The 136497-nt window shown below is 41.8% G+C and overlaps 4 protein-coding genes across 19 annotated transcripts; 2 read left to right on the top strand and 2 right to left on the bottom strand.

Annotated features, from left to right (window-relative positions):
- Positions 1-55512: 55512 nt before the first annotated feature.
- On the bottom strand, positions 55513-56657 carry ccl20a.3 (chemokine (C-C motif) ligand 20a, duplicate 3). Its single transcript, XM_021588639.2, has 4 exons — positions 56485-56657; positions 56237-56351; positions 55986-56063; positions 55513-55885 (listed from the first exon to the last, which is right to left on the bottom strand). The coding sequence occupies exons 1-4, from the start codon at positions 56570-56572 to the stop codon at positions 55849-55851; spliced, it is 318 nt and encodes a 105-aa protein (XP_021444314.1). The 5' UTR covers positions 56573-56657; the 3' UTR covers positions 55513-55848.
- Positions 56658-69044: 12387 nt separating this feature from the next.
- capn10 (calpain 10) lies at positions 69045-91545 on the top strand. 10 transcript variants are annotated; one of them, XM_021588823.2, is made up of 16 exons: positions 69162-69183; positions 69544-69648; positions 70655-70745; positions 73719-73853; positions 78644-78762; positions 80454-80585; positions 84131-84327; positions 84526-84758; positions 85022-85163; positions 85593-85801; positions 85971-86233; positions 86384-86586; positions 86807-87062; positions 87367-87566; positions 89305-89350; positions 90415-91545. In XM_021588823.2, the coding sequence occupies exons 4-16, from the start codon at positions 73835-73837 to the stop codon at positions 90442-90444; spliced, it is 2049 nt and encodes a 682-aa protein (XP_021444498.2). In that variant the 5' UTR covers positions 69162-69183; positions 69544-69648; positions 70655-70745; positions 73719-73834; the 3' UTR covers positions 90445-91545. The 10 variants fall into 10 exon arrangements, with proteins under 10 accessions (XP_021444495.2, XP_036823026.1, XP_021444499.2 ...); XM_036967128.1 differs by having other exon boundaries at positions 70655-70748; XM_021588821.2 differs by lacking the exon at positions 69544-69648 and having other exon boundaries at positions 69051-69183.
- Positions 91546-91718: 173 nt separating this feature from the next.
- eif4e2 (eukaryotic translation initiation factor 4E family member 2) lies at positions 91719-119407 on the top strand. Of its 6 annotated transcripts, none has more exons than XM_021588817.2 (8): positions 91719-91852; positions 108214-108328; positions 116514-116648; positions 116768-116872; positions 117305-117457; positions 117570-117642; positions 117813-117889; positions 118113-119407. In XM_021588817.2, exons 1-7 carry the CDS (start codon positions 91833-91835, stop codon positions 117839-117841), a joined length of 630 nt encoding a protein of 209 aa, XP_021444492.1. In that variant the 5' UTR covers positions 91719-91832; the 3' UTR covers positions 117842-117889; positions 118113-119407. The 6 variants fall into 6 exon arrangements, with proteins under 6 accessions (XP_021444492.1, XP_021444489.1, XP_021444491.1 ...); XM_021588814.2 differs by having other exon boundaries at positions 117570-117706; XM_021588816.2 differs by having other exon boundaries at positions 108214-108358; positions 117813-117872.
- Positions 119408-119543: 136 nt separating this feature from the next.
- On the bottom strand, positions 119544-124254 carry LOC110508355 (phospholipid scramblase family member 5). Of its 2 annotated transcripts, XM_021588811.2 has the most exons (8): positions 124111-124254; positions 122611-122968; positions 122402-122479; positions 122025-122217; positions 120491-120602; positions 120203-120302; positions 120004-120062; positions 119544-119856 (listed from the first exon to the last, which is right to left on the bottom strand). In XM_021588811.2, exons 2-8 carry the CDS (start codon positions 122963-122965, stop codon positions 119830-119832), a joined length of 924 nt encoding a protein of 307 aa, XP_021444486.2. In that variant the 5' UTR covers positions 122966-122968; positions 124111-124254; the 3' UTR covers positions 119544-119829. The 2 variants fall into 2 exon arrangements, 1 of the variants encoding a protein (XP_021444486.2); XR_005040297.1 differs by lacking the exon at positions 119544-119856 and having other exon boundaries at positions 120475-120602.
- Between the last annotated feature and the right edge of the window lie 12243 nt (positions 124255-136497).

Below are 136497 nucleotides of genomic sequence, written 5' to 3'. Positions count from 1 at the left end.
GAGAGCCAAAGATGAATAATTGAATGAAGGAGAAGATAGCTAGTGACTACGGCATGCTAAAATGACCTGTTGATTGTTACTGAGATACAAAACAAATGCTATTGTGGACGACTTCTAAGCTTGCATTCTATCTAGCACATAGCTTATAACATAGCTTTCTCAACAGAACACCACAGTGCCATTACCATTTCGGCTTATTGCTACCCGTGTCTGCTTCTGACGTTACTGCATCCATGTAGCACTGTACTGTACCACAGGAGAGTAGAAACGCACACGCTTGGTAGGTGGCAAAGCCTGTATGTTTGGCCCATATTTTTCCAACGAATGAGAAATCTTCATGTGTAACACCTGCATTCATGTTCCAACTGTAGACAGGAAACCATACACCTCGTGTTATCTGCATACATAATAGACACTGATCGCCTCAAATTACACCACAAAGTAAAAAACGGAATAGTTGTCCATTTTTACTTGTAGCCTACATTAATAAGCACATAATTGGTGTGTTACTATCCGTGTTATGTAACCAGTCATCAACCACTGGGGATGGAGGAATGTGTGATAATAATTAAATAAATTAGGATATGGAGCTTACCATCATGTATTGTAAGTAGGGTAAATAATGCGCTGAAATGTAATTAATAGCATTTGTTTATGTGTGTTTATAAAAACGAACATTAAATCAGACACAAATGAAGCAGGCCCGGGGACGCGATAGAGAAATGGAATGGGAAGACGTGCGTTCTGTACCACACTACTCTATGCTTGGATGAGCATGTAGGCCATGCCAACAACAATGCATAATATACCCTCTGGTGATAGGGCATGTACACACAAATGCACAAACTTGTGCGCGCGCGCACACACACACACACACGGATGCACGTAGCACACACACACATGCTTGGTGATAGGGCATGTACACACATGTGCTTGCGCGCGCACACACACACACACACACGGATACACGTAGCACACACACACATGCTTGGTGATAGGGCATGGAACTGTTTCTGCTCATATCTAGAGATAATGTTACAACAGTGTGACAGAAAGGACTTCAGCCCCAGAGGAATCAGCAGCCAGCTCTCGTCTGTGGTAAATTCATAATGAATCAAATGGTGTACATCCTCAACAGTCATTGTTTATTTCAGTATTTTGGTAGGTTATTCTGTATTTCGAGAAGAGAAAAAAAACTAACTGTTCCTTTTAACACTATTCGTTATTGACGTCTTTTTAGGGGGACATGGCAAACAAAGAACATTCTTGCTTGATCCAAAAAGCTTTGAATTTGCAAAGGCGATTTACATGGTACAGCTCCATCTACAACCATACCACTTTTATAGAGTGCAATTATTTAGTAATGTACTAAATCACAATCTTCAATGTACACAACAGGTATTTGAATCAGGCATGCTAACGATGCGCTAAAATGATAGCCTGCACTTTACGTCTCTCCAGGACCGGAGTTAGTCACTGCCATTCACGACACACATTTAAGAGCTTATTCCCAATCCCCATCCATCACTCTAGTCCCTCTCCAAGCAACTGGTTGTACAGCAGATGCACATAACCAAAGGATGTCAAGGATTGAACGATCTGAAAGCGAGAGGGAAGTCATTACATATTCCTATTTCCTACCACCCTCAGTTCGACATAATCACCACAATTAAAAGACATCTGCAGTGAATCCAGATCTGTAGTACGTGTGTGCGTGTGCGTGTGCGTGTGAGGGTTGTGTGTGTATGATGGAGGCAATCAGGCGGTATTACTAGCAGCATTAACCAGGTCCCCCTCTGCGTTGGGCCTCCTCCTGAAGGAAGGCATTCCATTAGAATATCTCTGATTAATTGAGATGGAGGATTTGCACGTTGCTTCGCAGTAGAATGTTAACCAACCAGAAATGTACTTCTTGGTCGGGATCCGAGATGTTCTGTGATCTCAGTACACCTAAATGGGATGGTGTAGAGAAATGCATTATCACAGGGCTTCCTCAGTCAGCTTTTCTGCCCGGTGACCCATCTTAAGCCTTTAATAATGTCTTCTGACCCATCAGATAAATCAGCTCATGTCTCTAACCACATTCCAGGGTTTAGCCACAGAATTAGAATATCTCTACCGTCCCTCCTGACCCATCATTTGGTTAACACTGCATCAACACTAGCTGGGTATTAAATTGAACATATGTACAGTGTATTTCTTAGATTGGATTCCACTTCGCTCTCTGCTGGCTCAAGTCCATCAGACTTGGTCGCCATTCTGATCTTCATCATCACAATCATCAAGTATTTGACTTCTAAAAATGACAGCTGACATACAGGTTGGCACTAACAGCTGAAACTGAGCGGAGCCTACATCAACTTGGCCTCATCCTGATGAGGGGGTAGAGTACATTTCATCAACAAAGCAGTGGGAGACATCATTCTTACTTAGTGCTGGTATGGCACTGATATGGTTAAATCCCTGGGTTAAATACGTTGCCATGGAAATGTACGTTGCACATCAGTCAGACACGCTCCCCGCGGTGCGTACGATCAGTGTCAAAGGAAGCTGTGAGAAACAGTTCATATGTTTCTTAATGGCAGCAATTAACTAAATTGATTGAAGGCACATCAATTTATTCTCTACTGTCAGTACAAACACACACACATATGCAATGCAAAGAGGCATGAACATGCACATGCACACGCACACACACACACACACACACACACACACACACACACACACACACACACACACACACACTGCTATTTCCATGAGAATAAAGTCTGAAGCTATGAAAGTGAAAGGAAAGAGATCAGAGGCTTAGAGAAAAGATAACTAAGGCTGTTTCCCTCATTTGAATACTTAACCTTGATCTAAAATTAGACAGTCCCAGTCTAGGTTTTACCTCTGAGAGCATCTTCCTTTACATGAATTATGCATGTTCCCCTACACATTTACACGAGAGATAATGATTGGAAGAGGGAGACGTACTATAGGGCTTATGCCTTCCTCAGATGACTCCATCACTTTGCATGGTGTTTCATCATTTTCCTAACAGAATTCTGATCTAACAGATTAAACATCAGCTAACAGTGTAATCAAAATATTGTGGTATTAAATCAAATGCAAATAAAACCTATAGCATCAAGTAATAGGGCAGGGACCTAATACAAGCTGGGTGCAATACAGACAGACTGCTGTTGCAGAGTTTGGAGAAATGTGTTGGAATGTGTTGGATCACCATGGATACCAGTGAAAGTTTTAACTACAGAGATCCCATGAGGTTTTTAATATTATCCCTGTCTGTTATAGCTGTCCCCCCACCAATAATTCACTAAGGAGGCTATACCACACCATAGGTTGTGTGTGTGTGTGTGTGTGTGTGTGTGTGCGTGTGTGTGTGTGTGTGTGTGTGTGTGTGTGTGTGTGTGTGTGTGTGTGTGTGTGTGTGTGTGTGTGTGTGTGTGTGTGTGTGCGTGTGTGCGTGTGTGCGTGTGTGTGTGTGAGAGAGAGAGAGAGAGAGAGAGAGAGAGAGAGAAAGAGTGAGAGAGAGAGAGAGAGAGAGAGAGGGGAGAGAGAAAGTGTGTGTGAGAGAGAGAGAGAGAGAGAGAGAGAGAGAGAGAGAGAGAGAGAGAGAGAGAGGGCAAATGAGGGCAAACCTTGAGAATTAGAAAAGCAGTTTTGCATCCACCCTCACCTCACCAATAACATACAAAAGAAGAAAATCCTGCATGTGACACTCATTCACAGCTCCTTCACCCTTGACCCTGTCAAAGTAACATATCGTAAGAGTGCTGAGAGGTAACATGAGAAAGCTTTGAGGAATATCAATTCGGCTGAGCACTAAGAGCCCCGGAGGATCTGAAGTCACAATTATCCATGCACCATTTCCCACCACTCTGCCATACACACATTATCTTTGCACCCTTATACACTCAACCACTGACACAGACATACTCTCCTTCCCTTGACAGCACATCATACTGACTTTCTTTTCTGTATTATTTGGTTTTCTGGCCTATGAATATATCGATTCTAGAAGGCTCCTGATTGTGGCATACTCAAAATATACTAGGCTCATCTTTCAATTTCTTCATAGAAATGTTGCAATTCTCCACACAGCCTTTTTTCTGCAACCTAAATCACATGAATTATACCCACAGGGATTACATCCAATGGACTTTTAAAGATGTGTTTATATTAAGAGATGGAATTATGAAAACGAATGGATTAAAGAACATCTTGCAGAATCTCATGAGTCATACCAACATTAATATATTCTCCGTTCTATGTTTCTATTAATATATTCACTTCACCCCACCCGATTTCTCTCCGCGAATTCTTTACGCACGAAGTTCTCCCCACTCCCCCTCGCCTTCCCCCTTACTGTCCAATGAGAAACAGATAATTTATTAAACTACCGTGTCTCGTCCAATCATGACAGTCCTGTTGAGCCATGTGACCTGAAGTCCTCCTGTCTCAACACAGGCCGGGTGGACTTCGATTCAGACGTGGGCAGCACAGCGATACTACGGGATGGGATGCGGTGAGAATGCCACTGTGGCAGACTTCAAGGAATCCGTCTACAGTTGAGAATTGATGCTCAATATCAAATAACATATATTTTTTAAAGGAGCTTTCATCCAGCTGCTTTTCAGGAATTGAAATGATTCGTAAGTATTGCAATTATTTATCTTGTGACTACATTTTCAGTGTTTTTTGTTTCTTTTCAAGGACATATATTCGCATGTTTCGAATAAAAAAATATATAAAAACAAATTCCAAATCATGTAGAATATTGTTTATATCCAGAAATCAGGAAAATAACATATTGTAGGCTATTGTTTATAACGGATGCAGAATAGTTACGGTTTCCATGCGTTTAACGCACACCGCCTTCTCGGAAGCTACGTTGTCGTTGAGAGAAAATGAGTAAGCTATATCAATGCAATGAAACTATCTGCTGATATGATTTAACCGTTAACCATGGAGACTGTTCGGTTTAGCACTTCCTTTAATAAATAAATAAGTGCGCTTAAACTCGGTGACCTCTAGGAGGGTGCTTATCCGCCCGCCAGTCTGGGATCGGCACGCTCGAGCTCCCGTTATTGGCGGCTATAAAGAACCGGGACAACTCGTGAGCACGTCTCGAAATGACATCAGCGCCTATGCTTCCTATAGCTTATTATGCATGTCCGAATAATTGCTCACTATCTATTTTATAAGGATTCTGGCACATCTGCGCACATCGACCAATGCAACTTTGCCTATTATGCCTTTGTCCATATGTCGAAAGCTTTTCTCTGTTTGTTTGCGTTTAATCTAATCCCATACATCAACATTAATTTCAATTTAAACCATTGTTTGAATAAATTGGCTATATTTTTCTCCTCTCAAAGTGTGGGTTGCAATTGATATTGAGAAACCTCAGCATTTTAATCAGGGTGTGAACTCTGGAAGCTATCAGTTGGCAGAATACAGATGTGCAGTACAGGAGTTACATTAAACCCGTCTGGCACAATGAGCATTGGATTTTATGGAAGCTCATTCCCGCCACAATTGTTTTTTTAATGTCTGTACTATCTCAACATTTCGAGATATGTAAATCAGAGTTTTGAGATAGTATCTCACGTTTTTGGGGATAGTATCTCAAAATGTGGAGATACTATCTGAAGATGTTGAGATACTAAGTCGAAATGTCGAGATACCTACTGCAAATCAAAATGTGGGATACTAGAACATACATATAGTATTTGTGTCTTCATTTGGAGCGTTATTTCCATCTATCCACGTTGCAGACATCGGCACAGCAGGGTCGCTGGAAAATGTATGGTGAGCTGGCATTTGCCCCAACTCTTAACCTGTGCTTCAGTCTGATCAACTGTAGCCTACTGACAACAACCACAGCTGCAGGTAGCCTAGAGAAGCATATTAACTGATTCGAACAAATCTGGTCCCATCATAGCCCATATAAAACCGTTTTACAGCTGATTTATTACTGTCATACCCTACAACTAAGGTCCGGAGTTTTACCTAGTTAGGTTAGCCTACCAGTTCACAGAAAACTCTGGGCCCCAGGAAAACACTCCTGTGATGACACCTCTGAAATGACCACACAATGTTACAAATGAAGAAATGTGTCCTATAAGTTTGAGAAAGTATATTGCATTTTTTACTTAGGCATCTTGAAATTTTGACTTGGTATCTCGCAATTTTGAACTAGTATCTGGAAATGTTGAAATTATGAGGTAGTATCTAGAAATCTTGAGATAGTATTGATTAAATTTTTTAAATGGGGCCAGAATGGGCTTCTAAAGGATTTAAATGAACCATCCCATCCATAACAAGAGTTTATCAGGGCCATAATAAAGTCAAACCTATAGAGAGCCTCGTGGCCTGGACACACCAGCTTTGTCTACAGTATATATCATACACATCCCCCGACCAACCGCAGCCCAGCCAAGCAGACGAGAGACACCTGAAGTCCAGACGAATGATCAACAGTCTCCCTCCCTCCGTCTGTCAGTGACCACCCCCTCCCTCCCTCTCTCCGGTTACCGCACAGTCACAGGTCAGTGCACAATGTTCTCTAGTTGGTGCACCGCATTGGGCGCAGAGTGGTGGCGCGGTGGGCACACCTACGCAGACGCAGTAAGGTCCTCGTAAAAATAATTTGTTAGAGTTAGGCTAGATAAAATCAAAGAAGAGCCTTAGGGTACAATACTTTCATGAATTAATGAGTGTAGTTGACAAAATGCCCACGTACAAGGAGGAAGGCTTCTTGCGCACTGCGTGTCCCACAAAGTTTTTGAGATTGGAGGCAAAATAGGACCCATGTTGTGCTCTAATTGCAGGATTTTAATTGATATGCTAGGGGTTATTAGGCTACTGTTTTGTTACCATCTGTCTGCCTGTAGCCTACTCACTTCAAAATGTATAAAGAAACGCAGAAATGCACATTTGTGGTTTTATGAATTCTTGCCAATCCATTCATGTCTCTGAAAGTTGAATCGGTTAGCTATTAGTCTAGACTAAAATGGCTAATGTGGATGCATTTCTATCAGCAACCCTATTGCTTTATACCCAGACTACAATGCCTGCAATGCTTTGATGCTTTTTGAAATCTAATACAAACAGCCGGAGTTCCTCTCTTTGTGCCTGTATGCAGGTTAATTAATGAGGCAATCTGCATAAATTCTTCTGCCGTCTGGGTAGAGATGCTTCGTGGCAGCGGATGTTTAATGTGTGGAGTGTTTCCATATAAACGTTGGTGAACAAATGTGGTAATGTGGTAATGACTATTCTATTGTTGACAGTGCATTATCCTCCACGTAATGAAAAGGACTCTGTATTTGTAGCAGCAGGTAACGTAGTACAGAATAGTACACCAATGAGGTCGATTACTACTTACAGTGCTGGTGGTGGATGAACCATGGTTATTTGGAACAGGTAACGTAGTACAGAATAGTACACCAATGAGGTCGATTACTACTTACAGTGCTGGTGGTGGATGAACCATGGTTATTTGGAACTGGGCAGAGCAGGCCAGAGTGACTGAACAATATTGATTGGCGCAGAGAGGATGGTCTGAGATACTGTATCCTTACTTCCTCTATCCTCTCTGGGCTAAGTTACAAGTAATTTATTTTAGCCTCGTCTGTTGTCTGCACAGGAACGACAGAGTAGGACAAGATGTAGAGGATCAGTGGATCAGCATTCCAATTCATCCCGATGGGGTTGAGGTCAGGGCTCTGTGCAGGCCAGTCAAGTTCTTCCACATCGATCTCAAAACTGTTCGTATGTCCCTCATTTTGTGCACGGGGCCATTGTCATGCTGAAACAGGAAAGGTCCTTCCCTGAACTGTTGCCACAAATGTGGAAGCACAGAATCATCTAAAATGTCATTGTATGCTGTAGCGTTAAGATTTCCCTTCACTGGAACTAAGGGGCCCGAACCATGAAAAACAGCCCCAGACTATTATTCCTCCTCCACCAAACTTTACAGTTGGCACTATGTATTGGGGCAATTAGCGTTTTCCTTGCATTCGCCAAACCCAGATTTGTCCGACGAATTGCCAGATGGTGAAGCGTGATTCATCACTCCAGAGAACGCATTTCCACTGCTCCACTGCTCGGCCATGGAAACCCATTTCATGAAGCTCCCGAAGAACAGTTCTTGTGCTGATGTTGCTTCCAGAGGCAGATTGGACCTTGGTGTTGCAACCGCAGACAGACGATTTTTACGCGCAACGTGTTTCAGCGCTCGGCTGTCCCGTTCTGTGAGCTTGCGTGACCTACCAATTAGCGACTCCTAGACGTTTCCACTTCACAATAACAGCACTTACAATTGACAGGGGCAGCTCTAGCAGGGCAGACATTTGACGAATTGACTTGTTGGAAAAGTGGCATCCTACTGTATGACGGTGTCACGTTGAAAGTCACTGAGCTCTTCAGTAAGGCCATTCTACTGCCAATGTTTCTCTATGGAGATTGCATGGCTGTGTGCTTGATTTTATACACCTGTCAGCATCCACTAATTTGATGGGGTGTCCACATACTTTTGTATAGAAAGGTTAATCGTAATTGCATTTTGGTACACCAGAAGTACATTCATTTCCAATGGAACACTGTTTGCATGCGTAGACGGCTTGACAGAAACGGTTGCAGAAGGTGAATGTTGAACTTTGGTTGCGCACATATCCAGTTTATGCTGCGTACCACTTTGCGCAAAGACACTCTAGGTGTGATCGAGGCGTGAAGAGTAGTGATGGAGAACAAAGCTACCTGAAGCATTGAGCATTAACAGAAAAGAGGTTCATTACTTGAGGCTTTGATCAACACAGAGTACACTAGAACATTATAGATGACGTCAGACAAGCCGTAGCACATGCTCAGCCTTTTTGTCTTCTACCGACACCAATCAGTTGGTTGTTCGACAAAACAAACCTTCGGACGTCGTTGATCACATGCTTCGGATAAAGTGATAAGTAAACTGCTTTGTGATTTCGACGCATGCCTCGCAGCTCCTGTATCAAACGTAGCATAACTACTAGAGACCCTGGAAAGGTTTCTGTTGATGAGATGGTCACCATTTGGTTACGATATTGTAACCAGTTAACGTGAAAGTCTAATGAAAAGAAAGTGTTTGAGGTCATTATTTCATGTTATGGAACCAACTTCATATCTCGATTAACAGGAAATTGAGTTTGTATTTACAGTGCCTTCAGAAATTATTCATAGCCCCTTGACTTATTTCACATTTAGTTTTGTTACAGCCTGAATTCAAAATGTATTAAATCTTTTTTGAAATCTCACCCATCTACACACAATACCCCATAATGGCAAAGTGAAAACATGTTTTTAGAAATTGTTGCAAATGTATTGAAAATTAAATACAGAAATATCTAATGTACCTAAGTATTCAAACCCCTGAGTTAATAGATGTTAGAATCACTTTTGGCAGTGATTACAGCTGTGAGTCTTTCTGGGTAGGTCTCTAAGAGCTGTGAGTCTTTCTGGGTAAGTATCTAAGAGCTGTGAGTCTTTCTGGGTAAGTGTCTAAGAGCTGTGAGTCTTTCTGGGTAAGTCTCTAAGAGCTGTGAGTCTTTCTGGGTAAGTATCTAAGAGCTGTGAGTCTTTATGGGTAAGTGTCTAAGAGCTGTGAGTCTTTATGGGTAAGTTTCTAAGAGCTGTGAGTCTTTCTGGGTAAGTCTCTAAGAGCTGTGAGTCGTTCTGGGTAAGTGTCTAAGAGCTGTGAGTCTTACTGGGTAAGTGTCTAAGAGCTGTGAGTCTTTCTGGGTAAGTCTCTAAGAGCTGTGAGTCTTTCTGGGTAAGTGTCTAAGAGCTGTGAGTCTTTCTGGGTAAGTGTCTAAGAGCTGTGAGTCTTTCTGGGTAAGTGTCTAAGAGCTGTGAGTCTTTCTGGGTAAGTCTCTAAGAGCTGTGAGTCTTTCTGGGTAAGTCTCTAAGAGCTGTGAGTCTTTCTGGGTAAGTGTCTAAGAGCTTTGCACACCTGGAATGTACAATATTTGCACAATGTTATTTTTTAAATTCTTCAAGCACTGTCAAAGGTTTGCAACAAAGGGCATCTATTGGTTGGAGGGAAAATAATGTTTTAAAAAAGCAGACATTGAATATCCCTTTGAGCACGGTGAAGTTATTAATTACACTTTGGATGGTGTATCAATACACCCAGTCACTACAAAGATACAGGTATCCTTTTTAACTCAGTTTCTGGAGAGGAAGGAAACCGCTCAGGGATTTCACCATGAGGCCAATGGTGACTTTAGAACAATTACAGAGTTTAATGGCTGTGATAGGAGAAAACTGAGGACAATGTAGTTACTCCACAACATTATAGTTACTCCACAATACTAACCTAATTGACAGAATGAAAAGAAGGAAACCTATCCAGAATACAAATATTACAAAACATGAATCTTGTTTGCAATAAGGCACTAAAGTAAAACTGCTAAACATGTGGCAAAGACATTAACTTTATGCCCTGAATACAAACCATTATATTTGGGGCAAATCCAACACAACATATCACTGAGTACCACTCTTCATATTTTCAAGCAAGAGGCCAATGGTAACTTTAAAACAGTCACAGAGTTTAATGGCTGCGAAAAGAGAAAACTGAGGATGGATTCACAACATATTTTCAATCATAGTGGTGGCTGCATCATGTTATGGGTATAGTTGTCATCGGCATGGACTAGGGAGTTTTTTTTAGGATAAAAAGAAACAAAATAGAGCTAAGCAACAGCAAAATCCTAGAGGAAAACCTGGTTCAGTCTGCTTACCAACAGACGCTGGGAGCCAAATTCACCTTTCAGCAGGACAATAACCTCAAACACAAGGCCAAATATACACTGGAGTTGATTACCAAGATGACATTGAATGTTCCTGAGTGACCTAGTTACAGTTTTGACTTAAATCGCATTGAATGACTATAACAATACTTCAAAATGGCTGTCAAGCAATGATCAACAACAACTTGACAGTGAAAACCTCCCTGGTCTTTGTGGTTGAATCTGTATTTGGAATTCAATGTTCGACTGAGGGACTTTTACAGATAATTGTATGAACATTTCTAAAAACATAATTCAATTTTGACATTATGGGTTGCTGTGTGAAGCCCAGTGACACAGAACCTCAATTGAATCAATTTTAAAGTCAAGGGGAGTTAATACTTCCTGAAGGCACTGTATGTTATTTATTAGGTTTAATCAAAGGGGAGTTAATACTTCCTGTATGGTATTTATTAGGTTTAATCAAAGGGGAGTTAATACTTCCTGTATGTTATTTATTAGGTTTAATCAAAGGGAAGTTAATACTTCCTGTATGTTATTTATTAGGTTTAATCAAAGGGAAGTTAATACTTCCTGTATGTTATTTATTAGGTTTAATCAAAGGGGAGTTAATACTTCCTGTATGTTATTTATTAGGTTTAATCAAAGGGAAGTTAATACTTCCTGAAGGCACTGTATGGTATTTATTAGTTTTAATCAAAGGGGGGTTAATACTTCCTGAAGGCACTGTATGTTATTTATTAGGGTTAATCAAAGGGGAGTTAATACTTCCTGTATGCTATTTATTAGGTTTAATCAAAGGGGAGTTAATACTTCCTGAAGGCACTGCATGTTATTTATTAGGTTTAATCAAAGGGGAGTTAATACTTCCTGAAGGCACTGTATGTTATTTATTAGGTTTAATCAAAGGGGAGCTAATACTTCCTGTATGTTATTTATTAGGTTTAATCAAAGGGGAGTTAATACTTCCTGAAGGCACTGTATGTTATTTGTTAGGTTTAATCAAAGGGGAGTTAATACTTCCTGTATGTTATTTATTAGGTTTAATCAAAGGGGAGTTAATACTTTCTGTATGGTATTTATTAGGTTTAATCAAAGGGGAGTTAATACTTCCTGTATGTTATTTATTAGTTTTAATCAAAGGGGAGTTAATAGTTCCTGTATGTTATTTATTAGGTTTAATCAAAGGGATGTTAATACTTCCTGAAGGCACTGTATGTTATTTATTAGGTTTAATCAAAGGGGAGTTAATACTTCCTGTATGCTATTTATTAGGTTTAATCAAAGGGGAGTTAATACTTCCTGAAGGCACTGTATGTTATTTATTAGGGTTAATCAAAGGGGAGTTAATACTTCCTGTATGCTATTTATTAGGTTTAATCAAAGGGGAGTTAATACTTCCTGAAGGCACTGTATGTTATTTATTAGGGTTAATCAAAGGGGAGTTAATACTTCCTGTATGCTATTTATTAGGTTTAATCAAAGGGGAGTTAATACTTCCTGAAGGCACTGTATGTTATTTATTAGGTTTAATCAAAGGGGAGTTAATACTTCCTGTATGGTATTTATTAGGTTTAATCAAAGGGGAGTTAATACTTCCTGTATGTTATTTATTAGGTTTAATCAAAGGTGAGTTAATACTTCCTGTATGTTATTTATTTGGTTTAATCAAAGGGGAGTTAATACTTCCTGTATGTTATTTATTAGGTTTAATCAAAGGTGAGTTAATACTTCCTGTATGTTATTTATTAGGTTTAATCAAAGTGGAGTTAATACTTCCTGTATGTTATTTATTAGGTTTAATCATAGAGGAGTTAATATTTCCTGTATGTTATTTATTAGGTTTAATCAACGGGGAGTTAATACTTCCTGTATGTTATTTATTAGGTTTAATCAAAGGGAAGTTAATACTTCCTGTATGTTATTTATTAGGTTTAATCAAAGGGAAGTTAATACTTCCTGTATGTTATTTATTAGGTTTAATCAAAGGGGAGTTAATACTTCCTGAAGGCACTGTATGGTATGTATTATGTTTAATCAAAGGGGAGTTAATACTTCCTGTATGGTATTTATTAGGTTTAATCAAACGGGAGTTAATACTTTCTGTATGTTATTTATTAGGTTTAATCAAAGGGGAGTTAATACTTCCTGAAGGCACTGTATGGTATTTATTAGTTTTAATCAAAGGGGGGTTAATACTTCCTGAAGGCACTGTATGTTATTTATTAGGGTTAATCAAAGGGGAGTTAATACTTCCTGTATGCTATTTATTAGGTTTAATCAAAGGGGAGTTAATACTTCCTGAAGGCACTGTATGTTATTTATTAGGTTTAATCAAAGGGGAGTTAATACTTCCTGAAGGCACTGTATGTTATTTATTAGGTTTAATCAAAGGGGAGCTAATACTTCCTGTATGTTATTTATTAGGTTTAATCAAAGGGGAGTTAATACTTCCTGAAGGCACTGTATGTTATTTGTTAGGTTTAATCAAAGGGGAGTTAATACTTCCTGTATGTTATTTATTAGATTTAATCAAAGGGGAGTTAATACTTCCTGTATGTTATTTATTAGTTTTAATCAAAGGGGAGTTAATAGTTCCTGTATGTTATTTATTAGGTTTAATCAAAGGGATGTTAATACTTCCTGAAGGCACTGTATGTTATTTATTAGGTTTAATCAAAGGGGAGTTAATACTTCCTGAAGGCACTGTATGTTATTTATTAGATTTAATCAAAGGGGAGTTAATGCTTCCTGAAGGCACTGTATGGTATTTATTAGTTTTAATCAAAGGGGGGTTAATACTTCCTGAAGGCACTGTTTGTTATTTATTAGGGTTAATCAAAGTTGAGTTAATACTTCCTGTATGCTATTTATTAGGTTTAATCAAAGGGGAGTTAATACTTCCTGAAGGCACTGTATGTTATTTATTAGGTTTAATCAAAGGGGAGTTAATACTTCCTGAAGGCACTGTATGTTATTTATTAGGTTTAATCAAAGGGGAGTTAATACTTCCTGAAGGCACTGTATGTTATTTATTAGGTTTAATCAAAGGGGAGCTAATACTTCCTGTATGTTATTTATTAGGTTTAATCAAAGGGGAGTTAATACTTCCTGAAGGCACTGTATGTTATTTATTAGGTTTAATCAAAGGGGAGTTAATACTTCCTGAAGGCACTGTATGTTATTTATTAGGTTTAATCAAAGGGGAGCTAATACTTCCTGTATGTTATTTATTAGGTTTAATCAAAGGGGAGTTAATACTTCCTGAAGGCACTGTATGTTATTTATTAGGTTTAATGAAAGGGGAGTTAATACTTGCTGTATGTTATTTATTAGGTTTAATCAAAGGGGAGTTAATACTTTCTGTATGGTATTTATTAGGTTTAATCAAAGGGGAGTTAATACTTCCTGTATGTTATTTATTAGTTTTAATCAAAGGGGAGTTAATACTTCCTGTATGTTATTTATTAGGTTTAATCAAAGGGATGTTAATACTTCCTGAAGGCACTGTATGTTATTTATTAGGTTTAATCAAAGGGGAGTTAATACTTCCTGAAGGCACTGTATGTTATTTATTAGATTTAATCAAAGGGGAGTTAATACTTCCTGAAGGCACTGTATGTTATTTATTAGATTTAATCAAAGGGGAGCTAATACTTCCTGTATGTTATTTATTAGATCTAATCAAAGGGGAGTTAATACTTCCTGAAGGCACTGTATGTTATTTATTACGTTTAATCAAAGGGGAGTTAATACTTCCTTTATGTTATTTATTAGGTTTAATCAAAGGGGAGTTAATACTTCCTGTATGTTATTTATTAGTTTTAATCAAAGGGGAGTTAATAGTTCCTGTATGTTATTTATTAGGTTTAATCAAAGGGATGTTAATACTTCCTGAAGGCACTGTATGTTATTTATTAGGTTTAATCAAAGGGGAGTTAATACTTCCTGAAGGCACTGTATGGTATTTATTAGTTTTAATCAAAGGGGGGTTAATACTTCCTGAAGGCACTGTATGTTATTTATTAGGTTTAATCAAAGGGGAGTTAATACTTCCTGAAGGCACTGTATGGTATTTATTAGTTTTAATCAAAGGGGGGTTAATACTTCCTGAAGGCACTGTATGTTATTTATTAGATTTAATCAAAGGGGAGTTAATACTTCCTGAAGGCACTGTATGTTATTTATTAGATTTAATCAAAGGGGAGTTAATACTTCCTGAAGGCACTGTATGGTATTTATTAGTTTTAATCAAAGGGGGGTTAATACTTCCTGAAGGCACTGTATGTTATTTATTAGGTTTAATCAAAGGGGAGCTAATACTTCCTGTATGTTATTTATTAGGTTTAATCAAAGGGGAGTTAATACTTCCTGAAGGCACTGTATGTTATTTATTAGGTTTAATCAAAGGGGAGTTAATACTTCCTGTATGTTATTTATTAGGTTTAATCAAAGGGGAGTTAATACTTTCTGTATGGTATTTATTAGGTTTAATCAAAGGGGAGTTAATACTTCCTGTATGTTATTTATTAGTTTTAATCAAAGGGGAGTTAATACTTCCTGTATGTTATTTATTAGGTTTAATCAAAGGGATGTTAATACTTCCTGAAGGCACTGTATGTTATTTATTAGGTTTAATCAAAGGGGAGTTAATACTTCCTGAAGGCACTGTATGTTATTTATTAGATTTAATCAAAGGGGAGTTAATACTTCCTGAAGGCACTGTATGTTATTTATTAGATTTAATCAAAGGGGAGCTAATACTTCCTGTATGTTATTTATTAGATCTAATCAAAGGGGAGTTAATACTTCCTGAAGGCACTGTATGTTATTTATTACGTTTAATCAAAGGGGAGTTAATACTTCCTGTATGGTATTTATTAGGTTTAATCAAAGGGGAGTTAATACTTTCTGTATGTTATTTATTAGGTTTAATCAAAGGGGAGTTAATACTTCCTGTATGTTATTTATTAGGTTTAATCAAAGGGGAGTTAATACTTCCTGAAGGCACTGTATGGTATTTATTAGTTTTAATCAAAGGTGAGTTAATACTTCCTGAAGGCACTGTATGTTATTTATTAGGGTTAATCAAAGGGGAGTTAATACTTCCTGTATGCTATTTATTAGGTTTAATCAAAGGGGAGTTAATACTTCCTGAAGGCACTGTATGTTATTTATTATGTTTAATCAAAGGGGAGTTAATACTTCCTGTATGGTATTTATTAGGTTTAATCAAAGGGGAGTTAATACTTTCTGTATGTTATTTATTAGGTTTAATCAAAGGGGAGTTAATACTTCCTGTATGTTATTTATTAGGTTTAATCAAAGGGGAGTTAATACTTCCTGAAGGCACTGTATGGTATTTATTAGTTTTAATCAAAGGTGAGTTAATACTTCCTGAAGGCACTGTATGTTATTTATTAGGGTTAATCAAAGGGGAGTTAATACTTCCTGTATGCTATTTATTAGGTTTAATCAAAGGTGACTTAATACTTCCTGAAGGCACTGTATGTTATGTATTAGGTTTAATCAAAGGGGAGTTAATACTTCCTGAAGCCACTGTATGTTATTTATTAGGTTTAATCAAAGGGGAGTTAATACTTCCTGTATGTTATTTATTAGGTTTAATCAAAGGGGAGTTAATACTTCCTGAAGGCACTGTATGTTATTTATTAGGTTTAATCAAAGGGGAGTTAATACTTCCTGTATGTTATTTATTAGGTTTAATCAAAGGTGAGTTAATACTTCCTGTATGTTATTTATTACGTTTAATCAAAGGGGAGTTAATACTTCCTGAAGGCACTGTATGTTATTTATTAGGTTTAATCAAAGGGGAGCTAATACTTCCTGTATGTTATTTATTAGGTTTAATCAAAGGTGAGTTAATACTTCCTGTATATTATTTATTACGTTTAATCAAAGGGGAGTTAATACTTCCTGAAGGCACTGTATGTTATTTATTAGGTTTAATCAAAGGGGAGTTAATACTTCCTGAAGGCACTGTATGTTATTTATTAGGTTTAATCAAAGGGGAGTTAATACTTCCTGTATGTTATTTATTAGGTTTAATCAAAGGGGAGTTAATACTTCCTGAAGGCACTGTATGTTATTTATTAGGTTTAATTAAAGGGGAGTTAATACTTCCTGAAGGCACTGTATGTTATTTATTAGGTTTAATCAAAGGGGAAAAGTAAGGTGAGTGTCGAAAGAAATACAGTTCATTTCAATATGAAATCTAAGTTAGTTAATAATCAAATATAACAGTTGGCATTGAATCGTATATTTTGTTTAGACAAATTTGGTTTTTTTCAAGTGACAAAACCTAAGTTATTTACTTGTAACCAGTTGACACCATTTTTTTCAGTTCACCCAAAGAGTCTTAATTATTTTATTTTTTTTACAGTGTGTGTGCATATGCCTTCATGTGGCGGGTGTAATTTTGCTTTGAGGGGAAATGGTTTTAAACGGACAGGATATTTTCTATTAAAGGGTTCCATTTGATATTTGGGTAACCCCATCCTGTCTTCCTCCTGGAGAGGAGAAAGAAGCAGACAGGTGGGTTCTGTCCTATCTCCTTTCCCCCTGTGGCGAACGATGGATCAGTCAGTGTCTGTCGCCCTGGAGGTACAGTCCATCTAATATGTGTGCTGAGTTTCAAAGTGCATTCTCTAATCACTACAGGGAGAGGAGAGAACTGAGTTTGACAGAGGAATGCACGTAAACCCTATATTTGTAGGTAAATGATGTCCTTATCTGGATCTATGTCATGAATTACATTTTGGATAGAATCACAAGAATTACATTTTGGATGGAATCACAATAATTACATGTTGGATAGAATCACAAGAATTACTGAATTACTGTAGATGAATTGTAAAAATATATATATACAAAAAATCTTCCCATAAAGACTATTCTGTCATTTTAGTGCCGTTTTTATTTGCTGCTTAACCATTACATGATCACATGATTAAAGATACCCCTCCTAAACCCACATGCCCCTGTGTGTGTCCACAGTTCATAGGAAGGATATGAAACACACACATCCTCCTCGTTGGGCTTTCTACCCCAAATCATTTAAACATATGAAAGAGAATGAAGCGCCATCACCTAGAAGAGATAGAAAAACAACAGGAAACTCCTTGGAGAAAACTGTACTGTACTCTACATCCAGTATTGAAGCAGTCAGAGGCAATGAGCTGACCTGACAGTTTTTTCCTTTGTATATTCACACCATCCCTCTGGAGTGAAACAGAGCTTCACATTACATTTAAACAATTGTGAAGAAAGATGTACTATTTCCGGTATCCAGGGATGCTGTAACCATAGTATAACAATTAATCATGGAATTAATCCATTAGTTGTTTTTTAATTCACAACCCTCTCTATCTGAGGCCTAACATGGCTTTAAGTAGTTGCTATTTTTAGAGGGGGTTAAGGGTCGAGGTACATTAATGAGTTAAGGAAATGGGATGAACCTCTGCACTGCGCCTGGGGCTTCAGCCTCTATGTCAGTATAGATGACTGTGTCACCTCTGATCTCTTGTGTACCCAATGGGCTGAGGTAACTCTCAGGTGTACCCCTACAGCTAGCCAGGTGTCGCTCCTGTGTCATCGCTCCGGTTCCCAGGAGCTGGTTGGTCACATCGGTGGCATTTCACCTTTGACCTTTGGTCCCTCTGACCCTTTATTGTAAAGCTGTCAGGGTCAGTATGCAAATGGTATATCTCAGATAACTGAACAATTGTGTGTGTGCTCGCCCATGCGTGTGTGTGAGAGCCTCCTAAATTGAGTTCACAAATGACCTGTATAACAGGTAAGACCTGGCTATTCCCCAGGGCCAAGTGACCCATGATCAGGTGGTTAGAGGTACCCCCCCAACCCAATTACACCCCATTCATCTCTCAATTCATCGACTCCTCACCCCTCTCACCTGGCAGATCCCGAGCGGCTTAGCTGTGTCTGAAAACACCTGCTCTCTAAAACGGACTCTAAAACTGTTGCGGTGTGTGAGCGTCGCCTTTCATTCCCCTTGACACCTTACGGTATCACACTGAATGAACTGAGAAACACCACAGAAGTCTGCGTAGCATCAAAACAGATAGCAGAGATACAGTAAAGGCAAAATGGTGGAGCAATGGAGAGATATTCTTACAACAACCTGGAGCCACCAATGTTCAGCATTTAAAATAAATGGACAAAGAGCTGCTAGTCAGTTAGGTCATGAAGACTCAAGGCAAGCCTCATTTCCATTATCATCCCTGCAGGATACTCATTCTGTAAGACTACCATTTATTGAGATACTCTCCTCATGCTGCCTTGAAAGTTATCAGACAATAGGCTAATAGGCTAAATATAGGCCCTGTTAGTCAGTACCTACTATCAGAGTCTAGTACTGGAATCAGAGTCTATGTAATACTGTCACCATTGGAGAAAATTCCATTTGGAAAGTTTTGAATCTCTTCCATTGTTCCAAAAAGAAACAGGGGGTTTCGCATGGAAGCAGGAATGCCAGGAAATGACAGGCATTCTTTGTGGATGATTCAAAACTAAACTTGGGTTGGAGTAAAGGGGGGAACCAGAAGACACAATCAGTTCTGTCTCTGCTGTGAGATGAAGTCAAGAACCCTTTTAGTGACGTTTTAGTTTTAGGTCACTTGCCCTAATTCCATACTCAATGCTTTCCCTGCACACTTATACCAAGTATACAAATGGGCATCTTGAATAGTCATTCTGGTGCAGATAGAAAGCCTCTGCCTGTAAATTAAGTGACGCTGCAGGTATGTTGCTCAGGGTCCTGTGTGGCTCAGTTGGTAGAGCATGGTGCTTGCAATGCCAGGGTTGTGGGTTTGATTCCCATGGGGGACCAGTATGAACATGTACTGTATGCACTCACTGCTGTATGTTGCTTTGGACAAGAGCATCTGCTAAATTGCACCTTTTTTTAAAGTAAAAATGTTTACAGATGTTGACATTTTAATAGTAGGCCTTCTATGTTTCTGTTAAGCAGCGAGGTTTAGTATCAATATAGTTTCTATTTGTTTAATTCCCGTGGTAGAACAACCTTGTAGGCCCCCATTTGTCCTTGTTTGCCTCTCATTTCCCTTGCCTTACTGCATAGCTCTCTGTATGTTACTTAATGAGGTGTTACAGTACAGTATCGTAGCCAAGACAGAGCTGGCTGTAACTTATACACTGTAAAGCTTTACATTCAGTCAACCATTCAGTTGGTGGTTGAGGGAGGAGTTTCAACCCGCCTAGTTTCACAAACCCCTTTGCTATTGCTGAGGTGGCAGGAAAGTGCAGAAACGAAAGAAGAAAAATAACGTTTGACTCCCCTCTTTCACCCTCAATGTCCTCAGTGACACTCATAACTAGAGAGAGAGTATGTGTGTGTGGGTGTGTCTGAGCGAAAAGAGAGATTACTTGGGCAAGAGCGGTGCATTTTCACTGTAAGAAAAGGTACATTTGGCCATTCATAAGTGACACAAAATGCATTTATTTACACGAAGAAAGGTCCTTCAAAATACGCCAGGCCATAGTCTTAAATCTGGACCTCCTCTATCATTCGTCTTCATTCTATCCAGACTACCTGGTCCCATGGTCTACATGTAGTAGTGCTTCTCTCACCCAGCCCCCCCCCCCCCCCCCCACCCTTCCTCATCTTCTTCCTCCTACCCTTTTGAATTTAATAACAGCTTTTATTTCACAACCTCTTCCCTCTCCAGCTGTTCTCGGTTCCTACACACACGCACACACAAAGACACACACCCGTCCCTCGTTCCCGTTCCTCTACTCCTCCTCCTCTTGTTATTTAGTCCCACTGTGCAGGTAGTGGTAGTAGTTCCCGGTTCTTTGACCAGCGTAACGCGGCGGCACACAGTTCCGTCCATCTCCCGCCAGACAAAGGGGGGGGGGGGCCTTGAGGAGGGGGATGAAAGGAAACAGGGACCGTGTGTGTGTGTGTGTGTGTGTGTGTGTGTGTGTGTGTGTGTGTGTGTGTGTGTGTGTGTGTGTGTGTGAGAGAGAGAGAGAGAGAGAGAGAGAGAGAGGTGTACGTAGCATTTAACTAGCACTTAAGATTCTTCCCAAAGAGCATTTGTTTTTGTTATCTTGTGGTTGCAACTGTAAGGAGTGAGTCCAAAATGAAGAGGGTTTTATCACCTGTTTTCTTGGATGGGAAAATAACAACATGTAAGCAATGTTTGGTTGCACATTACGAAACAACAAATGGTCAGTGGTGTAAAGTACTGAAGTAAAAATACTTAAAAGCACAACTTTGGGGGTCATCTGTACTTTACTTTACTTGTTGACAACTTTTACTTTTAGTTCACTGCATTCCTAATGAAAATAATGTCATTTTTACTCCATATATTTTCCCTGACACCCAAAAGTACTCGTTACATTTTGAATGCTTAGCAGGACAGGAAAAGTGTCCAATTCACACACTTCTCAAGAGAACATCCCTGGTCATCCCTACTACATCTGATCTGGAGGACTCACTATGCTTCATTTGGAGTGTGCCCCTGGCTATCTGTAAATACATTTTAAAAAACGTACCATCTTGTTTGCTTAATACAAGCAATTTTAAATTATTTATACTTCTACTTTAAAAAAAAAAATACATTTACAAAATAATTGAAGCCTACATCTCTATTTACATGTAACACAGACACGTAGTCAGCAAAAAAGTCAGACCCAATGTCTTTGTTAGTTTTGGAGCCATATACAGTACAGTATCGGATGTAACACAAAAAAACATGTTGTCCCAGTCTTACCAGCCAGACATAGACTTTACTATAATTGTTCCTGCACAGTAGCAGCAGCACACAGTGCAGTGGCAGTTTCTGTAGCCTGGGGGAGGTAAAACCACAGGAGTATTTTATGGTCATAGACAACCTACAGTCCTGAGACAACCGGTTCCTTGAGACCTCTCTTCTGGCCCTCTTTTATGGCATCATAAACCCTTCCATTTCCTCTGGCCAGCCCTAGGTGGATATAACCGACATACCTGCACAGTAATTGTCTGTCTGGGTCTCTTCTCTGTCTGTCTCACCACCCCCGGATTGTTTGTTGCCCCCCTCTGGAGCCAGACACTACAGATGTCTGAACCTACTAACTTAGAGATCTTTCAGATCTGGGTTTTACAGTGCTACAGTGATGCAAATCTGAATTGACACTCTATTCCCTGTATTATGTACTACTTTTAACCTGAGCCAAGAGACTGATACCTAGGCTAGTGGTTTGGGTGTAGAAAGGAACGAGGCAGGCTGCCTATAATATACAGTTGAAGTCGGAAGTTTACAAGTTCACATCAGTTTTTCACAATTCCTGACGTGTAATAAAAATGTCCTGTCTTAGGTAAGTTAGGATCATCACTTTATTTTAAGAATGTGAAATGTCAGAATAATAGTAGAGAGAATGACTTATTTCAGCTTTTATTTCTTTCATCACATTCCCAGTGGGTCAGAAGTTTACATACACTCAATTAGTATTTGGTAGCATTACCTTTAAATTGTTTAACTTGGGTCAAATGTTTCAGGTAGCCTTCCACAAGCTTCCCACAATAAGTTGGGTGGATTTTGGCCCATTCCTCCTGACAGAGCTGGTGTAGCTGAGTCAGGTTTGTAGTCCTCCTTGCTCACACGCGCTTTTTTCAGTTCTGTCCACAAATTCTCTATAGGATTGAGGTCAGGGCTTTGTGATGGCCACTCCAATACCTTGACTTTGTTGTCCTTAAGCCATTTTGCCACAACTTTGGAAGCATGCTTCGGGTCATTGTCCATTTGGAAGACCCATTTGCGACCAAGCTTTAACTTCCTGACTGATGACTTGAGATGATGCTTCAATATATCCACATAATTTTCCTCCCTCAAGTGCACCAGTCCCTCCTGCAGCAAAGCACCCCCACAACATGATGCTGCCACCCCGTGCTTCACGGTTGGGATGGTGTTCTTTGGCTTGCAAGCCTCCACCTTTTTCCCTCCAAACATAACGATGGTCATTATGGCCAAACAGTTCTATTTTTGTTCCATCAGACCAGAGGACATTTCTTCAAAAAGTATGATCTTTTTCCCCATGTGCAGTTGCAAACCGTGGTCTGGCTTTTTTTCTTCCTTGCTTAGTGACTTTTTAGGTTATGTCGATATAAGACTCGTTTTACTGTGGATATAGATGCTTTTGTGCCTGTTTCCTCCAGCATCTTCACAAGGTCCTTTGCTGTTGTTCTGGGATTGACTTACACTTTTCGCACCAAAGTTCGTTCATCTCAAGTAGAGAGGTATGACGGCTGCGTGGTCCCATGGTCTTTATACTTGTGTACTATTGTTTGTACAGATGAATGTAGTACCTTCAGGCATTTGGAAATTGCTCCCAAGAATGAACCAGACTTGTGGAGGTCTACATTTTTTTTTGGAGGTCTTGGCTGATTTCTTTTGATTTTCGCATGATGTCAAGCAAAGAGGCATTGAGGTTGAAGGTAGGCCTTGAAATACATCCACAGGTACACCTCCAATTGACTCAAATGATGTCAATTACCCTATCAGAAGCTTCTAAAGCCATGACATCATTTTCTGGAATTTTCCAAACTGTTTAAAGGCACAGTCAACTTAGTATATGTAAACTTCTGCCCCACTGGAATTGTGATACAGTGAATTGTTAGAGAAATAATCTGTTTGTAAACAATTGTTGGAAAATCCATTGTGTCATGCACAAAGTAGATGTCCTAACTGACTTGCCAAAACTATAGTTTGTTAACAAGAAAGTTGTGGAGTGGTTGAAAAACAAGTGTATGCAAACATCCGACATCAACTGTATATACAGTACCAGTCAAAAGTTTGGACAGACCTACTCATTCAATGCTTTAAAAAAATAAAAATCAAACTATTTTCTACATTGTATCATAATAGTGAAGACATCAAAACTGTGAAATAACACATATAGAATCATGTAGTAACCAAAAAACAGTTAAACAAATCAAAATATTTTAGATTTGAGATTCTTCAAATAGCCACCCTTTGCCTTGATGACAGCTTTGCACACTCTTGGCATTCTCTCAACTAGCTTTATGAGGTAGTCACCTGGAATGCATTTCAATTAACAGGTGTGCCTTGTTAAAAGTAAATTTGTGGAATTTCTTTCCTTCTTAACGCGTTTGAGCCAATCAGTTGTGTTGTGACAAGGTAGGGGTGGTATACAGAAGATAGCCCTATTTGGTAAGTCCAAGACCAAGAACAGCTCAAATACAGTGCCTTGCGAAAGTGTTCGGCCCCCTTGAACTTTGCGACCTTTTGCCACATTTCAGGCTTCAAACATAAAGATATAAAACTATATATTTTTGTGAAGAATCAACAACAAGTGGGACACAATCATGAAGTGGAACGACATTTATTGGATATTTCAAACTTTTTTAACAAATCAAAAACTGAAAAATTGGGCGTGCAAAATTATTCAGCCCCTTTACTTTCAGTGCAGCAAACTCTCTCCAGAAGTTCAGTGAGGATCTCTGAATGATCCAATGTTGACCTAAATGACTAATGATGATAAATACAATCCACCTGTGTGTAATCAAGTCTCCGTATAAATGCACCTGCCCTGTGATAGTCTCAGAGGTCCGTTAAAAGCGCAGAGAGCATCATGAAGAACAAGGAACACACCAGGCAGGTCCGAGATACTGTTGTGAAGTTTAAAGCCGGATTTGGATACAAAAAGATTTCCCAAGCTTTAAACATCCCAAGGAGCACTGTGCAAGCGATAATATTGAAATGGAAGGAGTATCAGACCACTGCAAATCTACCAAGACCTGGCCGTCCCTCTAAACTTTCAGCTCATACAAGGAGAAGACTGATCAGAGATGCAGCCAAGAGGCCCATGATCACTCTGGATGAACTGCAGAGATCTACAGCTGAGGTGGGAGACTCTGTCCATAGGACAACAATCAGTCGTATATTGCACAAATCTGGCCTTTATGGAAGAGTGGCAAGAAGAAAGCCATTTCTTAAAGATATCCATAAAAAGTGTTGTTTAAAGTTTGCCACAAGCCACCTGGGAGACACACCAAACATGTGGAAGAAGGTGCTCTGGTCAGATGAAACCAAAATTGAACTTTTTGGCAACAATGCAAAACGTTATGTTTGGCGTAAAAGCAACACAGCTGAACACACCATCCCCACTGTCAAACATGGTGGTGGCAGCATCATGGTTTGGGCCTGCTTTTCTTCAGCTGGGACAGGGAAGATGGTTAAAATTGATGGGAAGATGGATGGAGCCAAATACAGGACCATTCTGGAAGAAAACCTGATGGAGTCTGCAAAAGACCTGAGACTGGGACAGAGATTTGTCTTCCAACAAGACAATGATCCAAAACATAAAGCAAAATCTACAATGTAATGGTTCAAAAATAAACATATCCAGGTGTTAGAATGGCCAAGTCAAAGTCCAGACAAGAATCCAATCGAGAATCTGTGGAAAGAACTGAAAACTGCTGTTCACAAATGCTCTCCATCCAACTTCACTGAGCTCGAGCTGTTTTGCAAGGAGGAATGTGAAAAAATGTCAGTCTCTCGATGTGCAAAACTGATAGAGACATACCCCAAGCGACTTACAGCTGTAATCGCAGCAAAAGGTGGCGCTACAAAGTATTAACTTAAGGGGGCTGAATAATTTTGCACGCCCAATTTTTCAGTTTTTGATTTGTTAAAAATGTTTGAAATATCCAATAAATGTCATTCCACTTCATGATTGTGTCCCACTTGTTGTTGATTCTTCACAAAAAAATACAGTTTTATATCTTTATGTTTGAAGCCTGAAATGTGGCAAAAGGTCGCAAAGTTCAAGGGGGCCGAATACTTTCGCAAGGCACTGTAAGCAAAGAGAAACGACAGTCCATCATTACTTTAAGACATGAAGGTCAGTTAAGCCGGAAAATTTCAAGAACTTTGAACATTTCTTCAAGTGCAATCACAAAAACCATCAAGCGCTATGATGAAACTGGTCTCATGTGGACCACCACAGGAAAGGAAGACCCTTTGCTGTAGAGGATAAGTTCATTAGAGTTACCGGCCTCAGAAATTGCAGCCCAAATAAATGCTTCACAGAGTTCAAGTAACAGACACATCTCAACATCAGCTGTTCAGATTAGACTGTGTGAATCAGGCCTTCATGTTCGATTTGCTGCAAAGAAACCACTACTAAAGGACACCAATAATAAGAAGAGACTTGCTTGGGCCAAGAAACACGAGCTATGGACATTAGACCAGTGGAAAATCTGTCCAAAGTCCAAATTTGAGATTTTTGGTTCCATTCCCCCGTGTCTTTGTGAGACGCAGAGTAGGTGATCCGATGATCTCCGCATGTGTGGTTCCCACTGTGAAGGATGGAGGAGGAGCTGTGGTGGTGTGGGGGTGCTTTGCTGGTGAGACTGTCTGTGATTTATTTAGAATTCAAGGCACACTTAACCAGCATGACAACCACAGCATTCAGCAACAATACGCCATCCCATCTAGTTTGTACTTTTTGGGACTTTCATTTGTTTTTCAACAGGACAATGACCCAAAACACACCACCAGGCTGTGTAAGGGCTATTTGACCAAGAAGGAGAGTGATCGAGTGCTGAATCAGATGACCTGGCCTCCACAATCACCCGACCTCACAATTGAGATGGTTTGGGATGAGTTGGACCGAAGAGTGAAGGAAAAGCAGCCAAGTGCCCAGCATATGTGAGTACTCCTTCAAGACTGTTGGAAAAGCATTCCAGGTGAAGCTGGTTGAGAGAATGCCAAGAGTGTGCCAAGCTGTCATCAAGGCAAAGGGTGGCTACTTTGAAAAATATTAAATAGATTTTGATTTGTTTAACACTTTTTTGGTTATTACATGATTCCATATGTGTTATTTCATAGTTTTGATGTCTTCACTATTATTCTACAATATAGAAAATAGTCAAAATAAAGATAAACCCTTGAATGAGTGTACACACTTTTGACTGGTACTGTATATATAGAGCCTGGGTCCCAAATCCCAAATTTCTCTGGCTTACACACAGTCAATGGAAGAAGAAACATGTTTAGTAACTGCTTACTGCTTAAGACTGAACTGACCACGTTGTGAGAGTTGCTGATGTCTTTTGTTTGACAAAGCCTATGGCTGCTGAGGACAATAAGGAGGATTTACAGAGAGAGGCCTCAGGAGAGAGGACGTTGACACAGATGGTGCTTTGGGGCTCTTCAAAGAGGGACTACGAACCAAGTAACTTGACTAGATAGGATACTTTGTGGTTGTCTGACACTACTAACCCATTGTTCTCTGATATAACAGGCAGACACATGGACTAGTTCTCATTTTCTGTTCCTTTTGATATATGCCAGCCATTGCGGCTCAAGCATTAAGTTTTACAAATTTTACTACTTGGATGAGACGAATGAGCAAATCTGTTTTTCACGGCTTTGATTTGACGAATGGAGCCTGAAATATCTTTCTCACCTCATGGTGATAGTGAGATGTGATTGCATATTCAAACAGGAGTTAGGATAAATCTGTCTTCAGGTAGTTTAATCCTGCTGGGCTCAGAGAGAGAGAAAGGATAAAGGAGAGAGAGAAAGAGAATGATGTGATCCTACTCAGCAGATGCAGCAACACCAGGAAATAGCAGTATCAGTAACAAGTAGTAACAACATTACCCTCAAAAGGATTGTTTTTGTCAGATGTTTAAAGTAGTTGTAGTGAAGTGGAAACAGTAGCTATACTATAGGGCCAGTGGTTTTTCCTGTGGCAAGAATAACTGCCACTTGTCATTCTGTATGATAAAAACTCCCTGACAGAGGTAGCAAATGAGGATTGAACTGAAACAGGGACCTGGTCTTGTGTGTTGTATGCCACAGGCAATAACTTTACCACATGTTTACAAAGGCCAGACCCTCTTTAGGTAGTTAACCATCACAATGAACCATTCTCTCCAACCCCATCTGATTATGGCCCTTTACTGTAATGACTGCAGTACATGTAGTCACTCTGAGTAGGCCTAGAAGTGGATAAGAAAGCATTAGGAAGGCTACTGTTCAGTATATAATGTTCACTGTTTAAGGGGCTGTAACAAGGTACTCCACAGCAGCAAAGCAGTTTTCTGACTCGTGTGAGGGTACTAAAAGGGGAGCCAATGCAGTGTATTTCTTTTTTTAATCTATTTCAGGGGACAAATATAGTTTTGGTTAATGGGACATATTTTGGAGGCCATCACTACAGAAGTCTTGTTTTAATCTATTTTCGGGGACAAATATAGTTCTGGGTAATGGGACATATTTTAGAGGCCATCACTACAGAAGTCTTGTTTTAATCTATTTTAGGGGACAAATATAGTTCTGGGTAATGGGACATATTTTAGAGGCCGTTACTACAGAAGTCTTTTTTTAAAGACCACATCCAAAACGCAGCAAATGTTTCTGTAATTCTTTTTAGGTTGGGATGTGTGGTTGTGTGTACTATGTATATGTCAGAAGTCTGTTCTGTGTGAGGCCCTTCCAGGCAAACTGTAGGTCGGTGAGTCTGTAAGTCATTATGAATAGATGCATACAGTGTATGGGACATACTGTAGCTAGCTACATTAAAGCTTCGCCCATGGCAGACCACCCTAGAGACAGACCAGTGGCACTTCCTGTTATGTTTTCATTGGCTGGCCCTCAGGGAAATGTTTTTATGACTTCCTGCTTGAATATACTGTGACATTGTTGGAGAAGATGTTCATCGCTTAAATATAAAACAACGGGGTGATTTGATCCCATTTCATCAGAAATATATGAATTCATATCTTACTGTGTTTCACATTAGGTTTCTACAAGAATCAGCCATCTGAGAATCCATGAACATTTAAACTCAGGTAATTCTTCCCAGGATAGACACACATGGCTGATTTCCTGGATACAGATGAAGCATAGTCTTGGAATATAAAGCACTTTGGATGGAAATTCTACATTTATTCTGTTTTTTAGTCCAGGACTTAATCTGTGTCTGTGAAACAGCTTCATAAAGTATAACTGCAGATACCCATTGGACATGCAGATACCCATTGGACATGCAGATACCCATTGGACATGCAGATACCCATTCTCACATTAATTGGCTTGTAGAGCATATAGATAGTGTAATGGCTAAACCAGTGGATCTATGTGAGTGTTATGCAAACAAAAACACATCTCGAAAAATCAAGAACCAAAGGCATGTGTCACAGTGTGTCTTGTTACTATTGAATAATGACTGGACACATGCCTTTGGTTCTTGATTTTTCGAGATGTGTTTTTGTTTGCATAACACTCACATAGATCCACTGGTTTAGCCATTACACTATCATTATGCGTTGAGTTAATTAAGCCAATTTTTATCATGTCCATAGAAGTACAGTAAAAATAAATAGTTCCCTTCCTGCCCGAAATGTAATGAAAGCCAATCTGGTGGCAGCTGTGGAGTTTTTCCAAGATGGCCAGCGTTTATTGTGCATTACAAATAGAGCCTTTTTATTTAGTCTATCATCTGAAGCCTCTCTCCACCCTCCCCTCTCTAAAGCTCTTTTGTCTGAGAGGGAAAGTGTCCTGTATAGACAGGCAAAGAGAGACACACTATCATATTCATAAGTGAATAAGCAGAAACCAGGGGTTGGACTGTAAATGCACTCCACAAAGGAAAGCCCTGCTGTTTGCCATATGGTGTAATTGTGAAGTTATTTCTGAAGTTTATCTCTGGGGGGGAGTCCCTCTCATCGGTGCCTCCTGTGTAATGTCCAGGTCCAGACTCTTCAGCCTGCAGCTTGGCCCCTCATTCAGCAGTGGTTAGCTATGATCTCCCCTCGACACACACACACACACACACACACACACACAATGGCAACATTCAGCTGTAGAATAAGGGTCCTCCCCTCTGCCCCCCACCCAACTCTGAGGGCACGACAATGAACGGGGGGATTAAGAAATGCCTGGCCGACACTGAGGTTGCCATGGAGAAACCGTTTTTCTCCCCTCCCTCCACCCTGCGACTGATTCTCATTTCAGGTCTCATTGGGGGACAAAGGGAATGTGTCTTTGTGTGTTGTTTTGTGTGTCTGTTTGTGTTTCTGTGTGTAATATAGATTATCATGTCTAATTATAAGGCCTTGATCCTGGCCTCTTATCAAGGATGGTGAATGAATGGGGTTATTTATCTCAGAGAGAACCCTTTACCTGTTGGTGTCTATAAGAAAAAATGAAAAAACCCACACTCCCTGTTGTAATGTCTTTTAAGCAGCAGAGGTCTTAGCAAACAACCAAGAAGCCTTCTATAGTATAAAGAGACTATGGGTATTTGTCATAGTCAGAGAGGGAGAACGATGACCATATTAGGATTATTATCCCATTGACAGTGATTACCTCAATCCATAAAGCATTGTTAGAGTGGTAGCGTGCAAGCATGACATATACTCCAGTTCGTGAAGTGTGGTAACAATACTGCTAGCATATTAGCATAGTCCTTCATTCATCCATTGTGGTAAAGCTACTAGCATGCTAGCATGACGTTAGTTTCCCAGTCAATGAGTTTCCCAGAGCCGTGGGCACGCTAGGCTAGCATCACTAACTCTAAGTCTATGAAAGAGATTGATGAATGAGCGCATTAACATGTAGCATCATGACCTCAGCCTCGGCCCATCTTGCTGTCTTGCTGGCCAGGAGGCTGGCAGGGGTCGTTTGTCCACCAAGCAATGACCTGCCAATGACAATTGGAGTATTCATTCGTGAGGGGATTGGGAGATATACACACACACACACACACACACACACACACACACACACACACACACACACACACACAGGCACACACACACGCACGAACGCACACACACACACACACACACACAGTCTTGTTTTACTAACCTTGTGGGGACACACAATTGATTCCCATTCAAAATCCTATTTTCCCTAACCCCTAACCCTTTACCCTACCACTAACCCTAACCCTAAACCTAACCTTAAATCTAATTCCTAACCTTAAACCTTTAACCCCTAACCCTAATTCTAACCCTAACACTCATTCTAACCCTAACCCCCGTAGAAAATGTTCCAGTGTCTGGTAGATCTTTTGTTCATTTACGATTCTTGTGGGGAATTCTGGTCTTCACAAGTATGGTTAAACATGTCCACACACACACACACACACACACACACACACACACACACACACACACACACACACACACACACATACACACATACACACACACACACACACACACACACACACACACACACACACACACACACACACACACACACACACACACACACACACACACACACACACAGGCTAGCTCAGTCTCACTGCTGGGACAGCACAGTGTGAGTCTGTTGTATTGTTCCCCGTGCAGCAAATCTATTAAAACTGTGACTGCTGGGGAAATGGTTCAACAATATCATTCTCCAACAATATCATTCTAACTCCGGGATTCAATTTACACGGGGTGTCCATTGGTGCTAGCAGAATAATTAAATAGTCCAACAATAGAATATCTTTGTCCATTCGTGGAGAAGGGAAATTAGTCATTTTGCATCTTTCAAATCAAATCAAATTGTATTGGTCACATACACACGGGTTAGCAGATGTTATTGCGAGTGTAGCAAAATGCTTGTGCTTCTAGTTCTGACATTGCAGCAACAGCTAACATGTAATCTAACAATTCCCCAACAACTACCTAATACACACACATCTAAGTCAAGGAATTGAAAAAGAATATATACATGTAAATATCCAACCCCCTGAGACAACATATACCAGTAGACACGTCCCCCATTGTGTTGCTATTCATGTCAGCAAACTCTGTCTATACAGTATCTGTAATGCTTTTTCATACTGCATTTCTTCACACGGATTCAGCCATACTAGTGGAATGCTCTCCTTCTGTCTCTATTTCAGGTGCTTCTATGGATGCTTCGGACAGTGTGGCCCGTCGGTCAATGAACAGAAGCCATGGATCCGGCCTTTCTTGTTGTGTCACAGCTTTTTCATTGGTTATAATGTTGTGGGAATATCTAAATACAAACAACTTTTCAATGTATGTAATAGAGCACTGTGGCTGTATATTTATGTGTAATGTGCATCCAACCCTGTAGACACTGCACTAATTCTGTCATTCTATCATTCTATGTACCTGTGCATCCCTCCTGTCTCCTGCTGTCTCCCTCCTGTCCTGTTCCCTCCCCTCGGCCCTTAGTAAGCACATCTGTCAGCTCTGCTCACTCTCACGCACTCACTGCGGTCCTGCTCACCTCGGTGAACATTCAACGCTGTCGGTGAGTTTGGTATGGATCACATAAAAACCATCGACCGTTGACTGTGCCCCGCGGCCTGCCCTGACCACTTGAAGAATTGGTGCGGTTATGATGGACGAAAACCTGGAGGGAGGGGAATGTGTACAAACACACACATGCCACAGGCTGCCTTTCTTTCTTTGACTACAAGCATGCACACACACTCACACACACAGTCTTTTTTTCTCCCCATCTCGTCCCCCAGTCCAGCCCCTCCAAAGGCCTCTCAACTCCAAAGGTCACAATCAACATTCATTGCTGTCGCTGGGTTAGACTGTGAAAAAGCTCACTGAACAATGAGTGCAACTGTGGCCCAGTTTTTCCCTGACTAACATCGGATGGAATATCTCTGCCAGATCCTCCTGGATGTACCACGTTCTGATTTCTTCATTTATTTGATCTCTTCGTTTCCCTTTTCTCTCTCTTTCCATCTCTTCTCTCTCACCCTGGCTCTGGATGTCTTCAGGGGGGAGAGAAAGAGACGTAAATAGAGTCTTTGTCTGGGACTGCACCCTCATCCTCATCTTCCTCTCCTCTAATTGGTGGTTGTGTGTGCAATGAGGGGGAAGGAAGCCGAGTGAATGTGTAATCATCTGGAGTATCTTCTCCTTTAGCTGTTTCATCCTCTCTTTTTGTGTGTGTAATTATACAGTGGGCTGTGATAGCTCGGTGTGTGTGTGTGTGTGTGTGTGTGTGTGTGTGTGTGTGTGTGTGTGTGTGTGTGTGTGTGTGTGTGTGTGTGTGTGTGTGTGTAATTATACAGTTGGTTGTGTTAGCGCTTACTGAAATGGCCCTCAATAAAGCTGCTGTCTGATGCATCCTCAGCTGGAGTTCTGTTCTGCTCCGTTCCTGTGTGTGTGTATGTGTAGCATGTGTGTGTAGTGTATGTAGCAAGTGTGTTGTTGTATCTGTGTGTGTGTATGTGTGAGTTGTGTATGTGTGAGTGTTTGTCTGTGTGTGGAGCACGTGTGTAGCACAAATGTGTTGACGTATTTATGTGTGTGCATGTGTTTGTGTATGTGTGCGATAGATGAAGGGGTGTGTGAAAAAATATTCTGTTATAATGAATTCAGCTCACACACAACCCAAGACTGAGTTTTTCAGCAAGTTCCAAATGCAGAAATATGATCATTGCAATCTCTGTGACTTTGAATATGCTTTCTCATTCCCTGCCTCATTATCTGTGTTTGGGCAGCGGTAGAGAGGGAGTGTGAGTGAGTGAGTGAGTGTGTGTGAGTGAGTGTGTGTGAGTGAGTGAGTGAGTGAGTGAGTGAGTGAGTGAGTGAGTGAGTGAGTGAGTGTGTGTGTGTGTGTGTGTGTGTGTGTGTGTGTGTGTGTGTGTGTGTGTGTGTGTGTGTGTGTGTGTGTGTGTGTGTGTGTGTGTGTGTGTGTGTGTGTGTGTGTGTGTGTGTGTGTGTGTGTGTGTGTGTGTGTGTGTGTGTGTGAGAGAGAGAGAGACACGATCTTGCTGTCTGCGGGAGGTTAGCGCGTTAGGCCTATAACTGAAAAGTCGCTGCTTCGAATACCCGAGCCAACAAGTTGAAAATCTGTCAATGTGCCCTTCAGCAAGGCACTTAACCCTAATTTGCTCCAGGGATGCCGTACTACTATGACAACACATTTCACTGCATCTATCCAGTGTATGTGACAACAAAACATCTTATATTTGCATTTAGTTTTACACCCATATCGACTCACCACACACACACGCACCCTCACGCACCTAAACACACAAATACAGTGAAGGCTCATAACATGGGGGTCTAAGAGCCAAACGTATGATGACCACACTTTGGAATAATTACATTTGACATTTGACGTTTGGTTGGATTTGTATTTAGTATTTTATAATAACTGCTTAATAAAATGTTGAGATCCAAACATCTGTGCCTCATTCTCATTCCTTTATTCCAGCACATGTAGTGTTTCCTAGAAGGACGAATAGATGCGTACTTGACATGAGTAAGACATCCACCCAATACCTCTATACACTACCACATCCATCCAGTACCTCTATAAACTTCCACATCCATCCAAAACCTCTATAAACTTTCACATCCATCCAATACCTCTATAAACTTCCACATCCATCCAATACCTCTATAAACTTCCACATCCATCCAATACCTCTATAAACTTCCACATCCATCCAGTACCTCTATAAACTTCCACATCCATCCAATACCTCTATAAACTTCCACATCCATCCAATACCTCTATAAACTTCCACATCCATCCAGTACCTCTATAAACTTCCACATCTATCCATTACCTCTATAAACTTCCACATCCATCCAATACCTCTATAAACTGCCACATCCATCCAGTACCTTTATAAACTTCCACGTCCATCCAATACCTCTATAAACTTCCACATCCATCCAATACCTCTATAAACTTCCACATCCATCCAGTACCTCTATATACTTCCACATCCATCCAATACCTCTATTCACTTCCACATCCATCCAATACCTCTATAAACTTCCACATCCATCCAATACCTCTATAAACTTCCACATCCATCAATACCTCTATAAACTTCCACATCCATCCAGTACCTCTATAAACTTCCGAATCCATCCAATACCTCTATAAACTTCCACATCCATCCAGTACCTCTGTAAACATCCACATCCATCCAGTACCTCTATAAACTTCCACATCCATTCAAAACCTCTATAAACTTCCGAATCCATCCATTACCTCTATAAACTTCCACATCCATCCAATACCTCTATAAACATCCACATCCATCCAATACCTCTATAAACTTCCACATCCATCCAGTACCTCTATAAACTTCCACATCCATCCAATACCTCTATAAACTTCCACATCCATCCAATACCTCTATAAACTTCCACATCCATCCAATACCTCTATACACTTCCACATCCATCCAATACCTCTATAAACTTCCACATCCATCCAGTACCTCTATAAACTTCCACATCCATCCAGTACCTCTATAAACTTCCACATCCATCCAGTACCTCTATAAACTTACGAATCCATCCAATACCTCTATTCACTTCCACATCCATCCAGTACCTCTATAAACTTCCACATCCATCCAATACCTCTATAAAGTTCCACATCCATCCAGTACCTCTATAAACTTCCACATCCATCCAATACCTCTATAAACTTCCACATCCATTCAAAACCTCTATAAACTTCCACATCCATCCAGTACCTCTATAAACATCCGAATCTATCCAAAACCTCTATAAACTTCCACATCCATCCAATACCTCTATAAACTTCCACATCCATCCAATACCTCTATAAACTTGCACATCCATCCAATACCTCTATAAACTTCCACATCCATCCAATACCTCTATAAACTTGCACATCCATCCAATACCGCTATAAACTTCCTCATCCATCCAATACCTGTATAAACTTCCACATCCATCAATACCTCTATAAACTTCCACATCCATCCAGTACCTCTATAAACTTCCACATCCATCCAATACCTCTATAAACTTCCACATCCATCCAATACCTCTATAAACTTGCACATCCATCCAATACCTCTATAAACTTCCTCATCCATCCAATACCTGTATAAACTTCCACATCCATCAATACCTCTATAAACTTCCACATCCATCCAGTACCTCTATAAACTTCCACATCCATCCAATACCTCTATAAACTTCCACATCCATCCAATACCTCTACAAACTTCCACATCCATCCAATACCTCTATAAAGTTCAAATCCATCCAATATCTCTATAAACTTGCTTTATAAACTAAACTAAACTGTTTAACTAAACAAGAAGACTATGTACACTACTGTTCAAAGGTTGTTTTTTTTTTAAGAAAAGCACATTTTTTGTCCATTAAAATAACATAAAATTGATCAGAAATACAGTGTAGACATTGTTAATTTTGTAAATGCTGGAAACAGCAGATTTTTAATGGACTATCTACATTGGCGTACAGAGGCCCATTATCAGCAACCATCACTCCTGTGTTCTAATGGCACGTTGTGTTAGCTAATCCAAATGTATTATTTTAAAAGGCTAGTTGATCATTAGAAAACCCTTTTGCACTTATGTTAGCACAGCTGAAAACTGTTCTGATTAAAGAAGCAATACAACTGGCCTTTTCCTGACTAGTTGAGTATCTGGAGCATCAGCATTTGTGGGTTCGATTACAGGCTCAAAATGGCCAGAACTACACTTTTAATTCTATTTAACTCAGCAAGTCAGTTAACAACTTCTTATTTTCAATGACAGCCTAGGGTTAACTGCCTTGGTCAGGGTCAGAATGACAGATTTTTACCTTGTCAGCTTGGAAGTTTGATCTTGCAACCTTTCAGTTACCAGTCCCACACTCTAACCACTAGGCTACCTGCCACCCCGGAAGCAGTTTATTCTGAAACTTGTCAGTCTATTCTTGTTCTGAGAAATTAAGGCTATTCCATGTGAGAAATTGCTGTATGTATGTACTTGTTCTCTTGCTCAGTTGTGCACTGGGGCCTCCCACTCCTCTTTATTCTGGTTAGAGCCAGTTTGCGCTGTTCTGTGAAGTGAGTAGTTCACATCTTTGTACGAGATCTTCAGTTTCTTGGCAATTTCTCACATGGAGTAGCCTTCATTTCTCAGAACAAGAATAGACTGATGAGTTTCAGAAGAAAGACCTTTGTTTCTAGCCATTTTGAGCCTGTAATCAAACCCACAAGTGCTGATGCTCCAGATACTAGTCTGAAGAAGGCCAGTTTCATTGCATTCTTAATCAGAATAGTTTTCAGCTGTGTTAACATAATTGCAAAAGGGTCTTCTAATGATAAATTAGCCTTTTAAAATGATAAACTTGGATTAGCTAACACAACGTGCCATTGGAACACAGGAGTGATGGTTGCTGATAATGGGCCTCTGTACGCCTATGTAGATATTCCATTAATAATCAGCTGTTTCCAGCTACAATAGTCATTGCAATATTGGGGCGGAAGGGTAGCCTAGTTGATAGAGCATTGGACTAGTAACCAGAAGGTTGCAAGTTCAAACCCCTGAGCTGACAAGGTACAAATCTTTCGTTCTGCCCTTGAACAGGCAGTTAACCCACAGTTCCTAGGCTGTCATTGAAAATAATAATTTGTTCTTAACTGACTTGCCTGGTTAAATAAAGGTTAAACATTTTTTTGAGATTTTCTGATTTTTTAATGTTATTTTAATGGACAGAAAATGTGCTTTTCCTTCAAAAACGAGGACATTTCTAAGTGACCCCAAACTTTTGAATGGTAGTGTACTTCAGCCAGAGAGCGATGACAGCATGATGGGTTACTGATGGAATGTGTGTCCTTTGTCCCTGCAGGGAATCTCTCTTTTTCTCTCTTTCTCTCTTCTTTCTATCTTTCCCTCGCTCTCTCGCTTTTTCTCTCTCTCTGCTCTAGCTCTTTCTCTCTATCTGTCTCTTTATTTCTCTCTCTTTTTTGCTCTCTCAGCTCTCACTCTCTCTGTGTCTTTCTCTCTCTTGGCCCCTTCTCATCCCTGTCCCCAGTCCCCTGTATTATTCATGGAGAAGCACTCTGCTAAGTCGTGCAGAAATGGTGATCATGATGATGTAATAATGGCTGTGTGTGGGTGAAGAGCATCAGTTGGGAAGGCTTCACATGATTGGAGGAACGTGGCCACTGTAGAGATGGTCCGTCTCTTACAATGATGGGGGCTAGTGTAGTTAGGCCCCTCTCCAATTATTCACTGACATTTACAGCCGAATACTAAAGTATCTAGTTTGAGAAGGTCGAAAACTTGTCCAAACTACTTGGCAGTCACCAAATTATTCACCAGCCAGGCATCAACATGTGTCCAAAGATGAAGATGGAAGTGATTTGGAGCTCCTGATTGGCGCAGCAGTCTAAGGCACTGCATCTCAGAGCCAGAGGCGTCACTGCAGACCGTTGTTCAATTATGGGCTGTATCACAACCGGCTGTGATTGGGAGTCCAATAGGGCGGCACACAATTGGCCCAGCGTCGTTAGGGTTTGGCAGAGGTAGGCTGTCATTGTAAATAATAATTTATTCTTAACGGACTTGCCTGGTTAAATAAATACATTTAAAAAAAATTGTTGAGCAGCTCCCTATTCATCAGACTGATCCTTTATCCACAATCATTCACATATTATTTTCTAACATTGGGGACTGCTAGAAGGAAACCAGGGCATGAATAGAATACAGTCCATTTTGTGAAGTTGGTACTTGATACAAAAAATGACTGAGGGTTAGTACTGAATCCAACATGGCCAACCTATCAGGCCTAATGCAATGGTACTATACTCCCATCTAGTGTTGGTGGCCTGTACTACAGCTATTCCCTGCACAGTCCTACAGTAGTCTGGTTAAATTACAATAATGAAACGTGGTGATAAATCAATATGGCAGAGTCATTTATATCCACTTGAAAAATCTTAGCAGTCAGTAAAGAAGGCGAGATAATAATAATTTATACTGTCTCTTTAAGGTGTCCACCTTCACCTCCCTTAATTCTCTTGGCGTCTATTATTTTAGTAAAACCTTCAAATAAACTTTGCACCTCTTGGGCATGACAACAACAAAAAATATCTTTAGTGAGGGAATTCCATGGTCCTGCATGAACTGAAATTTTACAGCTTCGATAATAGAAATAATAGTTGGTGTTGTGACAGTTGGAAATATGGGAATTAACCAGTGATTGACATCTCAGTAGAGCTCTGCTATCCAAGACATTGTACATCGGGTTAGGGCCGGGTTGGGCCTGTTCTTCATCAATAATTGGGGTACACGCAGCGCTCAGAGATCACTAAATTTGAACCTGAGCCATTTACGTGTGCTCTGCTGTGCAGTACAGTCATAGCTGACTAAGTGTCACACCCTGATCTGTTTCACCTGTCCTTGTGATTGTCTCCACCCCCTACAGATGTCGCCCATCTTCCCCATTATCCCTTGTGTATTTATACCTGTGTTCTCTGTTTGTTCATTGCCAGCTCTTCTAGTTTGAAAAGTCAAACAGTGTTTTTGTTCTCAGCTCCTTCTTTTCCCAGTCTCTCTTTTTCTTGCACTCCTGGTTTTGACCCTTGCCTGTCCTGACTCTGACCCCGCCTGCCTGACCACTCTGCCTAACCTGACCCTGAGCCTGCCTGCCATCCAGTACCATTGCCCAACCTCTGGTTTACTGACCCCTGCCTGCCTTGACCTGTCTATAGCCTGCCCCTGCTGGAATATTAAACCATTGTCAATTCGACGTGTCTGGGTCTTACCTTGATTCCTGATGCTAAGATCATAACATGGTGTCAGAAGTGCTTCAACCTCGTCAAAAATAAGACAGGAGGAATGATTTCACCGAAAATAATATGGTTCCTTGAGTTTTGTCTGACTTTAGAGTGACGAAATGTAGCTAGCTGTTTACTGTTGTCCCATGTCTTTTAATTGAGCAGCCTAAGTGCAGCTGTTGCTATGGATACTTATATACTCAGAGCTGACAAGAGCAGAGCACATGCAGAACGAGCTGAGTCAGGGAGCAAGTGACAGATATAGAGGAGCAGTTAATAGATTTACTAACTTTTTGATTTTGGGCTTCAGGTCGGGCCTCAAATTTGTCAGAAGCATTCGTGGCTGGGTAGGGTAGGGCTTGGGGTGTCAGGGGCATTAAAATTTGTGCTCGCGCAGGGCCCTATATCTCAGTGCTGTTGTCATTTGCTGCTCTTCATTTTGCAATCTTTAGATAGCTATTGTAAATGACAATATACTGTATCTAAATGTTTCCATTTCAAATGCATCTATAACAACATGCTTATAAGCAACTCTGGCCCAAACACCCAAAGCAGCAAGCAAAGAAGACTTCAAGGAAAAACTCCTCAAAAAGGAAGATTTTGAGGGGTCCCATCCTTCTCTAGTTGGCCAGGTATAAGTAATATATAACCATCAAGACCAGATCAATGTAGATTTCAATGTACATAAAAAAATGTAGGATTTGTATGTATATTGACTGATATAAACTGAATATAATGTATGCCACACTGTTAGAATGAATTGCTTTGTAACACTAAAACGTAACGTTATGACTATAATTACTTTACCCTGAAAGACAGAAACAACATATGTAGTGTTGCTTGAAGGATCAACTATCACACCTGACAAGGCCAATGAAATCCGTGCCTCGCTGGAAGCCCTGCCTTCCACAGGTGATAAGCCCTGCTTCCACAGGTGATAAGCGTGAGGCTCCAATTCATTCCTTCAATTTATTACCGCTCTTCACCAAGCACAGGAATGGGTGGTGCGGGGCCAAACAACCCCACGTCCAAGCAGACCAGATATTTGCTCCGACCACCCAATCCATCTCCGCTTCCCGTGCCTCGATCCCAGCCGTGGTACCGGCATCTGGTGAAAGTGGCCATTGGTAATTACAAGCTTCCTCAAGAATGCTACACGTCTTTCCAGGGAGTTTGCATGTAGTGCGTGGCAATGGGCACATGGACTGGTGCACAGGACTGGTTCGAGCGAGGACCACCTGAGCGTGATCCAAGCCAAGACAAACTGCTCATAGATTGGGAGTATCTTTCAGAGAAATGCTATTACCACATGACTGGGGGCATGTGCTTAACCCCAAACCCGTCTTAGGCAACACCGTCTCGAGTGTTTTCTTAGCCATCTTACTCATTGCACCAGCAAATTGAATAATAACTAATTGTTTGTTTTAGTAGTGTGAATCGTTCCTGTTTGCACCGAGGTGAAGAGTAGAATAATTGAAGGAATGAATCTGAGCCTCATGCTTATCACCTGCGTGATTGTAGATCTTTCAACTGAAGTCGCAAGAGTGCGACTACCCATATAGTATGTTGTAATGAAGTTGACAGACTGAAATGGAACTAGTGGCAACTGAGCTGCCACCAATGTTTAGGATCGACTGCCCCTATAAATCAATTAATTATTTTGAAACAGCCTTGTGGCATCGATATGAGTCAGAAACATTGATTCACGAGTTAAAATTTACTACAAAGTTTAAATAGGATAATTATAGTCATAAAGTCAGTATTGTCTAAAATGGAGTTTAGAACCTAAGTGTGTCACAACAAGTACATTAAGGTTGGGTTTGGATTACAGTTGTGTCAACAAATCATGCTCCTTTTTGCCAAGCTCCAAGTGCAAATTGCCCCTCTGCCCACTTCGCTTCCCTTCATTGAATGGGGATTCTTTCTTTCATCTCCCCCTTCCAACGCGTTCAAAGGATCACGGACATTTGAGACTAGCTAGCTGGCTAACATTAGCCTGCCTCAATATGACTTAGATTTGGCTTGGAAACATGATAACATTGCACAAGAAGGAAAATAATTAGTAGGAAACCCTTTTCTTATGATTTCTTATGATTGTGATGATTGTCGCCAAATTAACTTTAGATGCAGTATAACTTAAGCCAGCTAATTAAGATTGTGGGGACTTGTAGAGCCGGCTGAGGCGAGGGAACCTGTAGACCCGGCTGAGGCGAGGGAACCTGTAGAGCCGGCTGAGGCGAGGGAACCTGTAGACCCGTCTGAGGCGCGGGAACCTGTAGAGCCGGCTGAGGCGAGGGAACCTGAAGACCCGGCTGAGGCGCGGGAACCTGTAGAGCCGGCTGAGGCGCGGGAACCTGTAGACCCGGCTGAGGCGAGGGAGCCTGACGAGCCAACCGAGGCTTGTGAACCAATCGAGCCAGCTGAGGCATCCCCGTTTGCTTCGGCAGCCGCCCTTGGACCCGATGTCACCAGTAAAAAAATAAAACAATTCTGTTCCTTCCCATTGGGGAGCCGTTATTCTGTAGCGTGTACGCTAATAATCGGGAAGCATGTACAGGGAGCGAATTTTATAAATAAACTAACATGGAACAAAACAAGAAACACGAGTAGCGTACAGACATGAAACAGAAACAATAACGCCTCAGGACAGAACCAAGGGGAGTGTCATATATAGGGGAGGTAATCAGGATGGTGATGGAGTCCAGGTGAGTCTCATAAGGCGCAGGTGTACATAAAGATGTTGGCTGGTATGCGTAATAATGTGACTTCCGACGCCGACAGAGATGGCCGCCACGCTTCGCGTTCATAGGAAACTATGCAGTATTTTGTTATTTTACGTGTTATTACTTACATTGGTACCCCAGGTAATCTTAGGTTTCATTACATACAGTCAGGAGGAACTACTGAATATAAGAGCAACGTCAACTCACCATCATTACGACCAGGAATATGACTCTCCCGAAGTGGATCCTGTGTTTTGCCTTCCACCCAGGACAATGGATCGGATCCCTGTAGGCGAACCTAAACAACGTCGCTGTAAAAGGGGCAAACGAAGCAGTCTTCTTGTCAGGCTCCGGAGACGGGCACATCGCGCACCACTCCCTAGCATACTACTCGCCAATGTCCAGTCTCTTGACAACAAGGTTGATGAAATCCGAGCAAGAGTAGCATTCCAGAGAGACATCAGATACTGTAACATTCTTTGCTTCACGGAAACATGGCTCACTCGAGAGACTATCGGAGTCGGTGCAGCCAGCTGGTTTCTTCATGCATTGCGCCGACAGAAACAAGCATCTTTCTGGTAAGAAGAGGGGCGGGGGGGGGGGGGGGGGGGGGGGGTATGTCTTATGAGACGTGGTGTGATCATAACAACATACAGGAACTCAAGTCCTTCTGTTCACCTGACTTAGAATTCCTCACAATCAAATGTCGACTGCATTATCTACCAAGAGAATTATCTTTGATTATAATCACAGCTGTATATATTCCCCCCCAAGCAGACACATCGATGGCCCTGAACAAACTTTATTTGACTCTATGTAAACTGGAAACAACATATCCTGAGGCTGTGTTCATTGTAGCTGGGGATTTTAACAAGGCTAATCTGAAAACAAGACTCCCTAAATTCTATCAGTTTATCGATTGTGCAACCAGGGCTGGTAAAACCCTGGATTGTTATTCTAACTTCCGCAACACATATAAGGCCCTCCCCCACCCTCCTTTTGGAAAAGCTGACCACGACTCCATTATGTTGCTTCCAGCCTACAGACAGAAACTAAAACAAGAAGCTCCCGCGCTCAGGTCTGTTCAACGCTGGTCCGACCAATCTGATTCCACGCTTCAAGACTGCTTCGATCACGTGGATTGGGATATGTTCCGCATTGCGTCCAACAACAACATTGACGAATACGCTGATTCAGTGAGCGAGTTCATTAGAAAGTGCATCGGCGATGTCGTACCCACAGCGTCTATTAAAACATTCCCAAACCAGAAACCGTGGATTGATGGCAGTATTGTGCATCTATAGAATTGTGCACCGTGCCTGTACAGGTAGCACCGGACTGGTGACACGCACTTCAGGGCGAGTGCGAGAAGGAGACACAGGACATACCGGACTGGGGAGGCGCACTGGAGGCCTGATGCGTGGGGCCGGCACAGATGTGTGGGGCCGGCACAGAAGTTTGCGACTATCAAGATTCTTCCTAGAGCTGGCCGCCTGACCAAACTGAGCAATCAGGGGAGAAGGGCCTTGGTCAGGGAGGTGACCAAGAACCCGATAGTCACTCTGAGAGAGCTCTAGAGGAGATGTGGAGATGGGAGAACCTTCTAGAAGGTCAACAATATCCGCGGCACTCTACCAATCAGGCATTTATGGTAGAGTGGCAAGACGGAGGCCAATTCTCAGTAAAAGGCACATTACAGACCGCTTGGAGTTTGTCAAAAGGCACCTAAAGAAACAATATTCTCTGGTCTGATGAAACCAAGCTTGAACTCTTTGGCATGAATGCCAAGCGTCACATCTGGATGAAACCTGTCACCATCCCTATGGTGAAGCATGGTGGTGACAGCATCATGCTGTGTTTTTCAGCGGCAGGGACTGGGAGACTAGTCCGGATCGAGGCAAAGATGAACTGAGCAAAGTACAGAGAGATCCTTGATGAAAACCTGCTCCAGAGCGCTCAGGACCTCAGACTGGGGTGAAGGTTCACCTTCCAACAGGACAATGACCCTAAGCACACAGCCAAGACAACCCAGGAGTGGCTTCGGGACAAGTCTCTGAATGTCCTTGAGTGGCCCGGCCAGAGCCCGGACTTGAAAATAGAGACCTGAAAATAGCTGTGCAGCAGCGACGCTCCCCATCCAACCTGACAGAGCTTGAGAGGATCTGCAAATACAAGTGCGCCAAGCTTGTAGCATCATACCCAAGTAGACTCAAGGCTGTAATTGCTGTAATCGCTTCAACAAAGTACACCCACTCTCTGAGTGTTGGCCCCCCTTCTCCCTGGGTTGTTCCCATCCCTCGATCTCCCTAGTGCAGGGAGCTAGGTGGATATAATGACCATAAGCGTTCTAATCACCTGTAAATGCACACTGGACAGGTGTAATGAACATGTGTAAAATGACCAAGACAAGCTTTCTAATCCCCTGTAAACACACAGGTGAAAAAAGTCACGTGCACATTTTTTTTAACCGGCCGTGATTGGGAGTCCCATAGGGCGGCACACAATTGGCCCAGCATCGTTCGAGTTAAGGTTTGGCCGGGGTAGGCCGTCATTGTAAATAAGAATTTGTGACTTGCCTAGTTAAATAAAGGTTACATTTTTTTGAAATTAAACATTTGACACTTGAATAAAGCAAGTGAAAAACTTGCATTACTAGTGTTTAAATCACCTGTCAACACACAATGGACAAGTGAATAAAACACCTGTAAATGATATTTGACACTTGAAAAAAGCAAGTGAGAAAATATAATTATAATATGTTAAGATATGTTCCGGGTAAGACGATTTGAACTTTTTGGGTATCCATAACTCCTTGGCCAGAGCGTCCATTGTGTGCTATGAACGCTCTGAGAGTGAAACACTCTGAACTTACAAACAGACAATCTGACAACGCTCTGGATTCTCTCTGATTTGAAACTCCGGCAGCTGCGACAATAGTCTTCCTCCTCATCTCGGGCCAGTGGAACCGGACGGCGATCCGTTCCTGGGTCTTCTCCATTACCAGGTGCGCACCCAACAGGTGGGTGTGGGCCAACTGAAGAACGGTTCCCACGTACCCTCGGGGAAAAACAGTACCTCTCGAAGTTCCCCCTGTTGGCGCAACAGCTGATACAAGAGGTTATTCTTGATTTGGAAACGGGGGTATCGCCAGTCACTCACCCCCAGAAGTAGCTGTCCATCCACCAGCATCACTTGGGCTGCGGCGGCTTTCAAGTTTGTATCCTCCCAATGGGTCTCGACTGGTCCCTCGAAATCGAGGAGAGGGAGAATGGGCTCCTCCTCCAGTGGTTCACCAGGGGGGTCGGGCTCTGGCGCCCCCTTCCGACTCCGACTCCAGACACATAGATCTGCGTTTGTCAACCGCTTGCTTCGGGTTGTCCTCGCTCTTGTCTCCGGCCGGCTCGTACCTTTTTCCTCAGCTCGTGCCTCCACAGTTCCGCGAACAGCGGACAATCTCGTCCCACGAGGAGGGGTACCGGCAACACCGGTACAGCACCCACCATCATCTTGCAGCTCCCTTGTGGTGTCACGATATTAGCTCGTACGGTTGGATACCGCTTTTTGTCACAGTGGACACAGGAAATGGACATCTCCCTACCACATTCGGTCCCCTGGTTCAGCAGGCTCGTGGTTACGAGCGTAACCACACTTCCGTAGTCTAATAGAGCTTCTGTGTCGTGTCCGTCAACCTTCACCGGGACCATGGGTGCCGTTGGTTTGTGGTGCGCCCAACAGGAGATGACGTAGTTCACTGCGGGACCCACCTCGCCTCCGGGGCTTGCTGACAGCATCGACTCTTCTCGAACCGGACAATTCCAGGCCACACTCAAAACACGTCCTTTGGTCTCCAACTACCTGAGGTCGTTGGGGGCGGGTCAGCTCTCCCCCATCTGTCCACGGGTCTGCAGCCCTTTGGCCCCGCCGGCGGTCAGTTCTGAGTATACAGAGGTGGGGCTGTCCTTCCGTCCACTCGGACGGGTCCCCAAATCGGCCTCAGTGTTCTGATGCGTCTCCACTGCTCCCAGCAGGCGCTCCAAGGTCTGGGGCGTGTATAGACTCACTGCTCTTTTCGTGTTGTGGGGTAGCGCCCATAAGACGTGATCCAGGACCACTTTGTCTAGGATGGAGAGGGTGAATATGTTGGTTAGGAGCCATGCCCTGGTTACGCTCAGTGGGCCTCTCATCTGGGCTTGGGGGGGATGTGTCAGCCACGAACCTCCAGTGGTGGAAGAGTTGGGCCCGATAGGCCAGGCTATACCCGTAGTGGCTGAGTATCTCCCATTTGAGTCCATCATAGTTAGCCGCCTGTTCGTCATTAAGGTCCCAACATGCCTTTTAGGCATTCCCGGAGAGGAGTGGGACCAGCAGACTTGCCCACTTTGGCCTTGGCCATCCTTCCCGTAGTGCTGTCCGTTCAAACATACAGTGGTATGTTTCGATGTCGTCGTCTTCCGTTAGCTTGATTTAAAATGGTTTGGATGTGATTCAGTAGGCGCTCCTCCTTGGAGCTTCCTGATTTCCTCAACGAGGTGGATGAGCCGATTTGGACATATTTGTATAAAAGACTGAACATACGGAGCTCCATGTACATTTGTGTAAATATATTAAATATTAATGTACATGATGAAATATTAGGTACGTACCTTTATGATTTATATTTACCCTATTGAGATGTATTCATTTGTTGTTAGTGTAACTCAGTTTTTGCCCCCCCTCTTGCCCATTCGTTGTATTGTGGTAAGTGTGTTAGGATAAAGCCAGGAAGTTGGGCCTTCGGGGGAGGGAGTTCTTGCTAGAAGCGGGAGCGGTATAGTTTTTTGACCATACAGACATACAGACATACATACAAACAGGTCATATTATGTATTTTCCATATCAAGTAATCTATGCTTTAAGTTGATTGGATAATCATTTCTTTGATATAAGAAGAATAAACATTTTTGTTGCACCATATCACTGGATGTCATTGAATGTTTGGCCATTTGGAAACCTTCAGTGTGAACTGTATGTGTACCAAACAACCCCGCTTCAGGCTTGGGCAGTGGCTATGGTAAAGAGGAAAGGAAGCCACAACAACCCTGATCTGACCACGTTATCAGAATCAAATAAAATCAATTTATTTATATAGCCCTTCTTACATCAGCTGATATCTCAAAGTGCTGTACAGAAATCCAGCCTAAAACCCCAAACAGCAAGCAATGCAGGTGTAGAAGCACGGTGGCTAGGAAAAACTCCCTAGAAAGACCAAAACCTAGGAAGAAACCTAGAGAGGAACCAGGCTATGAGGGGTGGCCAATCCTCTTCTGGCTGTGCCGGGTGGAGATTATAACAGAACATGGCCAAGATGTTCAAATGTTCATAAATGATCAGCATGGTCAAATAATAATAATCACAGTAGTTGTCAAGGGTGCAGAAAGTCAGCACCTCAGGAGTAAATGTCAGTTGGCTTTTCATAGCCGATCATTAGGAGTATCTCTACCGCTCCTGCTGTCTCTAGAGAGTTGAAAACAGCAGGTCTGGGACAGGTAGCACATCCAGTGAACAGGTCAGGGTTCCATAGACGCAGGCAGAACAGTTGAAACTGGAGCAGTAGCACGGCCAGGTGGACTGGGGAAAGCAAGGAGTCATCATGTTAGGTAGTCCTGAGGCATGGTCCTAGGGCTCAGAAAGAAAGAGAGAAAGAGAGAATTAAAGAGAGCATACTTAAATTCACACAGGACACCGGATAAGACAGGAGAAGTACTCCAGATATAACAAACTGACCCTAGCCCCCCGACACATAAACTACTGCAGCATAAATACTGGAGGCTGAGACAGGAGGGGTTGGGAGACACTGTAGCCCCATCCGATGATACGCTGTTAGAGGAATTAAATTCCTATATGTTTATTACCCAATTCAGTTAATACACTCAGCCCATTTCTAAGGATTTGTAAGAAACTTATTTGCATAAAATGGGCGGAGACCAGTCTCAAAATCAAGCACTAGCGTTTATTCTCGAGAGTACTGAACATGATACAATTTACAACAGGTTATTTGGGCAACACAACGTATTACATCGAAATTGCCTCGCCATTATTTTGAATGAATTATTCTCGTATTTCAACCTAAACAACCTATTAAAAACGTTCAGTTCATATCTTATACAAACACTAGCGACCGTATTTTTCCAGGCAAAATAAATAAATAGCTGAATCACATTCTAAAATCTATTTTAGTCTATCGGTGTCAAAGCTGAGATACGAAACTCAGTCTCCCGCATTGTAGGCAACAACTTTACCACTGAACCACCAACGCTATTGAAATGATTGAGTTTCCCCGCCAATAACTACAGTGCCTTGCGAAAGTATTCGGCCCCCTTGAACTTTGCGACCTTTTGCCACATTTCAGGCTTCAAACATAAAGATATAAAACTGTATTTTTTTGTGAAGAATCAACAACAAGTGGGACACAATCATGAAGTGGAACGACATTTATTGGATATTTATAAAAAAATTTAATAAATCAAAAACTGAAAAATTGGGCGTGCAAAATTATTCAGCCCCCTTAAGTTAATACTTTGTAGCGCCACCTTTTGCTGCGATTACAGCTGTAAGTCGCTTGGGGTATGTCTCTATCAGTTTTGCACATCGAGAGACTGACATTTTTTCCCATTCCTCCTTGCATAACAGCTCGAGCTCAGTGAGGTTGGATGGAGAGCATTTGTGAACAGCAGTTTTCAGTTCTTTCCACAGATTCTCGATTGGATTCAGGTCTGGACTTTGACTTGGCCATTCTAACACCTGGATATGTTTATTTTTGAACCATTCCATTGTAGATTTTGCTTTATGTTTTGGATCATTGTCTTGTTGGAAGACAAATCTCCGTCCCAGTCTCAGGTCTTTTGCAGACTCCATCAGATTTTCTTCCAGAATGGTCCTGTATTTGGCTCCATCCATCTTCCCATCAATTTTAACCATCGTCCCTGTCCCTGCTGAAGAAAAGCAGGCCCAAACCATGATGCTGCCACCACCATGTTTGACAGTGGGGATGGTGTGTTCAGCTGTGTTGCTTTTACGCCAAACATAACGTTCTGCATTGTTGCCAAAAAGTTCAATTTTGGTTTCATTTGACCAGAGCACCTTCTTCCACATGTTTGGTGTGTCTCCCAGGTGGCTTGTGGCAAACTTTAAACAACACTTTTTATGGATATCTTTAAGAAATGTCTTTCTTCTTGCCACTCTTCCATAAAGGCCAGATTTGTGCAATATATGACTGATTGTTGTCCTATGGACAGAGTCTCCCACCTCAGCTGTAGATCTCTGCAGTTCATCCAGAGTGATCATGGGCCTCTTGGCTGCATCTCTGATCAGTCTTCTCCTTGTATGAGCTGAAAGTTTAGAGGGACGGCCAGGTCTTGGTAGATTTGCAGTGGTCTGATACTCCTTCCATTTCAATATTATCGCTTGCACAGTGCTCCTTGGGATGTTTAAAGCTTGGGAAATCTTTTTGTATCCAAATCCGGCTTTAAACTTCTTCACAACAGTATCTCGGACCTGTCTGGTGTGTTCCTTGTTCTTCATGATGCTCTCTGCGCTTTTAACGGACCTCTGAGACTATCACAGTGCAGGTGCATTTATACAGAGACTTGATTACACACAGGTGGATTGTATTTATCATCATTAGTCATTTAGGTCAACATTGGATCATTCAGAGATCCTCACTGAACTTCTGGAGAGAGTTTGCTGCACTGAAAGTAAAGGGGCTGAATAATTTTGCACGCCCAATTTTTCAGTTTTTGATTTGTTAAAAAAGTTTTAAATATCCAATAAATGTCGTTCCACTTCATGATTGTGTCCCACTTGTTGTTGATTCTTCACAAAAAAATACAGTTTTATATCTTTATGTTTGAAGCCTGAAATGTGGCAAAAGGTCGCAAAGTTCAAGGGGGACGAATACTTTCGCAAGGCACTGTATATTATTATAGTTGTCTGTAGTCGCAAACTCCGGCACCGAGAATTCCCAGAAAATAGTTATATTTTAAACCCTTCCTGATTATTTTAGCAGCATCAGTTTCTATTCAGGGTTCATCATCGTCTTTGTCTGAGTCAGATTTTGGACGCCTCCCTTCCTTTTCCTTTGTTCTCAGCTCTCTTCCTCGCCTCGGCTAACCATATCCTAGCTGTAGTTAGCCCCTCTGCCCGTTGCTTATCTGTCTTGTCTCCACTAACCCTATTTATTTGTTTAATCATTGATTCCAGTTTTTCTTTATTTAAACGTTCATCAAATTCGTACTTACTCCTCCATGTCTAGCTAAAATAGGTGTTCCTCTTATCTTCTTCCTACATAAATTTCTCATCTCCCGTTAATTTCGGGGCCTCCTCTGAGGATTTACTACTCATGTTTAATAAATCCTTGCCGCTCCTAGTAGAAATGTTCGTACTTACTATCTATGTGTATGTATTTCTGTGTTCTATGTATGTGTTGTTTACCCTTACCTAGTTCTCTCCTTTGTTTTCTCCTTTGTGGAAACGTTGTCTATAGCTTTGACTCTCGATCAGATACCATGTCTCACCCTTACAACTATAAGCTATTACCCAGGGGTCGTAAATCCCTAGTTAACCTGCTATTTCATGTTGCCTCATAGGACTTTTAAAGTACACCAATATCTTGTATCTCACTTCGCTAAATTAGGCTTCCCTCTCTCCTGTCTAGAGATTTGGCTTTTATCCCATTCCTCTAGATTTTGGCTTCCCTCTTCTCCTCATTTGGACTGCCTGTCCCGTCTTAATAACCCCTCTGGCCTCCAAGGCACCCGAATCTATTAAGCTAGTTTATTTATGGTGTGCACTTAACCCCAGGTTGTCGCGAACTTGCCAGTGTATATACAAAACCCAGTGTATATCGGTCATACACAACCCAGTGGATCTGTTTGGAATAGCAAAGCTCCTATTCTTGATCAATTCTAAACCTTTTAGAACATCAAATCAAAGATAAGTTAAATCATTCCCCCCAGAATCGAGAATATAGGCTACTGACCTTGTCGCCGACTGGGAAAAGTAATGTTCGTTGGATCTAGTCACTGTCCCTGTCAGTCTGGGGTGTATACCGGCCTGTTCTTTAACCTCAATTCAGAGGCCAGGTCTTAAAATAACGGGACTAGACCGGTTGCACGGTTTTCAGCATACTACCATCAGATGACAGAGACAGATATTTAGACTCGCCGTTCGAAGGACCAATTGTTAGAGGAATTAAATTCCTATATGTTTATTACTCATTTCAATTAATACACTCAGCCCATTTCTAAGGATTTGTAAGAAACTTATTTGCATAAAATGGCCGGAGACCAGTCTCAAAATCAAGCACTAGCGTTTATTCTTGAGAGTACTGAACACGATACAATTTACAACAGGTTATAAACTGAAAATGACGTCATTAGGTTTCAAACTGTCCCGTCCCTCCTCCACTCCGGTACAATGGCAGTATAGTTCTCAAGCCTTCCTACATCGACCCCCACTAGTATAGATAATTTATGACCAGGCCAAGGCCTTTCTGTGTAGATAAGCATTCTAGCCAGTCTGACAATAAGTTCATTAGTTTCTACCAAGGAACAGACAGTCATTGTTCTAATTCTTAATTATAATTACACACATTATATTCAGTACTAGGATTCAAATAAAATTCATACATCTATACAGTAACATAATAGTATTCTGATTAGTCAGTCCTGATTGAAATGTATGCATAATTAGTCATTATTGATAAAAAATCCCTTAACATACCCCCGGACAGGGCCAAACAGGAAGGATATAACCCCACCCACTTTGCCAAAGCACAGCCCCCACACCACTAGAAGGATATTCAGTAGTTTAGTTGGAATAGGGTCCAGTATGCAGCTTGACGGATTAGAGGCCATGATTGTTTTCATCATTGTGTCAAGAGATATAGTACTAAAACACTTGAGTGTCTCTCTTGATCCTAGGTCCTGGCAGAGTTGTGCAGATTCAGGACAACTGAGCTTTGGAGGAATACGCAGATTTAAAAAGGAGTCCGTAATTTGCTTTCTAATGATCATGATCTTTTCCTTAAAGAAGTTCATGAATTTATTACTGCTGAAGTGAAAGCCATCCTCACTTGGGGAATGCTGCTTTTTAGTTAGCTTTGCAACAGTATCAAAAAGATTGATCTTATTTTCCTCAATTAAGTTGGAAAAATAGGATGATCGAGCAGCAGTGAGGGCTCTTTGATACTGCACGGTACTGTCTTTCCAAGCTAGTCGGAAGACTTCCAGTTTGGTGTGGCGCCATTTCCGTTCCAATTTTCTGGAAGCTTGCTTCAGTGATGAGGATATTGGAGATTTTCTGTATACCAGAGAGCTAGTTTCTTATGACAAATGTTTTTAGTTTTTAGGGGTGCAACTGCATCTAGGGTATTGCGCAAGGTTAAATTGAGTTCCTCAGTTAGGTGGTTAACTGATTTTTGTCCTCTGACGTCCTTGGGTAGGCAGAGGGAGTCTGGAAGGGCATTAAGGAATCTTTGTGTTGTCTGAGAATTTATAGCACGACTTTTGATATTCCTTGGTTGGGGTCTGAGCAGATTATTTGTTGCGATTGCAAACGTAATAAAATGGTGGTCCGATAGTCCAGGATTATGAGGAAAAACATTAAGATCCACAACATTTATTCCATGGGACAAACCTAGGTCTAGAGTATGACTGTGACAGTGAGTAGGTCCAGAGACATGTTGGACAAAACCCACTGAGTCGATGATGGCTCCGAAAGCCTTTTGGAGTGGGTCTGTGGACTTTTCCATGTGAATATTAAAATCACCAAAAATGTGAATATTATCTGCTATGACTACAAGGTCCGATAGGAATTCAGGGAACTCAGTGAGGAACGCTGTATATGGCCCAGGAGGCCTGTAAACAGTAGCTATAAAAAGTGATTGAGTAGGCTGCATAGATTTCATGACTAGAAGCTCAAAAGCGAACACCGCCATGTTTAGTTTTGCCCAACCTAGGTCAAGGCACAGACACGGTCTCAATGGGGATAGCTGAGCTGACTCCACTGACTGTGCTAGTGGCAGACTCCACTAAGCTGGCAGGCTGGCTGGCTAACAGCCTGCTGCCTGGTCTGCACCCTATCTCATTGTGGAGCTAGAGGAGATAAGTAGATAAGCTAGGTAGATAAGATGAGAGCACCCCTCCAGCTAGGATGGAGTCCATCACTCCTCAGCAGGCCAGGTTTGGTCCTGTTTGTGGGTGAGTCCCAGAAAGAGGGCCAATTATCTACAAATTCTATCTTTTGGTATGGGGCAGAAAGCAGTTTTCAACCAGCGATTGAGTTGTGAGACTCTGCTGTAGAGCTCATCACTCCCCCTAACTGGGCCAGAGACAAGTACTCGATGCAGACACATCTTTCTAGCTGATTTACATGCTGAAGCTATGTTGCGCTTGGTGACCTCTGACTGTTTCATCCTAACATCGTTGGTGCCGACGTGGATAACAATATCTCTATACTCTCTACACTCGCCAGTTTTAGTTTTAGCCAGCACCATCTTCAGATTAGCCTTAACGTCGTTAGCCCTGCCCCCTGGTAAACAGTGTATGATCGCTGGATGATTCATTTTAAGCCTAATACTGCGGGTAATGGAGTCGCCTATGACTAGGGTTTTCAATTTGTCAAAGCTAATGGTGGGAAGCTTCGGCGTCTCAGACGGGAGGAGTCTCTACTCCCTAGTCTCTAGTCTCTACTCTACAAGAGAAGGCTCGGCCTCTGACTGCGACTCGTTGCTTCAGGGGGAAAACCGGTTGAAAGGTTCAATATCTGTAGCTGTTTCATCCTTTCCTACACTGAAATTACCCTTGCCTAACGATTGCGTCTGAAGCTGGGCTTGCAGCACAGCTATCCTCGCCGTAAGGCGATCATTCTCCTGTACATCATGAGTACAGCGACTGCAATTAGAAGGCATCATGTTAATGTTACTACTTAGCTTCGGCTGTTGGTGGTCCTGACGAACCATGTCCAGATAAAGCATCATGTTAATGTTACTACTTAGCTTCGGCTGTTGGTGGTCCTGACGAACCATGTCCAGATAAAGCGTCTGGAGTGAAAAAGTTGAATGAAAAAAAGTTGAGTGAGGGGAAAAACTACAAATATAAACGGTAATTAAAAAGAAAAAAACATAAAGTTGTCAGGTAGCAAAGTAAGGTTGGCAACAAAACGCACAGCAACACGTAAACAAGTCTGCAAGTTGTGACCGGAAATGAGCGGAAATGCACTTAAGGCAGACCAGGGGGTTTGGTCAAGACGTTTACACAGATCAGACACAGACAGAGTTGGGTTAGCTTGGTTTCAGTGGTGTTTATTTAAGTAACAAACAAAAAGAAAAGATAGGTCTCCCCCAGGAGACCTTCTCTGGGATACCGTCTTCTGGGCTCCGGGTCTTGCTGTATCCTGTGGGGAACAATACTGAACTCCTTCCGTTATCCCTGGGACTGCACACGACTATACAGGAGTAAACTCTCTTCCCCCAGTCCCCTCTCCCGTGTGCTGCCCTACCGGCAGCTTTATGGGACTCGTCCAGCTGGTGAGCGATCAGCCCCTTGATTACACACTAACCTCAATCAGCCCAAATTAGTCCAGGCCGGAGAGCCCATCGAGACCTGGCATGTCCAGTAGAGGGAGCCATCGCCTCGTGATGTAGACTCCGTCTGTCACCAGGCCTCGATGAGTCTTCCCCTGGTGGCTGACCTGCTGTACGCCACAATTACTTAAAATATTTTCTTAAAAATCATCGTCAATCAATATTTACGCTATAAATCCTTTGCAATTTATAACCATTTGATTGTATGAGAGACTGCGGAAACGTACTTTTTGTATTTTGATGATGCCTTTTACATGCACTAAAACACCAACAACGGTTTTCACAGTCCTAACAAGAACACACCAACGTTCAGATTGATGGACCGCTGTCAGTGTTTCAGAGTACTTCCATTTTGTTTCGAAATACATTCAGTGTATTATAACACTTACACTGAAGAACACACCAACGTTCAGATTGATGGACCGCTGTCAGTGTTTCAGAGTACTTCTGTTCTGTTTCGAAATACATTCAGTGTATTATAACACTTACACTGGGGTTACATTCAAACACCCTCCAAACTCCAGATCTCAGGTAAGGACGCACTACTTTTCATGGTTTCACTACACCATCATGGTGTTTTGAGTCTTTCTGTTCTCACATACAAGGACTATCTTTATGAGAAGCACAATAAGTGATCCATCCACTGGTGAACTCTCATGGTGTAGTGCACTTCACACAGTAACTAGGACGACACAATATCTTCTCTATCTGCTTTATCTGTCGTTCTCTGTCACTGTGCTTCCTCTTCCTTCCACCAGACACAAGATGAAAACAGAAGTATTCTTAGTAAAATATAAGACATTTATTATAGATGAAAAAATTTAACAGAAGCAACCAAAGTTAATGAATAAAAACATACAAAGTCTGAATTTTCTGATGCTCTTACAATGAGATCAACAACAAAAAAAAGTATTATATTATAACAATATCCTTCATATTTACAAAATATATTTACATAAAATCACCCCAGAAAATATAGAACTAAGAAGAAACAGGGTCTTGTGACACCCTTGTCATTGATTTGGTTCTTGGTGCTGAGAGGAAAGATTAACAGTAGGTGTTCAGTTTTTGACTGCGTACTATTCCTTTATATCCTGAGTTGTGATGACGTCATTGGATTAGGCCTGTGAGGTCTTGATGTGAGACGCTTTGGTCCTAAAACAGATTTAAAATGTCAAATGGATATCATTCATTTGTATTGTCTACAACCACACTTTTAGTCTTACAGTTCTCTGTTCATGAGAATGATTCATACCCCAGTCGGATGACGTGCTCTATCACCCAGTTCTGGTCAGGGTCTGCACACACATCATTACCCTTTTCAGTGTGGAACCTGGAAGAGACATAAAGTTCATATTCAACTCTTTGTTTTTACACGTACAGCATTATATAATTGTTTGATTGCTAAAACTACAGTATAGTAGGCTATTTATAGTAGCTATAATGGCATTCTTCTGGCTTTATTACTTGCCATACAATGCAATCAGATACTCCAAAGATACTCACATGATGGCAAAGATACGGCAGGTTTCTGATATGGTCTGTATGGTATAGCCTTCGATAACTGCGAAAGGTGTTTTACGAAGAGTATAACTCTCACAGCATCCTCTCCTACGACGTGCTGTCAAAAAGGAACAAATAAAGGATTTACGAGGAATGTTGAGAAACACAAAATATTACCCTATTTGTCCAGTTGTTCATTTCTGTTTTTCAGTAATTACACACAGACTAAACTTTCACAGCAGAATATTTACGTCGTTTAGCTGCAGAAGTTTCCGTAGCAAAGAGTCCCAAAGCCAGTAGCACCAACAGTACAATCACAGGGGCTCTCATCTGGGCCATGTCTTCTTCTGTGATGCTGTGGTTAGTGATGAGCTGAGTTGAGATGCTGTCTTGTCTTCAAAGAGAAAGCTTCAGTGGCTGTGTGAGGTCCTACTCTCTATATATATATATACTCCTTCTGCAGGGGGAAACTTCTGCTTTGAGAGGTGAAATGGGCGTTCTTACCCACCCCTTAATGGCAACGTCCCACGAAAGAATTTCCCCATCACTATCCCACATTGATCAAAAAAAGGAACAACATTACTCAACAGAGGGACAACAAGGGATGTTTTAACACAACTTTTATTTGTTTATTCAAACATTTATCCTTAGATGGTTAAAATATACTACAAAGTACAATGAGTTGATACTCTATCCCATGATCCTTTATGAGCTTGCCAAACATATTTCCAAGTGTCAATTTTATTTTTTACAGTATAGACTATTGAGTGGTGCAGCGGTCTAAGGCACTGCATCTCAGTGCTAGAGGCATCACTACAGACCCTGGTTTGAGTCCAGGCTGTATCACAACTGCCTGTAATTGGGAGTCCCATAGGGCGGCGCACAATTGGCCCAGCGTCGTTAGGGTTTGGCCGGGGTAGGTCGTCATTGTAAATAATAATTTGTTCTTAACTGATTTAAGAACAGTTAAATAAAGTTTAAATAACTTTGGAAGCTTTCAACTTTCCAGCTGAAATAATAAATTTTATTAAAATATGATATACATGTCCTAAAGCTAAAATATACACAAATAATACATTATCTGATAAAATTGCTTTAGAAAGGGACACAAGACAGGGAAGTCCCCTCTCCCCCCTCCTGTTTGCACTGGCAATTGAACCGCTTGCAGAAAGAATTAGACAGCACGCAAACCAAAGTATCAGTATTGGTAAAAGGGAATATAAACTAAACTTATTTAGAGATAAGCTTATTTTGATATACCTGACCAATATTGGAAACTCAATGCCCCCTTTGCTAAAATTATTTTCAGAATACGTGGAGACATTTTTTTATTTTACAAGAACCAATATCACTCCCTAAAAACACAACCTTATGGAATAATCCTTGAATAGATTTTCAGAATTCACAGTTAAATTGGGCCACATGGAAAACTATAGGCATAGAAACCATAAATGGAAATACATGTATTTCCATGACAGCTTTAAAAAGCAATTTCAGATTGGCCATTGTAGATATTGTCAAATACATGCAAATTAAATCTCATTTTGACTTGAAAAAATCCCCAAATTTCAACTTGAATTGTTTTTGGACATAAGATCCTGAGGGAATTCTATTTGAGTCAGAAAGGGATATTCATATGATAGGTAAGCCATACAAAACTTATGCATTCAGTTTATCCAACTGACTCTTAGAAAAAAATATAAACAATTGGATTCAAGACTTGAAAATAACTAATATTGACACAAGATGGAGAGAATGTTGGAACATAACTAACGAGATTATAGTTAAGGAAAATGTATGTTTAATACAGCATACATGTATGTATAGAATTTATTATACAAAAGACACAATTCGCAAATTCTACAGCACAACGGCAGAGTCATGTCTGAAGTGTAAAACTAATAATGACTCAATAATCCATGCCTTCTGGGAATGTTAGAAAATCCAAAAGATATGGGTGGAGTTAGTGTAGGGACCAATGCTGGGAGACGAGAAGCAAGTATAGGGAGTGCACATTTAATGGATAACAGACAATAGACAAACAAGGACAGCGTCTGGACAGGGGAAAACGTAATGACATCAATGCAGACACAGGGAAGAAACTGAGGAAGTGACAGATATAGGGGAGGTAATCAATAAAGTAATAGAGTCCAGGTGAGTCCCATGAAGGGCTGATACGTGTAACGATGGTGACAGGTGTGCGTAATGATGGGCAGCCTGGTGCCCTCGAATGCCAGAGAGGGGGAGCAGGAGCAGGCGCAACAGTACCCACCCAATGGGCGCCACCCGGCGTCCCACCTGGACGACCCGGCTGAGTCGAGGTGAGTCCCATGAAGCGCTGATGCGTGTAACGATGGTGACAGGTGTGCGTAATGATGAGCGCCAGACGAGGGGGTGCAGACGTGACAGATAGAAAGTTTACTTTTAATCCGTCTATCTGCATATTTCAAGACATGGCATATGATGGAACAGTGAGATACCTCATGGCTTGGACCATACTTCTCATGTCAATCATCTTAAATAAACGTATACTTAAAAACAGGAAATTAACCAATCCTCCATTAGTAACGCAATGGTAAGGTAAAATGCTTTATTATCTAAAAAATGTAAGTGCGTGGGCTACCGTGAAAAACAAAATGGTGCAGTTTGAGGCCATGTGGTGTAAAGTGACGTGAGCATTGGATATGGGGTGCTAGTGGGTCTGGGCAGATGTGATGTAGTTGATGTTTGTATGATGGTGTCGTTTGTATGTGTATGTTTGTATTGTTCATAAAAACAATTACAAAGTCTTACAACAACAAAAAAGTGTCACAGCACTTTTGGCCTCATAACCAAATCAAGGCCTATATTCAAACAGAACAACACTTTGGTCTCAACTTCACACCTTTGCAGTGATTTGTGTTCTGGAACCAAAAAGGTTTCTTCAAAGGGATCTCCTATGGGGACAGCCGAATAACTATTTAAGGTTATAGATAGCACCTTATTTTTTCTAAATGTGTGTACACACATTTATCAGATGTTTCAGTTCATCTACCCCAGTGAGTAAGTAAGTTTTCTAAATGTGTGTATACACATTTATCAGATGTTTCAGTTCATCTACCCCAGTGAGTAAGTAAGTTTTCTAAATGTGTGTATACACATTTATCAGATGTTTCAGTTCATCTACCCCAGTGAGTAAGTAAGTTTTCTAAATGTGTGTATACACATTTATCAGATGTTTCAGTTCATCTACCCCAGTGAGTAAGTAAGTTTTCTAAATGTGTGTATACACATTTATCAGATGTTTCAGTTCATCTACCCCAGTGAGTAAGTAAGTTTTCTAAATGTGTGTATACACATTTATCAGATGTTTCAGTTCATCTACCCCAGTGAGTAAGTAAGTTTTCTAAATGTGTGTATACACATTTATCAGATGTTTCAGTTCATCTACCCCAGTGAGTAAGTAAGTTTTCTAAATGTGTGTATACACATTTATCAGATGTTTCAGTTCATCTACCCCAGTGAGTAAGTGTTCTGTAAGGCTATACAGTCATACCAAGGGATTGCCGCTGTTTGTGGCCTATGAAGTGGTGAATGGCAAATTTGAGATTGTGATATTGATCAGAAAATAAACTTAGCAAAAAAAGAAACGTCTCTTTTTCAGGACCCTGTCTTTCAAAGATAATTCGTAAAAATCTAAATAACGTCACAGATCTTCATTGTAAGGGGTTTATTAAACATTGATTCCCATGCTTGTTCAATCAACCATGAACAATTAATGAACATGCACCTCGTTAAGACACTAACAGCTTACAGACGGTAGGCAATTAAGGTCACAGTTATGAAAACTTAGGACACTAAAGAGGCCATTCAACTGACTCTGAAAAACATCAAAAGAAAGATGCATGCTGCAAGGAGGCATGAGGTCTGCAATTGCAATTTCCGTACTGTGAGACGCCAAAGGCAGCGCTACAAGGAGACAGGACGGACAGCTGATCATCCTCGCTCTGGCAGACCACGTGTAATAACACCTGCACAGGATCGGTACATTAGAACATAACACCTGCGGGACAGGTACAGGATGGCAACAACAACTGGCTGACTTACACCAGACGAGGCACAATCCCTCCATCAGTGCTCAGACTGTCCACAATAAGCTGAGAGATGCTGGACTGAGGGCTTGTAGGCCTGTTGTAACAGGTCCTCACCAGACATCACCAGCAACTACATCGCCTATGGGCACAAACCCACCGTCTCTGGACCAGACAGGACTGGCAAAAAGTGCTCTTCACTGATGAGTCGTGGTTTTGTCTCACTAGGGGCGATGGTCACATTCACATTTATCGTCGGAGGAATGAGCGTTACACCTAGGCCTGTACTCTGGAGCGGAATTGATTTGGAGGTGGAGGGTCCGTCATGGTCTGAGGCGGTAAACCAAATAAACCATAATAGCACCACAGAGCCCGTAAGAAAACTAGGAATTCAGGTTGAGTGTTGCACTGAAGATGATCAAAAACTATAAGCTTACAAAAGGTATGACAGCTATTGAACTGTTTACATAGACAAGATTACATAATGACCTCAGAGTTCTGATGTATGGTCCAAATTCCACACTACCGCCTCCCGAGTGGCGCACTGCTAGCTGTGCTTCTAGAGATCCTGGTTTGAGTCCAGTCTCTGTTGCAGTCGACCGCGACCGGGACACCCATGGGGCGGCGTCCAATTGTCCCAGCGTCGTCCGGGTTACGGGAGGGTTTGGCCGGCAGGGATGTTCTTGTCCCATCGTGCACAAGCGACCCCTGTGCCGGGCCAGGCGCAATGCACGCTGACACGGTCGCCAGGTGCATGGTGTTTCCTCCGACACATTGGTGCGGCTGGCTTCCGGGTTAAGCGGGCATTGTGTCAAGAAGCAGTGAGGTTGGCTGGGTTGTGTTTTGCGCAGCTCTCGACCTTCGCCTCTCCCGAGTCCGTAGGGGAGTTGCAGCGATGGGACAAGACTGTAACTACCAATTGGATGCCACAAAACTGGGGAGAAAAAGAGATAAAACATTTACAAAAATAAACAAATACAAAAAACAATAATTGTACACACTATAGGATCCCTCCTAGAGCCTGTGGAGGATTGGGGAGTTATGAGGGAAAATGTCATGTGTAACTTTGTTTGGGTAGTGCTGTAAATCTACACAGCATTGAAATACAATACACTGAAAGACAAAGAAAAGTAATATCTTATCTGTTCAATCTAATAGTCATGTCTGTGTGTGTGTGTGTGTGTGTAACTTGCATGGATGTGGGCTGTTGCATGTAGGTTGTCTTGAGGTATAATATGGTTATTTTCTAGGTCAGAGGAACACATAGAAGTGATGCTGTGACAACTAAATAGGTCATTATGAAGTGGTTTTGAGTTCTTCTTCATTTGTTGCATCATAGCTGTCCCTGTGACAACCACAACCTTTTTACCCATGCATATGTCACGCAATGCTTTAATTGGGACATTTTATCATGTTCATATGAATACTGAAACATTTCCAATGTTCCAATGTTGGTGTTGCTTTAGCAAACATGTATTTGCATGGTTATTACAATGGTAGGTACAATGTGAAAACTGCAGTTAAGCTGTTGTTACATACAACTTAACCTTAAACAAGGTTAAGATAGAAGGCTACTTACACTACCGTTCAAAAGTTTGGGGTCACTTATAAATGTCCCTTGTTTTTGAAATGAAAGCACATTTTTATCCATTAAAATAACATCAAATTGATCAGAAATACAGTGTAGACAATCTCAATGTTGCAAATGACTACTGTAGCTGGAAATGGCTGATTTTTAATGGAATATCTACATAGGCGTACAGAGGCCCATTATCAGCAACCATCACTCCTGTGTTCCAATGGCACGTTGTGTTAGCTAATTCAAGTTTATAATTTTAAAAGGCTAATTGCTAGCCCAGCTGAAAACTAGTGTTCTGATTAAAGAAGCAATATAACTGGCCTTTTTTTGATTAGTTGAGTATCTGGAGCATCAGCATTTGTGGGTCGATTACAGGCTCAATATGGCTAGAAACAAAGGACTTTCTTCTGAAAATCATCAGTCTATTCTTGTTCTGAGAAATTAAGGCTATTCCATGCAAGAAATTACCAAGAAACTGAAGATCTCTTACAACGCTGTGTACTACTCCCTTCACAGAACAGCGCAAACTGGCGCTAACCAGAATAGAAAGAGGAGTGGGAGGCCCCGGTGCACAACTGAGCAAAAGGACAAGTACATTAGAGTGTCTAGTTTGAGAAACAGATGCCTCACAAGTCCTCAACTGGTAGCTTCATTAAATAGTACCCACAAAACACCAGTCTCAATGTCAACAGTGAAGAGGCGACTCTGGAATTCTGGCCTTGGGAATGTTTATCTGTTTAAAGGTCTTACTCACATCGGCTACAGAGAGTGTGATCGCACAGTCTAAAACAACTGGTGCTCTCATGCGTGGTTCAGTGTTGCTAGTCTCAAAGCGATCATAGAAAAGGTATTTACAGTGCCTTGCGAAAGTATTCGGCCCCCTTGAACTTTGCGACCTTTTGCCACATTTCAGGCTTCAAACATAAAGATATAAAACTGTATTATTTTGTGAAGAATCAACAACAAGTGGGACACAATCATGAAGTGGAACGACATTTATTGGATATTTCAAACTTTTTTAACAAATCAAAAACTGAAAAATTGGGCGTGCAAAATTATTCAGCCCCTTTACTTTCAGTGCAGCAAACTCTCTCCAGAAGTTCAGTGAGGATCTCTGAATGATCCAATGTTGACCTAAATGACTAATGATGATAAATACAATCCACCTGTGTGTAATCAAGGCTCCGTATAAATGCACCTGCACTATGATAGTCTCAGAGGTCCGTTAAAAGCGCAGAGAGCATCATGAAGAACAAGGAACACACCAGGCAGGTCCGAGATACTGTGGTGAAGAAGTTTAAAGCCGGATTTGGATACAAAAAGATTTCCCAAGCTTTAAACATCCCAAGGAGCACTGTTCAAGCGATAATATTGAAATGGAAGGAGTATCAGACCACTGCAAATCTACCAAGACCTGGCCATCCCTCTAAACTTTCAGCTCATACAAGGAGAAGACTGATCAGAGATGCAGCCAAGAGGCCCATGATCACTCTGGATGAACTGCAGAGATCTACAGCTGAGGTGGGAGACTCTGTCCATAGGACAACAATCAGTCGTATATTGCACAAATCTGGCCTTTATGGAAGAGTGGCAAGAAGAAAGCCATTTCTTAAGGATATCCATAAAAAGTGTCATTAAAGGTTTGCCACAAGCCACCTGGGAGACACCAAACATGTGGAAGAAGGTGCTCTGGTCAGATGAAACCAAAATGTAACTTTTTGGCAACAATACAAAATGTTATGTTTGGCGTAAAAGCAACACACCATCACCCTGAACACACCATCCCCACTGTCAAACATGGTGGTGGCAGCATCATGGTTTGGGCCTGCTTTTCTTCAGCAGGGACAGGGAAGATGGTTAAAATTGATGGGAAGATAGATGGAGCCAAATACAGGACCATTCTGGAAGAAAACCTGATGGAGTCTGCAAAAGACCTGAGACTGGGACGGAGATTTGTCTTCCAACAAGACAATGATCCAAAACATAAAGCAAAATCTACAATGGAATGGTTCAAAAATAAACATATCCAGGTGTTAGAATGGCCTAGTCAAAGTCCAGACCTGAATCCAATCGAGAATCTGTGGAAAGAACTGAAAACTGCTGTTCACAAATGCTCTCCATCCAACCTCACTGAGCTCGAGCTGTTTTGCAAGGAGGAATGGGAAAAAATTTCAGTCTCTCGATGTGCAAAACTGATAGAGACATACCCCAAGCGACTTACAGCTGTAATCGCAGCAAAAGGTGGCGCTACAAAGTATTAACTTAAGGGGGCTGAATAATTTTGCACGCCCAATTTTTCAGTTTTTGATTTGTTAAAAAAGTTTGAAATATCCAATAAATGTCGTTCCACTTCATGATTGTGTCCCAGTTGTTGTTGATTCTTCACAAAAAAATACAGTTTTATATCTTTATGTTTGAAGCCTGAAATGTGGCAAAAGGTCGCAAAGTTCAAGGGGGCCGAATACTTTCGCAAGGCACTGTAGCTCGTCTGGTAGGCTTGCGTTACCAGACAGCTCGCAGCTGTGTTTCCCTTTGTAATCCATGATAGTTTGCAAGCCCTGCCACATCCGACGAGCAACAGAGCCCGTGTAGTAGGATTCGATCTTGGTCCTGTATTGATCCTTTGCTTGTTTGATGGTTTGTCAACGGCGTAGTGGGATTTATTATAAACTTCTGGATTAGTTTCCCACTCCTTGCAAGCGGCAGCTCTAGCCTTCAGCTCAGTGCGGATGTTGCCCGTAATCCATGTGTGAGGTTTATCACTCGGTTGGATTTTAACAGTGAGAAGGCAGAAGGCAACAAGGTAGAGCTGACTTTCTGCCCAGGGTGAGGGATTTTTATTAGCAAAGGTGAAGATAATAGCCAGCGAAATGTACAAGTATTTACAAAAATAATTAACTGGATCAAATAGCGTCCTTCAAACAAAATCCAGCAGCATGCTGACTTGTCTCTGTTTCTTTCTCTCCCTAAATGAAAATGACAGGTGCTTAAATAGGACTGCCCATCATGGAGAAGTGACTCACACAGGCTTACTAATCACAATGATCAACACTTTTTCTGTATGAATTGAACACTCCAGCTCATTTTAAGGTAACTGTACATCACATTATGTAACACAATCCTAACATTATGTAATCATCTAGTACAAGAATAACTTCTTCCTTAAATTTGATCTGACACGCATCAACATATAGTTGCTGTTAATTCTTGATGCAGACAGAGTGGAAGGGGGTTTTGTATCAAGTTACCAACAATGCGGCCTGTGCCATTCTTCCCATCTGAGAATTTTCCACCTTGTTCTTCAACCACTGAGTCTGCGGTCCAGAAAAGGCAGCATATTTCCAACTGTGTATTTAAACTACATTACAATGCCAGATCATTGTATCAGATTATCTTTGTATCTTATTCACTATTATAGACACTACATGTATCTATCCAACTTTACTGCCTGCCTAGAACTCTGAACCTGACAAGATGGCAAAGCTTCTGGTGACTCTCTCTACTCTGCATGTGCTGCTGGTGGCACTGATGACTCTGTGTGAAAGTAGTAAGTAGGACATGAACGGTCATTTATTGTGGGTTTAGTCATATTTTAGTAGAGAAAAGGTTGTGCATTGCTTCTGTTTTGAGCTATGCTTTATTTTTTCTTTTTACTTTGAAAATGACAATCTATTTTTACGTTGTCTTTTCTACTAATACGTCTAAATATCTGTGATGCTGTCTGTCAGAATACACAGAGAAAGCTATCCCTGTGACAAAAGCTGAAAGAGTGCAGAATGAGACTGGGATCTGCGACATCAATGCTGTGATGTAAGCTATATTATTTGTCTTTAAACAGTTTCAGTACATAGAGTTTTTAATTTTTTTTTATGTTTAAGTGACATCATTGGATTGATTGTTGAATCTGATGTAACGTTTCTAAATCCACCCCTCCTCTCTTTTATAAAGGTCTACCACTGTGAAGGACAGACATGTCTGTGCTGACCCCGACAGCAAGTGGGTACAGGACGACATTTAGCGCATAAGTAAGATTAACTTTGTTTTTTATTTTATTGATCACAGTAGCAACACTTTTCCATTTTATTAAACAGTAACACAAAAATTTTTGAATTGTATATGATGTTGTAAATGACCAAACACTCTTTTTTTCTTCCCAAGGACCAGAAGAACTGCAGCCTGAACGTGATGGCATCTACACAAACATAATCTGTTGGGTGATGACAGACATGACACACGTCTCTTTCCCAGTTACGGTGTCTGTCTGTCCACTGTTAAGAACAACATTGAATGTGTAGTTATGCCTGGAAAAAAAGTACTTCAATGTCAAGATGTAAATGTTCAGCACAGGAAGTTATAATGTAGCTATATTTTTTTGAATCATGGTGTGGTTCACTGAACACTACAGGTCAATTGAAACCAACACAGAGCACCAGCTCAACACAAGGTAATATCTCGTCCCTGTGCTGATCTCGATTGCAGCCATCATTGGCCGCCATATTATCGCTCCCTGCAGTTGATGTCAGTGTTTAACTTGAAGTCCTGGTTGCTGCCAACATTTTTCAAGACTATTTATGCCTCTGGTGGGTAATATGTTCGGTATAAATGAAACCTAATATTTGAGCAGACTAAGTCCAAATTGAACTATTTCACATAATTTCATACAAGTGAAATGAGGTATTTCCTCATTTACCAGAGAGAATCTACTGTGACAATGTACTCTACACATTTTATTAATGTAAAGCTTATGTTGGTATACTTACTTGTAATTTTCAAATAATTTAACCCATGAATAAAACCTTAATACAGTATGGTCATTTCTTATCAAAAGGGAAGAATAAAGTATTCCTGTATTGTCTACATCTAAAATTGGTAACTTATTGAAGACAATTATGATTGAACTAATACTGGCAAATCTGTTTTCATTCAATTATAATCTAATCAAGGTATGTCAAATGACAAATTAGTATATTCTAATGTGGCCCAAACATAGATGTCTATAATGTACTGTATTGTACTTTACAGTAAACTCAAGTATAGTTCAGTGCAGTACAGTACAGGAAAGTACAGTACAGATCAGTACAGTATAGTTCAGTACAGTACGGTACTCTACTTTTCTATACGATTTAAACTGTACTGTACTTAACTATACTCTACTTTCCTGTAAAATCAAATAAAATGTATTTTGTTACATGTGCCGAATACAACCGGTGTAGACTTTACTGTGAAATGCTTGCTTACGAGCCCTTCCCAACAATGCAGTTTAAAAATAAAATAGTAACATGAGGAATACAATAAAATACACAAGAACGGAGCTATACTGAACTATACTGTACTAAATTGTACTGTACTATAGTTTCTTACAATTCACGGGGTCTATAGTCTTACAATAAATAGTTTTAATTAAATACTAGCCTTGCTTTTTTCAATGGTCCTGGTAGGTCATATGTCATTGGGGCCTGGAGTAGAGAACCTAGACACAGCTGTCTGATATCAAACTTGTTTGACACAGTGACAACGGGAGATCAACTGATCTGCTGGTTTATTCTTGTGGGTTTTTGGTTGCAAGCAAGTCTGTTTTAACACGCAGGTGCATGTGATCTCCCATTAGTAACGTTTCAAGTCTGTTTTAACACGCAGGTGCATGTAATCTCCCATTAGTAACGTTTCAAGTCTGTTTTAACACGCAGGTGCATGTAATCTCCCATTAGTAACGTTTCAAGTCTGTTTTAACACGCAGGTGCATGTCATCTCCCATTAATAACGTTTCAAGTCTGTTTTAACACGCAGGTGCATGTCATCTCCCATTAGTAACGTTTCAAGAAATACAGCGCTAAAAGTTCTGCCTGTTGGTTGCAATTGACCATTACTTGTTTTATGATGGACACACAAACAATGATACAGAACATAGACAGTACACCTTGGGATCAAAATGGATCTACAGGGTTATAACCAACCTCAACACACACCATAGGGTAATGTCTAAAAAAACACTATATTCTGGATATCATTTAGTCATCTCAGAGCTCTAGCAAAACCAGAACTTTACTGAGACTGTCTCATAGGAACCACTGTGGCACTGTGAAGGATGCTGTTTGACTAATTCCTTGTATCCAGATTTTCAAGATTGCTCTGGTAGGTAGTGATGACTGATCGCACTGGGCCACTTTGGCCCCATCCAGTCTGCCCAGGTGAATCAGCATCTGGACATGGAGGGACGCTCCGTTGACCCACATCCTCAGAGCCCACAAGCTCATCTGTCCGTCCAGCAGCAAGGAGTTCTTCAACTGAGTCAGGGCAAAGCTCAGGTTACGCTCCACGTGCTGGATGTCACTCTTAAACTCTGCCTTGTTGCGTATGTGCATGAGGTGTCTCTTGAGGTACTCATTCATTTGGTCTCTCACAGCGGAGGCCTCTGCAAAGATACAACGCAGCAGATAATCTGTGCTATCCTCTGGGGGCTCTATGGCAGCTACAGATCTGTCTATTACTGTAGAGATAACCAGGGACGTATTCATGCTGCAGCATTTTCATTCGGTTCCATCTCTCTTTGTTTGTAGTGTTTGAGCAGCTTATCCAAGGACCTAGGACCTGAGAATTGCAGCAGAGCTTTGTCTATGCCCACACCGGGAAAGTATTTTGAGCTCATCTGATTATTGAGTTCATCTGATATCATTTGCCTTTCTTCCTTTATCTTTTATTCTGTACTCTTTGATTGACCCATGTTTTCTTTGTTCTGGTCTCTGGTAAAGGGTGTTAGAGTAATTTCCTTTGGTGTGAGCAAGCAGTCGTTGGTCTCTGTTGAGCATGTCTTGTCTAGGGCACTTAGACAGGTTCCTTCGGTGAAAACACAAAAACAAAAGGACAAGTCCAAATCAGATTCAGAATACAAATCAGAATTAAATATCCTGTGTAGGGCAGTAGCTGGATTGTGTGCAAACACATATTAAGAAACAGAAGAGGGCATTGATCTCAAGATGATTAAGCACTTAACCGTGATTGCTCCTGTAATTCGGTTTGGATAAGAGCGTCTGCTAAACGTTGGCTAAATATTATTCGAAGTAGCCTACAGCAGTAACCCTCTTAACCTCAACCTGTTTTCTTATATCCAAACGTCCATCCAAGCAAGCGAATGTTGCTATGTCATGTGATGTGATGCCTGTCCATTCCAGATAAACCTTGTGTAATGCAATGTATAGCCACGGGGTGGGACCATAATACCAAAAACTGGAAGGATTCGCATAATGAATGGGCCGCTTGCTGTCACTGTCCTTCCGGGAGAGATTTGGCTGGACTATATTCAGGTATTTGCCTGCTACGTTTCTTTTCAGAGTTTTCTCAATTGTATTTATGCACTCTTATGGTAAAAATGTGATTTCAGCGTTTCAAGTAGTTTTTATCATTGTCTAATAGCGATGTAAAACGTAGTTAGCTAACATGCCTAGTTTACTAACGTTAGCTAGCTAGCTGGCTAACGCTAAATAACTAACGTTAGCCAGCTAGCCATCATCCACATTATTTAAAAAACGCTGACTGCAGTCAACGATGCACGACTTTGGCAAGGAGCTAGCTAGACCTCTCACTCTGAGGCTGTAACCCAGGGTTCTTTAATGACTAGTCTGATATGCATTGTGTTTCTTCTCTATTTGGGATTACCTTTATAGCTAGCCTACTACCAAAGATGTTTATAACCAACCCAAGATAGACCAGAGCCTGTCGTTTCCCATGGGAGCAGATTAATCATAGTAGTGGGCAGAACAAACAAGGAGGTGGGCAGAGCCAAGCGTGAGCTACTATTGGCGCATTCTATCATTGATTTGCATGTATCCGTTAGAGAACGCCTCACTTGTGAAATGCGTGTGTGCACACACTTAATTCGACCTTGCACTCCTAAACAACGCAATTAAAAATATAACTACACTTTGGCAAAGTGCCAAGTCTAAAAACGTAGTGCAATGTGTTGGTAATATATTTGTAGTTTTGTGAACCGAATTTATTTTGAGAAGATGTTTCATCGATGAGAAAATTTGCAGAATGTCGGGCAGTTTCACCTAGTTCTATCCTCTTCCAATACCCTCGACTGGACTTCACCTCACTACCACATTCGGTGGTTAGAAAACCTTCTGAACGATGCTTCATCTTTATAGCCCCATGTGACGTGCCCCGGTTACCCCCTCTGTGCTTGCACTCCTAAACAACGCCATTTTTTGAAACTTTGGAAAGGGGTAAAGTCTACAAATCGCAGTCCACCCTGCATGTTACACATTATAGTTTTGGTAATGTAAAACTGTGTGGCCACTGGGCTTCCTCTCGTCCCCGTATTTGTTATTGAGTGGAAACGCAAACGGAATGCTTCACATTTAATACATCCGGCGAAATATCTGTCTCTTTGTTCTATCAGTGTTACTACTGTTCTCCAGAGACAAACTCCACTCCGTTGATCTACGTGTGATTTTTGGAGTAGCAGCAGGGTTGCCAAGTCGAGCAATACTTTATGACGCAATGACAACTCAACCCGCCCACAAAGCTTAAACTAGCACCCACATTTTTTACGCAGCATGTGGAGTTGGCACATGTTTCCAAAAGGTGTCTCTATAATGACAATCTATGTAAATACAACTGGTAAAATTGCTCTAACTTTAAATTGTTCTCTTCATATCTCCCTTTGTTATTGGTTTACACCAAATTATTTAATATGAACTATAGAAGGGAAAACCCGAAAAGCCCCAACATTTTGCTATTTGTCTTTTATTGAATACATTTTTTTAAATTAAGGTGTGGCTGCAGGCAGCTTGACGTACCAGTTATCCATCCCTCTGGAGCTAAATGGAAAGAAAAGAGCGAAAGGAGATCCATCACATCAAGAGTTGTATTCTACTATTAATCAATCACAACTATTATCGTTTTTATTTTACCTTTACCGCAAGTCAGTTAAAAACAAATTCTTACTTTCAATGACGGCCTAGGAACAGGGGCAGAACGACAGATTTTTACCTTGTCAGCTCGGGGATTCGATCTTGCAACCTCGCGATTACTAGTCCAACGCTCTAACCACTAAGCTACCTGTCACCGCTGACTACTTAGTCAGTAATTAAGTTAATTGGCTCCTCTCTGTCCTCACCGCCGCTGTGCTCCGCACTGCTGCACGCTGCTCTCTCTCTCCTCTGTCTTCAACTTTCTAGCCAATGTTAGCTAGCTAGCTTGCTACATACAGGGCTCAATACTAACTTTTTTCATCACTGTCCCAGAATTGTCCTGAAGTGCAATTTAAATTGTCCCAAACTGAACATGAACTTCCCAAATTCAAATGCGTGTTGATGTTTTTTGATATGCCAACATGGGTCTACTTTAGAACATATAGGTAATTCATTCATAGGGATTTAAACGACTAATAAGAAGAGCCTACTAATAAAAGAAATGCATGCAACTGTCAACTGAGCCAGAAATTCACATACAATTGCCTCTAAAATGGCCAACAAAATATTTACATATATTGTGCATAAATATACGTAAATAATTAGTCTACATGTAAAAGTGTAGTCTAGGTTATTTAAGCAATAAGGCCAGAGGGGGTGTGGTATATGGCCAATATATAACGGCTAAGGCTGTTCTTATGAACGGCGCAACACCGGAGTGTCTGGACACAGCCCTTAGCCGCAGTATATTGGCCATATACAGTGCCTTCGCAAAGTATTCAGACCCATAGATTTTTTTCCCCCACATTTTGTTATGTTACAGCCTTATTCTAAAATGGTTTTAATTAAATAAAATCCTCAGTAATCTACACACAATACCGAATACGGATCCAAATCTCCTGAGAGGGAAAAGGTTTTTGTCGTGCCCTCTTCACGACTATCTTGGTATGTTTGGACCAAGATAGTTTGTTGGTGATGTGGACACCAAGGAACTTGAAACTCTCGACCCGCTCCACTACAGCCCTGTTGTTGTTAATGGGGGCCTGTTCGGCCCTCTCTTTCCTGTAGACCACAATCAGCTTCTTTGTCTTGCTCACACTGCTGCCTTAGTGTCTTTAGATATTTTTGTCAGATGTTACTATTGAATACTGAAGTATAATTACAAGCATTTCATAAGTGTCAAAGGCTTTTATTGACAATTACATGAAGTTGATGCAAAGAGTCCATATTTGCAGTGTTGACCCTTCTTTTTCAAGACCTCTGCAATCCGCCCTGGCATGCTTTCAATTAACTTTTGGGCCACATCCTGACTGATGGCAGCCGATTCTTGCATAATCAATGCTTGGAGTTTGTCAGAATTTGTGGGTTTTTGTTTGTCCACCCGGGCCTTGAGGATTGACCACAAGTTCTATATGGGATTAAGGTCTGGGTAGTTTCCTGGCCATGGACCCAAAATATTGATGTTTTGTTCCCCGAGCCACTTAGTTATCAATTTTGCCTTATGGCAAGGTGCTCCATCATGCTGGAAAAGGCATTGTCCATCACCAAACTGTTCCTGGATGGTTGGGAGAAGTTTCTCTCTGAGGATGTGTTGGTACCATTCTTTATTCATGGCTGTGTTCTTAGGAAAAATTGTGAGTGAGCCCACTCCCTTGGCTGAGAAGCAACCCCACACATGAATGGTCTCAGGATGCTTTACTGTTGGCATGACACAGGACTGATGGTAGCGTTCACCTTGTCTTCCCCGGACAAGCTTTTTTCCAGATGTCCAAACAACCGGAAAGGGGATTAATCAGAGAAAATGACTTTACCCCAGTCCTCAACAGTCCAATCCCTGTACCTTTTTGCAGAATATCAGTCTGCCCCTGATGTTTTTCCTGGAGAGAAGTGGATTCTTTGCTGCCCTTCTTGACACCAGGCCATCCTCCAAAAGTCTTCGCCTCATTGTGCGTGCAGATGCACGCACACCTGCCTGCTGCCATTCCTGAGCAAGCTCTGTACTGGTGGTGCCCCGATCCTGCAGCTGAATCAACTTTAGGAGACGGGCCTGGCGCTTGCTGGCGCTTGCTGGACTTTCTTGGGCGCCCTGAAGCCTTCTTCACAACAATTGAACCGCTCTCCTTGAAGTTCTTGACGATCCGATAAATGGTTGGTTTAGGTGCAATCTTACTGGCAGCAATATCCTTGCCTGTGAAGCCCTTTTTGTGCAAGGCAATGATGACGGCGCATGTTTCCTTGCAGGTAACCATGGTTGACAGAGGAAGAACAATGATTCCAAGCACCACCCTCCTTTTGAAGCTTCCAGTCTGTTATTCGAACTCAATCAGCATGACAGAGTGATCATGCGGCAGGGTAGCCTAGTGGTTAGAGTGTTGGACTAGTAGCGGTTGCAAGTTCAAACCCCTGAGCTGACAAGGTACAAATCTGTTGTTCTGCCCCTGAACAAGGCAGTTAACCCACTAGGCCGTCATTGAAAATAAGAATTTGGTCTTAACTGACTTGCCTAGTTAAATAAAGGTATATAAAAAAAAATGCCTTGTCCTCTTCAACACTCACACCTGTGTTAACGAAAGAATCACTGGCATGATGTTAGCTGGTCCTTTTGTGGCAGGGCTGAAATGCAGTGGAAATGTTTTTTTTTTAGGATTCAGTTCATTTGCATAGCAAAGAGGGACTTGGCAATTAATTGCAATTCATCTGATCACTCTTCATAACATTCTGGAGTATATGCAAATTGCCATCATACAAACTGAGGCAGCAGACTTTGTGAAAATTAATATTTGTGTCATTCTCAAAACTTTTTGCCACAACTGTAGTCTATATTTGCATCAAAGCTCATCTGTTCATCTGGCTGTTTGTTTTGATATGAAAATGCTGGCTACCAATTTATCTTGTCATTACAGTCTGTTCTGATTATTTTGAAGAAAACATAATGCTGTATCTTCAAGAATGGTGGGGTCATGAAAAACCCAGCTCCTTGGTTGTGGAGTAGAGGAGAAGTAGTGCATCGTGGGTGATTCACAGACAAGACAGGGAGGCGATGGAGGAAGATGAGCGGGGTAAGTTTGAGGGTGACAGTCTCTTTTTAGTAAACAACTGTTGGTAACTTGACATTACGTTGCCCCTATACCTGTGTACTGCTGTTATTAGCCTATGAATTTATTTCGCTTTACTGTTATGTTGAACGATCAATTACAGTTGAAGTCGGAAGTTTACATACACCTTAGCCAAATACGTTTAAGCTCAGTTTTTCACAATTCCTGACATTTAATCCTGGTAAGAAATTCCTGTCTTAGGTCAGTTAAGATCACCACTTTATTTTAAGAATGTGAAATGTCAGAATAATAGTGGAGAGTGATTTACAGTGCCTTGCGAAAGTATTCGGCCCCCTTGAACTTTGCGACCTTTTGCCACATTTCAGGCTTCAAACATAAAGATATAAAACTGTATTTTTTTGTGAAGAATCAACAACAAGTGGGACACAATCATGAAGTGGAACGACATTTATTGGATATTTCAAACTTTTTTAACAAATCAAAAACTGAAAAATTGGGCGTGCAAAATTATTCAGCCCCCTTAAGTTAATACTTTGTAGCGCCACCTTTTTCTGCGATTACAGCTGTAAGTCGCTTGGGGTATGTCTCTATCAGTTTTTCACATCGAGAGACTGACATTTTTTCCCATTCCTCCTTGCAAAACAGCTCGAGCTCAGTGAGGTTGGATGGAGAGCATTTGTGAACAGCAGTTTTCAGTTCTTTCCACAGATTCTCGATTGGATTCAGGTCTGGACTTTGACTTGGCCATTCTAACACCTGGATATGTTTATTTTTGAACCATTCCATTGTAAATTTTGCTTTATGTTTTGGATCATTGTCTTGTTGGAAGACAAATCTCCGTCCCAGTCTCAGGTCTTTTGCAGACTCCATCAGGTTTTCTTCCAGAATGGTCCTGTATTTGGCTCCATCCATCTTCCCATCAATTTGAACCATCTTCCCTGTCCCTGCTGAAGAAAAGCAGGCCCAAACCATGATGCTGCCACCACCATGTTTGACAGTGGGGATGGTGTGTTCAGCTGTGTTGCTTTTATGCCAAACATAACGTTTTGCATTGTTGCCAAAAAGTTCAATTTTGGTTTCATCTGACCAGAGCACCTTCTTCCACATGTTTGGTGTGTCTCCCAGGTGGCTTGTGGCAATATACGACTGATTGTTGTCCTATGGACAGAGTCTCCCACCTCAGCTGTAGATCTCTGCAGTTCATCCAGAGTGATCATGGGCCTCTTGGCTGCATCTCTGATCAGTCTTCTCCTTGTATGAGCTGAAAGTTTAGAGGGACGGCCAGGTCTTGGTAGATTTGCAGTGGTCTGATACTCCTTCCATTTCAATGTTATCGCTTGCACAGTGCTCCTTGGGATGTTTAAAGCTTGGGAAATCTTTTTGCATCCAAATCCGGCTTTAAACTTCTTCACAACAGTATCTCGGACCTGCCTGGTGTGTTCCTTGTTCTTCATGATGCTCTCTGCGCTTTTAACGGACCTCTGAGACTATCACAGTGCAGGTGCATTTATACGGAGACTTGATTACACACAGGTGGATTGTATTTATCATCATAAGTCATTTAGGTCAACATTGGATCATTCAGAGATCCTCACTGAACTTCTGGAGAGAGTTTGCTGCACTGAAAGTAAAGGGGCTGAATAATTTTGCACGCCCAATTTTTCAGTTTTTGATTTGTTAAAAAAGTTTGAAATATCCAATAAATGTCGTTCCACTTCATGATTGTGTCCCACTTGTTGTTGATTCTTCACAAAAAAAATACAGTTTTATATCTTTATGTTTGAAGCCTGAAATGTGGCAAAAGGTCGCAAAGTTCAAGGGGGCCGAATACTTTCGCAAGGCACTGTATTTCAGCTTTTATTTATTTCATCACATTCCCAGTGGGTCAGAAGCTTACATACACTCAATTCGTATTTGGTAGCATAGCCTTCAAATGGTTTAACTTGGGTCAAATGTTTTGGGTAGCCTTCCACAAGCTTCCCACAATAAGTTGGGTGAATTTTGGACAATTCCTCCTGACAGAGCTGGTGTAACTGAGTCAGGATTGTAGGCCTCCTTGCTCTCACACACTTTTTCACTTCTGCCCACAAATGTTCTATAGGATTGAGGTCAGGGCTTTGTGATGGTCACTCCAATACCTTGACTTTGTTGTCCTTAAGCCATTTTGCCACAACTTTGGAAGTATGCTTGTGGTCATTGTCCATTTGAAAGACCCATTTGCGACCAAGCTTTAACTTCCTGAGTGATGATGTCTTGATGAGAGGTCGACTGATTAATCAGAATGGGCAATTTTAAAGTTTTCAGAACGATCGGAAATCGGTAATTTTGGACGTCGATTTTGCAGATAAAAAAAAAAAAAAAAAAAAGTTTTATTTTATTTTTCTCTCTATTTTTCCCACCTTTATTTATCCTTTATTTAACTAGGCAAGTACTTTAAGAACACATTCTTATTTTCAATGACGGCCTACGAACGGTGAGTTAACTGCCTTGTTCAGGGGCAGAACGACAGATTTTTACCTTGTCAGTTCAGGGATTCAATCTTGCAACCTTACGGTTAACTAGTCCAACGCTCTAACCACCTGCCTCACGAGGAGCCCGCTTGTTACGCGAATGCAGTAAGAAGCCAAGGTAAGTTGCTAGTTAGCATTAAACTTATTCAATCATAACCACTAGTTATAACTACACATGGTTGATGATATTACTAGTTTATCTAGCGTGTCCTGCGTTGCATATAATCGATGCAGTGCGCATTTGCGAAAAAGGAATGTCGTTGCTCCAACGTGGACCTAACCATAAACATCAATGCCTTTCTTAAAATCAATACACATAAGTATATATTTTTAAACCTGCATATTTAGCTAAAAGAAATACAGGTTAGCAGGCAATAATTAACCAGGTGAAATTGTGTCACTTCTCTTGCGTTCATTGCACGCAGAGTCAGGGTATATGCAGCAGTTTGGGCAGCCTGGCTCATTGCGCATTAATTTGCCAGAATTTTATGTAATTATGACATAACATTGAAGGTTGTGCAATGTAACAGGAATATTTAGACTGATGGATGCCACCCGTTAGATAAAATACGGAACGGTTCCATATTTCATTGAAAGAATAAATGTTTTGTTTTCGAGATGATAGTTTCCGGATTCGACCATATTAATGACCTAAGGCTTGTTTTTCTGTGTGTCGTCATGTTATAACTAAGTCTACGATTTGATAGAGCAGTCTGACTGAGCGATGATGGGCACCAGCAGGCTCATAAGCATTCATTCAAACAGCACTTTCGTGCGTTTTGCCAGAAGCTCTGCTGTTTATGACTTCAAGCCTATCAACTCCCGAGATTAGGCTGTTGTAACGATGTGGTGTGAAATGGCTAGCTAGTTAGCGGGGTGCGCGCTAATAGCGTTTCAAACGTCACTCGCTCTGAGACTTGGAGTAGTTGTTCCCCTTGCTCTGCATGGGTAAAGCTGCTTCGAGGGTGGCTGTTGTCGACGTGTTCCTGGTTCGAGCCCAGGTAGGAGCGAGGAGAGGGACGGAAGCTATACTGTTACACTGGCAATACTAGTGCCTATAAGATCATCCAATAGTCAAAGGTATATGAAATACAAATGGTATAGAGAGAGATTCCTATAATAACTACAACCTAAAACTTCTTACCTGGGAATATTGGAGACTCATAATCGGTTGACCTCTAGTCTTGATGTTGCTTCAATATATCCACATAATTTTCCATCCTCATGATGCCATCTATTTTGTGAAGTGCACCAGTCTCTCCTGCTGCATAGCACCCCCCACAACATGATGCTGCCACCCCCGTGCTTCACGGTTGGGATGGGGTTCTTCGGCTTGCAAGCCTCACCCTTTTTCCTCCAAACATAACAGTGGTCATTATGGCCAAACAGTTCTATTTTTGTTTCATTGGACCAGAGGACATTTCTCCAAAAAGTACAATCATTGTCCCAATGTGCAGTTGCAATCCATAGTCTGGCTTTTTTATGGCGGTTTTGGAGCAGTGACTTCTTCCTTGCTGAGCGGCCTTTCAGGTTATGTCAATATAGGACTCGTTTTACTGTGGATATAGATACTTTTGTACCTGTTTCCTCCAGCATCTTCACAAGGTCCTTGTGTTCTGGGATTGATTTGCAATTTTCGCACCAAAGTACGTTCATCTCGAGGAGACGGAATGCATCTCCTTCCTGAGCAGTATGACGGCTACATAGTCCCATAGTGTTTATACTTGCGTACTACTGTTTGTACAGATGAACATTTTACCTTCTGGCGTTTGGAAATTGCTCCCAAGGATGAACCAGACTTTTCTTCTGAGGTCTTGGCTGATTTCTGTTGATTTTCCCATGATGTCAAGCAAAGAGGCACTGAGTTTGATGGTAGGCCTTGAAATACATCCACAGGTACACTTCCAATTGACTCAAATGATGTCAGAAGCCATGACATAATTTTCTGGAATTTTCCATGCCGTTTAAAGGCACAGTCAATTTAGTGTTTGTAAACTTCTGACCCACTGGAATTGTGATACAGTGAAATAATCTGTCTGTAAACAATTGTTGGAAAAATTACTTGTGTCATGCACGAAGTAGATGTCCTAACCGACTTGCCAAAACTATAGTTTGTTAACAAGAAATTTGTGGAGTGGTTGAAAAATGACTTTTAATGGCTCAAACCTAAGTGTATGTAAACTTCCGACTTCAACTGTATATGTTGCAGGAAATTACATTTTATAAAATAGAATTGAATATCCCTTCTAGTGTTGATAACATGCTCCTCCATCACTGTTTTAGCTGTAGAATTCAAGGGTCTGTTTGAGGACCCTGCCTTCATCTGTGAGGACTCCCTGTTCTCAGACTACTCCACCCCTATCGCCAGGTTCCAGGATGACATCACATGGCTCCGGCCACAGGTGAGACCCGGGCCTACAACTTATCCAATCAGAATTGGCCTTCGGCATGTCAAAATATACAGTGCCTTCTGAAAGTATTCAGACCCTTTGACTTTAACATTTATTTTGCTACTTTACAGCATTATTCTGAAAATGATTAAATAGTTTATATATACACAATACCCCATAATTTACTGATTTATAAAAAATAAAAAATTGAATGACATTTACATAAGTATTCTGACACTTTACTCAGTTCTTTGTTGAAGCGCCTTTGGCAAGGATTACAGCATCAACTCTTCTTGGGTATGACACAACAAGCTTGGCACACCTGTATTTGGGGAGTTTCTCCCATTCTTTTCTGCAGATCCTCTCCTGCTCTGTCAGGTTGGCTGCTGCACAGCTATTTTCAGGTCTCTCCAGAGATGTTCGATCGGGTTCAATTCTAGACTCTGGCTGTGCCACTCAAGGACATTCAGAGACTTGTCCCGAAGCCATTCCTGCGTTGTCTTGGCTGTGTGCTTAGGGTCGTTGTCCTGTTCGAAGGCGAACCTTCGCCCCCAGTCTGAGTTCCTGAGTGCTCTGGAGCAAGGATCTCTCTGTACTTTGCTCCGTTCATCTTTGTCTCCATCCTGACTAGTCTCCCAGTCCCTGCCGCTGAAAAACATCCCCACAGCATGATGCTGCCACCACCATGCTTCACCGTAGGGATGGTGCCAGGTTTCCTCCAGACCTGACACTTGGCATTCATGCCAAAGCGTTCAATCTTGGTTTCATCAGACCAGAGAATCTTGTTTCTCTTGGTCTGAGAGTCTTTAGGTGCCTTTTGGCAAACTCCAAGCATGCTGTCATGTGCCTTTTACTGAGGAGGGGCTTCCGTCTGGCCACTGTAACATAAAGGCCAGATTGATGGAGTGCTGCAGAGATTGTTGTCCTTCTGGAAGTTTCTCCCATCTCCACAGAGGACGAGAGCTCTCTAGAGCTGTGTCAGAGGGACCATCACATTCTTGGTCACCTCCCTGACCAAGGCCATTCTCCCCTGATTGCTCAGTTTGGCTGGGTGGCCAGCTCTAGGAAGAGTCTTGGTGGTTCCAAACTTCTTCTATTTAAGAATGATTGAGGCCACTGTGTTCTTTGGGACATTCAATGCTACAGACATTTTTTAGTACACTTCCCCAGATCTGTGCCTCAACACAATCCTGTCTCGGAGCTCTACGAACAATTATTTTGACCTCATGACTTGGTTTTTGCTCTGACATGCACTGTCAACTGTGGGACCTTTATATAGACAGGTGTGTGCCTTTCCAAAACATGTCCAATCAATTGAATTTACCGCAGGTGGACTCCAATAAAGTTGTAGAAACATCTCAAGGATGGTCAATGGAAGCAGGATGCACCTGAGCTCAATTTTCAGTCTCATAGCATAGGGGCAGAATACTTATGTAAATAAGGTATTTCTGTTTTTTATTTGTAAATTTGCTATAATTTCTAAAAAAAGTTTTTTCACTTTGTCGTTAGTAAAAAGGGTTCTGAATACTTTCCCGAATGCACTGTATATGCGATTTATATTCTGTGTTCCTTCCATTCATGTTATTTTTTCCTCAACACCGTGTGAACACTTGATCACATAATGGAAACAAGCATGTCCAATCTGCTCACAATGATTCTGTGTGTCTGTTAATGGTGACATATTTCTCTGTCTGTCCTTACAGGAGATCTGCCCGTCTCCTGCACTCTTCCCTGACAACACCAATGACGGCCATGCAAAGCAAGGCCTCCTGGGAGACTGCTGGTTCCTCTGTGCCTGCACAATCTTACTGAAGTACCAGCATTTGATGAACAAGGTAAAGCTCCACAAATTTGTAACGTATATGTGACCGATCAGCTCGATTCCGTCTTATGTAGCAACATTTGAAATGGTTTTTAACAAACACGTTTGAGAAAATGGCCCTTGAATGTTTTGGTACCTACTGGACAGCATCGTTCACACCCTTTTGAGCTTTAGCCCCACATGTGAGGCTATGTACTAAACAACCAAAGATGTCAATACTAAAGGCTGGTTTATACTACGGGTGTGTTCGTACATTTTATCTGGAGTGGTGCCAGAGTGTTCTCTGGCGTTCGTAATCTCAGAGCGTTGTAAGATTCGCTCGTAAATTCAGAGTGTTTCGCTCTCAAAGTGTACGCTGGACTTTCTGGCCAAAAAGTAGGGTTGACCCGAACGTTCTGTCCTAACAACAGCAGTCAAGCACCCAAGCTAACTGGCTAACATTGGCTAGCTTGCTAGCTACTTCCAGACACAAATGAGAGAACAGCTCACTCTGACCATTTTACTCTGGCTGTTTTTATGTTATCCAGAGTGTTGATGACTGCAACTGTGCTGCTGGCAACAATTTAATTACGCTTTTTTTGCCAACGTTTACTGACACCGGCCATATTCAACGGGTGTTGAGCGTTCGTAAATTCGTCAGTTATTCTGCGCTCTGGCACACTCAGACGAGGGTACTCTGATATCGGACTAGATAGCCAGAGCAAATTTCCCAGCTACGTCTATCGACGGTTGTTGCAGTGACGTCATACAAATTCTATTGGAATAGTTACTTGCATAGCGGAGTCTTTTGTTTAGACATGTAGCTAGCTAGCTAAACAATTAACCATAATCCCAAGTCATAAGGTTACTTCTTTGCATGAATCTTCAGGTAGCTAACCAGGTTCAATGTTAGCTAGCTAACATTAGGCTATATCTAGCAATGCAAATGGCTTTGAGATACAAATAACATTACTACACAGATCATACACGTAAGTTAGCTAACTAGGCAGCCAGCTACAGTGCCTTGCGAAAGTATTCGGCCCCCTTGAACTTTGCGACCTTTTGCCACATTTCAGGCTTCAAACATAAAGATATAAAACTGTATTTTTTTGTGAAGAATCAACAACAAGTGGGACACAATCATGAAGTGGAACGACATTTATTGGATATTTCAAACTTTTTTAACAAATCAAAAACTGAAAAATTGGGCGTGCAAAATTATTCAGCCCCTACTTTCAGTGCAGCAAACTCTCTCCAGAAGTTCAGTGAGCATCTCTGAATGATCCAATGTTGACCTAAATGACTAATGATGATAAATACAATCCACCTGTGTGTAATCAAGTCTCCGTATAAATGCACCTGCACTGTGATAGTCTCAGAGGTTCCTTTAAAAGCGCAGAGAGCATCATGAAGAACAAGGAACACACCAGGCAGGTCCGAGATACTGTTGTGAAGAAGTTTAAAGCCGGATTTGGATACAAAAATATTTCCCAAGCTTTAAACATCCCAAGGAGCACTGTGCAAGCGATAATATTGAAATGGAAGGAGTATCAGACCACTGCAAATCTACCAAGACCTGGCCGTCCCTCTAAACTTTCAGCTCATACAAGGAGAAGACTGATCAGAGATGCAGCCAAGAGGCCCATGATCACTCTGGATGAACTGCAGAGATCTACAGCTGAGGTGGGAGACTCTGTCCAAAGGACAACAATCAGTCGTATATTGCACAAATCTGGCCTTTATGGAAGAGTGGCAAGAAGAAAGCCATTTCTTAAAGATATCCATAAAAAGTGTTGTTTAAAGTTTGCCACAAGCCACCTGGGAGACACACCAAACATGTGGAAGAAGGTGCTCTGGTCAGATGAAACCAAAATTGAACATTTTGGCAACAATGCAAAACGTTATGTTTGGCGTAAAAGCAACACAGCTGAACACACCATCCCCACTGTCAAACATGGTGGTGGCAGCATCATGGTTTGGGCCTGCTTTTCTTCAGCAGGGACAGGGAAGATGGATGGAGCCAAATACAGGACCATTCTGGAAGAAAACCTGATGGAGTCTGCAAAAGACCTGAGACTGGGACGGAGATTTGTCTTCCAACAAGACAATGATCCAAAACATAAAGCAAAATCTACAATGGAATGGTTCAAAAATAAACATATCCAGGTGTTAGAATGGCCAAGTCAAAGTCCAGACCTGAATCCAATCGAGAATCTGTGGAAAGAACTGAAAACTGCTGTTCACAAATGCTCTCCATCCAACCTCACTGAGCTCGAGCTGTTTTGCAAGGAGGAATGGGAAAAATTGTTAGTCTCTCGATGTGCAAAACTGATAGAGACATACCCCAAGCGACTTACAGCTGTAATCGCAGCAAAAGGTGGCGCTACAAAGTATTAACTTAAGGGGGCTGAATAATTTTGCACGCCCAATTTTTCAGTTTTTGATTTGTTAAAAAAGTTTGAAATATCCAATAAATGTTGTTCCACTTCATGATTGTGTCCCACTTGTTGTTGATTCTTCACAAAAAAATACAGTTTTATATCTTTATGTTTGAAGCCTGAAATGTGGCAAAAGGTCGCAAAGTTCAAGGGGGCCGAATACTTTCGCAAGGCACTGTAACATTAGCTAGCTAGCTAACAGTACACTTTAACTTGAAATGAAAACGACTTTCTGACAATTTGAAACGTGTAATATCTGAAAATGTAGCTAGCTAGACTCTCATACCCATACATGGATGGACAATTCTCCCTCTCTGTCACGGATGCCATGATTGCCCTTAGCTTGAAGATGTAATCCGGAGCCTTCTGTGTTCTCTTTTTGACTCCGTCTGCTTATTTGCAATCAAACGCCAGAATTTTCTCCATCTCCTTAGCTATCACACTCTAATTGCAATGCTTTCAAAACTATGTCCCCTAGAAAGTGGAGAGCAACACTTATGCAGTTCTACTACGTTATATCTTCCAAAAAAGCTGCATTAGAAAGGATTACCTACACATATTGACCAGCTCATATTATAAACAGAAGCATGCTACATGGCAGACCAATCCAAACTCGGTCCTCCAGAAAGTTGAGAGCATCTTTATAAAAAGCCGCATTAGAAAGGATTACCTACACATACTGACCAGCTCATGTTGTAGACAGAAGCATGCTACATGGCAGACCAAATCCAACGCATCTCTTGGCATGTCCAGCCCACTCATTATCTCAGTCAATCATGGCTAGCGGGAAGGTTCCTGTCTCTTTCCATGGCTAAACCAACTAGGCTTGTAACATAACATTTTTTTTGTATTTACAGATTGCATACAAGTTTGTTATTAAGACCCATGAAAGTTCACGTTTCAGAAGGCATTTCTGCCAAAAAACACATTTTGATCAAAAATGTAAAAGAAAAATGGTGTTCCTGTGAAGTAGTTTCCTGAAACGAGTCACATATGTTATTGCATACCACAAATTCAAGTCTTACAGCAAATACGCCATGCTTCTGCCACTGACCTAGTCCGTTAAGTACTTGGTGACTTTTATCAATACCACCAAAATACTGTGATAAACACAGTGCTCTGTACCCTTTCTGTCCCCCAGGTGGTGCCCCCTGCCCAGCCCCAGTGGGGGGAGAGGGGGTACCGGGGCTCCTTCCTCTTCCGTCTCTGGCAGCATGGCTGCTGGACAGAGGTAACCGTTGATGACCGGCTGCCCTGCCTCAACGGAAAGCTCTGCTTCTCGCGCTGCCAATCCCCCACTGCTTTTTGGGTTGCTCTGCTGGAGAAGGCCTACGCCAAGTGAGTGACAGGTGGAAGGTTGAAATTGACCTCAAAAAAATTACTAACAGCGTTTCTGCATCTAGTCATTAATATTGGGTCTCCAAATATTCTATACTGTTCCAATCACATACCATTACATACCATACAATACTCAGTTAGGTTTTGTGACATTCTCTGATACACCCATGTTGTCTCCTGTCCCTACTCCTCCCCCAGGCTGCAGGGGTCATATGAGCGCCTATGGGCGGGGCAGGTCTCTGAGGCCCTGGTAGACCTGACAGGGGGGCTGGCGGAGCGCTGGAGCCTGGGGGATTGTGGGACAGAGGAGGACCAGGGTCGGGGGTCATCTGACAGTGACTGGGTCAGGAGGAGGAGGCTGGATCTGGACCTGCTGCATGCGGTCAGAGAGGGCTGTTCAGTCAGCTGCTCTGTACACAGCGCCCCCGGAGGTAAGGAGGAAAAATGACTGGTCTGGGAATATTCTGCTGTTTTCACATTTTAAACACAAAAATAGCTCTGGGCTGTGCAGACCATTGTTCTCCAATGGAGAAGGAATGCAGTTTTCTAAGAATCTTACTGAAAGCCTTCTATTGAAATCTTGTGACTGACCTTTCAAAGTAAGGGACTGGCACACCCCCAAGTCTGCTAATAGGCAAGTAGCTAAAATATTGTTTAGGGCTATATTTACCCCAACTGCCCCCTTATACCCTAGGTGCCAGTGAGTTGGGGCAGTTCCATGCCCTGAGTGTGATGGAGTGGGTGGACGTGAGGACGGTGGAACGGGGAGGAGTACGTCTAATCAGGATCAGAAACCCCTGGGGCAGACGCTGCTGGGAGGGAGCATGGAGAGAGAGGTAGGGTGTTTGTGTTAGAGCTGTACTACCCGAGCCCGCACAGCTGCGGTCCCAGGGGTAATGTTCCCCCCTCTCCCACTAGACCCCCCCCCCCCCCCCCTTCTGCTTTTCTGCCTGTGTGTTCGCCATTTCTGTGACTTCTGTTGCACAGACAGCTTCTCCCACTCTCGTTTGCAGCAGAATTTAGTGGGAAATGTGTAGCTAGAATCCTTTAACGATTTAAAGTCGCTGGAAGGGTCTGAAAAAACTCACTACATATAATTACATTTGGGCAGGGCTGGGCCTTAAATTTGTCAGAATTTAAGGCCCAGGGCCTGAACACTGCGGGCATGGGTAGGGCTTAAAATTCATGCCCGTGCAGGGCTCGCGCGTGTGTGTGTTCTTTTGTGTCATTTTGAGCCTGAATCCATCTATAATTATTTTCTTAAGAACCCCTGTCTCAGTAATAAACTGGCCACTCTCACCTGGCAGTGGAGAAGGCTGGAACTCTCTGGACCCGGCCTGTACTCTGAACTTGCTGGGCCGGGCCCAGGAGGCAGAGTTCTGGGTGGACGAGACTGAATTCCTGTTGCAGTTTGATGATGTCACAGTGGGGTATCCTATCAATGAGGAGGGACACCTGCAGAGCATCTATTCTGGTATACTCACTCAATACTTCCTCATTATACAAGCATGAGACAAAGTTGAATAGTTTTGAATGTATGAGAACGTCTGACGATATTTGGTTTGGGGGTGAACTATCCCTTCATAAAAGCAAAGCCAGTGTTGTTGTGAAAGGGGCTGTGAATCACACAATCTGTCCAATAGGAAAGCTGCTGACTCATAGCCACCAAACCAGCGATCGCTGGGTCAAAGGTCACTCAGCAGGTGGTTGCCGTAACAACAGTAGCTTTGGCAGCAACCCTCAGTTCTGGCTTCGGGTGTTTGAGAGGGGAGAGGTGCTGGTGTCTCTGCTACAACACAGAAGGTATAGCAGGAACACAGGACACCACTACACACAGTCACCAGAAGAGGGCAGCAGCACCACACAACACCAGCACTACCAGGCCATCGCTTTGCACATGTGGAAGGTTGGTACTGCACTGTAACCTTGTAGCTGATAGATGTTAAAATAAGAATGTGTGTGTGTGGCTTTTAATTATTTCATATTTATCTCCCTGTGTGTGTGTGTGTGTGTGTGTGTGTGCAATACGTACATCTGTCTGTCTGTCAATCCCCAGGTAGAGAAGAAGTGTTTGAACCTGTCTGGGACTCTGAACAGCCCTCCCTGTGCCTCCACACACTGCCACGCCTACGAGCGTGAGGTGGTACTACACACACACCTGGACCCTGGCTGCCACCTGCTCATCCCCAGTACCTTCCTCCAGGGGGGTGAGGGGAGCTTCCTGCTCAGGGTCTTCTCCTCTTCCCCCACCTCACTCAGGTCAGTGGGACTAACATGTACACTTCATTTAGCAGAAGACTGTGACCATAAAGAGATGGGTCGAATAGGGAGCCAGGACCAAATACTGAATCAAAATGTATCAGAAGTTTTGCTTTTCATACATCAAAAGTGGTTTATATATCATTCCATTTGTTTTGTAGATCATGTTGTCTTACAAGTCTAGGAAACTGGATCTATATGTTCCCCCATCCTCCTGCAGTGCTGTGAAGACCCCGGGGCCCTCTTTGCCATTGGTAACAGAGGGGGAGTGGGAGACAAACTACTTACGGGGCGCATGGGTCACAGGGTCATCGGCCGGGGGGAGCAGGAACTTCCTGTCTCACTGGCAGAACCCAAGGTTCCCGGTCACCATGGGTGACAACATAGCGGGGTCAACAGGGGTCAATGTTAGGGTCACCCTCCACCAGAACTGCCCTGACACTGACCTCCAGGCCATCGGCTTTCACCTGTACAAGGTGAGCTGAGTTGTATTCATTAGGGAATACTCTAGCAAAACGTTTTGCAATGAAAAACACTAAATGAGTTTATTATTGAAGTCCAAGTAGTCCCTCTTTGTCTTAGTCCATTTTCTTCTGCTTGTTCCTAATAAAATATGACCCTGGTTTATTAACAGTATGTGGTTAGACTATCTAAAATATGTCCTTAATGTAGAATCTATGGTTTAGCCTGTTGATATGTTGTTTTAATCCTCCTTTAAAATCTGTCTATATGAAGATGATTCTGTTGTGACAAGTTACATGTGAACCTCTGTGTATCCAGACTCCAGAGGGACAGGAGCAGGCCGAGTCGACAGTACCCAGGGAGGAGGAACCGGTGGCCAGCTGCATTCCTCACTGCTACACCCAGGCTGTCAGTCTGGCCTGCTGCCTTCCTCCAGGGGCCTATGTCATAGTGCCCTCCACCTACCAGCCTGACTCCCCAGGCCAGTTCACACTCACTGTGGCTCGCAAAATACACAGGTAGACCTGGTTCTATTCCACTCCCTACCCCCTTAATACAGTGCCTTGCGAAAGTATCCGGCCCCCTTGAACTTTGCGACCTTTTGCCACATTTCAGGCTTCAAACATAAAGATATAAAACTGTATTTTTTTGTGAAGAATCAACAACAAGTGGGACACAATCATGAAGTGGAACGACATTTATTGGATATTTCAAACTTTTTTAACAAATCAAAAACTGAAAAATTGGGCGTGCAAAATTATTCAGCCCCTTTACTTTCAGTGCAGCAAACTCTCTCCAGAAGTTCAGTGAGGATCTCTGAATGATCGAATGTTGGCCTAAATGACTAATGAGGATAAATACAATCCACCTGTGTGTAATCAAGTCTCCGTATAAATGCACCTGCACTGTGATAGTCTCAGAGGTCCGTTAAAAGCGCAGAGAGCATCATGAAGAACAAGGAACAAACCAGGCAGGTCCGAGATACTGTTGTGAAGAAGTTTAAAGCCGGATTTGGATACAAAAATATTTCCCAAGCTTTAAACATCCCAAGGAGCACTGTGCAAGCGATAATATTGAAATGGAAGGAGTATCAGACCACTGCAAATCTACCAAGACCTGGCCGTCCCTCTAAACTTTCAGCTCATACAAGGAGAAGACTGATCAGAGATGCAGCCAAGAGGCCCATGATCACTCTGGATGAACTGCAGAGATCTACAGCTGAGGTGGGAGACTCTGTCCATAGGACAACAATCAGTCGTATATTGCACAAATCTGGCCTTTATGGAAGAGTGGCAAGAAGAAAGCCATTTCTTAAAGATATCCATAAAAAGTGTTGTTTAAAGTTTGCCAGAAGCCACCTGGGAGACACACCAAACATGTGGAAGAAGGTGCTCTGGTCAGATGAAACCAAAATTGAACTTTTTGGCAACAATGCAAAACGTTATGTTTGGCGTAAAAGCAACACAGCTGAACACACCATCCCCACTGTCAAACATGGTGGTGGCAGCATCATGGTTTGGGCCTGCTTTTCTTCAGCAGGGACAAGGGAAGATGGTTAAAATTGATGGGAAGATGGATGGAGCCAAATACAGGACCATTCTGGAAGAAAACCTGATGGAGTCTGCAAAAGACCTGAGACTGGGACAGAGATTTGTCTTCCAACAAGACAATGATCCAAAACATAAAGCAAAATCTACAATGGAATGGTTCAAAAATAAACATATTCAGGTGTTGAATGGCCAAGTCAAAGTCCAGACCTGAATCCAATCGAGAAGCTGTGGAAAGAACTGAAAACTGCTGTTCACAAATACTCTCCATCCAACCTCACTGAGCTCGAGCTGTTTTGCAAGGAGGAATGTGAAAAAATGTCAGTCTCTCGATGTGCAAAACTGATAGAGACTTACAGCTGTAATCGCAGTAAAAGGTGGCGCTACAAAGTATTAACTTAAGGGGGCTGAATAATTTTGCACGCCCAATTTTTCAGTTTTTGATTTGTTAAAAAAGTTTGAAATATCCAATAAATGTCTTTCCACTTCATGATTGTGTCCCAGTTGTTGTTGATTCTTCACAAAAAAATACAGTTTTATATCTTTATGTTTGAAGCCTGAAATGTGGCAAAAGGTCGCAAAGTTCAAGGGGGCCGAATACTTTCGCAAGTCACTGTACCTTCTCCTAGCCCCTATGCCCTTGTGATTGTGTTCATTTTTAATTTAATTTTATGGAATAATATGATGGTGTGTTGTACTTGTGTTTCAGGAGAGTGGTGAAGAGTCAGGAAAGACTGGGGAGAGCCATTCAAGAGGTGAGTGAGTGTTGGGCTATGTGTACAAGACCTATACTTTGCAACAAACACACTTCCTAAACCAATTTAGTGTACCATAGTGCACAAACACTTTTCAACTGTGTTGAATGGCAGTATTTAATCACTGTCTGTTAGCGGTGTGTGGGTCAGTTATGTGTTCCCCGCACCCGTCCGCAATTGCTAATAACCCATCCGCAACCGCCCGACTATATGATAAGGTGAACATCTGAGGCCCGCACCCGCCCCTAACCCGCTAATATAGGAAATGCGCTGTAGGCTACATTCAGAGACGGCAGAACGATGTTTTGACAGGGGGTGCAGGATTTATTTTGCCTGATTTGAATGTTGAATGTTTGTGTTTTTAATATACTACATTTTGGTAGGCTATTTGTTATAATTAGATACATGCAGCTTCTCTTCTGCAATTATATGTTGCCCTAGAAGACTAAATAAACCCTTGGTCACCAGAATAATTTATAGAATCTAAAGTCTCTGCTTCTTTCGCAGAGCAAAATGTCCAAATGACATCAGTTTGAGCTGTTGTGGGGAAATAGAAATCTGTGAAAACAACCCAACATGTTTCTGATGAGATTTCAGTTTGAGTTGGGTGCATATTTTATGTGGTTGAAATGCTATTTTATGATGCAGATAAAGATAGATATCATCTGTAGAGGTGGCAACTGCGCATTCGCATTCTCTCAAGATGCTGAAAGAAAGTAACCATATTTCTCCACTCCTGTTCCCCAGTCAAGATTTTGTTGCAAGAAATGGTTAATTCTGCAGGAGTTAATATTAAGGCTATGTGAGAGGTTACAGGCCTACAGTCAGTGTCCAGTCAGTTTCCATTTAACCCATCTGAACAGTAGACTATTGTTCCCTTGACGTTTTTGCGGGTGTGCAGCTTATTATAACATACTAATACCAGATGACCTCAAATAATTAAAGAAAAACCTCAATGTAGCCTGTAGATATATATTGCACAAGAATGATACATTTATGGATTTTATAAGGTCTCCCTCTCTCTCTCTCTCTCTCTCTCTCTCTCTCTCTCTCTCTGGCGACAGGTCTCTCACATATCTGTGATGCGTAGTTAGCTCTGGGAGCTGTGCTGCCGCTCTGCTGACGTGGGCTCACATCACTTCGGCCCTTGGCCACACATGAAAGGAGCGGGTCTCCCCCCCTCTTCCCCATGCCGAACACTGTGTGTGTTTGTGTGCGCACGCACGGCCTGGGCTCAGGGCCTTTATCCCCAGCCTGGCGAGGCTCAGGGAGCCGATCGGCATCTCTTCTTTCTTTCTGTCTCTCTCTCTCCCTTTCTCTCTCTCTCCCGGCTGCGATTAGCACATCACAGGTTGTCGTTGGGCCAGGCGCTAATGGGAGCTGACGGGGCTGGCCGGTGTAAACAAACAGCCGCCATTGAAGAGGCCCGCTCACTATGCTCACTCGCTGGCCCGTCGGCCTGGGACAAAGGGCCCACTCATGGAGCTCCTTGCTGGGGCAGAGAGGGCAGAAGCAAGGGGTCGGACCTCACCACACTGCAGTGCACCCACCCAGCCTCAGACCCAAACCCCAGGGCTGCCTGTGACTGAACTTTGCCTTCATCCATGCCCCCAGAGTAGATAGAAGTTTCCCCTAACCATTGATATTTTGTCATCCCCTTAATGTTTGAGTTTAGGATTAAGGGTGTGGTGAATGTGATTATAAATATTTGGCTAAGGACAGCTTTAACATCAAGCCCTTGTCCTCCGACCACAAACAGAGTAGCCCCCTCACCCCACAACCCCCACACCTGAGACTCTGCTGCAGCCCCCCCGTCCCTATCACCCTCACACCCATAGAACTGGACCTGGACTGCTGTTTGAAGTGGCTGCATGATGAACAGTACAGGGGGCGATATGGGGCGAAGCGGCACTACTTAAGGCAACAGATTCTTTGGAAGAAGCCGCCAGTGTTTTGGCTCTGCACGCAGTGGCTGAAAAGGCAGGGTGTGTGTGTGTTTGTGTTTGTGTGTTGCTGGTGTGGTAACTAACTTGGGTACCACTGCCACTCCAACTGTTGACTGATTACAATGGTTTTATTATCTGAGAGTATTACTGTGTTATTGTACTTTTGTTGTCAGTGTGTTTGTGTGTTTAAATATACAGAAGATGCAGGTGCTGATTGAACTATAATAAAGTTGTATCCTGCAAACCACACTTCAGCTGTGACCATCATGATTGCACTATTTGTGTTATCTAATGATGATTTTTAGTGTCCACAGATGAGGGACAGTACGTTTTCTGCAACAGACAGCCCCACAGTAGCAGAATGCAGTTAATCTACTCATTAATCTGTAGGCAATATGCTCACTGGGGCACGTCAACATCGCACGATACTGTAGCCTACGCGCGCGTGCCCCGCTTCGGTCGTGCGCGCCGCCGTTCCTGCGGAATTCAGGGAGCTGTGGTCGGACTCTGAAGACTCCCACCCCACCTAGAGAATAATGAACAACAAATTTGATGCGTGAGTAATCAAAGCTATTTTGAATATTTGGTGGACAATGGGCGCCCCGCTGTGAATGCAAATTCGTTGAGCAATTAGGCCTATGCCTTGCTCGTGGGTTGCTTGGAGAGAAAGAGGTGTGTCCGGTCTGGTCTGCATGCCTTGCAGGGACTGGGGGACACGCGAGTGCTTGTCATGTCTCATCGTAGTTACGCATTTCACATAACAAGATTCATGGTGACAACGAATAAATCGTTTAATAGGGAATGCTTTCCCCTTCTTGCGATAGCCCTTTTAGCGTTGAGGCCCCGCGGGCCGTGGATGAATCCTCGGCTTGCAAGTGGTTGAAAGTCAGGGGCAGGTGTGCGCAGAGTCGGCTAAAACTATCCCCCATGTCCCTGATCACATTTAGTTATTTTAGGAGGGACAGATGGGGAAAGGTTTTTATTTAGCAAATGTTAATACGCTATTCCGCTTGGAAACGTTGACAGCGACAAGCAGCCGTGTGTTATGTGTATATTGGAACCACTGTGGAACCACTCACCAGTGCTACAATGTTGCACATGCTTATAAATGTCAGCACTGCACATTCGACCACATTGCTAGTGAGAGATGTTGACAAGACCCTGTTACTATACACAAATACGAAGCAATGAAAAGCCAATCACTTTCAGCTGTGACCTATAGTATTCACATTTATATAGTGATTATTACAATGTAATAAATTAGTACATGTACACTGAACAAAAATATAAATGCAACATGCAACAATGTCAACGATTTTACTGAGTTATAGTTGATATAAGGAAATCAGTCAATTTAAATAAATTAATTGGGCCCTAGTCTATGGATTTGGGAATGAATATGTTGGTCACAGATACCTTAAACATTTTTTAGGGGCGTGAAATCAGAAAACCAGTCAGTATCTGGTGTGACCACCATTTGCCTCATGCAGCGCTACACCTCTCCTTCGCATAGAGTTGATCAGGCTGTTGGTTGTGGCCTGTGGAATGTTGTCCCGCTCCTTTTCAATGACTGTTAGAAGTTGCTGGATATTTTCAGGAACTGGAACACACTGTTGTACACGTTGCACCCCAAACATGCTCAATGGATGACATGTCAGGTGAGTATGCAGGCCGTAGACGGACTGGGACATTTTCAGCCTCTAGGAATTGTGTACAGATCCTTGCGACATAAGGTGATGGCTGCAGATGAACGGCACGACAATGGGCCTCAGGATCTATGCATTCAAATTGCCATCGATAAAATGCAATTGTGTTCGTTGTACGTAGCTTAAGCCTATTCATAGCATAACCACACCTCTGCCATGGGGCACACGTTGACATCATTAAACCGCTCGCCCACACGACACCATACAGTACATGTCTGCCATCTGTCCGGTAAAGTTGACACCGGGATTCATCCATGAAGAGCACACTTCTTCAGCATGCCAGTGGCCATCAAAGGTGAGCATTTGCCCACTGAAGTCGGTTATGATGCCGAACTGCAGTCAGGTCAAGAACCTGGTGAGGACGATGAGCACTAAGATGAGCTTCCCTGAGACGGTTTCTGACAGTTTATGCAGAATCTTTTTCAGTTGTGCAAACCCACAGTTTCATCAGCTGTCCAGGTGGCTCGCAGTTGAAGAAGCCGGATGTGGAGGTCCTGGGCTGGCGTGGTTACACGTGGTTTGCAGTTGTGAGGCCGGTTGAACGTACTGCAACATTTTCTACAACAACCGTAGAGTTGAGTAATTATCGTAGAGTAATTGACCTTAAATTCTCTGGCAACAGCTCTGGTGGACATTCCTGCAGTCAGCATGCCAATTGTACGCTCCCTCAAAACTTGAGACATCTGTGGCATTGTATTGCGTCACAAAACTGCACATTTTAGAGTGGCCTTATATTGTCCCCAGCACAAGGTGCATCAGTGTAATGATCATACTGTTTAATGAGGTTCTTGATATGCCACACCTGTCAGGTGGATGGATTATCTTGGAAAAGGAGAAATGCTCACTAACAGGAATGTAAACAAATGTGTAAACAAACATTTTAGAGACAAAAGCTTTTTATGTGTATTGAAAATGTCTGGTGTCTTTTATTTCAGCTCATGAAACATGGGACCAAAACTTTACATGTTGCGTTTATATTTTTGTTCAATGTAGTAACTAATATTTTACAATAACCTAGTTAGATAAGACTATTCAAAGTGTGTACTCAACAAGGACCTTCATTGTTGTAAGTAATTACAGTTCAATATCATGCTTTGCTTATGTGAATGAGTACAGAATTTGTGTGGATGGATGGATTAGTCTTGTCATGATGTCCCATTGTATTTTTGATAAGGTTCTGTACAGTATCTTGTGGTCTTGTTCTCCTCACTGACTAGATATCCCATTTCCTCTCCTCTATATATTCTATCTATCCTGTTTATCCTCCATATATTCTGTCTGTGTACTGTTTATCCTCCATATATTCTATCTATCCTGTTTATCCTCCATATATTCTGTCTGTGTACTGTTTATCCTCCATATATTCTATATATCCTGTTTATCCTCCAGATATTCTGTCTGTGTACTGTTTATCCTCCATATATTCTGTCTGTGTACGTACTGTTTATCCTCCATATATTCTGCCTGTGTACGGTTTATCCTCCATATATTCTGTCTGTGTACTGTTTATCCTCCATATATTCTGCCTGTGTACTGTTTATCCTCCATATATTCTGTCTGTGTACTGTTTATCCTCCATACAGTGCCTTGCGAAAGTATTCGGCCCCCTTGAACTTTGCGACCTTTTGCCACATTTCAGGCTTCAAACATTAAGATATAAAACTGTATTTTTTTGTGAAGAATCAACAACAAGTGGGACACAATCATGAAGTGGAACGACATTTATTGGATATTTCAAACTTTTTTAACAAATCAAAAACTGAAAAATTGGGCGTGCAAAATTATTCAGCCCCCTTAAGTTAATAATTTGTAGCGCCACCTTTTGCTGCGATTACAGCTGTAAGTCGCTTGGGGTATGTCTCTATCAGTTTTGCATATCGAGAGACTGAAAATTTTTCCCATTCCTCCTTGTAAAACAGCTCGAGCTCAGTGAGGTTGGATGGAGAGCATTTGTGAACAGCAGTTTTCAGTTCTTTCCACAGATTCTCGATTGGATTCAGGTCTGGACTTTGACTTGGCCATTCTAACACCTGGATATGTTTATTTTTGAACCATTCCATTGTAGATTTTGCTTTATGTTTTGGATCATTGTCTTGTTGGAAGACAAATCTCCGTCCCAGTCTCAGACTCCATCAGGTTTTCTTCCAGAATGGTCCTGTATTTGGCTCCATCCATCTTCCCATCAATTTTAACCATCTTCCCTGTCCCTGCTGAAGAAAAGCAGGCCCAAACCATGATGCTTCCACCACCATGTTTGACAGTGGGGATGGTGTGTTCAGCTGTGTTGCTTTTACGCCAAACATAACGTTTTGCATTGTTGCCAAAAAGTTCAATTTTGGTTTCATCTGACCAGAGCACCTTCTTCCACATGTTTGGTGTGTCTCCCAGGTGGCTTGTGACAAACTTTAAACAACACTTTTTATGGATATCTTTAAGAAATGGCTTTCTTCTTGCCACTCTTCCATAAAGGCCAGATTTGTGCAATATACGACTGATTGTTGTCCTATGGACAGAGTCTCCCACCTCAGCTGTAGATCTCTGCAGTTCATCCAGAGTGATCATGGGCCTCTTGGCTGCATCTCTGATCAGTCTTCTCCTTGTATGAGCTGAAAGTTTAGAGGGACGGCCAGGTCTTGGTAGATTTGCAGTGGTCTGATACTCCTTCCATTTCAATATTATTGCTTGCACAGTGCTCCTTGGGATGTTTAAAGCTTGGGAAATCTTTTTGTATCCAAATCCGGCTTTAAACTTCTTCACAACAGTATCTCGGACCTGCCTGGTGTGTTCCTTGTTTTTCATGATGCTCTCTGCGCTTTTAACGGACCTCTGAGACTATCACAGTGCAGATGCATTCATACGGAGACTTGATTACACACAGGTGGATTGTATTTATCATCATTAGTCATTTAGGTCAACATTGGATCATTCAGAGATCCTCACTGAACTTCTGGAGAGAGTTTGCTGCACTGAAAGTAAAGGGGCTGAATAATTTTGCACGCCCAATTTTTCAGTTTTTGATTTGTTAAAAAAGTTTGAAATATCCAATAAATGTCGTTCCACTTCATGATTGTGTCCCACTTGTTGTTGATTCTTCACAAAAAAAACTGTTTTATATCTTTATGTTTGAAGCCTGAAATGTGGCAAAAGGTCGCAAAGTTCAAGGGGGCCGAATACTTTCGCAAGGCACTGTATATTCTATCTATCCTGTTTATCCTCCATATGTTCTATCTATCCTGTTTATCCTCCATATGTTCTATCTATCCTGTTTATCCTCCATATATTATATCTATCCTGTTTATCCTCCATATATTCTGTCTGTGTACTGTTTATCCTCCATATATTCTATCTATCCTGTTTATCCTCCATATATTCTGTCTGTGTACTGTTTATCCTCCATATATTCTGTCTGTGTACTGTTTATCCTCCATATATTCTATCTATCCTGTTTATCCTCCATATATTCTATCTATCCTGTTTATCCTCCATATATTCTGTCTGTGTACTGCTTATCCTCCATATATTCTGTCTGTGTACTGTTTATCCTCCATATGTTCTGTCTGTGTACTGTTTATCCTCCATATATTATGTCTGTGTACTGTTTATCCTCCATATATTCTGTCTGTGTACTGTTTATCCTCCATATGTTCAGTCTGTGTACTGTTTATCCTCCATATATTCTATCTATCCTGTTTGTCCTCCATATATTCTGTCTGTGTACTGTTTATCCTCCATATATTCTGTCTGTGTACTGTTTATCCTCCATATATTCTATCTATCCTGTTTATCCTCCATATATTCTATCTATCCTGTTTGTCCTCCATATATTCTGTCTGTGTACTGTTTATCCTCCATATGTTCAGTCTGTGTACTGTTTATCCTCCATATATTCTATCTATCCTGTTTGTCCTCCATATATTCTGTCTGTGTACTGTTTATCCTCCATATATTCTGTCTGTGTACTGTTTATCCTCCATATATTCTATCTATCCTGTTTATCCTCCATATATTCTATCTCTCCTGTTTATCCTCCATATATTCTATCTCTCCTGTTTATCCTCCATATATTCTATCTATCATGTTTATTCTCCATATATTCTATCTATCATGTTTATCCTCCATATATTCTATCTATCCTGTTTATCCTCCATATATTCTATCTATCCTGTTTATCCTCCATATGTTCTATCTATCCTGTTTGTCCTCCATATATTCTGTCTGTGTACTGTTTATCCTCCATATATTCTATCTATCCTGTTTATCCTCCAGATATTCTGTCTGTGTACTGTTTATCCTCCATATATTCTGTCTGTGTACTGTTTATCCTCCATATATTATGTCTGTGTACTGTTTATCCTCCATATATTCTGTCTGTGTACTGTTTATCCTCCATATGTTCTGTCTGTGTACTGTTTATCCTCCATATATTCTATCTATCCTGTTTATCCTCCATATATTCTCTCTGTGTACTGTTTATCCTCCATATATTCTATCTATCCTGTTTATCCTCCATATATTCTATCTATCCTGTTTATCCTCCATATATTCTATCTATCCTGTTTATCCTCCATATGTTCTATCTATCCTGTTTATCCTTCATATATTCTATCTATCCTGTTTATCCTCCATATATTCTATCTATCCTGTTTATCCTCCATATGTTCTATCTATCCTGTTTATCCTTCATATGTTCTATCTATCCTGTTTATCCTTCATATATTCTATCTATCCTGTTTATCCTCCAAATGTTCTATCTATCATGTTTGTCCTCCATATATTCTGTCTGTGTACTGTTTATCCTCCATATATTCTATCTATCATGTTTATCCTCCATATATTCTATCTATCCTGTTTATCCTCCATATGTTCTATCTATCCTGTTTATCCTCCATATATTCTATCTATCCTGTTTATCCTCCATATATTCTGTCTGTGTACTGTTTATCCTCCATATGTTCTGTCTGTGTACTGTTTATCCTCCATATATTCTATCTATCCTGTTTATCCTCCATATATTCTGTCTGTGTACTGTTTATCCTCCATATGTTCTGTCTGTGTACTGTTTATCCTCCATATATTCTATCTGTCCTGTTTATCCTCCATATATTCTATCTATCCTGTTTATCCTCCATATATTCTATCTATCATGTTTATCCTCCAGATATTCTATCTATCCTGTTTATCCTCCATATATTCTATCTGTCCTGTTTATCCTCCATATATTCTATCTATCCTGTTTATCCTCCATATATTCTATCTATCATGTTTATCCTCCAGATATTCTATCTATCCTGTTTATCCTCCATATATTCTATCTATCATGTTTATCCTCCAGATATTCTATCTATCCTGTTTATCCTCCATATATTCTGTCTGTGTACTGTTTATACTCCATATATTCTGTCTGTGTACTGTTTATCCTCCATATGTTCTGTCTGTGTACTGTTTATCCTCCATATATTCTATCTGTCCTGTTTATCCTCCATATATTCTATCTATCCTGTTTATCCTCCATATATTCTATCTATCATGTTTATCCTCCAAATATTCTATCTATCCTGTTTATCCTCCATATATTCTATCTGTCCTGTTTATCCTCCATATATTCTATCTATCCTGTTTATCCTCCATATATTCTATCTATCATGTTTATCCTCCAGATATTCTATCTATCCTGTTTATCCTCCATATATTCTATCTATCATGTTTATCCTCCAGATATTCTATCTATCCTGTTTATCCTCCATATATTCTGTCTGTGTACTGTTTATACTCCATATATTCTGTCTGTGTACTGTTTATCCTCCATATGTTCTGTCTGTGTACTGTTTATCCTCCATATATTCTGTCTGTGTACTGTTTATCCTCCATATATTATGTCTGTGTACTGTTTATCCTCCATATATTCTGTCTGTGTACTGTTTATCCTCCATATGTTCTGTCTGTGTACTGTTTATCCTCCATATATTCTATCTATCCTGTTTATCCTCCATATATTCTCTCTGTGTACTGTTTATCCTCCATATATTCTATCTATCCTGTTTATCCTCCATATATTCTATCTATCCTGTTTATCCTCCATATATTCTATCTATCCTGTTTATCCTCCATATGTTCTATCTATCCTGTTTATCCTTCATATATTCTATCTATCCTGTTTATCCTCCATATATTCTATCTATCCTGTTTATCCTCCATATGTTCTGTCTATCCTGTTTATCCTTCATATGTTCTATCTATCCTGTTTATCCTTCATATATTCTATCTATCCTGTTTATCCTCCAAATGTTCTATCTATCATGTTTATCCTCCATATATTCTATCTATCCTGTTTGTCCTCCATATATTCTGTCTGTGTACTGTTTATCCTCCATATATTCTATCTATCCTGTTTATCCTCCATATATTCTATCTCTCCTGTTTGTCCTCCATATATTCTATCTATCATGTTTATTCTCCATATATTCTATCTATCATGTTTATCCTCCATATATTCTATCTATCATGTTTATCCTCCATATATTCTATCTATCCTGTTTATCCTCCATATATTCTATCTATCCTGTTTATCCTCCATATGTTCTATCTATCCTGTTTATCCTCCATATATTCTATCTATCCTGTTTATCCTCCATATATTCTGTCTGTGTACTGTTTATCCTCCATATGTTCTGTCTGTGTACTGTTTATCCTCCATATATTCTATCTATCCTGTTTATCCTCCATATATTCTGTCTGTGTACTGTTTATCCTCCATATGTTCTGTCTGTGTACTGTTTATCCTCCATATATTCTATCTGTCCTGTTTATCCTCCATATATTCTATCTATCCTGTTTATCCTCCATATATTCTATCTATCATGTTTATCCTCCAGATATTCTATCTATCCTGTTTATCCTCCATATATTCTATCTGTCCTGTTTATCCTCCATATATTCTATCTATCCTGTTTATCCTCCATATATTCTATCTATCATGTTTATCCTCCAGATATTCTATCTATCCTGTTTATCCTCCATATATTCTATCTATCATGTTTATCCTCCAGATATTCTATCTATCCTGTTTATCCTCCATATATTCTGTCTGTGTACTGTTTATACTCCATATATTCTGTCTGTGTACTGTTTATCCTCCATATGTTCTGTCTGTGTACTGTTTATCCTCCATATATTCTATCTGTCCTGTTTATCCTCCATATATTCTATCTATCCTGTTTATCCTCCATATATTCTATCTATCATGTTTATCCTCCAAATATTCTATCTATCCTGTTTATCCTCCATATATTCTATCTGTCCTGTTTATCCTCCATATATTCTATCTATCCTGTTTATCCTCCATATATTCTATCTATCATGTTTATCCTCCAGATATTCTATCTATCCTGTTTATCCTCCATATATTCTATCTATCATGTTTATCCTCCAGATATTCTATCTATCCTGTTTATCCTCCATATATTCTGTCTGTGTACTGTTTATACTCCATATATTCTGTCTGTGTACTGTTTATCCTCCATATGTTCTGTCTGTGTACTGTTTATCCTCCATATATTCTATCTGTCCTGTTTATCCTCCATATATTCTATCTATCCTCTTTATCCTCCATATATTCTATCTATCATGTTTATCCTCCAGATATTCTATCTATCCTGTTTATCCTCCATATATTCTATCTATCATGTTTATCCTCCAGATATTCTATCTATCCTGTTTATCCTCCATATATTCTATCTATCCTGTTTATCCTCCATATATTCTGTCTGTGTACTCTATCCTCCATATATTCTATATATCCTGTTTATCCTCCATATGTTCTATCTATCCTGTTTATCCTCCATATGTTCTATCTATACTGTTTATCCTCCATATATTATGTCTGTGTACTGTTTATCCTCCATATTGTCTATCTATCCTGTTTATCCTCCATATATTCTATCTATCCTGTTTATCCTCCATATATTCTGTCTGTGTACTGTTTATCCTCCATATATTCTGTCTGTGTACTGTTTATCCCCCATATATGCTATCTATCCTGTTTATCCTCCATATATTCTGTCTGTGTACTGTTTATCCTCCATATATTCTGTCTATGTACTGTTTATCCTCCATATGTCCTATCTATCCTGTTTATCCTCCATATATTCTATCTATCCTGTTTATCCTCCATATATTCTGTCTGTGTACTGTTTATCCTCCATATATTCTGTCTGTGTACTGTTTATCCTCCATATATTCTGTCTATGTACTGTTTATCCTCCATATATTCTGTCTGTGTACTGTTTATCCTCCATATATTCTGTCTGTGTACTGTTTATCCCCCATATATGCTATCTATCCTGTTTATCCTCCATATATTCTGTCTGTGTACTGTTTATCCTCCATATATTCTATCTATCCTGTTTATCCTCCATATGTTCTGACTGTGTACTGTTTATCCTCCATATATTCTATCTATCCTGTTTATACTCCATATATTCTGTCTGTGTACTGTTTATCCTCCATATGTTCTGTCTGTGTACTGTTTATCCTCCATATATTCTATCTATCCTGTTTATCCTCCATGTGTTCTGTCTGTGTACTGTTTATCCTCCATATATTCTATCTATCCTGTTTATCCTCCATATGTTCTGTCTGTGTACTGTTTATCCTCCATATATTCTATATATCCTGTTTATCTTCCATATGTTCTAGCTATCCTGTTTTTCCTCCATGTGTTCTGTCTGTGTACTGTTTATCCTCCATATATTCTATCTATCCTGTTTATCCTCCATATGTTCTGTCTGTGTACTGTTTATCCTCCATATATTCTATCTATCCTGTTTATCCTCCATATGTTCTGACTGTGTACTGTTTATCCTCCATATATTCTATCTATCCTGTTTATACTCCATATATTCTGTCTGTGTACTGTTTATCCTCCATATGTTCTGTCTGTGTACTGTTTATCCTCCATATGTTCTGTCTGTGTACTGTTTATCCTCCATATATTCTATCTATCCTGTTTATCCTCCATATATTCTGTCTGTGTACTGTTTATCCTCCATATATTCTGTCTGTGTACTGTTTATCCTCCATATATTCTATCTATCCTGTTTATCCTCCATATATTCTGTCTGTGTACTGTTTATCCTCCATATATTCTGTCTGTGTACTGTTTATCCTCCATATGTTCTATCTATCCTGTTTATCCTCCATATATTCTATCTATCATGTTTATCCTCCATATATTCTATCTATCCTGTTTGTCCTCCATATATTCTGTCTGTGTACTGTTTATCCTCCATATATTATATCTATCCTGTTTATCCTCCATATATTCTATCTATCCTGTTTATCCTCCATATGTTCTATCTGTCCTGTTTATCCTCCATATATTATGTCTGTGTACTGTTTATCCTCCATATATTCTATCTATCATGTTTATCCTCCATATATTCTATCTATCCTGTTTATCCTCCATATATTCTGTCTGTGTACTGTTTATACTCCATATATTATGTCTGTGTACTGTTTATCCTCCATATATTCTGTCTGTGTACTGTTTATCCTCCATATATTCTGTCTGTGTACTGTTTATCCTCCATATATTCTATCTATCCTGTTTGTCCTCCATATATTCTGTCTTTGTACTGTTTATCCTCCATATATTCTATCTATCCTGTTTATCCTCCATATATTCTGTGTACTGTTTATCCTCCATATGTTCTATCTATCCTGTTTATCCTCCATATATTCTGTCTGTGTACTGTTTATCCTCCATAAATTCTGTCTGTGTACTGTTTATCCTCCATATATTCTATCTATCCTGTTTATCCTCCATATATTCTATCTATCCTGTTTATCCTCCATATATTCTGTGTACTGTTTATCCTCCATATGTTCTATCTATCCTGTTTATCCTCCATATATTCTGTCTGTGTACTGTTTATCCTCCATATATTCTATCTATCCTGTTTATCCTCCATATATTCTGTCTGTGTACTGTTTATCCTCCATATATTCTGTCTGTGTACTGTTTATCCCCCATATATGCTATCTATCCTGTTTATCCTCCATATATTCTGTCTGTGTACTGTTTATCCTCCATATATTCTGTCTGTGTACTGTTTATCCTCCATATATTCTGTCTATGTACTGTTTATCCTCCATATGTCCTATCTATACTGTTTATCCTCCATATATTCTGTCTGTGTACTGTTTATCCTCCATATATTCTGTCTGTGTACTGTTTATCCTCCATATATTCTGTCTGTGTACTGTTTATCCTCCATATATTCTATCTATCCTGTTTATCCTCCATATGTTCTGTCTGTGTACTGTTTATCCTCCATATATTCTATCTATCATGTTTATTCTCCATTTATTCTATCTATCATGTTTATCCTCCATATATTCTATCTATCCTGTTTATCCTCCATATATTCTATCTATCCTGTTTATCCTCCATATGTTCTATCTATCCTGTTTATCCTCCATATATTCTATCTATCCTGTTTATCCTCCATATATTCTGTCTGTGTACTGTTTATACCCCATATATTCTGTCTGTGTACTGTTTATCCTCCATATGTTCTGTCTGTGTACTGTTTATCCTCCATATATTCTATCTATCCTGTTTATCCTCCATATATTCTATCTATCCTGTTTATCCTCCATATATTCTATCTATCCTGTTTATCCTCCATATATTCTGTCTGTGTACTCTATCCTCCATATATTCTATATATCCTGTTTATCCTCCATATGTTCTATCTATCCTGTTTATCCTCCATATGTTCTATCTATACTGTTTATCCTCCATATATTATGTCTGTGTACTGTTTATCCTCCATATATTCTGTCTGTGTACTGTTTATCCTCCATATTGTCTATCTATCCTGTTTATCCTCCATATATTCTATCTATCCTGTTTATCCTCCATATAATCTGTCTGTGTACTGTTTATCCTCCATATATTCTGTCTGTGTACTGTTTATCCCCCATATATGCTATCTATCCTGTTTATCCTCCATATATTCTGTCTGTGTACTGTTTATCCTCCATATATTCTGTCTATGTACTGTTTATCCTCCATATGTCCTATCTATCCTGTTTATCCTCCATATATTCTATCTATCCTGTTTATCCTCCATATATTCTGTCTGTGTACTGTTTATCCTCCATATATTCTGTCTGTGTACTGTTTATCCCCCATATATGCTATCTATCCTGTTTATCCTCCATATATTCTGTCTGTGTACTGTTTATCCTCCATATATTCTGTCTATGTACTGTTTATCCTCCATATGTCCTATCTATACTGTTTATCCTCCATATATTCTGTCTGTGTACTGTTTATCCTCCATATATTCTGTCTGTGTACTGTTTATCCTCCATATATTCTGTCTGTGTACTGTTTATCCTCCATATATTCTATCTATCCTGTTTATCCTCCATATGTTCTGTCTGTGTACTGTTTATCCTCCATATATTCTATCTATCCTGTTTATACTCCATATATTCTGGCTGTGTACTGTTTATCCTCCATATGTTCTGTCTGTGTACTGTTTATCCTCCATATGTTCTGTCTGTGTACTGTTTATCCTCCATATATTCTATCTATCCTGTTTATCCTCCATATATTCTGTCTGTGTACTGTTTATCCTCCATATATTCTATATATCCTGTTTATCCTCCATATATTCTATATATCCTGTTTATCTTCCATATGTTCTAGCTATCCTGTTTATCCTCCATGTGTTCTGTCTGTGTACTGTTTATCCTCCATATATTCTATCTATCCTGTTTATCCTCCATATGTTCTGTCTGTGTACTGTTTATCCTCCATATATTCTATCTATCCTGTTTATCCTCCATATGTTCTGACTGTGTACTGTTTATCCTCCATATATTCTATCTATCCTGTTTATACTCCATATATTCTGTCTGTGTACTGTTTATCCTCCATATGTTCTGTCTGTGTACTGTTTATCCTCCATATATTCTATCTATCCTGTTTATCCTCCATATGTTCTGACTGTGTACTGTTTATCCTCCATATATTCTATCTATCCTGTTTATACTCCATATATTCTGTCTGTGTACTGTTTATCCTCCATATGTTCTGTCTGTGTACTGTTTATCCTCCATATATTCTATCTATCCTGTTTATCCTCCATGTGTTCTGTCTGTGTACTGTTTATCCTCCATATATTCTATCTATCCTGTTTATCCTCCATATGTTCTGTCTGTGTACTGTTTATCCTCCATATATTCTATATATCCTGTTTATCTTCCATATGTTCTAGCTATCCTGTTTATCCTCCATGTGTTCTGTCTGTGTACTGTTTATCCTCCATATATTCTATCTATCCTGTTTATCCTCCATATGTTCTGTCTGTGTACTGTTTATCCTCCATATATTATATCTATCCTGTTTATCCTCCATATGTTCTGACTGTGTACTGTTTATCCTCCATATATTCTATCTATCCTGTTTATACTCCATATATTCTGTCTGTGTACTGTTTATCCTCCATATGTTCTGTCTGTGTACTGTTTATCCTCCATATATTCTATCTATCCTGTTTATACTCCATATATTCTGTCTGTGTACTGTTTATCCTCCATATGTTCTGTCTGTGTACTGTTTATCCTCCATATGTTCTGTCTGTGTACTGTTTATCCTCCATATATTCTATCTATCCTGTTTATCCTCCATATATTCTGTCTGTGTACTGTTTATCCTCCATATATTCTGTCTGTGTACTGTTTATCCTCCATATGTTCTATCTATCCTGTTTATCTTCCATATATTCTATCTATCATGTTTATCCTCCATATATTCTATCTATCCTGTTTGTCCTCCATATATTCTGTCTGTGTACTGTTTATCCTCCATATATTATATCTATCCTGTTTATCCTCCATATATTCTATCTATCCTGTTTATCCTCCATATGTTCTATCTGTCCTGTTTATCCTCCATATATTATGTCTGTGTACTGTTTATCCTCCATATATTCTATCTATCATGTTTATCCTCCATATATTCTATCTATCCTGTTTATCCTCCATATATTCTGTCTGTGTACTGTTTATACTCCATATATTATGTCTGTGTACTGTTTATCCTCCATATATTCTGTCTGTGTACTGTTTATCCTCCATATATTCTGTCTGTGTACTGTTTATCCTCCATATATTCTATCTATCCTGTTTGTCCTCCATATATTCTGTCTTTGTACTGTTTATCCTCCATATATTCTATCTATCCTGTTTATCCTCCATATATTCTGTGTACTGTTTATCCTCCATATGTTCTATCTATCCTGTTTATCCTCCATATATTCTGTCTGTGTACTGTTTATCCTCCATATGTTCTGTCTGTGTACTGTTTATCCTCCATATATTCTATATATCCTGTTTATCCTCCATATGTTCTATCTATCCTGTTTATCCTCCATATATTCTATCTGTGTACTGTTTATCCTCCATATGTTCTATCTATACTGTTTATCCTCCATATATTCTGTCTGTGTACTGTTTATCCTCCATAAATTCTGTCTGTGTACTGTTTATCCTCCATATATTCTATCTATCCTGTTTATCCTCCAGATATTCTGTCTGTGTACTGTTTATCCTCCATATATTCTATCTATCCTGCTTATCCTCCATATGTTCTGTCTGTGTACTGTTTATCCTCCATATATTCTATCTATCCTGTTTATCCTCCATATATTCTGTCTGTGTACTGTTTATTCTCCATATATTCTGTCTGTGTACTGTTTATCCTCCATATATTCTGTCTGTGTACTGTTTATCCTCCATATATTCTGTCTGTGTACTGTTTATCCTCCATATATTCTATCTATCCTGCTTATCCTCCATATGTTCTGTCTGTGTACTGTTTATCCTCCATATATTCTATCTGTCCTGTTTATCCTCCATATATTCTGTCTGTGTACTGTTTATCCTCCATATATTCTATCTATCATGTTTATCCTCCATATATTCTATCTATCCTGTTTATCCTCCATATATTCTGTCTGTGTACTGTTTATACTCCATATATTATGTCTGTGTACTGTTTATCCTCCATATATTCTGTCTGTGTACTGTTTACCTCCATATATTCTGTCTGTGTACTGTTTATCCTCCATATATTCTATCTATCCTGTTTGTCCTCCATATATTCTGTCTTTGTACTGTTTATCCTCCATATATTCTATCTATCCTGTTTATCCTCCATATATTCTGTGTACTGTTTATCCTCCATATGTTCTATCTATCCTGTTTATCCTCCATATATTCTGTCTGTGTACTGTTTATCCTCCATATGTTCTGTCTGTGTACTGTTTATCCTCCATATATTCTATATATCCTGTTTATCCTCCATATGTTCTATCTATCCTGTTTATCCTCCATATATTCTGTCTGTGTACTGTTTATCCTCCATATGTTCTATCTATACTGTTTATCCTCCATATATTCTGTCTGTGTACTGTTTATCCTCCATAAATTCTGTCTGTGTACTGTTTATCCTCCATATATTCTATCTATCCTGTTTATCCTCCAGATATTCTGTCTGTGTACTGTTTATCCTCCATATATTCTATCTATCCTGCTTATCCTCCATATGTTCTGTCTGTGTACTGTTTATCCTCCATATATTCTATCTATCCTGTTTATCCTCCATATATTCTGTCTGTGTACTGTTTATTCTCCATATATTCTGTCTGTGTACTGTTTATCCTCCATATATTCTGTCTGTGTACTGTTTATCCTCCATATATTCTGTCTGTGTACTGTTTATCCTCCATATATTCTATCTATCCTGCTTATCCTCCATATGTTCTGTCTGTGTACTGTTTATCCTCCATATATTCTATCTATCCTGTTTATCCTCCATATATTCTGTCTGTGTACTGTTTATTCTCCATATATTCTGTCTGTGTACTGTTTATCCTCCATATATTCTATCTATCCTGCTTATCCTCCATATGTTCTGTCTGTGTACTGTTTATCCTCCATATATTCTATCTATCCTGTTTATCCTCCATATATTCTGTCTGTGTACTGTTTATCCTCCATATATTCTGTCTGTGTACTGTTTATCCTCCATATATTTTGTCTGCATTCAGTTTATTATCTCACAAGGTCAAATTCCTGGTATATGTAAGTGCACCTGGCGAATAAAGGCAATTCTGATTTAATTCTGTGTGTTCAGTCTGAAAGATGATGACAGTGGGGACCACGACCAGGATCAAGGCTCACAGAAAGACTGTGAGAAGGAAAAAAATGACAATGATGAGGACAATGATCAGAACACTGCCAAGAAGAAGGTGTGTGTGTCGCCCAAATATAATGCTACAGTATGTATTGTTTGTTATCCTTTCTAAATTAGATACATTATAGATGTGATGGCTCAGTTTGTTAGAGCCAAGGTCGGACTACTGCATTTGGGGCCACGGGGCACCACCCCACAACCCAAAAAATAATATATATATATATATATATATATATATATATATATATATATATATATATATATATATATATATATATATATATATATATATATATATATATATATATATATATATATATATATATGTGACTAGAGATCGACCGATCAATCGGAATGGCCGTTTAATTAGGGCCGATTTCAAGTTTTCATAACAATCGGAAATCTGTATTTTTGGGTGCCAATTTTGCATATTTAAAAAAGAAAAATTGTATACCTTTATTTAACTCGGCAAGTCAGTTAAGAACACATTCTTATTTTCAATGACGGCCTAGGAACGGTGGGTTAACTGCCTTGTTCTGGGGCAGAACGACAGATTTCCACCTTGTCAGCTCGGTGGATCCAATCTTGCAACCTTACAGTTAACTAATCCAACGCTCTAACCACCTGCCTCTCATTGCACTCCACGAGGAGCCTGCCTGTTACGTGAATGCAGTAGAAGCCAAGGTAAGTTGCTAACTAGCATTAAACTTATCTTATAAAAAACAATCAATCAATCATAATCACTAAGTTAGTTACACACGGTTGATGATATTACTAGTTTATCTAGCGTGTCTTGCGTTAGGTAACGTTAAAAGGAACCACCAACTTTCATATGTTCTCATGTTCTGAGCAAGGAACTCAAATGTTAGCTTTTTTACATGTCACATATTGCACTTTTACTTCTCCAACACTTTGTTTTTGATATTTTTTAAACCAAATTGAACATGTTTCATTATTTATTTGAGGCTAAATTAATTTTTATTTATGTATTATATTAAGTTAAAATAAGTGTTCATTCAGTATTGTTGTAATTGTCATTATTACAAATAAATTAATAAAAATCGGCCAATTAATCAGCTTTTTTTTGGTCCTCCAATAATCGGAATCAGTGTTGAAAATCATAATCGGTCGACCTCTATGTGACCGACTGGCTCGATTCAGTCTTATGTAGCACAAATTGAAATGGTGTTTTTAACATTGGATAAAAGTATAAACTCCGAGCAAAACAATTGTATATCATACACTACAGTTGAGGAACAATGAAAAGTAATTCTGCTTTGAAAGTTGATAAGCTTGAAAACCCCACTTTTGAGAAAATGTCTCTTGGTACATTTTGGTACACCTACTGGAGAGGTCTTCTTTGTCTACACCCAGACAGCATCGTTCACACCCTCTTAAACCTTAGCCCCACCCATCTCTTTAAGGAATCATGTGATGCCATGTGCTATACAGAGTGAGTAAGGTAGTGTACTAAACAACCAAAGATTTCAATACTAAAGGCTGGTTTAAACTACGTCTATCGACATGTCTGTAGACAGTTGTCACGGTGACCTCATGAATGTTCTATAGTCGTCGGACATCAAACTTGTCGTTATGAATAAGTATAAACACAAACAAATGACAGGCTGCATGGAGGTCCAAAATAGCATAACTGGTGTATTTTAACACCAATAAACTCATCTGTTTAAAAATGAATTCAGTATATGTCAATCTAGCAAACCAGGCAACTAAAATAAACTTTCTGAACAATGTATTGTTTTGTTTCTAGCTTGTTAGCTAGCTAACATTAACCACATCATATAGCTGACGTCTTAGCTTTAGCTAATTTGTATTCATTATTACAGGAAAATAATCTCTCAACAAGATCATTATTTACACGTTAATGGCGAGCGAATTACAGAAAATAGTTTACGGTTGTGAGTGTGACGAAATATAAGCATTCATGTTGTTCTTCACATTCCGTCTCTGGAAAACACACATTATATCAAATAAAATCAACGTTTATTTGTAACATGCACAGGATACAGTAGGTGTAAACAATACAATGAAATGGTTACTGTAAGCTAATGCACTTCTGTACATCGCGCTGTAACGTACAATTGACCTTATTTTAGCTCCCCAAAAACATAATACTTCCAGGTCAACTGTAATATGAATACCATTGTAAAGCACAATTTCTCCTCTTTTTTGCTGCCCGGCTCTGCATGATTCAACAAGGAAATGAGCTCCGTCGGGTCTTTTTAAAAATGGCAGGTGGGGAAGCGAAACCTACTGCGTGATAGTGTTAGGGGGTGATAAGCCGTGTGGGGAAATGTTTTTTTTTCACCCGATCTGTCCAACCTATCACCTTTAAAATGTAAATAAAACACGATTTGAAGGTTTGTGTCAAATTTGAATCAGGTTTTTAGGGCTGAGCTAAAGTTATCTTCAGAAGTAAACAGCGGCTATTGCAGATTTTGAGAGTCATGACGGCTTGCAGTAATGATGCAAAAAATGAATGCATTCAGTTGTACAATTGACTAGGTATCCCCCCTTACCCTGTCACTGTCCATTTCTTGTTTTTAAACGATGAGAGAAGTGCTAAACCTGGTGGAGAGAGATTGTACGACAGAAATAGTAGCTTTATGCGTGCTGTACGTTACGACATGACACGTCTCGTCTTTTCTCCAATACTATAGATTCATATATATAGATTCATATATATAGATATATATATAGATTCATTACCATGTCGATCAATGCTTGAATAGAAACACAGTTCACCTCCCCGGTTTTGAAGTCAACACAGTCACTACAGTCCCATTAGTTTTCTTTGCATCCTCGTTTGAATGCCACGGTTGCGCAAATTTGTACGGAATGGGGTGAGTCGACAGTACTTGCATAGTGGAGTCTTGTTTAGACATGTAGATAGCTAGCAAGCTAAACAATGAACTATAATCCCAACTCATAATGTTACTACCCTGCATGAATCCGCTGGTAGCTAAAGCTAACCAACCAACCAGGTTCATTGTTAGCTAGCTAACATTAGGCTATAACTAGCAATGCAAATGGCTCTGAGATACAAATAATATTACTACACAGATCATACACGTAACGTTAGCTAGCGAGACAGCCAACTACCATTAGCTAGCTAGCTAGCTAACAGTACGCTTTAACTTCAAGGAAAACAACTTTCTGAAAAAAATTGTAACGTATAATATCTGAAAATATAGCTAGCTATACTCGCATACCTGTATAACGTAAACTCACCCCATTCCATACAAATGTGCACAAACGCGACATTCAAACGAGGCTACAAAGAAAACTAATGGGACTGTAGCGACTGTGTTGACTTCAAAATCTGGGGTGTGAACTACGTTTCTATTCAAGCGTGGATCGACATGGTAACGGCTCTGTAGTATTGGAGAAAGGTTGAAAAAACGGACCCTCCGTTACATTATGACGTGTCATGCCGTAACGTACAGCACGCATAAAGCAACTATTTCTGTCTTACAATCTCTCTCCACCAGGTTTACCACTTCTCTCATCGTTTAAAAACAAGAAATGGACGGTAAGGGGGGGATACCATTTTTAAAAAGACCCGACGGAGCTCATTGCCTGCTTGAATTATGCAGAAACGGGCAGTGTTTAGGGTCATTCATTTTGTTGGAAAGGGGATAAATTGTGCTTTACAATGGTATTGACATTAAAGTTGATCTGGAAGTATTACGTTTTTTGGGCGCTAAAATAAGGTCAATTGAACGGACCAAGGCGATGTACATAAGTGAGTGAGTTTGTGTTACATGGATGAACGCTTCTCCCTCTCTGTCACGGATTCCATGGTTGCCCTTAGTTTGAAGATGCAATACAACAGCATTCTTCTTTTCTATTTTCGAATCCCTCTGTTATTTGCAATCAAACGCCTGAATTTTCTCCATCTCCTTAGCTATCATACTCTGCTTCCACCGGGTATTCCACTGATTTCAAAACTCGGTCCTGCAGAAAGTGGAGAGCATTAGCAACACTTATGCAGTTCTTCGTGATAGATTTTTAAAACGCTGAGCAGCTCATGTTATAGACAGAAACGTGCTACATGGCAGACCAATCCGAACTCATCTCTCGGCATGTACAGCCTATCCATTATCTCAGCCAATCATGTCTAGCTGGAAGGTTCCTGACTTTTTCTGTGGCTAAACCAACTAGGCTCGTAATTTTACAATTGTATTCATGTTTACAGATGGCATACACATTTTATTAAGGCACATGAAAGTTTACATGTTCCAGAAGGAATGTCTGCCACAAAAACAATTTTGCTTTCCTGAAACAAGTCACATATGATTATTATTTTTATTTTTTTTGGGGCGGCAGGGTAGCCTAGTGGTTAGAGCATTGGACTAGTAACCGAAAGGTTGCAAGTTCAAATCCCCCAGCTGACAAGGTACAAAATCTGTCGTTCTGCTCCTGAACAGGCAGTTAACCCACTGTTCCTAGGCTGTCATTGAAAATAAGAATTTGTTCTTAACTGACTTGCCTAGTAAAATAAAGGTAAATAAATTGAAAATGTGCAATTTTATAATGCTATTCTACATATTTTGTCATGAGGCTGACAGAAAATATTACATTTTAAAACACATTTACTGCAATTCTACACATTTTGCCATGGGGCAGATTGAAACGTTTGCTGTTTTATAGATATTCTCATGCTATTTTTCTAAAAAATGTAAAGCAAATTTCCTGCTATTTTACTAATTTTGCCATGAGGCTGAGAGAAAATGTTACAGTTTCAAAGCAAATTTCCTGCAATTCAACACATTTCGCCATTGCTTATGACCCTGGAGGTTGTTGGACCCAGGGCACGTGTCCTTTCGGTAATCCGGCCCTCGAAACGAGCACAATATTGATATCGGAACTTCAAGCTGTATGAGTACAACTCCTGCCTCATATGGTGTACTGAATAAAGGAGTTACCATGCCTTCAGAAAGTACTCATTCTCCTTGACTTATTCCACATTTTGTTGTGTTACAGCCTGAATTCAAAATCTATTAAAAAATGTTTTTTCTCACCTATCTGCACACAATACCCGATAATGACAAAGTGAAAACATGTTTTTATACATTTTTGCAAATGTATTGAAAATAACTACATGAATATTGAATTTACATAAGTATTCACACCCTTGAGTCAGTACTTTGTAGAATCACCTTGGGCAGTGATTACAGTTGTGAGTCTTTCTGGGTAAGTCTATAAGAGCATTCCACACCTGGATTGTGCAACAATTGCCCTTTATTCTTTTTTAAATTCTTCAAGCTCTGTTAAAATGGTTGTTGATCATTGCTAGACAACAATTTTCCGGTCTTGCCAAAGATTTTCAAGTTGATTTAAGACAAAACTGTAACTCGGCCATTTAGAAACATTCACTGTCTTCTTGGTAAGCAAAACTCAAGTGTAGATTTGGCCTTGTGCTTTAGGTTATTTTCCTGCTGAAAGATGAATTCATCTCTCAGTTTCTGGTGGAAAGCAGACTGAACTTGTTTTACTCTAGGATTTTGCCTGTGCTTAGCTCCATTCCGTTTCTTTTTTTACTCCAACCATACCCATAACATGATGCAGCCACCACTATTCTTGAAAATATGGAGAGTGGTACTCAGTAATGTGTTGTATTGAATTTGCCCCATTTTTTTTTGCAGGATTCCTTTAGTGCCTTGTTGCAAACAAGATGCATGTTTTGGAATATGTTTTTTCTTTGTGGCCGATGTGAAATGGCTAGCTAGTTAGTGGTGTGGGCGCTAATAGTGTTTCAGTCGGTGACGTCACTCACTCTGAGACCTAGAAGTAGTTGTTCCCCGCTGATTTTGTGGCGCGATGGGTAACGATGCGTCGTGAGTGACTGTGGTTGATGTGTGCAGAGGAACCCAGGTTGGGGCGAGGAGAGGGACGGAAGCTATTCTGTTACATTTACATGCTTTCTTCTTTTCACTCTGCCAAGTAGGTTAGTATTGTAGAGTAACTAAAATGTTGTTGATCCAGTCTCAGCTTTCTCCTATCTAAAGTCACCATTGGCCTCATGGTGAAATCTCTGAGCGGTTTCCTTCCTCTCCAGCAACTGAGTTAGGAAGGACGCCAGTATCTTTTTAGTGACTGGATGTACTGATACATCATCCAAAGTGCAATTAATAACTTCACCATGCGCCATGTGCAAGGGATATTCAATGTCTGTTCATTATTTTCTCCATCTACCAATAGGTGCCCTTCTTTGCGAGGCATTGGAAAACCTCCACTCGTTACCTGTATATATATATATCTATATATATACAGTGGGGCAAAAAAGTATTTAGTCAGCCACCAATTGTGCAAGTTCTCCCACTTAAAAAGATGAGATACTGTAATTTTAATCATAGGTACACTTCAACTATGACAGACAAAATGAGAAGAAAAAAATCCAGAAAATCACATTGTAGGATTTTTAATGAATTTATTTGCAAATTATGGTGGAAAATAAGTATTTGGTCAATAACAAAAGTTTTTCTCAATACAGAGGTCAAACGTTTTCTGTAAGTCTTTACAAGGTTTTCACACACTGTTGCTGGTATTTTGGCCCATTCCTCCATGCAGATCTCCTCTAGAGCAGTGATGTTTTGGGGCTGTTGCTGGGCAACACGGACTTTCAACTCCCTCCAAAGATTTTCTATGGGGTTGAGATCTGGAGACTGGCTAGGCCACTCCAGGACCTTGAAATGCTTCTTACGAAGCCACTTCTTCGTTGCCCGGGCGGTGTGTTTGGGATCATTGTCATGCTGAAAGACTCAGCCACCTTTCATCTTCAATGCCCTTGCTGATGGAAGGAGGTTTTCACTCAAAATCTCACGATACATGGCCCCATTCATTCTTTCCTTTACACACATCAGTCGTCCTGGTCCCTTTGCAGAAAAACAGCCCCAAAGCATGATGTTTCCACCCCCATGCTTCACAGTAGGTATGGTGTTATTTGGATGCAACTCAGCATTCTTTGTCCTCCAAACACGACGAGTTGAGTTTTTACCAAAAAGTTATATTTTGGTTTCATCTGACCATATGACATTCTCCCAATCTTCTTCTGGATCATCCAAATGCTCTCTAGCAAACTTCAGACGGGCCTGGACATGTACTGGCTTAAGCAGGGGGACACGTCTGACACTGCAGGATTTGAGTCCCTGGCGGCATAGTGTGTTACTGATGGTAGGCTTTGTTACTTTGGTCCCAGCTCTCTGCAGGTCATTCACTAGGTCCCCCCGTGTGGTTCTGGGATTTTTGCTCACCGTTCTTGTGATCATTTTGACCCCACGGGGTGAGATCTTGCGTGGAGCCCCAGATCGAGGGAGATTATCAGTGGTCTTGTATGTCTTCCATTTCCTAATAATTGCTCCCACAGTTGATTTCTTCAAACCAAGCTGCTTACCTATTGCAGATTCAGTATTCCCAGCCTGGTGCAGGTCTACAATTTTGTTTCTTGTGTCCTTTGACAGCTCTTTGGTCTTGGCCATAGTGGAGTTTGGAGTGTGACTGTTTGAGGTTGTGGACAGGTGTATTTTATACTGATAACAAGTTCAAACAGGTGCCATTAATACAGGTAACGAGTGGAGGACAGAGGAGCCTCTTAAAGAAGTTACAGGTCTGCGAGAGCCAGAAATCTTGCTTGTTTGTAGGTGACCAAATACTTATTTTCCACCATAATTTGCAAATAAATTCATTAAAAATCCTACAATGTGATTTTCTGGATTTTTTTTTCTAATTTTGTCTGTCATAGTTGAAGTGTACATGTGATGACAATTACAGGCCTCTCTCATCTTTTTAAGTGGGATAACTTGCACAATTGGTGGCTGACTAAATACTTTTTTGCCCCACTGTGTGTGTATATGACTAATGCCATTCTAAATTCAGGCTCTAACACAACAAAATAGAAAAAGTTAAGGGGTGAATACTTTCTGAAGGCTGTAAGTGTGAATAAGTGGCACAGTGGTCTAAGGCTCAGCATCTCAGTGCAAGAGGCGTCTCTACAGTCCATGGTTCGAATCCAGGCTGTATCACATCCGGCTGTGATTGGGAGTCCCATAGAGCGGTGCACAATTGTCCCAGGGTCGTCCAGGTTTGGTGGTGGTAGGCCTTCATTGTAAATAAGAATTTGTTCTTAACTGACTTGCCTAGTTAAATAAAGGATAAATTACTTTAGGATAAAAGTGCCTGCTAAATGACCATATCTTGTCTGTCTCTGCTCTGTTGTTCAGATTGCAGTTCCAGGGGTAGGGGAGCACCCCCTCCAGTATAACTACTCCTTCTGGTACTCCAGACGCACCCCCGGCCGGCCCGCCAGCACCCAGAGCTACGAGTCCAACATCAAACAGATCGGCAGCTTCGCCTCGGTCAGTCCCTATTGGGAACCATTGTTCTTTGCCTTTCACCTTTGCAGTTTCTAGACTCAGCTGATCTAGTTTAGTATATTTCTTGGGTTCTAGACTAAATTTGTCCTCCGGTCCACCAGGTGGAGCAGTTCTGGCGTTTCTACAGTCACATGATCCGCCCGGGCGACCTGACGGGCCACAGCGACTTCCACCTTTTCAAGGAAGGTATCAAACCCATGTGGGAGGTGGGTAGCAAAGATGGTGGATAAATGGAGATAGTTCACCATTGAACATCTTTCAGTTTCTGTCTACTTAAATGGGTGGCTCTCCCATAGACACCAATGCGATAGCAGCTGGGTCTTGCCTACTTTTCATTGGGGGAGTGGGATGTCTCACTTCCTGTATTCTTTTGATCTATCCTTACCTTTATGAGCTCACTCAGCTGATCTTAGATCAGTCTTCACCTGTTGATACTGTTATACCATTACCAGGGTTGTATTCATTAGGAAGCAAATAGAAGAAAACAGACGGGATCAGGAAGGGACTGCCTAAACTAATAAGGAATGCTCATTTTCCTTTTCAATTGTAGAACATTTTGTTTCGGTGTGCCCTAAAGAATATGACACATTTGTTTCCTGCCTAATGGCCTTGTCTATCTTCTCTCTGTGTCTCTCTAGGACGATGCTAATAAGCTAGGTGGGAAATGGATCATCCGGCTGAGGAAGGGCCTGGCGTCTCGTTGCTGGGAGAATCTGATTCTGGCCATGCTGGGGGAACAGTTCATGGTGGGGGGGGAGATCTGTGGCGCTGTGGTGTCTGTACGCTTCCAGGTACACACATACATAGAGCCAGACGTGCAAACACACAGACACGCACACACACATTCACCGTTCCAGTGTCTATTGTTGCCAACACCATGCTTCCCTCATGTCTTTCCTCCAGGAGGACATCATCTCCATCTGGAACAAGACAGCCAGTGACCAGGCCACCATTACCCGGATCAGAGACACTCTACGTAGGGTCCTCAACCTACCCCCCAACACCATTATGGAGTACAAGACACACACCGACAGCATCAAGTAAAAACACACACACACAAACACAGAGCTAATGCCTGAGCTACTAGGCTTTAGCTCAGTAGGCTAACACCGTCTGTGATACCTGGGGGGTTCTGTTTGTTCTCAGGGCCTGGGAGGACTTCCATGGTCTGGTGAACGCTGTTGGTGGTCGCTAGTCTCTAAAGCTGTGAGTTTCTGCCAAGGGTAGGAGCGGCTAATTCTTAATTCATATTCCTACATGCACACACTGGCTTGCCTCATGTTCTTACTTCTGTTGTGCCTCTGTGCATGGAAATCATGACACTAGTCATGGTCAGTACTATTATTAGTACTACTGCATTAGTACGCTAGTAGTCAATTATAGGAACTGAGTGTTTCAATAACCTAACTGTCTCTGTTCATGTTTGTCTCTCTCTCATATCTCTAGATTTGTGTGTAGTGTCTTTTGGATGAAATCCGGAGGAATAATACCTTTAAGGATCAGTACTGTTTTACATGGCGACAGCGAGGGAGAGATAGGGAGATAAAGAGAGGGGGGACAGTGGCCTTCCTTTCTATGGCTCATGGAATCTACTGTACGGAACACGGAACCAAGCTGTTGGTTGGTTGGAGCTTTTTATCTGCCTGTCAGTCAGAGATTAATGAAACCTCAGTGGATGTATTTTTTCAAGTGACACTGTCCCTGATCTGCCAACAGAGGGAGACTGTGCGACAAGCATTTGGTGATTTGGCCAATGACTGTTGACGGAATCTTCTTCTAACAGAATATTAAACCAAACCCTTCCCATAAATAGGTATAGGCAGTATATTCATCATTGTGTAGCACAATCACAGTTCCCTCTGGTAGAGTTTTAAATGTACAGCAGAGAAAATGTATCTGTTTTTTTTAAACTCTGAAACTTAACAGGGTTGCAGGTGGAAGTTATTTTATTATAGTGCAGTATTTTAACTACAATGCCTCTAGTCATTTAAACTAGAAATATTATGGCGTACAAAAATATATTTCTAGAAAAAGCTATGTCCTTTTGAGAAAATCTATTTACTTAACCAGAAAGTTTTCAACCCAAAGGATGGGGCCCATCCTAAAGGGGGACCGTGGGTAACGTGAACCGGTCTCTTTAGAATGGACTGCCTAGCTGCCTATATCACTGTGCCTGGCCTCGAGACGGACCCAACCCAGATGAAACATTCAAAATGCCTTTCAAGATCCCACCGTGAAGACGGACATAACAATACAACTGTAACAACAATGTAACAATGTTGTAACAATGTTGTAACAATGTTATCCGTGACAACATCATCTCTCCAGTGTGGAATGGTGGTAGCCTGGGTGTCAGTCTGTTTCTGCTCTCTTGCCAACTCCTCATGCAAAACAGTTTGGCTTGACAATGATCATGGAGTTAGTCAAAATCACCAACAGATCTGGGACCAGGCTAGAATGGTGGCCCTGCTGTGATATTTCCCCCGGGTAGAAGGAGTCCCTGAACACTGACCTGGAATCAGCTCATCTGACCCCCTCACCATTTAGTGCCACAGAACAGAAACTGGTCCCAGGCCAGAGCTTGGGCCTCCTTCTATCTTCTCCCCCCTGATGAAATACTGCCCAGGATTGGTGGGTGGTGCTGGAAAAAGGGTGTCTTGTCAAATCGAGGAAAGTACTGTCTGATGGATATACACCTGATGGATTATAGCAATAAATGTTGATTATGCATCTGCTGCTAACCAATGGCTTCAGTGTTCTATTCTGTGATGTCACCGGTGGCGTATGTTGGATGAGGAAAATGTATCTTTCCAAACAAAGATAGTTTGAACTGATTGTCAGTCAGTCAAATTGTTGTGATGGGAGCATAAGCCAATGCAAGGTAACTATTAAGATTTATTGGATGTATCTCTTCTACTAGGACAACTAAATGAGGACTAAATAAAGGAAAGGAGGCCATGCCATGCAGGCTAGTACATCTTTGGTGTCGCTAACATTTGCACCCCTCCCCCAAACAACTGTCCATGTGTTCAATCTCTGATGGTGCTGCGGCGTGGCATCGGACGAAGCTGTGAATCTCGCCGATGGTCATTTGGCTTCTGCAGTTCTCATGGTCCACTTTTGATTACCTACATTTTCTCATCTCTGATTGTCTGGTGCCGGTTCAGCTCATCTCAAAGAACATATAATTCTAAAGAGAGAGGGAGAGAATGAGAGAGAGAGATGGAAGGGTCAATGTAGGGAGTACAGAGTTTGTCAGGTTCACGTTGTATTCATTGATTCCCACAGTATTTTATCTGGGGGTTTTTTTTCTGGGAGAGTTTTTCTTCGTGCTTACCAGTAGGAACGAGGCCGCCAGCAGAATAAGTTTGGTCTGTGATGTCATATCCTGTGGAACTGCAGGAATGAGACATTTTAGGAGGAGAGGGGGTTTTGCAGTGTTCTTGAACAGTAGATACTTCTATTTGTTTTGAAGGTAAAGCTATTAAGCCAAGGTTTAACTATATGGCTTCGGGTGTAAACGAAGGATAACTCACCCTCTAACCCAAAGTATTCATGATCCATGTTGCACTCTTCGTTAAACCCAGGCCATTTCTTCCATATGGAGCCAATTTTCTCACCAATGGCTGAGACCACCTGACGTTTGACAAAGAGATAAAAATGCATACAGTAGAACGAAAGTGGTGAAAAAGATATTTGAATATGGCATAAATTACCTAATGAAATAATTATTCTAAAATGAATGAAATATGATAATCAACCAAATATCAGACCAATCAAAGTCAATCAGATAATGGCTGGTAATGACCTGAAATGATAATGACCTGGAATTCTTGGTTAGAGAGGCATCGGTAGGGGCAGCACGATCCCTGGATTCTTATAGTGGAGGTTCCATCGGAGTCACACACTTCCAGGAGAGGGGTGAACATACTCCATCTGTTAACAGGTAGAACTGGTGAACACACACACCTCCCTCCATACACACAACCCCTCCTGCACCCACTCACAGACGCTGATAAGAGACCAATCCTGGGTGGTGATTGTTCTTGTTGTTTTGTATTTCCTAGCGTGGGTTGATTGGTTGCATGGTCGGTTGGATGATTAAGGTTTCAGCTGGTCAGTTTTCTATTGCATTGCACCACTGAGACCATTTTCCACTTGGTGTCATAAGAGGTCTACCGGGGTGACCCCTCCATACTGTAGAATAGAGATACAACACAGATCTAATTTAAACTTCTACTTTGCTCTGAGCTCTGTTAATTAGATACAGTGATTCTGGTGGCCTTGTCTGCAAGCTCTACTAAATGAACACACAAAGGAGACCTCTTCTAACCCTAGAGAAATACTTGGGAGAGAGAGGGGTTGGGCATTTCAGAGAGAGCGAGGGAAAGAGAGATGGAACGCAATAGAGAGTTTGGGCATTTCAGAGAGAGAGAGAGAAATAGAGGAAACGATTGAGAGGGGGTGGGCATTTGGTCAAAAATAACTAGGCCTACAGTCTTTTCCATTTTTTCCACTAAATTAGCCACCATTTTGATTGAGTGGTGTGGAAACGGTGATGTAATGAGGGAAAACAAGAGGCGCAGCTGCTGTTTTTCCGAGTAGGAATGTGTCAGAGTGGGCGCAACTGGTCGAAGGAAGTCAGGTGCAGGAGAGCAGAGATGAGTGAACACTTTAATCAGGCAGAGGAAAACAGCCGGACGCAACTGCGTCACAACTCTGGCCCAAGGAAAAAGCGGTAGCGCACAAAATCACACAACATGGTAGAAAATAACAAAACCACGGCTTAACAATACCCGGCGCAAAACCAGCCTGTAGCGTCACACACATAACGAACAAACAAAACCACACACAGATATGGGGGGAACAGAGGATAATATACACGTATAGTAATGAGGCGATGTAAACCAGGTGTGCTGGAAAACAAGACAAAACAAATGGAAAATGAAATGGAGATGGCCGGTGACGTCGATCACCGACGGAACAAGGAGAGGGACTGACTTCGGCGGGAGTCGTGACAGAATGAAGCCACATTCCTTCCCACCCAGGACACCAGCAACCCAGGTTATCCATCCAGACAGCTGTGCTATGTGCTAACTCCCCCCAGTTTAGCCTCCCTGGAGACTGGGCGGGAGAGAGGAGCACCACCCATTCTATTTACAGTCCTGGGTCGTATTCATTAAGCCCCAAAAAGAGGAAACAGTCTGAAATGGAGGGACTATCTGAACATTAACAAACACTCTTTTCGTTGTCCGTTGCACAGCGTTTTGATTCTGGAGTGAGTGGGGGTAGGGATAAATGTGAGAAATATTCTGGGAGAGTGGTAGAGGTTAGAGGTTGATTTCAGAATAGACCTACCGCTGTCGTACGCTCCCTATGAGCTGCCGTTGGGGGGTGTAGACCCTCATTTCCATCAAGCAGCAGCCAAGGCAGCACGCGTCCACCCTGAGGGGTCTTTCAAACAGGAAGACCTGGCGGGCCTGGCGGTCAAAACCTTGTAGGGAGCAGGACCGGGCCGGACCGCAGCACTGCAGACACATACAGGAACTCTCTGAGAAGGAGAAACACAGAGGGCCCAGTTTGAATAATGAAATGGTAACTAGAAAAATGTCCATCCCAGGTGGGCAATAAAATTATATTCTATAGATACTATTCTATGGCCACAGCTCTGTCTGTCTGCAGACACATTCAGGATCTATACGTGTAATGGCTGTATGTTACTGTTAGTATTGTACCTTCTACAGCCACAAAGAGCTGCTCACTGCTGTCCCCGGTGGCAATGCTGTAGGTCCTGCGGGACACACATTGTGGACCTGGAACACAGCAGCATGACATGACCAGGTCAGAGGGACTATCACTAATATAATCCATAGGCAAATTGTTAGCAGAAAATCATTATTTAATCTGATGTAACTGTATATTTCACACATGAAGTTGCACTAACCTTGCAGCTCTGGCCTGGCTATGATACGTAGTTGGCTGACTGCGTCCAGGAGAGCCAGACCCTCATGTCCACCCACACCATTCAACCACTGGTCCCCTGCCATCTCTGGCCCTCCAGAAGCCCTGGGCCTCATGTGGCCATTCTCCCCTTTACCCCCCGGACCTCCAGGGCCAAGGCCCAGCTGCTGGTCCTCTGAGCCCAGGTCAGGTGCCCCGTGGTGGGGTATGGAGCCAGGCAAACCCTGGGGATTGGTGGAGAGCCTCCTTTGACTGTGGAAGGCTCTGAAGAGCCTCTCGATGTGCTTCTCTCTCTCCAGACGGCCGAAGGGAAGGGGCTGGGTGGTCACTGCTGACATAGTCTGGGACAGGATGCAGGAAGTAATGACAGGAAGTACTGTTCAAGGTTGGGGATAATTTATATATATATATAAATAGAGGACTCTGCGCACACAGACACCAAAATGGGACAGATACAAAGTAAAAAAGAGTCCTCTATCATTCTCTATGGGTCAATTACATTTGAATCCCAGTCTATTCTCAATTCAGGAAGTACACTGAAATTCCAATTGTCATCAATGCTCTTCAATGAGGAAATATTGGAATTGGGTTTACTTTCAGAATTGACTGGAATTGAGATAGACAATTCCATCACTCACTTTATCCCAATATCATCACAATATTGACCCCAATAATCTGCAAATTAGATCAGAACAATCCAAAGGATTAGACCCCAAAATTACCAAAAAAACAAATGTCTCTAAACATGTGTCTGCCTCCACAGCCAACACATCCCTGGCACTAGGACAATCTCACCTCTCTGAAGACGGAATGGGGAAGCAACACGGTGGCCAGCTCCTGGCTATTTCATATTCACGTCACAGCATCACTGAAACCACTACATCCATCTCCTATTGAAAACCTGTCACAATCTACAATACCTCTGGTTCAGACACTCAACTCTATGGTAATATACCACTGTCGATTCGTATTTGGTGACACTTTAAGTTGCTCTTTACACTTCGTGTTTCTCAAACCTATTTAGTTACACCGTAGTTACTCTAGTAACGACATTTTATTAAGGTATTGCTTCTGTTGCTACTTGAGTAATTAGTGTAACTACAGAGGTATTAGAGCCATTTAGCATGTATCTAACCCATGTCTGAAACCTACTGCACATAGTCTGACTCCATGGACTCACAGCAAAGTGTAGCACATTGCCCAGTTGTTCCGTTAACAGTCGTGGTGACACTCTGTTTGAAAGCCCTGTGTATTCCGCTCCAGAAGCAACAAGTGTTCAACGCTGTTCAATGGAGTGAGATCAACCTCTCTATGTATGTCTTTCTCCTCATATGGTAAAAAATAAATACAAAATCCTCCACAACATTATTTTCATGATAAGTTACATAACAGCAAAGTATGTACAGTGTTGGTGGTTAACAATGAATATAGATGGAAGTAAGTATGTTTTTTAAACAAATGTTGCCATTTGTCAAGCTCTTACCGTCTAAGGTCCACTCCCTGGTATCTCTTGATTGAAATAAGTGTCTAGCAGGCAAGCATCTGGGTTTTTGAAAAAGGGATGGGTGAAGTAGGCTTCTATCTAACATTCTAGTGTGTGTGGGTGTGTGTATGTGTGTGTGTTTGCGAGGAGTGTTATGGAGGGGGGGGGGGGGGGGGGAGACCCACTGGTCTCTCTGACTCTGTCTCGCCCCGTCCAGTTTCCATCCCAACCAGCCGGATTTTTCTTTTGTTGGGCCAGAAAGGCACCACTCACCCATGTAATTGAGATCCTGCTTCTGGGAGAGGGGGTGGGTGGTGGGGGTGAGGGGGGCAGGAGAGAATCGGGGGATGGCTGTGTGAGAGAGGGCGTATAGGGAGACACCCCCCATCTCTCTCCATGCCTCCGGAATTTATACAACCCAAATGTGATTGGTTGGCATTTGGTTATGATGAATGGCATTGATCCTTACATGGAGGTTTGGCTGATTTCTAGAAATTATGTTGAATGTGTGAACAAAAAGTTGTTATACCATGACCTTTAATTAATAAGAAAAAGTTAATATTTGAACAAAACACACTGTATGTTCAACACACTAGATTTCAAGTAAAATAAAAATCATTAAGTCAACCATTTTACAAAAAACATGAAGAATGATGGTTGCCTTAAAGTAAGTACATATTTATTTTTATTTCACCTTTATTTAACGAGGTAGGCCAGTTGAGAACAAGTTCTCATTTACAACTCGACCTGGCCAAGATAAAGCAAAGCAGTGCTTTACACTGAGATAAAACATTAAGAACTAACTGAACCATCAGTAGACAAGGCATATTGACATTAGCGAGGGGAATAAAGCAATCACAGGAGTTGATCAGGAGAGCTAAGACAACAACGGGTAAATGGCGATGAATGGGCAGAGGGTCAGTTAGCTACACACAGGACCTGAATTCGAGGTTCGACAGATAAACAAAATGAGGTACCTTGTTAGTGAACAGTCCAGCAGGCATCAGCTGTGTAGCTGAGGGATCATAGGGTCCAATGATCAGCAATGGGTGAGTCAGGGAGCCGTTCGGTAGTCGCAACTATGCTAGGCGAGCGGGAGACACGGCGTTCAGAAAGCTAGCGGGCCGGGGCTAGCAGATGGGTCTTCGGCGACATCGCAATGGAAAAGCCTGTTGAAACCACATATGACGATTACGTCAGCAGACGAGTCGTGATGGGTCGGCGGGGCTCCATGTCGACAGTAAAGGGTCCTGGCCAATTGGCAAAAGAGGTATTGTAGCCCAAGAATTAGCTGGTATACTTTGTCGGCTAGCGGGGAGATGGGCCAAGCTCGAGGCTAGCTCAAGGCTAACTGGTGCTTGCTTCGGGACAGAGGCATTAGCCACTCGGTTGCAGCTAGCTAGCTGCGATGATCCAGTGTAATGGTCCAGAGCTTGTGGCAGGAATCCGGCGATGTGGTAGAGAAAAGCAGTCCGATATGCCCTGGGTTGATATCGCGCTGTGCAAACTGGCAGGAATTGACCCAAACTAAGGCTGGCTGGTGTCCGAGCTAAAGGTGAAGACCGCTAGCAGTGGCTAACAATGACTAATAGCTAGTAGCTAGTTAGCTGGCTAGCTGCTGATGGAGGTTCCGGTAATAAAGTATAAAAATAGCAGATCAGTACCACATTGGGTGAGGCGGGTTACAGGAAAGTATATTTAGTTCGTAGATGGAAAGTGAGATTAAGATATATATGGAAAAAACCCCAGAAGAAACAGACTATTTACATGGGACAAGACAAACACATGTCCAACTGCTGCGCCATCTTGGAATTGTTAACAGTGTGATAAAAATGTTGCATATTACTCCGTGGTAATATCTCTGTTTAAAAAAACACCTTCAACCATTGTTTTGAATCACACATATCATGCTTCTAGCATATAAGGCATCAGTGCCTATGGTCAAGCCCTCTGTACACAGCACGGGTATCTACTGCCAAAACCCTTCTCATCTCAGTGAATGAGCAAACTCATAGACTGCAAAAACCTGTGACAGACCCACATGGTTTAGTTTCAGTCTCAGACCCCCAGTGCATACATAACCATAGATCTTTCAAAGCATTCTCTAGCCACAAAAACCGGTGCTAAACCCCATTCATTACATGCCACCTTGTTTATGGATATGTCATGCCCTTTCATATAGTGTTACCCCAGTAGATTTGCTCCAGTTTCATTCCTAGAGGGATTGGTGATGTTATTCCCTAAAGGAGGAAGGCACTTCCAATGGTACCCATGAGGAACGACAGCGCCATGGTGATGAAGCACCTGTCCAACCAGGAACCACATCTTCTGGCACAAAATAGTAGCCGTGCATCACCCAGGTGGGTGCAACACTTTGGGGAGACTCACACTCTCTAAGTAATTTTGTTGCTGGGCACTCTCAGCGGTATGTTTGTAGGATGCCAAACTCTGGCGCACCTCCAGTGAAGCCTAGGCCAGGCTGGCCCCCAATTCTTGGGTCGTACCCCCCTCCAGACCGATATCTAGGGTCAAATGTCAAACAGAAAGCTATAGTGATAAGGAAGCAACCGATACATATTTTTCCAATTTTCTTGCTGCTAAAATGGAAAATGTTGTAACATTTTACATTACACTGTCCTTATTAATGTGTAATTATTCCTGTCAGTACAGTGCAACAAGTATTGTAGATACTCATTGTCAGGGGCGGACTGAAACAAAACTAGTTATACATTTGGCCACTGTGTTCATCTGGGAAGAAAAGTATTCACATGACAAAATACAAACATGTGGGACTGACCAACATGTAGCCTCTCTGAATACTGAGTTCTCAAGGTATGCTATGGCTATGGGTGCACCCTCAAACACTCACTAGGAATATACCAATCATAGCACATACAAATGTACAAGGCTATACACACAAAACTATTAGCCTACACTTTTTAAAAAGAGATATACAGAGTTAGCTCAAATGATTATCTTCATATTCAAGCATCAAGCATATCAAAAGTATCAAAAAACATCACACATTCACTGAACTTGAACATAAGCTACCACAATGTAAGTAAGTATAATTAGATTACAATGTTCACTAACTGATGTCCATAAAGCAAACAACACACAAAAAAACACATCTCTACACTGAGTCAATGAAATTGAACATTGGCTACATAACTGCAAGTATAATACGAAAGTCCAAAAAACATGCCTTAGTACAAAATCTTTAACTCACAGCTAATTTTATTTCAACTTTGTCAGCCTGTTAAGGAAGAGTCATAGCATAGCTGCGAGTAACCATTAAGTAATTACCACTAGTAAACCAGTAGGCAGCGCAGCAACTCACTACTCTCTGCCATCTTGTCATCTTTGTCAAGTGCCATTCTCTGATCTCAGGAAATGGATTGGGATTCATGCAGGAGACATCTGCACACAGCGCTGCATTTGCTGCATAACGGCGGTGAATACATTCAACAACAGTGTCCAGTACCACATTGTGGATCTTGATTTTGTAATCCCATGTCTGCATTAAGCAATGGGCTCGTCTTCTGCCAACTCACCTGGTTTTCTCTTCTTTTTCCTGTTGTTGTTCTCTTCTCTGAGAGAGCAGTCTGAGCTTCGGCATCACAGTCCTGCTGCTCCTCCAGAATGCCATTGGCCCACTCAACAAAGTCGTCTGCTGCCCTCTTCACACCCTCAATGTCTCGGGCACACTTTCTCAGGTTATCCTCTGTTCTCGTCACCGAGTGTTGTGCTGTTACGATATCCATGCCACTTGTTTGCAAGTATTTAGAGAGATGGGGACTTCTGCTCAAAAATCATGAGAAAAACCTCAGCTGTAGGTATGGTTTCAAACTTTAGGAGAGCATCCTTGTACCCTTGGGCCTTGCTTCGGATGGCAGGTTTTATGGTCACATCCTGCTCAATTATTTCCATAGTGATGACCACATCCGCGTAAAGTGAACGGTCAGGCTTTGCAAAGCTTCCAAATACTTTCCTCAAGGCCTCGTCTTTGGCCCACCAGCATGTTTCACCAATTACATCAAGCCGCCTGTGTCTCCTGTCCTCACATCTTTGGAGTGGAATACATTGGGAGTGACTCTGAGGGGTTTGTTTTGGGTGGTACTGAAAAAATAAGTCAAAATCCTTGGACTGAGGACGGGCAAAATAATCAAATGGATTTTCAGTGCTTTCGCTGTGCCTTTCTATTTTCCCTGTACTGGGCTCTGAACGAGATTAACATGGTAAATAACCTAAACTTAAACTTGTATTACTTGTGCGGTCATCGATTGTCTGCCCCCCCCCCCCCCCCCCCCCCGATTTACAGTCCCCCTGATAATCTCATAAATAAAACACTTTTTATTCTAAAAGAATAGCCTACATGTTTAGGTTTGTGCTCTTAAGTTGTACCTGAAGGTTCCTGCTCTGAGTCTGACTCTGAACTGGCCACCTCCAGTTCTGCAGGAGCACCTGAAACTCTAGTGCTGCTGCTGCTTCCTTCTCCACCTTTCATTAGTGTATCAGTAGGCTACATTAATACGGCTTTGTAAAAAGGGGGGGGGGGGGGGTCTCTTAATTTGGAGTGGTCTTGTTACGGTGCGTGAATGAGGACCCAAAAGCGAATTAACGTAAACAGAGCTTCTTTAATAACAAAACAAAACGTAGGCTCAGATGGACCGGCAGGTTCCGACAGGACAGGACAAGGTTGCAGCAAACATGACGATAGTCTGGTTCAGGCATGAACAACACAAACAAGAATCCGACAAAGACAGGAGCAGAAACAGAGAGAGATATAGAGGACTAATCAGAGGGAAAAAGGGAACAGGTGGGAAAAGGGGTGACGAGGTAGTTAGGAGGAGACAAGGCACAGCTGGGAAAAAGGTAACCTAACAACGACCAGCAGAGGGAGACAGGGTGAAGGGAAAGGACAGAAACAAGACACAACATGACAGTACATGACAGTACCCCCCCCACTCACCGAGCGCCTCCTGGCGCACTCGAGGAGGAAACCTGGCGGCAACGGAGGAAATCATCGATCAGCGCACGGTCCAGCACGTCCCGAGAGGGAACCCAACTCCTCTCCTCAGGACCGTACCCCTCCCAATCTACTAGGTACTGATGACCACGGCCCCGAGGACGCATGTCCAAAATCCTACGGACCCTGTAGATGGGTGCGCCCTCGACAAGGATGGGGGGGGGGGGGGGGGGAAGACGAGCGGGGGCGCGAAGAACGGGCTTGATACAGGAGACATGGAAGACCGGGTGGACGCGACGAAGGTATCGCGGAAGAAGAAGTCGAACTGCGACAGGATTAATGACCTGAGAAATACGGAACGGACCAATGAACCGCGGGGTCAACTTGCGAGAAGTGGTCTTAAGGGGAAGGTTCTGAGTGGAGAGCCAAACTCTCTGACCGCGACAATATCTAGGACTCTTAGTTCTACGCTTATTAGCAGCCCTCACAGTCTGCGCCCTATAACGGCAAAGTGCAGACCTGACCCTCTTCCAGGTGCGCTCGCAACGTTGGACAAAAGCCTGAGCGGAGGGAACGCTGGACTCGGCGAACTGAGATGAGAACAGCGGAGGCTGGTACCCGAGGCTACTCTGAAAAGGAGATAGCCCGGTCGCAGACGAAGGAAGCGAGTTGTGGGCGTATTCTGCCCAGGGGAGCTGTTCTGACCAAGACGCAGGGTTGCGAAAAGAAAGACTGCGTAAGATGCGACCAATAGTCTGATTGGCCCGTTCTGCTTGACCGTTAGACTGGGGGTGAAAGCCGGAAGAGAGACTGACGGAAGCCCCAATCAAACGGCAAAACTCCCTCCAAAATTGAGACGTGAATTGCGGACCTCTGTCCGAAACGACGTCTGACGGAAGGCCATGAATTCTGAAAACATTCTCGATGATGATTTGTGCCGTCTCTTTAGCAGAAGGAAGCTTAGCAAGGGGAATAAAATGAGCCGCCTTAGAGAACCTGTCGACAACCGTAAGAATAACAGTCATCCCCGCTGACGAAGGCAGTCCGGTGACAAAATCTAAGGCGATGTGAGACCACGGTCGAGAGGGAATGGGAAGCGGCCTGAGACGGCCGGCAGGAGGAGAGTTACCGGACTTAGTCTGCGCGCAGACCGAACAAGCAGCCACGAAGCGACGCGTGTCATGCTCCCGGGTGGGCCACCAAAAGCGCTGGCGAATGGAAGCAAGCGTACCCCGAACGCCAGGGTGGCCGGCTAACTTGGCAGAGTGAGCCCACTGAAGAACGGCCAGACGAGTAGGAACGGGAACGAAAAGAAGGTTCCTGGGACAAGCGCGCGGCGACGGAGTTTGAGTGAGTGCTTGCTTTACCTGCCTCTCAATTCCCCAGACAGTCAACCCGACAACACGCCCCTCAGGGAGAATCCCCTCGGGGTCAGTGGAGGCTACTGAAGAACTGAAGAGACGAGATAAAGCATCAGGCTTGGTGTTCTTAGAGCCCGGACGATAAGAAATCACGAACTCGAAACGAGCGAAAAACAGCGCCCAGCGCGCCTGACGCGCATTAAGTCGTTTGGCAGAACGGATGTACTCAAGGTTCCTATGGTCAGTCCAAACGACAAAAGGAATGGTCGCCCCCTCCAACCACTGTCGCCATTTGCCTAGGGCTAAGCGGATGGCGAGCAGTTCGCGGTTTCCCACATCATAGTTACGTTCCGACGGCGACAGGCGATGAGAAAAATACGCGCAAGGGTGGACCTTGTCGTCAGAGAAGGAGCGCTGAGAAAGAATGGCTCCCACGCCCACCTCTGACGCGTCAACCTCGACAATGAACTGTCTAGAGACGTCAGGTGTAACAAGGATAGGTGCGGATGTAAAACGATTCTTGAGGAGATCAAAAGCTCCCTGGGCGGAAACGGACCACTTAAAGCACGTCTTGACAGAAGTAAGGGCTGTGAGAGGGGCTGCCACCTGACCGAAATTACGGATGAAACGACGATAGAAGTTCGCGAAGCCGAGAAAGCGCTGCAACTCGACGCGTGACTTAGGGACGGGCCAATCAATGACAGCTTGGACCTTAGCGGGATCCATCTTAATGCCTTCAGCGGAAATAACAGAACCGAGAAATGTGACGGAGGAGGCATGAAAAGAGCACTTCTCAGCCTTCACAAAAAGACAATTCTCTAAAAGGCGCTGGAGGACACGTCGAACGTGCTGAACATGAATCTGGAGTGACGGTGAAAAAATCAGGATATCGTCAAGGTAAACAAAAACAAAGATGTTCAGCATGTCTCTCAGGACATCATTGACTAATGCCTGAAAGACAGCTGGAGCGTTAGCGAGGCCAAAAGGAAGAACCCGGTATTCAAAGTGCCCTAACGGAGTGTTAAACGCCGTCTTCCACTCGTCCCCCTCCCTGATGCGCACGAGATGGTAAGCGTTACGAAGGTCCAACTTAGTGAAAAACCTGGCTCCCTGCAGGATCTCGAAGGCTGAAGACATAAGAGGAAGCGGATAACGATTTTTCACTGTTATGTCATTCAGCCCTCGATAATCTATGCAGGGGCGCAGGGACCCGTCCTTCTTCTTAACAAAAAAAACCCCCGCTCCGGCGGGAGAGGAGGAGGGGACTATGGTACCGGCGGCAAGAGCTACAGACAAATAATCTTCGAGAGCCTTACGTTCGGGAGCCGACAGAGAGTATAGTCTACCCCGGGGGGGAGTGGTTCCCGGAAGGAGATCAATACTACAATCATACGACCGGTGTGGAGGAAGAGAGGTGGCCCTGGACCGACTGAACACCGTGCGCAGATCGTGATATTCCTCCGGCACCCCTGTCAAATCACCAGGCTCCTCCTGTGAAGAAGAGACAGAGGAAACAGGAGGGATAGCAGACATTAAACATTTCACATGACAAGAGACGTTCCAGGAGAGGATAGAATTACTAGACCAATTAATGGAAGGATTATGACAAACTAGCCAGGGATGGCCCAAAACAACAGGTGTAAAAGGTGAACGAAAAATTTAAAAAGAAATGGTTTCGCTATGATTACCAGAAACAGTGAGGGTTAAAGGTAGCGTCTCACGCTGAATCCTGGGGAGAGGACTACCATCCAGGGCGAACAAGGCCGTGGACTCCCTTAACTGTCTGAGAGGAATGTCATGTTCCCGAGCCCAGGTCTCGTCCATAAAACAGCCCTCCGCCCCAGAGTCTATTAAGGCACTGCAGGAAGCTGACGAACCTGGACCGACAAGGTAGTGCAGGATCTTGAAGGAGAGACAGGAGTAGTAGCGCTCACCAGTAGCCCTCCGCTTACTGATGAGCTCTGGCTTTTACTGGACATGAAGTGACAAAATGACCAGCAGAACCGCAATAGAGACAGAGGCGGTTGGTGATTCTCCGTTCCCTCTCCTTAGTCGAGATGCGGATACCTCCCAGCTGCATAGGCTCAGCACCCGAGCCGGCAGAGGAAGATGGTAGTGATGCGGAGAGGGGGGCAACGGAGAACGCGAGCTCCTTTCCACGAGCTCGGTGACGAAGATCAACCCGTCGCTCAATGCGAATAGCGAGTTCAATCAAGGAATCCACGCTGGAAGGAACCTCCCGGGAGAGAATCTCATCCTTTACCTCTGCGCGGAGACCCTCCAGAAAACGAGCGAGCAAAGCCGGCTCGTTCCAGCCACTGGAGGCAGCAAGAGTGCGAAACTCAATAGAGTAGTCTGTTATGGATCGATTACCCTGACATAGGGAAGACAGGGCCCTGGAAGCCTCCTCCCCAAAAACAGATCGATCAAAAACCCGTATCATCTCCTCCTTAAAGTCCTGATACTGGTTAGTACACTCAGCCCTTGCCTCCCAGATTGCCGTGCCCCACTCACAAGCCCGTCCAGTAAGGAGAGATATGACGTAGGCGACACGAGCAGTGCTCCTGGAGTAAGTGTTGGGCTGGAGAGAAAACACAATATCACACTGGGTGAGGAATGAGCGGCATTCAGTGGGCTCCCCAGAGTAACACGGCGGGTTATTGATTCTGGGCTCCGGAGATTCGAAAGCCCTGGAAGTGGCCGGTGGATCGAGGCGGAGATGGTGAACCTGTTCTGTGAGGTTGGAGACTTGGGTGGCCAGGGTCTCAACGGCATGCCGAGCAGCAGACAATTCCTGCTTGTGTCTGCCTAGCATCGCTCCCTGGATCTCGACGGCTGAGTGGAGAGGATCCGAAGTCGCTGGGTCCATTCTTGGTCGGATTCTTCTGTTACGGTGCGTGAATGAGGACCCAAAAGCGAATTAACGTAAACAGAGCTTCTTTAATAACAAAACAAAACGTAGGCTCAGATGGACCGGCAGGTTCCGACAGGACAGGACAAGGTTGCAGCAAACATGACGATAGTCTGGTTCAGGCATGAACAACACAAACAAGAATCCGACAAAGACAGGAGCAGAAACAGAGAGAGATATAGAGGACTAATCAGAGGGAAAAAGGGAACAGGTGGGAAAAGGGGTGACGAGGTAGTTAGGAGGAGACAAGGCACAGCTGGGGAAAAGAGGGGAAGAAAAGGTAACCTAACAACGACCAGCAGAGGGAGACAGGGTGAAGGGAAAGGACAGAAACAAGACACAACATGACAGTACATGACAGGTCTCTTAATTTTTCCCAGAGCGGTAAATTATTGTAGTAACTTGTAATGCTGGTACTAATGGTGTTAATGATCTTTGCCATTTCCTGTGCTGTGTCACACAGGCTACTGTGTTACGTTCATGGATGTATTATGGTTACATTACTGTAGCCTGTTTCGCTGTACAGTGGATGTGCACTTTCTCCAGCTTATGTGACATGAGTCATGATCGAGTCCTAGCAAGTCCATAGTCTAGGTTTACTATTAGTGTAAACATATTGCCTTCGATGTCATATTTTGATCGCTATGTTGCACTCATTGCTATGATGTAATTCCTGAAGACGTAAGATGTGCAAACTGTTTAGCCTTCCGGCCGCTGTGTCACTATTATTAGCTAGGCTACTTAGCTAGCCATGCTGGGTGTTGTGTGTGTGTATCAGTGTGTGTGTTTTTGACTGACCTGGTCCCTTACTGGTGAACATGTCGCTTATTTTGCAGCATTTAGCTGTGTCTGTGGCAAGGGCCTTTCTCTTTTTTATTCTCTCCCTCTCTGCTCCACCTTTGCTTTTCTGACCGTCCATTTCGCCATGCAGCTTGTCTAAAAGGTAGAGAAGCAGGTAGACGGTTGCTATGTGCGTCACGGAGAGACCTGATGTCCTTTTTGGCGCGGGGACACTGCAGCGAGAGAGTGATTTGTGGATTCTCTGTCAACTCATTCCTGCTTGCTATATTATCGCTGGTCAAGTTGACTATTCATGGCAGGCCAAAACGACCCTCGGGTCAGTGCTCCCGACGGCCAGTCCGCCACTGCTCATTGGGAACACTGTACTGACAGCATGAACCCTAGCTCTAACCTTAACCCTAACCCTAGCTCTAACCTTAACCCTAGCTCTAGCTCCAACCTTAACCCTAACCCCAGCATTAACCCTAACCCTAGCATTAACCTTAACCCTAAACCCTAGCTCTAACCTTAACCCTAACCCTAGCTCTAACCTTAACCCTAACCCTAGCTCTAACCTTAATCCTAACCCTAGCTCTAACCTTAACCCTAACCCTAGCTCTAACCTTAACCCTAACCCTAGCTCTAACCTTAACCCTAACCTTAGCTTCATGTCAACATCCTGGTTCAACCCTTAACTGTAAGCTCAGGGTAGGTACAGTGGAACCAAAGATTCCCATCAATTCCCCTGGAAAATATCCTAGTAACCCTACTCACAGGTCTTCTCCAGTGCAGATTTCATCAGGCTGTCCCTCTCTGAGCTTGTAGAACATGAGTTCCAACCGGGCTGTATTCATGGTGTATTCCTCCGCCTTGGGTATGAGATCCAACCGGGCTGTATTCATGGTGTATTCCTCCGCCTTTGGTATGAGTTCCAACCGGGCTGTATTCATGGTGTATTCCTCCGCCTTGCGGATGAGTTCCAACCGGGTTGTATTCATGGTGTATTCCTCCGCCTTGGGGATGAGTTCCAATCGGGCTGTATTCATGGTGTATTCCTCCGCCTTGGGTATGAGTTCCAACCGGGCTGTATTCATGGTGTATTCCTCCGCCTTGCGGATGAGTTCCAACCGGGCTGTATTCATGGTGTATTCCTCCGCCTTGGGGATGAGTTCCAACCGGGCTGTATTCATGGTGTATTCCTCCGCCTTGCGGATGAGTTCCAACCGGGCTGTATTCATGGTGTATTCCTCCGCCTTGGGGATGAGTTCCAACCGGGCTGTATTCATGGTGTATTCCTCCGCCTTGCGGATGAGTTCCAACCGGGCTGTATTCATGGTGTATTGCTCCGCCTTGGGGATGAGTTCCAACCGGGCTGTATTCATGGTGTATTCCTCCGCCTCGGGGATGAGTTCCAACCGGGCTGTATTCATGGTGTATTCCTCCGCCTCGGGGATGAGTTCCAACCGGGCTGTATTCATGGTGTATTCCTCCGCCTTTGGTATGAGTTCCAACCGGGCTGTATTCATGGTGTATTACTCCGCCTTGCGGATGAGTTCCAACCGGGCTGTATTCATGGTGTATTCCTCCGCCTTGGGGATGAGTTCCAACCGGGCTGTATTCATGGTGTATTCCTCCGCCTTGGGCATGAGTTCCAACCGGGCTGTATTCATGGTGTATTCCTCTGCCTTGGGGATGAGTTCCAACCGGGCTGTATTCATGGTGTATTCCTCCGCCTTGCGGATGAGTTCCAACCGGGCTGTATTCATGGTGTATTCCTCCGCCTTGGGGATGAGTTCCAACCGGGCTGTATTCATGGTGTATTCCTCCGCCTTGGGTATGAGTTCCAACCGGGCTGTATTCATGGTGTATTCCTCCGCCTTGCGGATGAGTTCCAACCGGGCTGTATTCATGGTGTATTCCTCCGCCTTGGGGATGAGTTCCAACCGGGCTGTATTCATGGTGTATTGCTCCGCCTTGGGGATGAGTTCCAACCGGGCTGTATTCATGGTGTATTCCTCCGCCTCGGGGATGAGTTCCAACCGGGCTGTATTCATGGTGTATTCCTCCGCCTTGGGGATGAGTTCCAACCGGGCTGTATTCATGGTGTATTCCTCCGCCTTGCGGATGAGTTCCAACCGGGCTGTATTCATGGTCTATTCCTCCGCCTCGGGGATGAGTTCCAACCGGGCTGTATTCATGGTGTATTCCTCCGCCTCGGGGATGAGTTCCAACCGGGCTGTATTCATGGTGTATTCCTCCGCCTTTGGTATGAGTTCCAACCGGGCTGTATTCATGGTGTATTCCTCCGCCTTGGGGATGAGTTCCAACCGGGCTGTATTCATGGTGTATTCCTCCGCCTTGCGGAT

This window comes from Oncorhynchus mykiss, chromosome 28 (genome assembly GCF_013265735.2).
Source record: "Oncorhynchus mykiss isolate Arlee chromosome 28, USDA_OmykA_1.1, whole genome shotgun sequence".
NCBI lineage: Eukaryota > Metazoa > Chordata > Actinopteri > Salmoniformes > Salmonidae > Oncorhynchus > Oncorhynchus mykiss.
Note: the sequence above shows the minus strand (reverse complement) of the source record. Positions and strands in the feature narration are given on the sequence as shown.

Excerpts from the sequence above, each read along its gene's own strand:
- eif4e2 (XM_021588813.2), top strand. The coding sequence starts at position 91,833 with ATGAACAACAAATTTGATGC. Across the intron at positions 116,649-116,767 it reads AGATCGGCAGCTTCGCCTCG|GTGGAGCAGTTCTGGCGTTT; the intron begins GTCAGTCCCTAT and ends CCGGTCCACCAG. Across the intron at positions 117,707-117,812 it reads ACACACACCGACAGCATCAA|GGCCTGGGAGGACTTCCATG; the intron begins GTAAAAACACAC and ends GTTTGTTCTCAG.
- LOC110508355 (XM_021588811.2), bottom strand. The coding sequence starts at position 122,965 with ATGTCAGCAGTGACCACCCAGCCCCTTCCCTTCGGCCGTCTGGAGAGA. Across the intron at positions 120,603-122,024 it reads ATAGGGAGCGTACGACAGCG|ATGGAGTATGTTCACCCCTC; the intron begins GTAGGTCTATTC and ends ACCTGTTAACAG. Across the intron at positions 120,303-120,490 it reads TCTCTAACCAAGAATTCCAG|GTGGTCTCAGCCATTGGTGA; the intron begins GTCATTATCATT and ends GTCAAACGTCAG.
- capn10 (XM_021588820.2), top strand. Across the intron at positions 85,164-85,592 it reads GAGGGAGCATGGAGAGAGAG|AACCCCTGTCTCAGTAATAA; the intron begins GTAGGGTGTTTG and ends TATTTTCTTAAG. Across the intron at positions 89,351-90,414 it reads TGGGGAGAGCCATTCAAGAG|GTCTCTCACATATCTGTGAT; the intron begins GTGAGTGAGTGT and ends CTCTGGCGACAG.
- ccl20a.3 (XM_021588639.2), bottom strand. The coding sequence starts at position 56,572 with ATGGCCCAGATGAGAGCCCCTGTGATTGTACTGTTGGTGCTACTGGCT. Across the intron at positions 56,064-56,236 it reads TGCCGTATCTTTGCCATCAT|GTTCCACACTGAAAAGGGTA; the intron begins GTGAGTATCTTT and ends TGTCTCTTCCAG. Across the intron at positions 55,886-55,985 it reads GAGCACGTCATCCGACTGGG|GACCAAAGCGTCTCACATCA; the intron begins GTATGAATCATT and ends AATCTGTTTTAG.